This window comes from Beta vulgaris, chromosome 6, assembly GCF_026745355.1.
Source record: "Beta vulgaris subsp. vulgaris cultivar EL10 chromosome 6, EL10.2, whole genome shotgun sequence".
NCBI lineage: Eukaryota > Viridiplantae > Streptophyta > Magnoliopsida > Caryophyllales > Amaranthaceae > Beta > Beta vulgaris.
The window spans coordinates 64,010,919-64,155,097 of record NC_079207.1 but is presented as its reverse complement, the minus strand read 5'-3'; the positions used below and the strand labels follow the sequence as shown (position 1 = coordinate 64,155,097).

Sequence of the window (144,179 nt, the reverse complement as noted above, 5' to 3'; positions counted from 1 at the left end):
ATTAACTGAAAGATTTGGACAATCCAATGGTCCATTAATCTTTCAGTTAAAGAAAGAAATCGATCAGCTTACTCAGGAGAACATGACTATTGTTACTTATTATGGCAAATTAAAGAAGTTGTGGGATGAAATGCAGAACCTAAGGTCTTTTCCTACATGTAGTTGTGGTGCGTTAAACAAATGTAGTTGTATGTTTTTGAAAAAGATGACAGAATTTGAAGAAGAAGACAAGATGATGAAATTCTTGTTAGGTCTGAATGGAGGATTTGACAGTACTGTGACTAATGTGCTATCCATGGATCCCTTGCCTAGTATCAATAGAGTTTTCTCTATTACTCAACAAATAGAGAAACAGAAGGAGATGAATGTAGTTGCTGCAGAGAGTAATGCTATGAGCAGTAGTGCTATGGCTGCACAATCATATAGACCTGGACAGTTTTCTAAGGTTCATACTGGAGTTGGGCAAGGAAGGAAGGATTGGAGAGATTTAAAGAAGGAAAAATTGAATAAAGTATGTACTCATTGCAAAGGGAAAGGACATACTGTTGATCAATGCTTTAAAATCATTGGGTACCCTGACTGGTACAACTCTATCAAGGCTTCTAAAGGTTCTCATGGAGGAAGATTTGCTGCTAATGTCTGTTCTGCTGATAAAGAATTAGACAGTCCTCTGGATGATGTGGTTGGTGCATCTGACATGATCAACAATGATATGTTGAACACCATCTGTCAAGAAGTAATGAAGGCAATGAAAGGCAAACAACAAGGTGGTGCTGTTAGTGAGGCCACTTGTTCTTATGCTAATTTTGCAGGTACAATTTCTCATTCTTTTAATTGTACTGTTAGCAAAATGAAACATGAATGTATATGGATTGTTGACTCAGGAGCTTGTGATCATATGACATATGATGAGAACATATTGTCAAATAAAAGAGTTCTCACTAAACCTATTAAAGTAGGTTTGCCTAATGGAACTCAGATTAATGTTGAAATCATGGGAGATGTGGTTTTGAATGATAAATTGGTGCTCTATGATGTGTTACTGGTTAAAGAATTTAGACACAACTTGTTGTCTATTGGCAAGCTGATTGAACATACTGATATCCAAGTGAAGTTTACCAGAGATGGATATCTTTTTCAGGACCCTTCTAGTTCTCTGCTGCTTAGTGCTGGGAAAAAGATTCATGGTTTATACTATCTGGTGCAGAATACAAGTAGTCAAGGTAATGCTGAGCAATCTGTAGGTTGTCACACAGTAGAACATGTACATAATGCTGGTGAGAATGTGCATGTACATACCTTGCCAAATAAAACAGCTATTAGCATGCTTAAACCAAAGATTGATTCTAAACATCATTTAGATCTTCTTCATGCTAGATTAGGACATCCTTCTTTGTCCAAAATGAAATTTGTAAATGCTGATTGGTGTCAAGGTCTCACTGAATACAATTGTGGTGTATGTCTTCACTCTAAACATCATAAGTTTCCTTTCACAAAGAATTTTAACAGAGCTCTTGAATGCTTTGAGTTGATACATATGGATTTGTGGGGAGCATATAGAGTTAGAAACTTGGATGGAGCTTCTTATTTCCTCACTGTTCTTGATGATCATAGCAGAATTACATGGACTTATCTTTTACATAATAAGCTGCAAGTTGAGAAAGTTGTAGCAGATTTCTTATGCATGGTAGAAACACAGTTTGGTAAGAAGGTAAAAAGGATAAGAACTGATAATGGGACAGAGATTGTTAAAGATTCTTGTAAACTCATGTTTGCTAGCAGAGGGATAATACATGAAAGAAGTGCCCCCTATGTTCCTCAACAAAATGGCAGGGTGGAGAGGAAACATAGGAGTCTTCTTGAAATTGCCAGGGCTTTGAGGTTTCAAGCAGGCCTTCCTAAGAAGTTTTGGGGTGAGTGCATACTTACTGCAACTCATTTAATAAATAAACTTCCTTGCAAGATACTGAACTGGCAGTCTCCTTTTGAGGTAATGTTTGATTCCCCTCCTGTTTATGATACTCTTAGAGTATTTGGTTCTCTGTGTTTTGCATATAATAATCATGTTAAGAAGGATAAATTTGATTCAAGGACAAGAAGATGCTTGTTCATTGGGTATCCTTCTGGATACAAAGCCTTCAAACTATATGATCTTGACACACATCAAACTTTTGTGTCTCGAGATGTTATTTTTTTTGAAACCATCTTTCCTTATAAACTTTCTACTCTTCCTAATACTTCTTCTCAAAATATATCTACTCAGTTGGTTCACTTTGGTTCTGAACAACCCTCTTGCTCTCATAATACTTCCACTTCTGCAGATTCTATTCAAGGCTCTCATTCATCTTCTGATAATTTTTCAGATAATATCTCTCCCTGTATACCTACACCTAATGTTCCTCCTTCTTTTTTTACAACTCCTACTTCTTCTCCTACTTCTGATTCATCACATCATTCTCATTCTCATCTTTCTTCTACTGATTCTCATAATGATATTGTTCCTAGACACTCTACCAGAACTATTAAACCTTCTACTGTTTTACAAGGTTTTGTGGGAGGATATCTGCCTCATAGACATACTTCTAATTTATCTCCAGTTACTTCTAATGATTCTATCTCTTTCTCTGTGAGTTCATCTCCTGTTAAACCTAAACATTACCATCAGGCTAAACATGATGCAAATTGGGTTATTGCTATGAACAAGGAGATTTCTGCTCTTGAACAAAATGAAACATGGGAGCTTACTCAACTTCCTAAGGATAAGAAGGCTATAGGTTCTAAATGGGTTTACAAAATCAAACTTAATCCAGATGGTTCTATAGAGAGGTATAAAGCTAGGTTGGTTGCTATTGGGTACCAACAAGTTGAGGGTGAAGATTTTAACCAAACTTTTTCACCTGTTGCTAAACTAGCAACTGTGAGAACTGTTATTGCATTGGCTGCCATGAAGGGTTGGCATTTGTGTCAACTGGATGTCAATAATGCCTTCTTACATGGCTTTATTGATGAAGAAGTGTACATGACACCACCTGCTGGATATACTAAAGCTAAGACTGGAGAAGTCTGCAAGCTTAAAAGATCTCTCTATGGGTTAAAACAGGCATCTCGCCAATGGAACAAGGAGTTAAGTAAATTCCTTAAAACTTTGAATTTCCAGCAATCAAAGCAAGACTATTCTTTATTTACTAGAACTCAGGAAGGAGAGTTTTTAGTGATTTTAGTCTATGTTGATGATATATTAGTTACTGGCACTAATATGTCTCAAATTGAAGCTGTGAAACTGGCCTTAGATCAAACCTTTACTATCAAGGATCTTGGTTCCTTAACTTACTTTCTGGGTATTGAAGTACACAGAGATGCCACTGGTATTTTTCTTGGTCAAAGAAAATACATCAAAGATCTGCTACATGATGCTGGTATGACAGATTGCAGTGTTGTTTCTGCTCCTCTTCCTTGTGGTTTGAAATTGTCTATTGATGATGGAGATTTGCTTACTGAACCTGAAATATACAGAAGACTTGTTGGAAAATTGTTGTATCTGGGAATTACAAGGCCAGATTTATCTTATTGTGTGCAACACCTTAGTCAATTTGTTCATTCTCCAAGGGTGCCACACTTAAGAGCTGTGCTTCATGTGCTTAAATACTTAAAGGGCACCTTAGATTCTGGCCTATGGTACTCAGCTCACTCTGATTTTACAGTCCTTGCATATAGTGATGCTGATTGGAGCTCGTGCCAGTATAGCAGTAGGTCCCTCAGTGCCTATGCTATTTTTCTTGGCTCCAATTTGATTTCTTGGAAGACCAAGAAACAACAAAGTGTAAGCAAATCTTCTGCTGAGGCTGAATACAGAAGTATGTCAGCAACAGCTAGTGAACTTGTGTGGATACAAGGTTTATTAGAAGATCTTCAGGTTGTTATTCCTCTTCCAGTGACTCTCAACTGTGACAACACCTCTGCAGAACACTTGGCTCAAAATCCAATGTTCCACGAGAAAACCAAGCACATAAAGCGAGATATGCATTATGTACGTGAGCAAGTAGAGTCTGGTTTCATTAAAACAGCTCATGTTTCGAGTAAAAATCAGCTTGCAGACTTACTTACAAAGCCTCTTGCTTCTTCTCAGCACAATCTTTTATCTGCCAAGCTTGGACTTATTTCAAAAGGTCCAGCTTGAAGGGAGTATAGGAGTTATTCATTTCTTGTAATAATAAAATCAGTTAGGAGTTAGTTAAGAGTTTGTTATAAGCACAGTATATAAGCTGTAACTCTCTCTTTCTTTTCTTCTGATGTATTGAGTTAACTTCTCTCTCAATAATAATTCTTTTCTTCTTTCCTCTCTCTAAACCTGTATCCATGTTTAGATTTCTACACTCTTTGCATTGTTGGCACTATTTACATGGCTTTTGAGGCTGGATTTTTGGCATGACTAAGTTATACCATATGTTGCTTCCGATTATGAATATAATTTTGAAAGTACGAAAAATGAAAATTTATCGAAACGTACAATAAAAAAGTTACCCCTTTATTCCATAAGAATAACCAAGATCAAAAGCAACTCACGAAGATTGAATACATTGCATTTGCCATTGGGTAATATACAGTGACGGAACTAAGATTTTTAATGAAATGTGGCATAATTTAGCGGATTATTGAAAAACAAAGAAACATAATAGTGGCCACTAAATTCAAAATGTTCCAAATTTTCAGTGAAAAAAAAAATTCACAATTGTTCACTGTGAATAATATTGTCTTGGCAAAGAAAAAAAAAAGGTGAATTACATTGTTTTCATATAATCTACTCCTAAATTATATATAAGTATGCTGTCTGACAATTAATATAGAGTTCAAAATTTGATGTTTGTTTACATATTTGCTTATTTAAAACCTAAATCCAAATACTAAAAAAGTAAAATAATCATTGTATTCCCTCCGTCTCATAATATGGTACTCACTTTTCATTTTTCCAGGTAATTAAGAAAAATAGAAAGAGTAGTAGGATTTTCAAAAAAAAATCTTTAAGAAAGTATTTATTTAGTACTTTTGTCTTTAAATTAGCTTTTTATTTTATTTTTTCTTTTAAAAAAAATAATAAATAGGGAAACATATTTTGAAAAAAAAGTAGGGATATTTTGAAAAGTTTGTGTAGAAATTGAGGATAATTTAGTCTAAGCAAATTAATAAGAAAACAAACACAACATTTTGAAACATATAAAAAAATGTGAATACTATATTATAAAACGAAGGGAGTATATTAGTTTTTGAGAGAATAAAAGAGTCGGATAAAAATCAGGGGATTGCATGTGGTACCTCATTCAACAATTTGAGATGGAAGGACAACTAGGAATAAAAAACTTAAACCAATTTAGGATTTTTGTTAGCTGTTCAAGGCTTCGAAAATTTAAAGACAGTTTTGAAGTCCATAGTCACTCGATGGTGAATTTGTTGCAAATATTAAGGACATGTTACAATTTTCAAAGTGCGACTACATATATAGTGCATTTTTTTATGGGAAAATATTTAATCTCATGTGATAGAATTACCTATCAGATATAAACATTAATACATCGTGGAGTATAAATTTGTTAAGTCAGTAATTCAAATAATTTTATAATAGTCTATTTTTAATGGATTGTCTGTCCTATATGATTGGTGTTCTTTTTTGAATTTAGGAATACTTCGTGTATCTTTTTACTGCAAGGAACAATTCTAAATAATAATCAAGAACAAGTACTTTTTCGACAAAATTAATGGATTTAGGCAAAGAAATCATAGTAGCAATTATAATCATGACGACGTAGACTCTGATTTCCCATGTTTAAGGTTACAATAATTAAAGTGAGTATAATTACAACTTTACAAGCACACATATAGGAATTGGTTGGTAAGACAAATATAAGAACAACTTGGCTGATGCTAATCATAGTCTTGTTTTACTTTCTTTGCTTTATGCCTTCCTCAGAAGATAGTATAAATTGCTTCTCATTAATCAATATTAAGGGATTTTTGGGTAGAGTTCATCACCTTTAGAGGCTTAGGCTATGTTTAGTTTATCTGAAATTTTCTGATCTGAACTTATTTTTTCTGATCTGATTACTAGATCTTATCTTTTAGATTTTTCTCAATATATAAGAAAAAATATAGTCATGTGGGGTCTTATTTGATTCGTCTAAATGAGTACTTTATTAATATTCAATTATAATAATTTTTAGGAAAAATGGAAAATAATAATCCCACCTTTTGGTGGTCTGCTCATAATAGTCCCACATTCATTTAATATCAGAACAATCCTAACTTTATGCCCCATCTTCTCAAAATGAGTCTTTTACCTGTTTCTGAAATTGGTAACTTGTTTTAGAAGGTGACTTGCCACATGTCGCCTTATGATTGGTTTTTTTTAATTTTTTTTAAAAACAAAGAAAATAAACCCCTCCCACCCCTTTCTCTCTTTCATCACTCACCAGTCATCACCACCATTTCCTCTCCACATTACTAGTTACCACACCACCATCTCCCCTGCCCAAAGCGTCACCACCACCACCCACAATATCAACCACAATTACTATCACCATCACCAACATTAGCACCACAAAAATAAGGAAGCACCACTACCGCAAACAACTCCGCTAAAAATAAGCAAGCAACCTACCACCACCATTAAAACCACCCAAAAATCACGCCACCATTTCCATTAAAAATCACGCCACATTACCACGCCACCATCTCCTCTCCTTATCACTCCATCATAGCCACCATCTGATCTCCACTGCACCATCCACCCATCTCTTCCAAGCTTTCTTTTTTCTTTTTTCTTATCCCCGACATCCTACTATTCAATATGAAGGTGAATAGAACGGGATGGTGATGGTGGCGTCGGCTCAAGAGGGGGATGTGGCAGATTGGCGATTGAGGATGGTGGGTCTTTACGGTTGGGGTTTCTGACTAGTGGGGTGGGTTTGATTCGAGGTGGTGGGTGTCGTGGTAAGGTGGGGTGGGTTTTGGTCTAGTGGGGGTGGGGTGGAAGGGGGTAGGATTTCGGGGTGGCAATGAAGGTGGGGTGGGGTTTAGTTTAGGTGGCCGTGGGAGGAGAGAGAAAGGGTGGCTGAGGGGACAAGTTTGGGAAATGGCGGTGGAGGGGCCTTGTTGGTGGCAGGGATGGAAAAAGATGGAGGGAGGCAGTTTCTGACTAGTGGGGTGGGTTTCAGTTCGAGGTGGTGGGTGTCGGAGTGAGGTGGGGTTTCGTTCTGGTGGGTGGGGTTTTGGTCTAGTGGGGGTTGGGGTCAGGTGGAAGGGGGTAGGATTTCAGGGTGGTGATGAGGTGGTGCCAGTGGTGGTGATGCCATGAAACAAGGTTGTGAGGTGGGAGGAGAGATTAAAAAAAAAAATTAAAATCTAACCTGTTAAACAGGTTGGAGGTAAAAAGACTCATTTTGAGAAGATGGGGCATAAAGTTAGGATTGTTCTGATATTAAGTGAATGTGGGACTATTATGAGCAGACCACCAAAAGGTGGGATTATTATTTTCCATTTTTCCTAATTTTTACTAATATGTAATGAAAGATATTTAATAATAATAATGATTTTTAAATATAAGCATGATCTGAACTAATCTGATATGAACTTATTTTTTTGATCTGATCTGATCTGATTAGATCTGAAATAAGCAAAAATAAGGTGAACTGAACATAGCCTTAGACCAAAATTACCAACTTTTGGTCCAAATTCATGCATAACATAAAAATCGATATGGGCTTTTAGTATTTATTTCATTTTTAGGATGGTAAGATGAAAGACTCTACCAGATCGAAATCTCGTATAGATTAATTCGGCATGGGTTAATATGTAGACACTTTGAGAGGGAGGGGGACATAAGGGGATCCATTCTTTCAAAGTGTCCCGAGTGGGATTGAACCCGAAACCTTGAAGTTGGAAGATTATCTCCTTACTACTATGCCAAGCTTCTAGTATACTCATTAAAGGAACATTCTTTTTTTGCAATCGTAGAATCGTTCGGAATTTTATACTTCCGCCAATCTCTTTTAAATGAAATATAGGGTCTTGGCGTGATGAATTAAGAGAAGAGAGAGATAAAGAGAAAGAAAAAGTGGAATCTATGTAATGAGGAGAGAGATAGAGAGAAGTGAATACCAAATAAAGTAACATTTCATTTATTTTGAAATGGCCTAAAATGGTAAGTATTTCATTTATCTTAGAATGGAGCGAGGAAGTACAATGGTTTGGTATAGGGCAGGCCGGCAGGGCAAATATGGGAGAGTATAATCTTAGGGGGCGTTTGGTTCATATAGTGGTATGAGTTTGGAATCAGGAATGAAATCAAGGTGGTATAAGTTTGGAACTTGATACCTAATACCATGTGTTTGGTTTTATTTGAGAATGAAATTTTTTCTTCTATTTTATATCTAGAGGTATTGGTATGAGCCACACCCACCTCCCCCTTGGGTTTTTAAACCCCATACCTTAATGAGTTTGAGGTATGAGTTTTAAATCTATCAAATTATTAAACAAACACTAGGTATGAGTTTTGCTTATTCTAAACCCATACCTCATACCAAAATCATATGATACAAACACTCCCTTATATCTAACCCTTCGCACGGGCCAATATGGCCTATATGGGCACGTTATTCTCCACCAAACTCGCGCTGCTGAAATTTCTGAATTCGTATGCTCTTCTTTCTTGCTCTTATTAATTCTTTGTCTCTAATTACTATCATAAAAAATTTGCATTAACATAACAAGAATAGAACCATTATACAATAAGTTATGTTTTCTAGTGTTGTTTCACATTGTTGGAGTATCAAAACTGGCCACATTATTACCCCTCTCTACTTGTGTTCATGCAAAAACTTAATCCAAATCATTTCCATAAGTTTCGTTGCAAATACTCGGAGTAAACGATACCGTTTTTCCTTTTAGATCGAATTCGATCTCAAAGTTCACCTGAGCCACATTCCCAAATATCATAGGACCATCATCTCCATCAGAGGGGACAATTCCTAAGCAAACATATTCACCAAAGTCTATGAAAAAGTTTGTGTCCTCCAACATAAGGTCACCCCCATCAAACTGAAAGACCATCTTAAAGGGAGCCTTAAATCCTGCTGAATTAGTCTTATTATAACATAACCTGAGCTCGTCTGGTGGTTTCCACATAGGCATCGCTGTTATGGCATCTTTCACCAATGCCTCAAGACGCGAGTATTCACTCGTGTCTAGATATGTAAGTGTCGAACCACTGTCTATTACTATACCTTTCTCTACTTCTACTTCCTTGTTTCCAATACTTATACCTTTTAAATTTACCATGTAATAAGTAGGGATGTCTTTTTGGGTCATTAAAGGAGTAGTAACAGCTTGTTTTGACCCTTTTCGAGCATGGCTGTTGCTGCCTAATGTTAGCCTGCTTGTGTAGTTTGAGTCAGTAGGTGTTAAGCAATAAGAGAATTTGTTGGCGATTGTAGGACCGAGCTGTGAAACTAGCGAGAGAGGACCACCACCAAGGCCTACTAACCCGCCTGCATCATTGTCGAAACCTCCATCTTGCACTAGCCCACACCCGAACACACAAGATGACTTGGTTGAATCAAAGGTGAACAAGTCAGTTCCCATGATTCCCGCGCTTATAGTTGATCCATTGCCATAAGCATAGAAGTATTCACATTCTTGGGAAGAATCATCAGTACACTGCATGTTGGAATCACTAGCACAAAATGTTGAGTTACAAGGAAGTGTGTTATAAGAGCTAGATTTTCCAGGGTTAAACATTGGTGTGGTTTGTGAGTAGCAATATTCACAAGGCTTACATTGGACCCATATGAGGTCACTCCCAGTGTCTGCTATTGCAAAGAGGTTAACCGGTGGGAGACCTATCGCGATTTTTATGAGATAATCTCCATCATTTGGGATTATGTCAGTACCAATATCGATGCTAATAAGCCTCTGGAAGTGGTGGCGATGCCTAGAAGCAGAGCGGAGTGCTAATCTTTGGCCGCGCTCTTTAAGGGTCATGGAAGAGTTGTAGAACGGAGATTTGGGAGAGTACCGGTGTATAAGCTCAATAGTGAAACCATCATTTTGGTTTTTACCTTCTATGTGACTAAAGGAGACTAATGTTAAGAGGAAATAGAATACTACTTGTATATGCATGTTGAAAAATGGTGCAATAAGGCATACACATTAAGAACAAAGTACTCTATTTATTCAATTTATAGAATTTTGCATAGTTTGGTGCATCCAATAATCATGAAACTTAATGTAGCTAGATTTGGCCAGGAACTTTTGTTGATATTCCTTAAAAGCTGCGCATAAAATCACACAATCTTTCTGTGAATTTTAACTAAACAAGCTTAATTTTAACAGATTTTTCGGTGCGTTATTATGCCTTCTCAAAGAAAGCCTTCTAATAGCTTTTTTATTTTTTTGGCTTTATCTCTGCTCAAAACTAGTTTGTTTCATGTTTTGCCTTAACTGATGAACTCCATGTTTATGCTTAGTTTACTCAGTCAGAATGTTGAATATGAGATTTCGTAATTAAGACGAACCTAGGATTTTTGTTTCGGGGTGTTAGCTATACTAGTAATTTTGGGGTTGTGAAATTGACGTTCAACATACTTTCTAAAATGACACTCCTTACTTTAATGTACGTCCTCCACTACTATACTACCTCCGTTTCATATTATTTGCAACGATCAGACATTTTCTACTCAGTACACACACTTTATGTCAAATCGTTGGAAATAATATGAAACGGAGGTAGTATATGACTACAAATTATAAAATGATCATTCTTGGTCCAATTGAATCTCATCATTATTTTAAAAGCATATGATTATAATGTTACATGCCAAATTACCAATTTTAACTATGTTATAGATCCTGATTAGTCAATTTTAACTCAAGTTTGATATTACAACTTTAACTTCGCCTTGCATTTTTAATAAAAGGAGGAACAATTGTGAACAAAATTTTATTGTTACTGTAACACCGACTATCTTATAATGTATTTTGATGTACAGCTAAAACTGTAAAAACCATAGGCTAGAAAGACTTTCGACACAAAGCACCAAACTCAGATACTACAAGAGGAATTACATCTCTCTTGGCTTCTTATATTTTTGGCTTTTCACGGCACATATTACCTTCAATGCTTCTCAATTCTCACGTATTGCTTCAACTTTTTCAGGTTCAAACCATTAGTTCTTGAATTACACCACTTTGTTAATTAGAAACTTCACTTCATAGAACAACAAGAACAACACAAATTGTTCTAAATGATGGTTCAATCTATGTCATAGACCACCATACGAACTGGAATCTGGAACAGTGTTACCTAATTCTCTAAATACCCCCGCGAATTGCGAATTGAGAAAAGCAAATTATGGTCGGTTTTGGTTCATTTTTGGCCCATTTTTGGTGAATTGGCGAATTTAAAAGGCGAATTAGATAGGGAATTAGGTAACATTGATCTGGACTGCACCAGCTACTTGAGACTTTATAGAGAAGTCATGGAGCAGATAATTCTGGAAAAAGACACTCTTTTGGGCTAAATCCCCCATAAATATAGGCAGATACTGGTTTTTGGTTTAGAAAATGATGTATCTACAAGAGTAATATAAGGAATATTTTCTAGAAAGCATAACATAGTTTGTTTCTACCACAACTCTGCTTATATTTGAATAACACAGGAAGATACTATACTACAATAGATGCCTTTCAACATATATAAGATTGAAAAATGAAAGAGGAGAAAAACATAAACTTTAATTTCATCTAGTCCTGCTTATATTAGCAACATAGATTTGCATATAGTTCTATAAACATCTCAAGGAGCATGCATGATTTGCGCTATATATATAGCTAGCTACTCTCCTGGTAACACTCTTTAGGTGAAAAGCTGACCGTCTTGCTTAGTAGATCAAACTCAATCTCAAGGTTAACCTGAGCCATGTTACCAAGCACCATGGGATCACCATCTTTTGGTGATGCAGTGATTGATAAGCAAAGGTAATTCCCAATTGAAAAGAATATGTTGTTAGCCTTCAATACTAAGTCACCCCCATTTAAATGAAAGACTATGTCAGGGGGAATTAAAGCTGCTGTAGTTGTATCATAGCACAAAACAGGCTCCAACAGAGGATTATTAGTAACAGGGTTCGTGCCTATGGCATTGTTCACCATAGCTTCAATGTTATAGAAGATGGAAGGATCTAGGTAGGTTAGTGTGGTGCCGGTGTCAATGATTATATCCCTGTTCATGTTTATGCTCATTTGTCCGATACTTATTCCGTTTAACCCGAGATTATAGAAGGGTGAAGGATTAATAGTAAGTAAAGGAGTTGTCATAACTCCATTTCCTGATGCATCCTCAATAACCCCACCAAATCTCAACTTACTTACTTGGTGTGAGTTAACAGAAGTCAAGCAGTAAGAAAATTTGTATGAAATTGATGGGCCTAGCTGAGAAACAAGCGAAAGAGGTCCGTTTCCTAGGCCTACAACACCTGCTGAATCATTATCGAAATACCCGTTTTGCTGATATCCACACCCGAAAGCAATGGAGGTGTAGGCAACCGTCTCATCACCATCCGAATTTGTAAAGAAAAACGAGTCACTTCCCATGACTCCTTCAGTAATAGCTGTTGCATTCCCATAAGTATACCAATACCTACATAAATTTTCTTTTGGATCACAATTTATGTGTGTTGTGTCAAGACTACTACAATGTTGTGCATCACAAGGAAGATTTTGGTAGGTTATGGAAGATGCAGGATCGAAACTACTAGTGTTCTGTTGGTAGCAAAGGATACAAGGCTTACACTGAAACCATGTTAAGTCAGTTCCTGTGACTGCAGCCGCGACTAGCTGCACCGGTGGAGTACCAACAGAGATTTGCATAAGGAAATCTCCCTCATTAGGAACTATATTAGTACTAACTCCTCCTAAGTTATTTTGCAGCCATTTAATTTCGTGGTACCTTGAGGCAGAGGAAAGGGATACTTTATGGAAGAGTTGTGTAGAGGACATAGAGGAGTTGTAGAATGGAGATTTTGGAGAGTAATAACGGTGAAATAGATCGATGGTGAAGGCGGCATTAGTTTGAGTTTGAGCTTCAATAAGGCATAGATGTTTAAGGTAAGTGAAGGAGAATATTGCAAGGAAATAAAGTAGGATACACATGTTGAAAAGATTAGATTAAGGATAGGAAACACACATAATGAACTACAATGTTTGATTAGCTTGTACTATTTATATTAGGCTATGAAATTTATCTATCTTCTATTAAGTATTTAATTCATTCAGGTGAGCAGATAGCTTATATTCAGCTACAAACTTGGAAAGCTCGGATTCCATTGTATCATAGATGGCCTCTTTAGAATGCATGCACTTAACATGAACAATAAATATTGTTCAGAAGAATTGCTTATTAAAATAAAATAGACACACTAAATTGTGGAGTACTCTTAATAGGGAATGATCAATTTTGAGAAAATTTCAGGATATATCTCTATTATATAAGTCAAGGGAGGAGGTGTGGTGTCCTCTTTTGAAGTGACTAAAATACCCTTTAATAATTTAACTTGCCATATGAATGATACTAGCATTTTTTGCACGCGATGCGTGCTTGGATTTTTTTTCAAAATAGAAACTCAATTTTTTTCGACGTATGTAAAAGTCAAAATTTGAACATTAGACATACAAAGTATAATTGTTTTTATTTACAAAATTTAATTGGTTTAGTCTCTGTCACTTAAGTCTCTCACCAGTCTTTTTTTTTTTTACTTTTCAAGGTCAAAATTCTATGAACAAAATAGAAATTTTATTGAATTTATCTCTGATTTCTAATATTATAATTTTTTAGTTGATTTTGAATTAAGTACACTACTTCATATATTGTGAAGAAAGTGGACACTTGGATTTCAAGTCAAATTTTTGTGAGTATGTATTGACGTTGTAGTGTATTGGTTGTAGTTTGTAAGTTAATCTTTTGGTTTTTTAAAGTTTCATCATTTGAGTGATTTGTTAATGTAAATTATACAATCTATGATTTTAGTTGACTTGTGAGTGATTGTTATAATTTTATTTCTAGTATTTTTATTTGAATCTCCCTTTGGTTTGCAAGTGGATTTGTAATTTAGAAAGGAAAAGGGATAAAATATATAGTCTCTTCACTCGGGGATACAATAGCTCCCCCTTCCCTTATATAATAGAGATATGTTGTACTTTAATTCTTGAATGATATTTTACATAAACTTTTTACCTTGATAATTAATCGCTATAATATAATAAAAGAGATAGGTCCAAATATATGTAAGAGTTTCATTATATATAGGAAACACTATGAAAAAGTAAATAATTTTTTTCCTCGTCTAACTTCTAAATTATAATTTCACTACAAATACACCTCAGTTTTTTTTCCTTGTCTAACTTCTAAATTTTGTTTGCACACATTGATATTTAAAAATTTCCATCATTTCAAATTTGGTCCTTTTCTAAATTTTAACTTTTACTTCAATTATATTTGAAATGAAATTTTGATTTTTTCATACACAATTTGATATTGGAATTTTTTTTTAGAAAAACAAAATCGTTACTTTTTCAAATTAATTTAGTTTTTTTTCTGAAAATGGATTTTTGCAAAAAAGTTTTCAAAAAGTTTGATATTGTTTGTTTTTCAAAATTTATTTCTGAACATGGATTTTTTGCAAAAGTTTTGGGCAAAAATTTAAATGATTTTTTTAGAAAAATACAATTTTTTATATGAAAAAATTAAATTTAAGTCTGATTGTATAAAAGCCCTTTGAACTCATTATTGTTATTTCCAACTAATTGAAATAATTTGGAAGTTCGCAAAATTATGCCGATGGATGAAGTGTGATATCACCGTCAAAATCTTATGTTTTTCTCAAATTTCTGTTTATAGGTAACTTTTGTGAGTATTTGTAAGTAAATTTTTGTAGTAAATATTTTTATGTATTGATGTTCTAGATTATTAGTTTTACTTTGTATGTTAATTTTAAGTTTTAATAAATTTTTTGTATTTTATTATTATTCTCTTAATTGTATGAGTGATTTGTAAAGTTTCTTTTCTTTTAAGTGATTTGTGAGTGAGTGTTGTAAATTAATTTTCGGTAGTTTTTTTTGAGTCTCGAATTCTCGATTTTAATTTTGAGATTCTTTTTGTAATTTAGAAAGGGAAGGGGGGCAAAATAGTCGGTTCAAAAGAGGACACCATAGCTCCCCCCTTCCCTTATATAATAGAGATATGCAATACCATTAATAACTTGACAAACTTAATTGACACAATCGATTCACGAAATCAATTAGAATCTTTAACCAAAAATAGTTAGCAAACATATCGTGATAAAATAATATTTCATATTTACAAAGTTTAACCAATATGGTTTATTAATATCAATAATTGTTAAAAAACTATACTAAAGTCGTTGGAAAGTAAATTATTAAATCATCGGCCAAATTTTATTGTGACGGTATTGAACAGTTAAAAATCATTCATCTTTAATTTAAAAAGATAATAACATCTACAAAAAAAACTCAATAATTTACATCACTATCAAAATAATTTAGATAAAAAAACATGTTAATTTGTATATAACTACATAAGATCGTCGACGCACGCATCGCGTGCATATGCAACTAGTCATAGCATAAGGTAGGGCCTGTTCTCCCCAGCTTATTTTCAGTTCAGTTCAGTTCAGTTCAGTTCAGTTCAATTCAGTTCAGTTCAGTTCAATTCAGTTCAGTTCAATTCAGTTAAGTTCAGATCAGTTCAGTTCAGTTCAGACCAGTTCAGTTCAGTTCAGCTCTTGACAATACTTTTACTCTCACATATCACTATTCATTTCAGTTCAGTTCAGTTCAATTCAGTTCAGTCCAGTTCAGATCAGATCAGTTCAGTTCAATTCTATTCAGTTCAGCTCAGTTCAGTTCAATTCAGATCAGTTCAGTTCAGCTGTTTTATGCCGAAGAGAACAGGCCCGTAATATCGAGGATGAGAAAGTTTTGTTGAAACATTTTTAATGGCTAAAGAGATGATCTTATAGTTGTGTAACTTGCATGGTTAATTAGGATATTGGTTTATACTTCCTTCCTTTAGAAATAGTTCCAACATTTATATATTATTTACACAGATTTTTATAATAGATGGTCTCATATTAGTGTTAATATGAGATCAACTGATGTCATGCTGACATCACGTGCGTGCATCATACCAACATTGGTATTAGTTATGATAATCTTAAATTGCTTATGGATGAATTAGTTAACCGCTGAAGTATATTAGTTAAGCGTTGAATTATATTAGTAAATACCTTGGACATATTAATTATGCTACTAAAACCATCTCATTTACTCCTCAATTTATATTTTCTCTCTCCTTTACCAACTCTAATTTCTATCTCATATGTCCCTCTCTTCTACCAACTTGCATTTCTCTCTCCTTTGCACTGTCATTTCCCTCTCCTCCACCAACTTCCATTTCTTTATGAAGACTACTTCTCTTTCTTATAATTTTTGAACATATGAAACTTTCAACTATATAACGTCCTTTTTCGCGACTTCTTCAATCTTGATGATGTTATTTCTCAAAGCTCTTTGTTTCCCTCTATCAATGGGTCTAAACTCTAATGAATCTCTTATTATGATTTACAACTTTTAGGTAGAAAATTACATTTTTTTTAGGTCAGTAGTTATGGTAATCTGTGATTAGTTATCGTTTCCAAGTAAATAGTTATGCAACTGGGTAAATAGTTATATTTGTAAGGTTAATGGTTATGGTTTTTAGTTATTATTAATTGTTTATACTTCCTCTATTTCGTTTTAAATGCAACAAAGGGATATTATGTGTGAGATATAAAATATTCCTTTGTTGCATTTAAAACGAAACGGAGGAAGTAGGTTATTAATTATAGGTTTCATGCTATTAGTTATAGTTATGGTTCTGGATAAATTGTTATATTTGTAAGGTTAATAGTTATAATTTTTAGTTATTAGTAATTGTTTACACGTTATTAGTTATAGTTTTCATATTATGAGTTATAGTTATGGTTCTGGATTAATGGTTATATTTGTAAGGTTAATAGTTATTGTTTTGAATTATTAGCTATTAGTAAAATGCGTTATAATCTAGTTTCTATGACATCACTAATATAGTTTAACGCATAACTAATATAATTCATCGATTAACTAATATATTTCACCGCTTAACTAATTCATCTAGAAGCAATTTAAGGTTAGCATAACTAATAGGTTCAACCGCTTAAATAATTTCGTTGCTGGTCTGATGCACCCGCGTGACGTCAGCATGACATCAGTTGATCTCACGTTAACGTTAACACTAACGTGAGACTGTCTTTTCAAAAACAAACTCTATTATTTACTATTCACATCTTACACTTGATTGTTTTTGGTAATTTATATTTTAGGAAAAACATAGTCAGATGGGATCTTGTTAAATTCGTCGCAATATATAAATTTTCCAATATCAACTTTTTATATTTTTCACTTACTAATACTTAACGTTTGAAACCATATATTGACAAACGCAAAAACATGAAATGGAGTAACTATTTTAAACGGACAAAGTATATATAATGCATTGCTAGTCATCCTTGTTACTAGGGGTGTTCATAGAAAATTGAAAAACCATACCGAAATAACGAAAAACCGATCTAAATGGGTGGTTACTGTAACAATTTTTTTTTCAATGGTACGGTTACCGAACCGATAAAATTAACGGTTAAACGGTACTGTTACAATTATGATTTTTGAGTGAACGGTTAACCGAAATACCGAAATATTTTTTTCTCTATTTAATTGTTGTGAAACACTTTCAAACAATTACATTGATTCTAACATTTGTTGCTCAATTACAACAATTAGAGTAAGCATGTAATTACTTGGAAACTCTAGTACTAATATGAACACTATAATTAAGAAATGAAGTGAATTATTAGTGTTAGTTATATTTTCCAATGGATTTATTATGCACTTTATAATACATTTTATATTATAGTATACAAAATATTAAAATATATGCACAAAAAAATTGAAAATATATAGTACATTAAGTAAAACATAATAGTATAAATTAAATAACTGTTAATCGTTAACCGAAAAACCGTACCGAAAAAACACCTAACCGCTTAAGCGGTAGGCGGTCTAAGCGGTTACGGTTAAGGTTGGGTAAAATGAGAGAATCGAAACTTCCGTTTACTGACCCGAAATGTTGTTTAGGGACGGTTAACCACCCCCTTAAAAATCCTCTGATCACCCCATTTGTTCATTTCTCGTGAAACCCAAAATTAAAATGAAATGAATATAAAGGCATCCATATATTCAATCCAGACCACAAGACTCCTTTCCAATAACCTCACATGTCTTTAGGAGGCATTCCGTGGCGTTTGGAGCTCGGACCCCAGGAAAGTCCGAAAGCGTGTATTACAACCTTTAGTGTTGCCTCGAAATGCCTCTAAACACCCCATTTGTTCATTTCTCGTGAAACCTAAAATTGCATCAAAATGAGCGTAAAAACATCCATAAATTTTAAGCCACATGACACCTTTCCAATGACCTCGTATGGCCCTAGGTGGCATCCAGTGGTGTTCGGAAATCAAACACCGAGAAAGTTCGAAAGCGTGTATTATTATTATCTTCAATTTTGGATGTTTTTTGGACATTTTTGGACTTTTTTTGGCCCGGTCATATTTTCTCCTGTAACTTTCCTAAGTAAGCCGATGTAACTTGTAATGTTGCTCGGGTGCTTGGCACCATTAGTGGGTCCTCGAAAAGCCTTTAATTAACCACCCCATTTGTTCATTTCTCGTGAAACCTAAAATTGCCTCGAAATGAACGTAAAAGCATCCATGTATTCGTTCCAAGCCACACGAAACATTCCAATGATCTCCTATGGCCCTATGAGGCATCCCGTGGTGTTCGAAACTCGGACCCCGGGAAAGTCCGAAAGCGTGTTAATAACCTTCAATTTTGGCTGTTTTTGTGACATTTTTGGACATTTTTTTAAACCTAGTCATATTTTCTCCCATAACGTTCCTACTAAGCCGACATGACTCGTAACGTTGCACGGGTGCTTTGCACCATTAGTGTTGCCTCGAAAAGACTCTAAACACCCCATTTGTTCCTTTCTCGTAAAACCTGAACTTGTCTCGAAATGAACGTAAAAGCATCCATATATTCGTTCCAAGCCACATGACACCTTTCCAATGATCTCCTATGGCCCTAGAAGGCATCTCGTGGTGTTCGGCGCTCGGACCCCGGGAAAGTCCGAAAGCGTGTATTATAACCTTCAATTTTGACTGTTTTTGCGACTTTTTTGAATTTTTTTGGGCCTGGTCATATTTTTATCCCGTAACGTTCCTAGATCAGCCGACGTGACTTGTAACGTTGCTCGGGTGCTTGGCACCATTTGTGTTGCCTCGAAAAGCCTCTAAACACCCCATCTGTTCATTTCTCGTGAAACCTAAAATTGCCTCGAAATGAACGTAAAAGCATCCATATATTTGTTCCAAGCCAAATGACACCTTTCTAATGATCTCCTATGGCCCTAGGAGGCATCCCGTGGTGTTCATAGCTTTTACCTCGGGAAAGTCCGAGACCGTGTATTAGAACCTTCAATTTTCGCTGTTTTTGGGACATTTTTGGACTTTTTTGGGCTTGGTCATATTTTCTCCCGTAACGTTCCTGGGTAAGCCGACGTGACTTGTAACGTTTCTCGGGTGCTTGGCACCATTTGTGTTGCCTAGAAAAACATCTAAACACCCCATTTGTTCATTTCTCGTGAAACCTAAAATTGGCTCGAAATGAACGTAAAGGCATCCATATATTCGTTCTAAGCCACGTGGCATCTTTTCAATGACCTCCTATGGCCCTAGGAGGCATCCCGTGGTGTTTGGAGTTCGGACACCGGAAAAGTCCAAAAGCGTGTATTATAACCTTCAATTTTGGCTGTTTTTAGGATATTTTTGGACTTTTTTTGGGCCTGGCCACATTTTGTCCCATAACGTTCCTGGCTTAGCCGACGTGACTTGTAACGTTGCTCGGGTGCTTAACACCATTAGCTATGTCTCGAAAAATCCTCTAAACACCCCATTTGTTCATTTCTTGTAAAACCTAAAATTGTCTCGAAATGAACGTAAAGGCATCCATATATTCGTTCCAAGCCGCATGACACCTTTCCAATGATCTCCTATGGCCCTAGGAGGCATCCCGTGGTGTTCGAAGCTCGGACGTCGGGAAAGTCCGAAAGCGTGTATTGTAACCTTCAATTTTAGTTGTTTATGGGACATTTTTGGAGTTTTTTGGGCCTGACCATATTTTTTCCCGTAACGTTCCTAGGTAACCTGACGTGACTTGTAATATTGTTCGGGTGCTTGGCACATTAGTGTTGCCTCGAAAAGTCTCTAAACACCCCATTTGTTCATTGCTCGTGAAACCTAAAATTGTCTCGAAATGAGCATAAAGACATCCATATATTCGTTCCAAGCTACATGATACCTTTCCAATGACCTTCCATGGCCCTAGGAGGCATCCCGCAGCATTTGGAGCTCGGAAACCGGGAAAGTCCGAAAGCATGTATTATAATCTTTAATTTTGACTGTTTTTGGGACATTTTTGGACTTTTTTTTGGGCGTGGTCATATTCTTTCGTGTAACATTCCCAGCTAAACCGACGTGACTTGTAAAGTTGTTCGGGTGCTTGGCACCATTAGTGTTGCATTGAAAAGTCCATAAACACCTCATTTGTTTATTTCTCGTGAAACCTAAAATTGATTCGAAATGAACGAAAAGATATCCAAAATTCGTTCCAAGCCAAAACACCCAACTTAAGGGTGGTTTCAATGTTAAAAAATCCTAAGTATTTTTATATGGTTTTTGTTATTTGAATTGTCTAATCATGTAAAATTGCAATGTTTATGTTTCTTATAGGAGTATAATGTTCATCCATTTGCATATTAGATTTATCTTTGGTCCTGTTGTTTCAGGTCATAAAGTTTTATTATCGAAACTTTGTTCAAAAACCTCGTTCGATCTGTATATGTTATTGGTACCAGCCAGCTTTTGTAAGACTAACTATTGTTCCGACGTCACATAGAAAAAAGATAGATTCAACGTTTTTGCATTCTTAATCATATGCAGTGGTATACCATGTAATCAAATATTCTACATACTATGTAATCAAATTTGCTTATCTATACAAATATACTAAAAAGCGTGAGAAAGAAAGTTTATGTGCCATGTAGCACTCTCCTCACATTTTTAATGCAAATGTTTTATGTTTATATGTACTCGTCACTTTTATAAAAAAAAATTTAAGTGCAAGGTATCAAACCCGTGACCTTTGAAATGAAAAGTAAGAGTTTAATCATCAATACACTATGACTTTGTTGTCTAATGTTTCAAACAAAATATGATAAAGTCTTGTAATAATTATAATTAACTAAAAAACCTTAAACAAGTATATACATCTCTAACACTCTTTTTAAGTAACTTACAAGAGAATATTGATATCATATTCTCTTACCACGCACAATTCCTTTTAAGGCTTGCGGGCCCCCCATTCGGCCCGCCTTGAAACACGGATCGGACCAAGGAGTCTGACATGTGTGCGAGTTAACGGGCGAGTTAACCCTAGCAAGTGCACCGCTGACCGAGCTTGATCTTTTGAGAAGGGTTCGAGTGTGAGCATACCTCGTCTCCAAACTCAAACCTTTCAATTTTTTTTACTTATCGGGTCGTAACGTGAATTTTTCAATTTTTTAATGGATAAAAATTACGAAAAGTAGCAAAATAAATTATGAAGTTTAAAAATAATAACATATTTGTTTATTGTAACTGACTCGAGGATCGTCCGGGCAAAAAAAAAAAACTAGCTAGAATGTAAAAACGATACATAATATGAAGTTAGATACGTAGCGAGACGTACGTAGAGAAGCCTACAAGGTTTCTAGAGGCGTACATCAATTACATTAGTAGTGACATTGCATCAAAATCCAAATATTATTGTAGTACTTATATTGCTATTGACCCTTAATGGTTGGTGCAGTCTGCTGGAGCAAAGGAAACCTGTTTTGCTTGTAAATCATACCCAACCTCAAAGTTAACTTGAGCAATATTCCCAAAGATATTAGTGTCATTTGTTGCAACCATTGCCAAACAACTCACACCATGTCCCATATCCCTGAATGTGTTGAGTGCCTTTAACACAACATTACCCCCTTGAAAATGGAACACCACATCAGGAGGCTTAAACTGCGCACCTGAACCTGATAACTGTGTAGTATCATAACAATGTTCTAAAGATGATTTGTAGATAAGTATAAGTGGTACCAGAGTCGATGATCATGTCGAGTTTGGTGGGTACTTGCACTGAGTATCCTTATCCTTATCTCCAATTGTAATAGCATTGAGGGATAGAATGTAAAATGTAGGTGTTTTTGCACTTCTGAAAGGAGTAGACACTACGCCAAGGCCGGTTACATCAGCTCCAAAGGTTAGCTTGCTAGTCACATTCAAAGACAGGGGAGCCAAGCAATAGGAGAACTTGTAGTTGATACTTGGACCAAGTTGTGAAATCAATGAGGCCGGGCCTTGTCCAAGCCCGACAATTCCACCCATTTGGTTGAAACTTTGGTCTTGGTTCACAAACCCACACCCAAAAATTGAGGATGGAAGGCTCTTTGATGTAGCGTCAGAAGTAGGAAGGCTAATAGTTTCCGTGGCTAAGAAGCCTACACTTTGTGTTCCATCTCCATAGGAAGCATAGTAAACACACGACGATGATGACTTATTTGTAGTACAACCACCTGTAAGATCTATATATTTGCAAGTAGGAGATGTGCAGGGGATTACATTATAGGTGGAAGATTTTTTAGTGTTGAATGGTTGAGATTTTGTCGAGAGGCAACTCTCACAGGGTGAACATTGGATCCATATAAGGTCACTCCCAGTATCAGCAGCGGCCATGAACTCAACTTGTGGTGTACCAATCGAAATTTTTATGAGGTAATCCCCTGTACTTGGGCTTAAAGCTGAAAATTTAGCATCATTTGGAGTTTTATAGTATGATGTGGAGAGGTGAATGTTATGGCCACGAGAGATTGAGCCTAAGGGTGCACTCTCTAGGCGCTCGCGTAGTGTTAAGGAAGAGTTGTAATGAGGAGAAAGTGGTGAATTGCGATGAATGAGGTTGAGTTTGAAGACACCATTGAAAGAAACTAAGTTTCTAGCATGGATTGATGAAAAGATTAGTGAGGATACTATTAGCAATAGTAGGAAGATGTTAGTGAAAGTAAGCATGATGTTGCATTGGGAAAGATAAGGTTGTTTTAATTTGTGGCTAATTTAACAAGGGATGTTATAGGTTTATACTAGCTTTTTATGCACGCGATGTGTGCGATGACATTTTTAGGCCTAATTATTAATAAGTAGTAAACAAAAAGAAAATGCAAGTTAGTATTTTAAGTTCACCTCCATTTTGTGAATAAGATTCTTTGAAATACAATCAAATAGTACTCCTTCTACATCATGTTATTTCTTTTGCAGTCATTAACTCTTTGCATTAAGTAGCATTACAATATTACTCCCTTAGTTAAACTTATCTATATTGAACAAAAAAAATAATTGAGTCCATATTATCTGTTACGTTGAATTTCCAATGCAACAATATTATAATTTGGCTAATTTATACTTTGATCTACACTTGTATTTGAAACCCATATTATAATTTGGCTACTTTATACTTTGATCAACACTTGTATTTGAAACTCAAAATTTTGAGTGACGTGTTGTAGCCTGTAGGCACATCCTTCTAGAATTTTAACAAAAATATTTCACTACCTTTTCCACTACTTGGCAACATCAGTATATATTTCCACTACTTTTGCTATCATTTTCTCTCTCCTCTCACTACAAATCTACAACCATATTATCAAGGAACCTAGTTCATCAAACTATACACTATACAATAAGAAAATCAACCTTTTCAAGTATTAAGCAAAGCAGTAGATCTAATTCACCACAAATCCATCAGCCGTATCAACCACTTTTGAAGGAAGCAAACCAACTTCAGTTTTTTCTTGGGTCGATTTTCTGACAAAGAAAGATAATTTCTTAAATCAACTTCGTTTTTTTCTTGGATCGATTTTCTATCATCCCAAAATTCAATCCAAAAAGTATGAATCACTTTCAGTTTTTTTTTTCCCTTGTCTAACATCTAAATTATGATTTCACAAACTTATATTTAAAATTTTCATCAGTCTCATATTTAAAATTATATTTGAGATAAAATTGTAAATTTTCATTCACAATTTGATATTGGAATTTTTTTAAAAAACAAAAATCGTTTCTTTTATCTTGTTTTCTGATTTAACATGAAAATGAATTAAATTTAAATTGTATAAAAGCCCTTTTTTGCATTTCAAAATTTTACAGTTGTCTTGGTGCTTAATTTCACTATTTGTTTTCGCAAAATAATGTAATTTTTTTTTCTGAAAATGATTTTAGCAAATTAATTTAATTTTTTTTTTTCTAAAAATTGGTTTTTGCAAAAACCGTTCGCGAAAACTTTGATTTTGGATTTTTTTTTTCAAAATTTATTTGTGAAAATGGTTTTTTTGCAAAAGTTATGAGCAGAAATTTTAATATTGGAATTTTTAAAAAAAAACTAAATTTGTTACTTTTATCTTGTTATCTCATTTTATGTGAAAATAAAGGGTTAAATTTAAGTCTTTTTTTAACTAATTGCTATCATCTCCCTTTTTTCTGTTAGTCGCTACATAACAATTGCTATTGTTTTTTCAACTAATTTGAAATAACTTGGAAAATTAAAAGAATTATGTACCTTTTTGGAAGTTTGCAAATCACCAATAGACAAATGTGTGATATCCTCGTCGAAATTTTATTTTTTTTACAGATTTTTATGCATAGCGTGTATAGGTAAATAATAATTTGTAAGTGAAATTTGTGAGTTATTGAGAACAATGATTTGTAAGTGAATTTTGTGAATGTTTTTTTTTTATGTATTTACGCCTTCACTAGTAGAAAAAGCATGATTTGCGTCCCCGTATTTGCGTCGCATATACACGGACATGACGCAAAACACCTATTTGCGTCGCATGACAGACAGTGTATGACGCAAAACAACAAAACAATACCCAGACACGCCTAATATGCGTCACATGGTACGTCTGTGCGACGCATATTAGGGTTTTGCGTCGCATGTTAGGCGCGTGCGACGCACAATGTCTTTGGCCCACTATCTCAGTATTATTTCCCAACGGCCTTTTTTTTTTCGAGCCCTAACTTTGAATCAACTGCTGCTCTACTCTATCTCTATCTCTCCTGCGACACCCTCGTTCATACTCTCGCCGGTGGCCGGCACTTCTCCCAACGGCATTATCTTGTCGGCAAAAAAAACTCTCTCTCTTCTCTCACTCTCGGTGCTTCTCCGCAGTCCTTACTCTCGTCGGTGCTGCACAACCACCCACCGTCGCTTCAAAATGGTTTGTTGTCATGGAAGGAAAAAGGAGAATACTTGGAATTGATGATGTACACGATGAAGAAGATTACGATGCACAATTCAATGAAGTTATTGCTTCGTCAGTAGTTATTCCAAGTACATTAGGGGAAGATCTAGACACAAATTACATTCGTCGAGACCACAATGAGGGATTTTACGTTGGCAAAGAAATGGTTGATTAATAGGTAAATTATGTAATATTAACAAACTACTAATGTTTATAATCTTTAATTATTTATTTTGCGTTTTTGCATGTTCAATAATTGTGTATTAATTTATTGATTAATCTAACATGTTACATGGTTTCAGGTGTAGTGATGGCAGATGATGAGATAATGCATGATGCATCTGATGAGCAGCCCCAAATTACTGATGCAGCTGTTACGAAGAAGAAAAGTAGGCCAAGAGGTCCTACAAAAGGGATACGTTCCAAACCCGGCATTCAGAGAGTTCTTGCTTGGGATGAGTGGATACGTCCGATTGGGCGCTATGCTAGTGAGTACAAGATTTATTGTGGGGAGATCAGTAGAAGCAAAGTGTCTATCTTGTACGACACTTGGGATGATGTTCAGAAGGCACAAAAACACTTTGTGGGAAGATGCTAAAGTAAGTAACCTTATTCTTTTAATAAACTAATTGAGATTATGTTTATTTTTAATCGTTTATTATTAATTGGTTTATTTTTGTAATTGAAGAGAGAGTTTGGATAGAAGAGGATGTGTTTGAAGAAACGAGATGTCTTGACTACATGTGATAAACGGTGGGGAGATTTCAAGTCAAGATTGGTGACTAGATGGATCACTAAAACGAGGAAGGTGCTAAGATGATAGGCAGCCATACGTGATGTATCCTTACATCACGCGAGAGATCTGGGACCAGTTTGTACAAAAATGTAGCACTAAGCAGTTCCAGGTACGTAATATATAATATGAAATTATATTTTCATTACATTTTTAAATATTGACTAGTTACTAAATTCTATATTAGGCTAAAAGTGCAAAAGCAAGAATCTCTCAGGCTGCTAACAAGCATCCTCATTTTTTGGGCAAAAAATCATATGCGGAGATGATTCCCATTTGGCAAAGCAGAGAGTATATCCCTTCCGCTACAGCATCATCTGTTGACTCTTCTACATCATCATTGATTACCTCCTTGCCGGATCGGACATTGCCTTGGCTTCTCGCGAGATCGAAAAAAGATAAAGATGGAAATTTCTTCTTTCCTAATGAAGAAACACAAAAGATAAAAGAGTCCATTGTAAGCATTGTTCAAATATTATAACGTTTTCTTGTCTCCTTACTCGTCTACTACTAATCATACGACTTTTTTTTAACTTGAACGCAGGATGATTGGAAAAAGAAAGAAGCTGAAGGAGAGTTTGTTCCAGGTCGGATGGATGATGCTCTTTCACGTGCTCTGCAGAGGAAAACCGACCTGGGCGTGTGTGCTAACAGCTGGGCGTAGCATTGGGATTACATCTGTTTGGGGAGATCCTGATCGGAGGAGTAGTGCCTCCAAGGGTAAGGGCATGGATGATGAGGAGATTCAGGCATTGGAGGCTAGATTGAGTCAAAGAGTTAGAGAGCAGACTATTGAAGAGATGAACTCGAAGATAGATGCTATGGTTCAAGAAAGGTTAATGGCTTATGCGACGCAGTTAGGTATTCCATTACCGACTCCTTCCACTCCAGTCGTTCCTAGTAGTTGTCAATCGGGGGCAATGATCCATTTGCGGACTTGCAGGTATATTGTTTTATATTCTAATTATTATATTATGCTTCTAAAACACTTAATTGATGTCATTTTTCTCTTATTGGATGTTAAGAGTCAAGTTCCATGTCGCTTGGCAATAGCGGATGTCTCGGGACCGATCATTATAGTTGTTGGTACCGTTCATCCACGACAGGAGCCATCATCACACGCTACGACTTCCATGAGAGTGAGTGTTGATGAGTTTTATGTGGATTACGCAGATGTTCTTGTTCCACTCTCTACTCCATTCATCACGAAACTCAGTCAAGCCGAGGGTTCTGTCATAGAATGGCCTAAAGAGTTGATATTTTTGGTCTCAGATAATCAGGTAACTTATGTTTAGTATTATGATTTAGTATATAATAAGAAATCTAAATGTATATACTTAGAAATCTTGATTTATATAATAACCAAACAATCTTTATTTTATATATAATATGAATTAAAAAGAAGTCGATTTGAATTAGGAACATATATCTAAAGAAGGTGCGAAGAAGAAGAAAAAGAAAACAGTTGCTAATGATCCTTGCACCGATGAGTCTGCACATAGGCACATAGATCCATTGATTTCTTGAGGATATGTCTGATACGGTCAAGGAGATGCATCGTTTGTTTTGCCAAAAACCTGCAGATGAGCCTTTTAGTATCGAAGTTAGTAGGAGTTCCTGCTTCAACTATCCTTCTGATTCGATGATCATTCTCTCCCGACAAGATGTTTTCCAACTACTGACGGGAGAATGGCTTAATGTATCCGTTTTGCAAGTATTTATGATGTGAGATTTCTCAAACTCTAAACTAATCAAATTTGATATTTATTACTATTATTGGCATCTAACTATAACTATTTGGAGTGTAGGTTCTTGTCAGATGAAAGTGATAGGAATGGAGATTCAAATATTGGTTTCATGTGTCCTAGTATGATCTCGGAGACCATGCTACGCCATGAACCAGATGCCGCGATCAACTATATGCAAAGGACATTGAGAACCAATCGAAATATGAAATTCATCATGCTTCCATACATTGAAAGGTATGCTTTATTTTCCAACTTCCGTACATTGAAAAGTATGCTTCCCTTTTATCTTTATATATTAACTTATCACATTTTGTTGCATGTTTTAGTCAACATTGGATTCTTCTCGTCCTTTCTCTACACAAAAAAAGGTATATGTATTTGATTCGCTTAGGAGATCAGATAGATCCTTAGCTATCAAGGAACCGTGCATACGTAAGTTAATAATTCTTATAATTCCCTTTTATCTTTATTCGTATATTTTAATTCTTTTATTGTACTTAGCGCATATACATCATTGTTGTTGTTGTTGTAGCGCATATACATTATTCTTGCTCCTTGAAGGTATGAAAAAGGCAACAAAATTGTCTTGGATATCTATGAAGGTAAAAGTCTTATGGTTTTGTATTTGATATGCATTTTATAGTTGTATTTAATATTTCTTAATTTTTCGATTCTAATATGTGTATTTCAATGTGGTGTAGTGTGCTCAACAAACGGGAGGAGATGAATGCGGCTATTTCGTTATGAAAACATGTTTCAAATCGTCCGCTATCTCTATGAGTCAAATGATTTGAAGAAGGTATGTATATGTTGTAAATTGGTTACTTTATTTATATTACTTTAAAGTTTATTAACTAAGTTAACATATTTATAGGATTTTCCTACAAGCGTTGAACCATACACCATAGAAGATATCAACGAAATCAAAGACAATTTTGCGCGATTCTTTCAAAATCTCGTGGGAGAAGAAAGGGCCAAGTAGTGTTAGTGTAGTAAGTGTAGTAGATGTACATAATTGGTTTATTATTGCAACCTTGGTTGAGTATATATGGCAACATTGGTTTGCTTGCTTGGGATTATTTGAGATGTATTGAAACAGGTTTGATATATATATATATATATATTATATATATATATATTATATATTCCCAACGATTTCTTGGGTTATCCATATTACAAATGAGACTCTGCCGAAATTTCCCCTCACAATTATTAATATGAATGTTTGTTTAGTTTTGAATCATCAAATTTTAGTTAACAAACCAACAGAAAATCTGAAAAAAACGAAAAAAAAAATTTCATGAACCATTTGCGTCGCACAAGGCAAAAAGTGCGATGCAAATTACTCACAATGTGCGTCGCAAATTGCCCTGCTTCAATTCCACCAAGGGAAGGGCAATGTGCGTCGCAAATTGCCTAGGTGCGACGCACATTGCTGATGTGCGTCGCACGCAGGCAATGTGCGACGCACATTGCCCTTCCCTTGGTGGAATTGAAGCAGGGCAATGTGCGTCGCACCGTATATAGGTGCGACGCACATTGCTCACCCATTTGCGTCGTTTCTCGTGCGACGCAGATAGTTCCCCAGTAATTTGCGTCGAGGGCTTTGGCGTCGCACCCGGGTCCGACGCAAATGGGCGCCTCACATCCGACGCAAATTGCCTTTTCTCTACTAGTGCTTACTATATTAGTTTTGGTTCGTAAATTAATTTTTAGTTTTTTGTAATGTTTAGTGATTTGAGGGATTTCTTGAACGTGATTTAGAAAGGGATTTGTAAAGTTTCCTAACATAAGTGATTTGGGAGTGATGTTGAAATTAATTTCCGATAGCTTTGTTTGAATCCCCATTTTGGTATTGATATTATTTTTGTAATTTAGTAAGGGAAAGGGGGGCAAAATAGTCAGTTCAAAAGAGGACACCATAGGTCCCCCCTTCCCTTATGTAATAGAGATAATATGCATGGTTAGTGATATTTGCTATGGGGAAAATAAGGTATGATAGTCGACTTGTGTACTTAATTAGTCAGTCAAGGTCTTTGTTTCTTTGCAAATTTAAATTTCTACTTTTTGTGGAAGTGGTCTACACTCTACGTATGTACACAAATATCAAAGACGAAGGCGGGAACCAAATATGCATCTTCTTAGCTTCCTACTGTTGGAAGATTGTGTGTTCTATTGACGACGATTTGTTATTATGTACATGGTATATCCAAGACTATTTTTTATTTTGACATATGCTTACTTTTTTTTTTTTTGAATAGTAAAATTAATTCATTAATAAAAAGTCATACGACATCTACATAAGCAATCGAATCAAACAAATACATAAATTGAATCAAACAAAAATTTCCTTCATAAAAACTTCGATCGTCAAACAAATCTTGCAATGTGGAACATCTCCCACTTATATCGCTGGAAAATACAGCCTTGTTGGAGAGACAATCTAACAATCCCTTGTAGTCGTGAGGATGATTTCCGTCGGATTCATCTGACCGTATTCGAAAAATTGATAACCTTTGTGATCCTGCATAATTCTTCACCAACAAAATAATTTCACGGCAATCCATTAGATCTAGTATCCCGGATTGTAACCTGTAGAAATTCCCCCTCTAAAAGAGGAGAAAAACCCTGTCTTTCGAAGGAGGTCGAAAAACCTTGTCTTTCGAAGGAGATCGAAAAACCTTTTCTTAGGAAGGAGATCGAAAACCCTTTCTTTCGAGGGAGAATCGTTATTGGAAACCTAAAAACAAATAAAAAACAAAGGTGGGGGCTTTCCAACGGTAAAAACCGATGGAAGCCCCTTTAAAAATCAACAATGGAGGCTAGGGTTTTTGAGAGTAGAGAGGAGAGAGGGGAGAGAAGAGAGAAAGCGGCTGTGACATATGCTTACTTTGAGCTTTCTCATTATGCTATTTTTGCTGATTTAATGTCATCTAGATTAGCAATAATTAAGGGAAAAATAGCCTTGTATAAGGTACAATGGTCGACATCGTTACTTTGTTTGCTTTCGTATTAAGCTCATAATAATTTAAATTTTTTGTGCAAATGGTCTAGACTTGTGGAATAAAATCTTGTACTGATAGCTTTTTCTTAGCAAGTGCTCTACATTTGTGGAATGAAATCTTGAGTTGATAGTGTTATGTACCTTTCAAAATTGTGTTCAATTGACAACGATGAACGAAGATTTTTAGCAATTAGGTAACAAAGGTTGCGTTCTTTTCATCTGTAATTTTCAGAATCTATATAAACTGAACTAATTTAAATTTCAATAAACTCAAGGTCAGGGTTTCGATCCCCACTAGGAGAAGTTTGAAAGAGAGGTTTCCCTTATCATCTCCACACTCTCAAAATATCTGCCCGTGAACCGAGGCTCGCATAGCCATATGCTCCGAAGACAACAATAATATCTACAACCCCAACATAAAACTGTATATAATTGACAATCCATGTGAAAAGAGAAGAAGCGACGAAATGAAGTTGACGCATACTATAATAAGTCGCTGTTTTTGGTCATTTCTTTGAGCTTTGTTGTAGGAATGGCCTACGCTTGGAAAAGTATGTTGAGTTGAAACAGCCAATTCCATACTCGTAACAAGAACATTCTTTCTGGAATTGGCGTTTTTGATAAATGATGCTACTCAATCAATTCAAGCAAATATGCATATAATTCTATGAAACTATGTTGCTCCTAATTCTGTACCAAACCAGCTAATTCTATAACAAATGTTGTGGTTTTGTATTGGAAATCGCAATAGACATTAAGTAATGCTTCGGAAAATTCAATCTTTGTTTGGAAATCTATTATGACACGACCATATCGATTCTGACATACCCACATCGTTTTTGACAAGCTCATGTTGACCTATACAATCAAAGCAGTACTTGAAGCAAAAATATTTGCATGATAAAAACGGTTGGTCCGGACACGTCTGCATCATATGTGACACGTGACATGTTCGTGTTTGGTCTGATTTTGACGAGACTGATTTGACACGATTTCTCAATTACTTTTATTTTCTTTTCTTTTTCTTGTTTCCATATAAATACTTTCCGTCAAATTTACGTGAGTATTTTTCATAGAAAACACATAAAACCCTATCCATATTCTCCTTGGTTAGTAGTGAGATGCAGGGGCGGATCTAGCGTGGGTTCAGTGGGTTCAGCTGAACCCACGGAATTTTGGAAAAAAAAAAAGAAAATTTCTGGAAAAAAAAAATACAAATACGTTAACAGAAAGAAAGTGCGTAACAATTAAGATACATCAAGGATAGCTCAGTGGTCCGCGTGCAAAGCTTAAGTTAGTCCAGCGCCCACGTCCCGGGTTCGAACCCTCTCTCCTCATTTTTTTTTCACAATCTGATTTATTTTCCCCCCAAATTTCTCGAATTCTTCCTCCTCTCTTCTCACTTTTCACATAACCTAGGGGTTTAAAAAACTCGACAAACTACCGCACACAACACCAGCCTCACTCCTCTCGCACTCCGACCATCCGACGACAGGTGACCCGCCAGACGCCGGCCGCGGCATATTCGCACGGTGCTATCGGAGCCACCGAATCACTTCTCCTCTTCTGTCTTCTATACTTTCGGAGTCTCTACTCGAATTTAGGTAAGGTAATTGACTAATTTTTTTGGTTAAACTTTCATTTACCAATTCATTTAGTAATTAGTAATCAAGAGATGGTAATTTACAAATTAAATTAATGGAATGCTTGAATGAATTGAAATTATTGATTGCCATGAGATTAGTTGAGACTCTCAAGTCTCAAATTTCAACTTTGTTGGGTGAATTTGCTATTGTTATTGAAGTTTAATTTGAATTTTGGGTAATGTTATTGGTTATTGAAGTTTACTTTGTTGAATTGAATTATTCATCATTAGAAATTAGAGATTTAGAGTATATTTTAATGATGTGAATTGAATTTGTGAATGGAGGATAAAAAGTTTGGAACATTTTTGAAAGTCTCGAAAAGCTTCAACTATTGAATGATAGTTTAATCACCTTTCTTGAGATAGATCTTTTTTCTCGAGTTAGTGATGATGATGTTTTAGATTGCTTTCAAGATATGAAAACTTGTAGAATGATATTTTCAGTTTTTTTTTCTTGAAATTTAAGAAATTATTCTCGTATTCATCGGTTGTAATTCCGAACTTGAATTGAGTATTTTATTTTTAAGCAATTTAAATTGGTCCTTTTTTTTGTTCAACGTCTCGTTAATTCCGAACCCACGTGGGTGAAATCCTGGATACGCCACTGGTGAGATGTGAGTAGTCTTACAATGATTCCAATCTTCGTTTTCAGTTTGTATTATTGAGATAGTTGTGTTACCTTGGGGAGCTACAAAACGCGTTGCAACTTCATTGAAATCTATAATTGAGTATCATGTTTTCTTCCCTGATCTTTATTATGGTTTCAACATTTATAATTCATGAACTATTAGAATCCTAAGCAAACCGATATACTTGTGGATAATTCATGAGAAAAATTATACAGTCATATAAAAAGAACAAATTGAACAAGTACTATTATCAGCGAATAACTCCTTTGTAACCAAATAGTAAGAAAAACTCGTTTTGCAACCGCTAGTAATAAATATATAAGCACTTTGGTAAATACAATCTCTTGTCAATAGCCATCGTAATAAAATACATCAACATATATAATAATATCACTCAATAAGCCATGGTAATAGAATTCATCAACATATATAATTATATCACTCAATATACCATATCTTTAAAATGTAAAAAACGTTACATATTTAAAGTACAGGTAGTGAAAGATGGATCAAGCCTTCAAGCTAGGTTTTCAAAGCACACATCAATCATGATTCATGGATACATGGATACATGGATACATGGATAGTATTAGCAATGGCGGATGCATGTTGATGGAAGTGGGGTCAAATTTGGGAAAAAATAATATGGAGAAAAAATCTTATTTTATTGTATAAATGTAGATAGAAGTGTTAATTAATAGTAGAATAGACTCCACTCAACACTAAAAAAAGATTCGGACTTATATTAACATTACTGTTTTGGGTTTTTATGAGTAGTGACGCCCTTACATATAATTTCTAGATCCGTCACTGAGTATTAGTACTAATATTACAATATGGAAAAAGATGAGTGACCCTTAATAGTTGGTACAGTCTACTGGAGCAAATGAAACCTGCTTTGCTTGTAAATCATACCCAACTTCAAAGTTAACTTGAGAAATATTCCCAAAAATAGTAGTACTTTCTGTAGCTATCATTGCCAAACAACTCACATCATCTACAATATCCCTGAAGGTGTTGAGTGCCTTTAACACAACATCAGCCCCTTCAAAATGGAACACCACATCAGGTGGGTTAAACTGCGCACCAGAACCTGATGACTTTGTATTGTAACAAAGGTCATAAGGTTCCCTAGGGCTGGTTACCGCGCTTACTTCAATGGCAGTCTCCAAAGCAGACTTAACGCGTTCATAGATGGTTGCAGGAAGCATTGTTAACGTGGTACCAGAGTCGATGATCACGTCGAGCTGAGCAGGTACTTGGACTGAGTTATCCTTGTCTCCAATAGTAATACCATTGAGGGAGAGGAAGTAAAACGTAGGTGTTTTTGCAGTTCTTGATAGAGTATAGATCTATTCATGGGGCCTCAACCATCAGCTTAAGCTTTTGGTTGAGTTGGTCCTTTGACATGGTATCAGAGCTTGCATGGGGGATTGAAGGGAGAGACCCTTACAAGGGAGAATGTTGTGGAGGTAGGTGGCCATTTGAAGGGCGTGAGGCCAATAAGAAGAAGGGACCGAGGCATGAAGAAGGAGAGTGCGGGTGATGTTGTTGATAGAGCGGATTTTGCGTTCCGCTTTACCATTTTGAGAGGAAGTGTATGGGCAAGAGAAACGGAAATACATGCCGTGTTGAGCACATTGTTTATGAAAGGGTAAGTTATCAAATTCACGACCATTATCACATTGAAAACTTTTAATTTTCCGTTCAAATTGAGTTTGAATGAAATCGCGAAAAGTGATAAATGTAGATAGAACTTGAGATTTGTTTTTGAGAGGGAAGGTCCATAAGAAATTGGTATAATCATCCAAAAATAAAACATAATAGCGATGACCTAAGGAACTCAAGGTAGGAGAGGTCCAAAGATCACTATGCACAATATCAAAAGGAGCAATAGTTGCATTATTAGAGGGGGAAAAGGGCAATTGAATATGTTTTCCAAGTTGACAACCATGACAAAAACAAACACCACTATCAGAAGTACAAGATATAACATTATTGGATTTTAAAGAATTAAGAATGGGGGCCCCAGGATGGCCGAGACGGTTGTGCCAAGTGGTGGTGGAGATAGCAGCAAAAGCTTGAGCAGGGGGGACAGGAGAGGAGATAGGATATAAATCGCCTGTGCTATCACATCTCAGAATAATAGTCCCCGTCAGAAGGTCCTTCACATGAAAACCAAACGGATCAAATTCCACAGAAACATTATTGTCAGTGGTAAATTTGCGCACAGAAATGAGATTTTTGATAATTTGTGGGGCATGAAGCACATTTTTGAGGTTAAGGGGGGAAGATTTACTGGGAATAATAGTGTGACCATGACCATGAACAGGAATAGTATTACCATTACCAACAAGAATATTTTTACTAATGCCAGAATTAAAATAGGACGAGAGAGTACCTGAATCACCCGTCATATGAGATGTGGCACCGGTGTCCATGTACCAATTTTCATCGGGCGGAGCAAGAGTCATAGTGTGCATGGCAGAATCAATATCAGTGAGCTCATAAGGCGCGGGGCTGGGCTCCACAGAGGCGGCATACGCCTGAACAGGTCGCGGCCCAAGGAGACCAGGCGTGGCAGGTGGTCGCGGGCTGGCCCTGGGAGAGGCTGTGGGATACGGGCAGGGGCCGGGACTCCAGGGCGGGGGGTACCCGTAGGGTGGAGGGTCCCGTAAGCAGTACCGTAAGGAGGATAGTGTGGCCCGTAATAATATGGAGGAGGGCCCATACCGAGGCGGGTGAGAAACCCGAGTGCTGTGGCTGTCGCGGCCGCGACCTCGACCCCGTGCGCCAGTGTGCCGGCCGCTACGGCACACGGCCACGACCGCGAGAAGACGGCGGTTGGCTGTGCCGCGGTGGAGGAGAGGATTTTCCCGCTGAATCATCATGTGACTCGCCAAGGAGGGAGTCGGTGGAGGCTAGAAGAGCATTAGAGGATGAACCAAGCTGCTGTGACTTACGGGATTCTTCGAGTGTGAGCATGGAGCGGGCGGTGTAGAAGGGCGGCAGAGGATCCCGTTGTTGGATAAGCGATGCAACGTTGTCATATGCATCGGTGAGGCCAGCGACAAGTTGTAGTACCAGGCGTTGGTCGGACACCGGAGACCCGACGCCGGCGAGCTGGTCCGAGAGCATCTTCAACCGTTGACAGTAGGCTGAAATATCTTTGAAATTTTCAAGGTGGGTGTTGGAGAATTGATTTTCGAGGTACACAGCACGCGAATGTTTGTTATCCTGGAATATGTCGCGCAGACGTTCCCCGCTTGTTGGGCCGTGGAGTCTGGTTCGAGTATAGTGAGGAGGAGATCCTCGTGGATAGTCCCATATATCCATTGAAGGACGACGGCATCAAGACGTCCCATAGTTCAGTGTCTTTAATGGCGGGTTTTTCGGCAGGAGGTATGATGTGATGAAGCACTTGATTGGCACGGGCGGTGATTTTAAAGAGCTCGGCCCAGGAAGAGTAGTAGTTGTTGTCCATGCTTAGAATAAGGGGAAGATGTTTGATATTGAGGGAGAGGGCAGAATGATAGGCGGATTTAGAAGCTTCTGCTTCGTTGGTCATGGTGGCCGAACGAAGGTAGGGGACGAGAGGTAGGGACGGCTAGGTTGAGAGAGAAAAAAATAACCTAGGCTCTGATACCATGTCAAAGGACCAACTCAACCAAAAGCTTAAGCTGATGGTTGAGGCCCCATGAATAGATCTATACTCTATCAGCTAAAAATCTTCATAGTTGTCAATCGAGCACAATTTTGAAAGGTACAGGACGCTATCAACTGAAGATTCAATTCCACAAATGTAGACCACTTGCTAAGAAAAAGCTATCAATACACGATTTTATTCCACAAGTCTAGACCATTTGCACAAAAATTAAATTATTATCAGCTTAATACGAAAGCAAACAAAGTAAACGATGTCGACCATTGTACCTTATATTCTCATTAATTAGCAGAGATCACTAGCCATGCATTACATAAACCTATAACATCTCTTGATGTTTTCGGAAAGTTCCTAAGAAAAATGCAATGCTTATACTTAGGGGCGAAACTAGAAAAATATTTTAAAGGAGCCAAAAATTTAATTTGTATTTTTAGAGGGGGTCAAATATAAAAAGTAAGCTATTTAATTAAAAAAACTACATTTTCAATCTTAATTTTTAGGAAAATTCAAAAGTTGCCGAAGCCAAGTCTCCCATCGATCCCCGTGATGTTCCGCTTATACTTCGACTAACATCAACCTACTCCTTTTTTTTTTTTCTTTGGAAAGTTGGTTTTTGCAAGAGGAAATAGAAAAAATATAAAACGAGGGTAAAGAAGCTTCACATTAATTCTGAATTACACATTGTTTTATCCACATGTATTCTGCTTGATCAAATATTATTTACAATATTACAAATCTTTACAGATTCAGACTAATCAAAATGGAGTATAGCGTTGTCCCTAGAATATATACATGTCATACTTTCGATATTAAGGTGGTCATTTTCTCTCCTCTTTAATTATATATGGACAACTATTTACAACTTGAAATTTATATACACTTAGGTCAAAGTGTATTATGATTTATGAGTACCATATACACAAGGCTATTTTTTCCTTAATGATTCCTAATCTAGATAACTTTAAATCAACAAAAATAGCATAATGAGAAAGCTCAAAGTAAGCATATATCAAAAAAATAGTCTTCGATATACCATGCACATGATAACATTATACACCGATAGTGGCGGAGCCACGGTGTAACAAGGGGTAGCACATGCTACCCCTGGCTTTCTAAAAAAAAATATTTTTTTTTTTTGAAAATCCCTCTACCGTGATCTCCTCCATTACTCCTCTCTCTCCAGTCTCCAGAGTACTCCTCCATCTCTCCATTCGCCTAAACCTTAGCTTTTGAAATGAACAATTCAAAAATACAAACAATCTTTTACATGATATTAGCTGTTTTCTGAGGAGAGAGAGTAGTAAATTTGTTTCCCTTTGGTCGACCGCAGCGCTTTTGATATTATTCTATGGGTTATTCATAGTTGCTCTCATTTGGGAAAAGGTTGAAATTGCTGAGAAAATGGGAGGAAGAGTGACAGAGGTTTATAAGAGAGAGAAAGAAGGTCAGGAAATTGGTGAAAGGAGACAAATTAAACTCATATTATCATCAAAATCACTTACAATAATTGGGAGATGAAGAAAAGAAGTTGAGCGAAAAAGAAAAAAGAGAAAACATGAGGAATTTTAGTAGTTTTTCCACTGTCAATTTCGCCGACAACGATGGTATGCGGCATGCCATGAGAGAGTTGATTCAGTCTATGGAAGTTTTTGAAGATGAGCATGACTTTTCTTTACTCTCAGGTCGTGGTTTTCGATTGGGTGGAATGTTTGTTGGATTTTTAACTGTTTATTTCATCTCTTTTCCTCCAATTTTGGGTGATAATTTTTTTAGGCTTATGATTTATGAATTTGGAATTATTTGTGTGACTTTATATGAATTTATTATTGTTAAACCACAGTTGCAAAATGTTGATTTACGTGAGTTGTTAGTGAATTTTTTGAATTAGATACAAATTGTCATGTTGTGAATTTGTGATTTGAGTTGTAAAGTTGTTTTTAAGTATAATCAAAGTAAGAAAACACTAATTGAATTGATTAGTTAAATTATTCTGTTATGTGTATAAATGTAATTCACAATTATAAAAAGAAAACAAAAAGAGAGATATTTCAAACTTTTTCCTCCAACTCAAGCAAGCCAACAGAATATGAGAATTTGTTTTTAGATGCAAGTCTTGATCGATTGTATATCTGCTACAAAATTTGATTTTTTTTTTTTATTAGGAAATTAAGTCAGCCCAAAGGTTAATCCCTACCAGATTTGATAACTCACATGAATAATGGTGAACTTTTTTTGTTAAAGTATTTTCTCTTTAATTTGGTTGCATTTGAATGTTGAAGCAGTTTAAATTTAGTACTTATTGATTTTTTTGACATTCAATGCTATTTAAAATTACGCTACCCCTGATCCAAAATCCTGGATCCGCCACTGATGATGGATAGAGCACAACAATCTCGAAAGTCGAAACAATAAACTCTGAGTCGTCGTCAATGGAGCACACAATCTTCCAACAGTAGGAAGCTAAGAATTAAGATGCATCATGCATATTTGGTTCCCGCCTTTGTCTTTGATATTTGTGTACATACGTAGAGTGTAGACCACTTCCACAAAAACTAGAAGTTTAAATTTGCAAACAAACAAAGACCTTGACTGACTAATTAAGTACACAAGTTAACTTTCATACCTTATTTTCCCCATAGAAAATATCACTAACCATGCATATTATATAAACCTATAACATCTCTTGATAAATTAGCCACAAATTAAAACAACCTTATCTTTCCCAACATCATGCTTACTTTCACTAACATCTTCCTACTATTGCTAATAATATCCTCACTAATCTTTTCATCAATCCATGCTAGAAACTTAGTTTCTTCCAATGGTGTCTTCAAGCTCGATCTCATTCATCGCTATTCACTACTTTCTCCTTATTACAACTCTTCATTAACGCTAAATGAGCGCCTAAAGAATGCACCCTTAGGCTCAATCTCTCGTGGCCATAACATTCACCTCTCCACATCGTACTATAATACTTCAAATGATGTTAAATTATCAGCTTTGATCCCAAATGGCGGGGATTACCTCATAAAAATTTCGGTTGGTACGCCGCCAGTTGAATTCATAGCTACTGCTGATACTGGGAGTGATCTTATATGGATCCAATGTTCACCTTGTGACACTTGCCTCTCAAAAGAAACTCAATCATTCGATCCTACAAAATCTTCCACCTATAATGTAATCCCTTGCACTTCTTCTAGTTGCAATAACTATATAGATCTTACAAGTGGTTGTGCTAAAAGTAGCAAAATGGACTCATCATCGCCGTGTGTTTACTATTCTTCCTATGGAGATGGAACACAAAGTAGTGGCATCTTAGCCATGGAAACTATTAGCCTTCCTACTTCTGACGCTACATCAAAGAGTCTTCCTTCCTCAGTTTTCGGGTGTGGGTTCGACAACCAAGACCAAAGAGGCGACCAAATGGATGGTATTGTCGGGCTTGGCCAAGGCCCGGCTTCATTGATTTCGCAACTTGGTTCAAATATCAACTACAAGTTCTCCTACTGCTTGGCTCCCCTATCTTCCGAGGTGACTAGCAAGCTAACCTTCGGAGCTGATGTAACCGGGCCTGGAGTAGTGTCTACTCCTTTTAGAACTGTCAAAGGACCAACTCAACCAAAAGCTTAAGCTGATGGTTGAGGCCCCATGAATAGATCTATACTCTATCACGCCCCCTCACGCAAGAGCCCTTTGGGCTTGAAGTGTGGATGCAGCACAGGCCTCCCTCATACCTGGCGCGAAATATTCCACTGAGAAAGGAGGGGTGGATGAGATTCGAACCCGTGACCTTTTTGTCACGCTGGCTCTGATACCATGTCAAAGGACCAACTCAACCCACCTATCTCTTCCCCTACGGCCCAAACCCTCTCTCCTACTCCCTCATCTCCCTCATCTCCCCGTCTAGAGCCTAGGTTATTTTTTTCTCTCTCAACCTAGCCGTCCCTACCTCTCGTCCCCTACCTTCTTCGGCCACCATGACCAACGAAGCAGAAGCTTCTAAATCCGCCTATCATTCTGCCCTCTCCCTCAATATCAAACATCTTCCCCTTATTCTAAGCATGGACAACAACTACTACTCTTCCTGGGCCGAGCTCTTTAAAATCACCGCCCGTGCCAATCAAGTGCTTCATCACATCATACCTCCTGCCGAAAAACCCGCCATTAAAGACACTGAACTATGGGGACGTCTTGATGCCGTCGTCCTTCAATGGATATATGGGACTATCCACGAGGATCTCCTCCTCACTATACTCGAACCAGACTCCACGGCCCAACAAGCGTGGGAACGTCTGCGCGACATATTCCAGGATAACAAACATTCGCGTGCTGTGTACCTCGAAAATCAATTCTCCAACACCCACCTTGAAAATTTCAAAGATATTTCAGCCTACTGTCAACGGTTGAAGATGCTCTCGGACCAGCTCGCCGGCGTCGGGTCTCCGGTGTCCGACCAACGCCTGGTACTACAACTTGTCGCTGGCCTCACCGATGCATATGACAACGTTGCATCGCTTATCCAACAACGGGATCCTCTGCCGCCTTCTACACCGCCCGCTCCATGCTCACACTCGAAGAATCCCGTAAGTCACAGCAGCTTTGTTCATCCTCTAATGCTCTTCTAGCCTCCACCGACTCCCTCCTTGGCGAGTCACATGATGATTCAGCGGGAAAATCCTCTCCTCCACCGCGGCACAGCCAACCGCCGTCTTCTCGCGGTCGTGGCCGTGGTGGCCGTAGCGGCCGGCACACTGGCGCACGGGGTCGAGGTCGCGGCCGCGCACAGCCACATCACTCGGGTTTCTCTCACCCGCCTCGGTATGGGCCTCCTCCTCCATATTATTACGGGCCACACTATCCTCCTTACGGTACTGCTTACGGGACCCCTCCACCCTACGGGTACCCCCCGCCCTGGAGTCCCGGCCCCTGCCCGTATCCCACAGCCTCTCCCAGGGCCAGCCCGCGACCACCTGCCACGCCTGGTCTCCTTGGGCCGCGACCTGTTCAGGCGTATGCCGCCTCTGTGGAGCCCAGCCCCGCCTTATGAGCTCACTGATATTGATTGTGCCATGCACACTATGACTCTTGCTCCGCCCGATGACAATTGGTACATGGACACCGGTGCCACATCTCATATGACGGGTGATTCAGGTACTCTCTCGTCCTATTTTAATTCTGGCATTAGTAAAAATATTCTTGTTGGTAATGGTAATACTATTCCTGTTCATGGTCATGGTCACACTATTATTCCCAGTACATCTTCCCCCCTTAACCTCAAAAATGTGCTTCATGCCCCACAAATTATCAAAAATCTCATTTCTATGCGCAAATTTACCACTGACAATAATGTTTCTGTGGAATTTGATCCGTTTGGTTTTCATGTGAAGGACCTTCTGACGGGGACTATTATTCTGAGATGTGATAGCACAGGCGATTTATATCCTATCTCCTCTCCTGTCCCCCTGCTCAAGCTTTTGCTGCTATCTCCACCACCACTTGGCACAACCGTCTCGGCCATCCTGGGGCCCCCATTCTTAATTCTTTAAAATCCAATAATGTTATATCTTGTACTTCTGATAGTGGTGTTTGTTTTTGTCATGGTTGTCAACTTGGAAAACATATTCAGTTGCCCTTTTCCCCCTCTAATAATGCAACTATTGCTCCTTTTGATATTGTGCATAGTGATCTTTGGACCTCTCCTACCTTGAGTTCCTTAGGTCATCGCTATTATGTTTTATTTTTGGATGATTATACCAATTTCTTATGGACCTTCCCTCTCAAAAACAAATCTCAAGTTCTATCTACATTTATCACTTTTCGCGATTTCATTCAAACTCAATTTGAACGGAAAATTAAAAGTTTTCAATGTGATAATGGTCGTGAATTTGATAACTTACCCTTTCATAAACAATGTGCTCAACACGGCATGTATTTCCGTTTCTCTTGCCCATACACTTCCTCTCAAAATGGTAAAGCGGAACGCAAAATCCGCTCTATCAACAACATCACCCGCACTCTCCTTCTTCATGCCTCGGTCCCTTCTTCTTATTGGCCTCACGCCCTTCAAATGGCCTACCTCCACAACATTCTCCCTTGTAAGGGTCTCTCCCTTCAATCCCCCATGCAAGCTCTTTACCACCGCCTCCCTTCCTACTCTCACCTACGCACCTTTGGGTGCCTATGCTACCCTCACCTTCCCTCCACCACTATAAACAAACTCCAGGCCCGCTCCACTCCATGTGTCTTCCTTGGTTATCCCTCTAACCACCGTGGCTACAAATGTCTTGACCTTAGTTCCCATAAAATCTATATCTCCCGCCATGTCACCTTCAATGAACAAGTCTATCCTTTTGCCACCCTTCATTCCCCTAAACCCCACACCTACTCATTCTTGGACTCCTTCACAAACCTTCCGCTCGCACCCCTTCCGCTCGCCCAATCTACCTCTCCACCACCTCTTATTCCTCACGCCCAGCCCACATCCCCTATCCCTCACCCCCCACCTCACGGCCCAGATAATCCCGCCCCGTCTCCCCCACCCAACCCACCTATCTCTTCCCCTACGGCCCAAACCCTCTCTCCTACTCCCTCATCTCCCTCATCTCCCACATCCCCCTCTCTCGCCCCACCTCCCCCCCCTTCCACCTCCTCCCATCTGTCGCCCAGCGTGCCCCGCGCGCCCTCCCCCTCTCTCCGCCTCGCCAGCCCACTCCCTCCCCTCCTCCACCTCCTCCACCTCCTCCACCCCCTCCTCCTCCCATCTCTCATGCACGCACGCGTGCTAGCAATGGCATCTTCAAAATAAAACGGCCTCTCAACCTCTCGGCCACTACTACATCCCCTCGTCTCTCTCCTCTCCCTAAATCCCCCCTCCTTGCTCTCCATGACCCTAATTGGAAAGTTGCCATGACTGATGAGTTTAATGCTTTAATTAAAAATGAGACATGGGAGCTTGTTCCCCGTCCCCATGATGTTAATATTGTTCGCTGCATGTGGCTTTTTAAACATAAGTTTCGATCTGATGGTTCTCTTGAGCGACACAAAGCTCGTCTTGTTGCTAATGGCAGGTCTCAGCAAGTTGGATTGATTGCGAGGAGACTTTCAGCCCGTGGTCAAACCAGCTACTATCCGCACTGTTCTTTCACTGGCTCTCAGTAAGTCATGGTCTATTCGCCAGCTTGATGTTAAAAAATGCTTTCCTTCATGGCCACCTTCAGGAAACAGTTTACATGCACCAACCGCCTGGTTTTCGGGATCGCACTAATCCAGACTATGTATGTCGTCTCCGAAAATCTCTCTATGGCCTCAAACAAGCTCCTCGAGCTTGGTATCAGCGGTTTGCCACCTATCTGTCATCTTTCGGGTTTCAGCATAGCCAGTCTGATCACTCACTCTTTATCTATCATCATGGCTCTGACATTGCTTATTTATTGTTATATGTGGATGATATCATCTTGACTGCTTCCTCAGACACTCTGCGTACCACTATTATGTCTCATCTCAGTGCTGAGTTTGCTATGACTGATTTGGGTCCTTTGAGCTATTTTCTTGGCATTGCTGTTACTAAATATGCAGGTGGCTTATTTCTCTCACAACGAAAGTACGCCGAGGAAATCCTGGCCCGTGCTAACATGTCCTCCTGCAAGCCCTCTGCTACTCCCGTTGATACTAAGGCCAAACTCAGCGCCTCCTCTGGCCCTTCTGTTGCTGATCCTACGCTATATCGCAGTTTGGCCGGTGCTCTCCAGTACCTCACTTTCACCAGACCTGATCTTGCCTATGCTGTCAACCAGATTTGTCTCTTCATGCATGACCCACGGGAATCACATTTTCATGCCCTTAAACGCATTCTCCGATACGTTCAGGGCACTCTACACTTGGGTCTTCATCTTTACTCCAGTCCCTCCTCTAGACTGGTCTCCTACACTGATGCTGATTGGGGTGGGTGCCCCGACACCCGTCGCTCTACTTCGGGTTACTGTGTATTTCTTGGTGATAATCTCATCTCCTGGTCCTCCAAGCGCCAGGCTACACTATCTCGCTCCAGTGCAGAATCTGAATACCGTGGTGTAGCAAATGTTGTTGCCGAAACCTGCTGGCTTCGCAACCTTCTCTTGGAATTACATTGTCCCGTGCGTCGTGCTACTCTAGTATATTGTGACAATGTCAGTGCCGTCTATCTGTCTGGTAACCCCGTTCAACATCAGCGCACAAAACATATCGAGATGGACATTCACTTTGTACGGGAAAAGGTTACCCAAGGCCTTGTTCGGGTCCTCCATGTTCCCTCCCGGTTTCAGTACGCTGATATCTTTACAAAGGGCCTTCCACGCCCACTTTTTGAAGAATTCCGGTCCAGTCTCAGCGTCCTCCCTAATCCCGCTTCAACTGCGGGGGTGTGATAGAATATGTCAATATTCCCATATTTTGTGTAACTAATATTGTTGTAATCTCCCTGTAATCTTGCCTTTTGGTTAGTTAGTTTCCTATTTTCTAGCTAAGCTGATGGTTGAGGCCCCATGAATAGATCTATACTCTATCATTAGCAATTAGGTAACTAAGGTTGCGTTCTTTTCATTTGTAATTTTCCGAATCTATATGAACTGAACTAATTTAAATTTCATTAAACTCAAGGTCGGGGGTTCGATCCCCACTAGAGGAACTTTGAAAGAAAGGTTTCCCTTACCATCCCCACACTTTCAAAGAGTCTGCCTACGAACCCAAACTGGATTAACCTGCAAGAGGTTTCAATATGATAGAGTCCTTCATCGTCTTGCCATGGTTCCCCAGTGGGGGAGTGGGGACCCCTAAAAAAATAGCAAGTCAGTATAATAATATCTACAACCCCAACATAAAGCTGTATATAATTGACAATCCATGTGAAAAGAGAAGAAGCGACGAAATGAAGTTGACGCATACTATAATAAGTCGCTGTTTTTGGTCATTTCTTTGAGCTTTGTTGTAGGAATGGCCTACGCTTGGAAAAGTATGTTGAGTTGAAACAGCCAATTCCATACTCGTAACAAGAACATTCTTTCTGGAATTGGCGTTTTTGATAAATGATGCTACTCAATCAATTCAAGCAAATATGCATATAATTCTATGAAACTATGTTGCTCCTAATTCTGTACCAAACCAGCTAATTCTATAACAAATGTTGTGGTTTTGTATTGGAAATCGCAATAGACATTAAGTAATGCTTCGGAAAATTCAATCTTTGTTTGGAAATCTATTATGACACGACCATATCGATTCTGACATACCCACATCGTTTTTGACAAGCTCATGTTGACCTATACAATCAGAGCAGTACCTGAAGCAAAAATATTTGCATAATAAAAACGGTGGGTCCGGACACGTCTGCATCATATGTGACACGTGACATGTTCGTGTTTGGTCTGATTTTGACGAGACTGATTTGACGCGATTTCTCAATTACTTTTATTTTATTTTCTTTTTCTTGTTTCCATATAAATACTTTCCGTCAAATTTACATGAGTATTTTTCATAGAAAAACACATAAAACCCTATCCATATTCTCCTTGGTTAGTAGTGAGATGTGAGTAGTCTTACAATGATTCCAATCTTCGTTTTCAGTTTGTATTATTGAGATAGTTGTGTTACCTTGGGGAGCTACAAAACGCGTTGCAACTTCATTGAAATCTATAATTGAGTATCATGTTTTCTTCCCTAATCTGTATTAATATGGTTTCAACATTTATAGTTCATGAACTATTAGAATCCTAAGCAAACCGATATACTTGTGGATAATTCATGAGAAAAATTATACAGTCATATAAAAAGAACAAATTAAACAAGTACTATTATCAGCGAACAACTCATTTGTAACCAAATAGTAAGAAAAACTCGTTTTGCAACCGCTAGTAATAAATATATAAGCACTTTGGTAAATACAATTTCTTGTCAATAGCCATCGTAATAAAATACATCAACATATATAATAATATCACTCGATAAGCCATGGTAAATTGGTAATAGAATTCATCAACATATATAATTATATCACTCAATATACCACATCTTTAAATTGTAAAAAACGTTACTGTTGTGCATGTACATGTTATGTTTTATGCACATATTATGTTTTGATGATGAAAATTAATATAATATATTTTAGTGTGAAAGTATGTAACAGTTGCAACAGATGCATGAAGAAAGAAATTAATAAATGAAGACTTTGAAGAAAAGAAGAATCAAGATTGAAGTCAAGTTTATATGTTCCTTAGAATAGTTACTTTGGATTAAAATGTAATATGCTCTAACTTAGTGATATGCTATGTGCTAAATATACAAATATAAAGTTAGTATAATTATTATTTTCTTGGAGTTAAGAAAGTAAATAATTATATTGAAATTATATATCTATAAAAAGGGAAATAGGTTTTCGAAATCAGAAATAAAAAGGATTAAGGAAAACGATTTTTAGAAAAAGATTTTATAAAACCGAGTTTCAAAAGAATTTGATAAAAACGAATTTTGGAAAAAGATTTTAATAAAAATTGTGTTTTGATAAAACAAAGTTTTAAAAAACGTGTTTTGATAAAATATTTTTATAAAAGAATTTTATAACGTAAAACAGATTTTTAATAAAAAGGAATTTATAAAAACAGTTTTCTATTTTGTAAAAGAATTTTATAGCGTAAAACAGATTTTATGCAAAATGAATTTATAAAAACAGAAAACGTGTTTTATAAAAATAAAAACGCTTTTGTAAAAGAATTTTTAAGTAAAACGTGTTTTCATAAAAAAAGTGTAAAACAGTTTTTTATAAAGAATAAGATTTTCGAAAATTGCTTTTGGATAAAAAGAATTGAAGATAATAAAAGAGTTTGAGATAAAAGAAAAATCTATTGGTTATTCAAAATATAAGATAAACATTGATTTAAGGAAAACTTATCTTTTTAGAATTAAAGATAAAGATGAAAAAGGATAAAGTTTGTTTTTCTAAAAAGGAAATTTTTGTCCCTTAAATTAAGGAGTAAAAGATAAATATATTTTGAAGGATTTTCGTCCACACCATGTACTATAAAAGGATTTATAATTTATTGTCATAACTCAAGTTTTCAGAGACAAAAACCGAAAATATTAAGAGCTGAAAACTGTTTCCTCCGGCACTGAGCATAGCATTGAGCGAGTCAGATTTAAGTTACTATTTCACAATTGTAATTGTCCTCTATTTGCTTGACTAAGAAGCACATCATTGAGGATCGTTCTTTTCTTGTAACTTTTACATTATAGAGAGTGTTAACACTTAGAGTTTAGTGTTGGGAGTCATTACTAGGGTTAGTAGTGAGGGGAATCGTATTGTATCAAGAGTTTGATATTTTAGGATTCAAAGAAATAAAGAGTTTTTGTTTCTTGTGGACGTAGATCTCAGAGGTGAGATTGAACCACGTTATATCTTGTGTCAAATCTAATATCTTTTAAGTTTATTATTCGCAAAAACTCAAATTAGCATTTTCGAGTGTTCGACTCAGTGCAGCACTGAGCACTACAAAAGGATTTTTGCGAAAAACGATTAGATTTCACCACTCAATTCAACCCCCCCCCTTCTTGAGTGTTCCCTTGGGTTCCAACAAGTGGTATCAGAGCAGGCTATTCTCGTAAGACTCACATCTAGAGAATAGAAATAATGAACACACAAGACGACTTTCGCGACAAGTATTCCAAGTGTCCAATTTTCAACGGGAAAGATTATGGATGGTGGAAGACTAGGATGAGGATCTACATTCAAGGTTCTGACTTTCAATGCTGGAGAATCATAAAGACTGGACCTCTTCCTATTCAAAACAAAGATGATGAAGGAAACCTGATTGACAAGGAAGAAGATGAGTACAACTGTGTTGACTACGGAAAGGCAGAAAAGAATTTCAAAGCTATGAGTATTCTCCAATCTGGAATTGGACCTGATGAATATTCAAGAATCTCTGCGTGCACCACTGCTAAGGAAATTTGGGACACATTGGAATTGGCCCATGAAGGTACAAACGAGGTAAAACAGTCTAGGATAGATTTACTAGTCCAACAATATGAACTGTTCACAATGAATAAGGATGAATCTATTAAAGATATGTTTACCAGATTCACACTAATAACTAATGAACTAAGATCCTTAGGAAAAATCTATTCTTCTGAAGATTTAGTTAGAAAAGTGTTAAGAAGTTTGACTAATAAATGGCTTCCCAAAATCACTGCTATTCAAGAGGCTAAAGATCAATCAAAACTCTCACTAGAACAACTAATTGGTTCTTTAATGACCATGAACTTGTTTTAGATCCTAAATCAAATGAACCAAAGAATAAAGGGTTGGCCTTAAAAACTGAAGTAGAAACGGATGATAGTAAGTGATGAAGAAGTAGCGTCTCTAACTAGAAAGTTTCAAAATTTCTTAAAAGAGAACAGGAGCAACAACTTCAGGAGAAGTGGAAAAGGTAAAGGCACTACTTCTAACCCTAAGAAAAGTGCTACTAACTCTGGTTGTTTCAAGTGTGGTGAGTTGATCACAGGATTAAAGAATGCCCTCTGTGGATGAAGAAAAGCCTAAGAAAAACGAGAGCAGTCGAAGAAAGAGTACAAGAAAGCTATGATTGCGGCAGTCTGGGGAGACTCGGATTCTGACGAGGATCAGTGCCGGCTCAGAGCCACGAAGCAAAATTATGTCTGAATGCTGTACAGAAACTCTGAAGACGGCACTGAGCCATGACGACTCACATCTATGCTTGATGGCTAAAAGTTCGAACCCTCTTGAAGAGGAAGAAGACAGTGAGGTAAGTCTAACTTCTTTAAAACCTTCAATTCATCTTCTTTCCAAAAGTAAGCTTGTCATATTGCTTGAAAACGTAATTGATGATTGTCAAAACATGAATGATAATTTTGATAACATGAAAAGGGAAATAAAAAATTTGACAGGCTAAAAATTGGATTAGAAACAGAATATAAGGAATTACTTAAGAAAAAAAACTCTGATGAAAAGGATTGACGAGAAAGACATAGAGATAAACACACTAAACACGAAAAGACTCTAGTTGATAATCTCGTAAATAGCTCAGTGCCAGTCACTGAGTTCGAAGCTGAAAAATCTAGTCTTGAGGAACAAATTGAAAAATTAAATCACGAGTTGAATGATCTTAAGAACTCAAGACAACAATCTAGAATTGTTCCACTAATGCTGCCTAGTGATGCAAAGATAAGAGAAGAGTTGGATAAAGTTAAAAGAGACTTAGAGACTTCCCGAAAAAGAAGTAGTGATTTAAATACCTCAGTTGAATTTTTGGAATCACAACTTTCTATTGCTCGAAAGATGCACGAAAAATGGACTAATGGGATGAATGCTCTAAATTACTTAACTTGCACCACAAACAACATGAACAAAACTGGATTAGGATATACTGACCAGCAACCCAGTGCCAGGCTCAGTGCCAGAACCTTCGAAAGAGACTTTCGAAAGAGAAAATACGTGGGCCTTCCTGAATATCTAATTTGCAATTTTTGTGGAATAATGGTCATCTAATTGACGACTGCAACAAAAAGAAAAATCGAATTGCAAAGAATTCAAACATGTTACTCAAATCTGGGTTAGGAAAGACATACTTGATGCTCAGCGTAAGAAAAAGGGACCCAAACAAATCTGGGTTCCTAAAACTAACAAGTGATTCTTTTGCAGGCAAATGTGAGAGGAAGCAGCCTATAGTATCTTGACAAAGGCTGCTCAAGACATATGACTAGTGATAAATCTCAATTCCTCTCACTAGTAGCCTACCATGGAGGTGTGTTATATTTGGCACTAATAAAAAAGGATAAATTGGTATTTGAAATGTCGGCAAATCTTTAACACACTCCATAGAGAATGTGATGGTGGTAAGTGGTTTGAAAAGTAATTATGTGATCAAGGTAATTATGTTGAATGTCATGCATGAACCTTTTACAAGATAACTCGTGGTTTTGGGATTAATTTCTGGAAATTAGTTGAATATTATGCCTATTGTCCTCCTTTGAATATGTTAATTAGAGTGTTATTGATGCATGTCTTGGTGAAGCTTTGTGAGTAAAGGTCCACTTGATATAAAAGGACTCGTAATGGTCTAATGATGCTGTCCTAATGTCATGATCCTAAGTTGCCGAACTAATAAGCTATATGATCCTAAGTTGCCGAATTTTTGAGCTATGAAATGCAAATTCTTTTCCTATAGCAAGCTTGATCTTTAGCCCAATATTCTGATTTTCTATTCATGAATTGACATTTGTGCCTCATCATTTTTTTTCATATATCCCACCTTATCTTCATTTCCCTTTATTATCCTTCTTTTCTTCACACATTCATCCAAAGTTCAACAAGTGCTTTTAATCTTGATTCATGGTATATGGAGCATAACATATTGATAAGATGGTGAAAGAAGAAGACGCATTAGTTAAGGGGGAACATGAAAAGGTTGGAAGAAACACTAATGCTTGAAAGAATGAAAGTACTGTTTCATACTGTGCGGGGCACAGTGCCATGAGATGTATCTAGAAGAAAATGAGGTTCGAATTAACTTATTTCACCTTTGATATCTTATTGATTGACTCTAGTAATATTGTATGGTCTGACTCTCTTAAAAAAAAAAAAAAAAAAAAAAAAAAAGAGAGAGAGAAGAAAAGAAGAGTAAGACACTTGTGTTAGATAAATCTTAGAGTTCAATTTCTAGATGGAAAAAATATTATCAAAGGTTTGAAAATCATTATTTTGGATTCCAGTATATCTGAAGATTAGTTATATTTGAAAGGAAATAGATTGTTCAGTGGCACAGTGGCACACACAGTGCCACAGTGAAGAAAGTCTTATGATGTTTATTTGCGAAAGTTGAACATAAAAGGGTTTAAGCACTTGTTGAGCCAATTGCCCTTTCAAATCTTTAAGCTTGCATTACCTATCTCCATCTTACATTCTTAGCTTTTAACCATGATCCTTCATGATTATTTCTTGCTTCATAAATTCGGATTGTGAGTTGGATTATTTTTGCTTAATGACTTCGGATTGTGAGTTGGATTATGACATAGCACCAGCATCCTTAGTATTTATTGCTTAGCTACTTGAATTATTTTACTGACTATATCTCACTTTGACTTGCTAAACATGTTGATGCTATCCTTTTTGATAATGTCAAAAGGGGGAAGAGGGTATAATACTTAGACTATTGAATGAAATTATCTCGGTTACCAAGTTACTTGTGAAAACGTATGTATGTGAATGATATTATGTTACTTTCCCTAATGTGATTAATGATGCATACTTTGAGGGGGAACAATTGATTATCTAACAATATTATATTTATGGTTTGTCATCATCAAAAAGGGGGAATTGTTGTGCATGTACATGTTATGTTTTATGCACATATTATGTTTTGATGATGAAAATTAATATAATATATTTAGTGTAAAGTATGTAACAGTTGCAACAGATGCATGAAGAAAGAAATTAATAAATGAAGACTTTGAAGAAAAGAAGAATCAAGATTGAAGTCAAGTTTATATGTTCCTTAGAATAGTTACTTTGGATTAAAATGTAATATGCTCTAACTTAGTGATATGCTATGTGCTAAATATAGAAATATAAAGTTAGTATAATTATTATTTTCTTGGAGTTAAAAGTAAATAATAATTATTGAAATTAATTATCTATAAAAAGGGAAATAGGTTTTCGAAATCAGAAATAAAAAGGATTAAGGAAAACGAGTTTTTAGAAAAAGATTTTATAAAACGAGTTTCTAAAAGAATTTGATAAAAACGAATTTTGGAAAAAGATTTTAATAAAAATTGTGTTTGATAAAAACAAAGTTTTAAAAAACGTGTTTTGATAAAATATTTTATAAAAGAATTTTATAACGTAAAACAGATTTAATAAAAAGGAATTTATAAAAACAGTTTTCTATTTTGTAAAAGAATTTTATAACGTAAAACAGATTTTATGCAAAATGAATTTATAAAAACAGAAAACGTGTTTTATAAAAATAAAAACGCTTTTGTAAAAGAATTTTTAAGTAAAACGTGTTTTCATAAAAAAGTGTAAAACAGTTTTTATAAAGAATAAGATTTTCGAAAATTGCTTTTGGATAAAAGAATTGAAGATAATAAAAGAGTTTGAGATAAAAAGAAAATCTATTGGTTATTCAAAATATAAGATAAACATTGATTTAAGGAAAACTTATCTTTTTAGAATTAAAGATAAAGATGAAAAAGGATAAAGTTTGTTTTTCTAAAAAGGAAATTTTTGTCCCTTAAATTAAGGAGTAAAAGATAAATATATTTGAAGGATTTTCGTCCACACCATGTACTATAAAAGGGTTTATAATTTATTGTCATAACTCAAGTTTTCAGAGACAAAAACCGAAAATATTAAGAGCTGAAAACTGTTTCCTCCGGCACTGAGCATAGCACTGAGCGAGTCAGATTTAAGTTACTATTTCACAATTGTAATTGTCCTCTATTTGCTTGACTAAGAAGCACATCATTGAGGATCGTTCTTTTCTTGTAACTTTTACATTATAGAGAGTGTCAACACTTAGAGTTAAGTGTTGGGAGTCATTACTAGGGTTAGTAGTGAGGGGAATCGTATTGTATCAAGAGTTTGATATTTTAGGATTCAAAGAGATAAATGAGTTTTTGTTTCTTGTGGACGTAGATCTCAGAGGTAAGATTGAACCACGTTATATCTTGTGTCAAATCTAATATCTTTTAAGTTTATTATTCGCAAAAACTCAAATCAGCGATTTACGAGCGTTCGACTCAGTGCCACGCACTGAGCCACAAAAGGATTTTTGCGAAAAACGATTAGATTTCACCACTCAATTCAACCCCCCCTTCTTGAGTGTTCCCTTGGGTTCCAACAGTTACATATTTAAAGTAGAGGTAGTGAAAGATGGAGAAGCCTACAAGCTAGGTTTTCAAAACCGCACATCAATCATGATTCATGGTTACACGGATAGTATTAGTACTGATATTACAATATGGAAAAAGATGAGTGACTCTTAATAGTTGGAGTCTGGATTCTCTAGAGTTTTAGTGAAATTCTACAAGGTAGAGTTGTATCTGAGCCATATATTTTAAAATCAATGGCTCATATTAGTGGAAGGAAAAGATTTAGGGACGGATTTTGATGAGATAAAATAGAGGGAATTTTGGAAACAGAATATATGAGTCATTGATTTATTATTCAATAGTTGATATTGCTCAAATTCTACCTTGTAGAGTTATTTTACAACTCCAAATGATCCAAACACTAAAAGTTGGTGCAATCTGCTGGAGCAAACGAAACTTGCTTTGCTTGTAAATCATACCCAACTTCAAAGTTAACTTGAGCAATATTCCCAAAGATATAAGGTTGATCATTATTAGCTACAATTGCCAAACAACTCACACCATCTCCCACATCCCTGAAGGTGTTGAGTGCCTTTAACACAACATCAGCCCCTTGAAAATGGAACACCATATCAGGAGGGTTAAACTGCGCACCTGAACTTGCTAATTGTATAGTATCATAACAAAGGTCTAAAGATTCGACAGGGCTCTCTACAGGGGTAAGCTCAATAGCAGTTTCCAAACTAGACTTAACACTTTCATAGATGTTGGATGGTAGATAAGTATAAGTGGTACCAGAGTCGATGATCATGTTGAGTTTTGTGGGAACTTGGACTGAATTATCCTGATCTCCAACAGTAATACCATTGAGGGATAGGTAGTAAAACGTATTATCATTTGCAGTTGTGAAAGGAGTAGACACTACTGCAGAGCTGGTTACATCAGCTCCAAAGGTTAGCTTGCTAGTCACCCCGGAAGACAGGGGAGCCAAGCAGTAGGAGAACTTGTAGTTGATATTTGAACCTAGTTGCGAAATCAAAGAAGCAGGGCCTTGTCCAAGCCCGACAACCCCTTCCCCTTGGTACCCAATTCGGCCTTTGTTGTCGAAGCCACACCCAAAAACTGAGGAAGGAAGGCTCTTTGATGTAGCGTCAGAAGTAGGAAGGCTAATAGTTTCCGTGGCTAAGATGCCTAGACTTTGTGTTCCATCTCCATAGGAAGAATAGTAAACACACAGCGATGAGTAGTCCATATTGCTACTTTTAGCACAACCAGTTGTAAGATCTATATAGTTATTACAACTAGAAGAAGTGCAGGGGATTACATTATAGGTGGAAGATTGTGTAGGATCAAATGATTGAGATGCTGTTGAGAGGCAAGTATCACAGGGTGAACATTGAATCCATATAAGGTCACTACCAGTATCAGCAGCAGCTATGAATTCGACTTGAGGCGTACCAAGCGAAAATTGTATGAGGTAATCCCCACCATTTGAAATTAAAGCTGATAATTTCACATCATTGGTATGGCCACGGGAGATTGAGCCTAGGGGTGCTCTCTTTACGCGCTCTCGCGGTGTTAAGGAAGAGTTGTAGTAAGGAGAAAGTGGTGAATCACGGTGAATTAGATTCACCTTGAACACACCATTGCATGAAACTAAGTTTCTAGCTTCAACTGAAAATAGTTTATTAGGTGATGGTAAGATTAGTGAGGATACTAGAAAAACTATGACAATGTTGTTAAAACAGCTAAGTGCATGCATGTTGGCTTGTTTATGTGAAAGATGTATGGTTTGATTTGTTGCTAATTTTTCAAGCCATGTTGTAGGTTTATATAATGCATGGTTTAATGATCATTGTCAAGCAATAGTTATATCTTTTGGTATGATGAAAGTAAGTTTCTTAACTTCTTCCATGAATGAAAGGTGTGCAGAGGAGAATTTTCTAAGTAATTGACATGAAGGGAAGAATGCAATATTATTTTTGATTGACTATGATGAAGACTTGTAAGTAATTTTTCTGCTAATAGTCCAAAGGACTAAGAATTTGTATCTTTCTTTTCAGCTATAAATTTTAATTTTAATATTTCATAATTGTAGATTCATTAGGTTTTTGCCAAAGTTCTACAGCAAGTATCATGTATTGCTATTCTCTGGAACATGCATGTACCTTGGCTATTGGGGTTGGCTCAAGTGGTGAGCTTTTCCATCTTCCCTAGCAAGGTCCAGGGTTCAATTCCTATTGAGGGGTGTCTGGCTTGTAATGAGCCTCTGGGTGGGGACCTTGTGCGACGGTAGCCCAAAGGAATTCTTCTTACCAATTTCTTTAAAAAAAAACAAATGTAGCCTTGGCTATTGATCTCTATTCATTTATTTTCCAATCATAATTTTAAAACTAATATGAACTAAAATAGAATTTTATATTTTGCTCGTCTTGCTTTTATTATAATTTCTTAAGTTAATTTGTTTAATTTGATACCATGTCAAATTACCAACTGAATAAAAAGATTAAGCTAATAATTAAAGCCTTAAGAATAGTTTTAATATTCTATACTTTGTCACTCCTAAAGTCCTAACTTGAGTTATTAGTTGGTGTTATAACGAACGTAATAAATCAACGAAGATATTAAAGAACAATGGATAGAAGAATTAATATGGTTTATCACTAACAATATAATGTGTTAATTACATCCACAAGCATAGGAGAAACGTTTTATTATTTTTAGTGGAGAGAGTACAGATTATAGAATTTGAAGACAAAAATTAATTATAAGGAATATATAATTAACCTAAATAAATGGGCCTAATTAAACTCAAAACAAAAACACAATCAGTTTACTAAACTACATACACCGAATACTTGAGGGTTGTTGCCCCTACGCCCCCACCGGGGAGTTTCACTCCTGGACCCTAATTTGTTGACCGGGCTACAAGAACTCATGTTTGGTTAATTATAGCGCGAATAATTCAAGGTTTATTTCAACAGCTAGTAAAGCCTATATATATTCTCATTTAGAACCTTAATTAGTAAACATAAGTTGAAATTAATAAAAGTGTCAATTAAATTTCAATCATATTTAGAACCTTTATTAGTCTTCTTTTTGGTAAACATAAGTTGAAATTAATAAAAGTGTCAATTAAATTTCAATCATATTTAGAACCTTTATTAGTCTTTTCTTTTTGGGTTTACCAGCATAATTGTTTTATATCCACCTATATTTAAAGACTTTTCTAGTCGGCCACATACATTACATATTGTTTAGAATCTTAACTAGTCTTGGCATCTTTATGGCACTTCATTCCAATTAATTAGTCTCTAATACACCCAAAAAAACCTTTGTGTGGATTGAGAATTCTTCTAGGGACAGTTACCAAAAACAAGACCACTTAGACCAGTACTAGTTTACTAGGATCTTTCAACCATGCAGTGATGCAGAAAGGGGTGAGAGCAAATCACATATGAACAGATAACAGATTGATCATGCAACATTACCACGACCCTTCAGAAGGTACGTGTTTTTCTGTAGCATCGTCTCTTCAATGCATTTATTATATTACCACGAACTGATAGTAAATGGTGGCAATAGTAATGAAATTATAGATACTTTGGTAACGACAGTCTCTTGTCAATGATCATGGTAACAGAATTCATCGATCAATACATATTATTATCACTCAATACCATATCTAAAATGATATAAATTGTAGCAAAAGAAAAAGGTACTAGCTAAGAGATGGACACACAGTCTCTCTCTCACTCACACAGTTTATAACCTTCAATTTTGACTGTTTTTGGGGCATTTTGAGATTTCTCCGGGCCCAGTCATATTTTCTCCCAAATCGTTCCTAGGAGTGCCGACATGACTTGTAAATATTTTCAGGTGCTTGGCACCATTTGCGTTGCCTCGAAAAGCTTCTAAATACCCATTTATTCATTTCTCGTGAAACCCAAAATTGTCTCAAAATGAACGTAAAGACATTCATATATTCTTTCCAAGCCACATGACTCATTTCTAATGACCTCCCATGTGCTTAGGAGGCATCTTGTGACGTCCGGAGCTCGAGCCTCAGGAAAGTCCGAAAGCGTGTATTATAACCTTCAATTTTGGCTGTTTTTGGGGAATTTTTGGACTTCTCTGGGCCCGGTCATATTTTTCGTCCGAAACATTCCTAGGTGCCGGCATGACTTGTAAATTTTTCCGGGTGCTTGGCACCATTGCGTTGCCTTGAAATGCTTCTAAAAACCCATTTATTCATTTCTCGTGAAATCTAAAATTGTCTCGAAATGAATGTAAAGGCATCCATATATTCGTTCCAAGCGATAAGACTCATTTTCAATGACGTTGTGTCCCTAGGAGGTATCCCATGGCGTCTGGAGCTCGGTCCCCGGGAAAGTCCAAAAGCATGTATTATAACTCAATTTTGGCTGTTTTTGGGGCATTTTTGGACTTCTCCGGGTCCGGTCATATTTTTCGTCCGAAACATTTCTAGGTGCCGGCATGACTTGTAAATTTTTCCGGGTGCTTGGCACCATTGTGTTGCCTTGAAATGCTTCTAAAAACCCATTTATTCATTTCTCGTGAAACCTAAAATTGACTCGAAATGAACGTAAAGGCATTCATATATTCGTTCTAAGCCATAGGACTCCTTTCCAATGACCTTCCATGTCCCTAGGAGGCACCCCATGGCGTTCGCAGCTCGGGCCCCGGGAAAGTCCGAAAGCGTGTATTATAACCTTCGATTTTGGCTGTTTTTGAGGCATTTTTGGACTTCTCTGGGTCCGGTCATATTTTTCTCCCGAAATGTTCTTAGGAGTGCCGACATGACCTGTAACATTGCTCGGGTTCTTTAATCCTTTTGCGTTGCCTTAAAAAACCTCTAAACACCCCATTTGTTCATTTCTAGCTCGTGAAACTCAGAATTGCCTCAAAATGAATGTAAAGGCATCCATATATTCGTTCTAAGCGATAAAACTCCTTTCCAATGACGTTCCATGTCCCTAGGAGGCATCCCGTGGTGTCTGGAGCTCGGGCCCGGGAAAGTCCAAAAGCGTGTATTATAACCTTTAATTTTGGCTGTTTTTGGGGTAATTTTGGACTTCTCTAGGCCCGATCATATTTTTCTTCTGAAACGTTCCTAGGAGTGCCGACATGACTTGTAAATTTTTTCGGGTGCTTGGCACCATTTGCGTTTGCCTCGAAAAGCTTCTAAACACCCATATATTCATTTCTCGTTAAACCCAAAATTGCCTCGAAATGAACGTAAAGGCATCCTTATATCAATTTTTTAAAACATGGAAAGGATGGACAATTAGCTAGAGCAGTGGGTGATGTGGTGAAACTAATTGCAAAAGAGGGGAAATCGGCCACATCAAAATTACCTTCTAGGGAGGTACGTTTGATATCCAAAAATTGCTCAGCAACAGTTGGACAAGTGGGGAATGTTGAATGAACCAGAAAAGGTTGGATAGAGCTGGATCTAAGCGTATTTTTACAAGTATGGAATTAGAGATATTAATCATTAAAGTTATGTGTTGGCAAGCGCGTCCGTAGAAATGTGTCAAGTATTTGGAAACAGAGGAAGTATTTCATATAAGTGTGAATATGTATGGTGAAAAGTCTTTTGGCCCTTCGACGGTAACATTCTCTTTGGAGCATAAATCATGGGATGCATGGAGGGATCGACTACCACGCAACTTTAAACTACTAATAACTTATGGCTAGCACAAAATCCCATCAATCAAGACATAATACAAATCAATGTATGTGCTTGTGGAGCTTCTTCATATAGCTAGAACTCATTACAATTTATTTAGCACTAGCAAATTATTAATGAAAACTTTGCGTAGACTAACACAAGAAGATATATAATCAAGTTCAGTATACATCATATAGCTAGTTGTAGAGTACTGCCTTCGTGGATCATATGAATCAAAAAAAAATATAGCTAGCTGTAGAGATCTCTACTATATATTCGAGTAGCTAGTGGCTAGTACAGTCTGTTGGAGCAAAGGAAATCATCTTTGCTTGTAAATCATACCCAATCTCGAAGTTAATTTGAGCAATATTCCCAAAGATATAAAGAGTACTACTTGTAGCTACCATTGCCAAACAACTCACACCATTCCCAATGTCTCTAAATGTATTGATTGTCTTTAACACAACATCAGCCCCTTTAAAATGGAACACCACATCAGGAGGATTAAACTGCGCACCAGAACCTGATTACTGTATAGTATCATAACAAAGGTCTAAAGTTTCGATAGGGTTGTCAACCGGGCTAAGTGCAATAGCATTTTGCAAAGCAGACTTAACACTTTGATAGATGTTAGATGGTAGAAGAGTATAAGTGGTACCAGAATCAATGATCACCTCTAGCCCAACCGGAACTTGGACTGAATTATCCTGATCCCCAACACTAATGGCCGCGAGGGAAAGGGTGTAATAAGTTGGAGATACACCAGCTTCGAAAGGACTAGACACGACTCCAGGGCCGGTTACATCAGCTCCAAATGTTAGCTTGCTAGTCACCCCGGAAGACAGGGGAGCCAAGCAGTAGGAGAATTTGTAGTTGATATTTGAACCAATTTGCGAGATCAATGATTCTGAGCCTGTCCCAAGTCCAACTATTCCATTCAAAAGGATATTTTGCGGGCCTTGTTGACTCAACCCACACCCGAATATTGAGGATTGAAGAGTCTTTGAGGTAGAGTCAGGAGAGGGAAAGCTAATGGTTTCGGTGGCTAGGACACCAGTACTTTGTGTTCCACCTCCATAGCGAGCCTGGTAAACACACGACGATGATGTTTGGGTGCAACCTGTTGCAATATCTTGATAGTTGCAATTCGGAGAAGAGCAAGGGATTATATTAAAGGTGGAAGAAGTGGCTGCATGGAAGATTTCGGGGTTCGAAACTTGTGGAAGGCAAGTGTTTGTGTCACACAATGAACATGGGATCCATATAAGGTTACTCCTGGTATCTGCAGTGGCCGAAAATTCAACTGGTGGTGTACCAAAAGAAATTGTTATGAGATACTCCCCACCTTTTGAGACCAAAGCTGATAATTTTCCATCATCTTGATTTGTGTCATAATATGCAGAGGAGAGGTGAATGTTATGGCTATGAGAGATTGAGCCTAAGGGTGCTCTCTTTACGTGCTCTCGCAGTGTTAAGGAAGAGTTGTAGTAAGGAGAAAGTGGTGAATCACGGTGAATTAAGTTCACCTTGAACACACCGTTGGATGAAACTAAGTTTCTAGCTTCAACTGAAACTAGTTTATTTGGTGATGGTAAGATTAGTGAGGATACTAGAAAAACTATGACAATGTTGTTCAAACAGCTAAGTGTATGCATGTTGGCTTGTTTATGTGAAAGATGGTTGATTTGTTGCTAATTTTTCAAGCCATGTTTATGTGAAAGATGGTTTATATAATGCTTGGTTTCTTAACTTGTTCCATGAATGAAGGTGTGTAGAAGAGAATTTTCTAAGCAATTCACATCAAGAGAAGAATGCAATATTGTATTTGATTGACTGTGATGTAGACTTGTAAGTAATTTTTTCTGCTAATAGTCCAAAGGACTAAGAATCGGTATATTTTTTCCCGTTATAAATTTCAATATTTCATAATTGTAGATTCATTAGGACTTTGCCAAAGTTCTACATCAAGTGTCATGTATCGCTATTTAGCCCGAAAACTTGTGTGTTATGAATCGCTCTGGAAATTGTTAGAGGAGAATACTAGTAACAAGGATCACAAAGATGAACACGATGATTGTGAATCTTCTAGGCGTGTAATCACTTTTCCAAAAGAAGTATCCTGACATAGGAAAAACTAGGTCGTTACTAGCCTCCTAAAATCAAACAAAACCTAACTAAATCACTAAACTAGGTAAAGTGATAAGTAAGGGTCGAAATCCACAGGGACTAAGGAACACCAAAATGTATTGATAAAACAATAAGCTAGGCCGGAATCAAGTCGGAAATTGTCAATAACCAACTAAGAACTACGAAAAAGCTAAATATCAAAGATAAATAAAGTTAGGAGATGGGATTAAACACCAACTAATCATGAAATAGGCATAAGAATATCAAACATAGAGATAATACATGAACACTACTTGAATTTGCTATTGACCCAACACACAACTCCCATCCTACTCTCATAGGCGGAGAAATCCTCAAAGACATCAAATAAGGACTCTCATCCATTACTAACATATCCCGAGGTTCAAGGTAACCCAAGTCAATAATAGAAATTAATAGGTCACACTCTCATGCCAACCTAAATCAATCAACTCCATCTAATACGACATTCAAGTGATCAAAGAGAATGCAACATAGATTAGAAGAGCTAAACAAACAATAATTTAATCACACAAATCTCTAAATCCAATTTCAAATGCCCAATTCAATCATGGTTGGGTTTTCACCCAAACCCTAACCAACAAACTACTTCATAAATACAAAAATGAGGACTTTAGAGAAATTAAACTTTAATAACATGCTAATAATCATTAATCTAACATTAAACTAAAATAAAATAAATCATAAATAATTAAACTAATCATGAACAACTAATCTAAGAAAAACAATTAAATAAAACAATAAAAGAGGAGATAGAGTAAGAAATGCTCATTGATGAATGGTTGAAAGTTCCAATACAAGTGTCACCCTTGAATCCAATCTTCAACCTCTCTTTGAGTTTTCTCCCTTTTCTCTCTCTAGGTTTTGAGATTTCTCTCACTTAAAATCCTAATCTAAGACTAATGGAGGCTAATCCCCCTTTAAAATTAGGTCCCCCTTCATGAATAGGGAAGATTCCTATTTATAGGTCCAATTATTACATCATTAAAGAGTCGCGAAAAAAAACAGAGCTATCCGGAAAATTTGAAAGGAGCGGGCACTCCTTTATAAATAAGAGCGGGCGCTCCTATGGTAACTGGGCAAAACAGAAAGTTGGAGTGACCAGAGAGCGACTTGGGAGCGGGAGCTCCAAAAACAAAGAGCGGGCGCTCCTTTGAAAAAGGGAGCGGGCGCTCCTAAGAAAACTGCACAAATAGCTCAACTTCAAATGACCATAACTTTCTCGTTTTTAATGCAAATCAAGCATGTGACCTATCGTTGGAAAGATAACGAGCCAAATTTTACTCTCCAATTTGAATCACTGAAAAATGATTTGTAGAATGGAAGATATGGTCGTTCAAAGTGGACCATCTTTTGAACCTTGCTTCTTCAACTTCCATTTGCCTCCGTCCCTTCATCATTCATGGTTTACTCCACATTTGTGCATTTCTTTGGCTTTTATAGATGAAATTAAAAGTATGTTTTAATTGGACCTATAAAGAATCAAGAAAATAATGTAAAAAGTAACTTGAAAAGTAAAACAAAGACATATCTAAAAAGAACTAGTAAAACAAAAAAGGTGCATTTTAAGCAAAACAAACAAATAAAAGAGGGTGAAATACAAAATAAAGGTTAAATATAGGGATAAATAAGAGGTTTAGAGTGATATAAATATCACTCATCATATCCCGACCTTATACTTGAACGTGGGTTGCACCGAGTCCTCTCTTGAGATGCAACGAAGAAAGACAACAATGTTATTGCTCACAAAGAACAATGTCAATTAAGAAAAAACAAGTGATGAAGATTTGTGATGATGAATTTGCTTTGTGCTTTTGTTGTGAAATAAGTTTTCTAACCATAAAACAATGTAAGGGAAGTCTCATATATATAGAGTCATACAACGCACAAGGATATCGTCAAAAGAACAATTACCGCTCAAGGCAACAAGCATCACTTCGCGAAAATTGAAGAGTTGACGAACCGGAGCTTACGTTCCACTCAGAAGCGCACGCTCCATGTAGGATCGGACACTCGAATCTCGATGCCCAGGTTTCCTCTTTTTCGTCACTTGTAAACTTCTTGCCAAATCTGTGTGTATGCTCTAATACCATACCGACGCTCCAAAGTAAAAGCCTCTATATCCTACTTTGTTTAAGTCACGAGCGACATCTTTATCATCAAGCGACTTAGACAAACATAACATGAATCAAATCATACAAATGCTCTAAATCTTCTACATGTACATGCGTGTAGCCTTGGCTATTGGTCTTTATTAATTTATTTTGCAATCATAACTTTAAAATTAATATGAACTAAAATAGAAGTTTATATTTTCCCCGTTCCCTTTTTATTAATAATTTTTTAAGCTAATTTGTTTAATTTGATACCATGTCAAATTACCAACTCAACCAAAAGTTTAAACCGATGATTGAAGTCCTAAAAATAGTTTTAATGTTCTATACTCTATCATTCCTAACTTGAGTTATTGAATAGTGAGCCTATAATCTGATTTAGAACCTTAATTAGTAAAAGTAAGTTGAAATTAATCAAAGTGTCAATTAAGTTTCAATCATATTTAGAACCTTTATTATTCTTCTTTTTAGGTTTACCAGCATAATTTTTTCATATCCCCCTATTTTTAAAGACTTTTCTCGTCAGCCACATACACATTACATATTGTATAGAATCTTCCATAGTCTTGGCATCTTTATGGCACTTCATTCCAATTAATTAGTCTCTAATACACCCAAAAAAACCTTTGTGTGGATTGAGAATTCTTCTTCTTTCAGTTAAAACCAATAGGGACAGTTACCAAAAACAAGACCAGAACTAGTTTACTAGGATCTTTCAACCATGCAGTGATGCAGAAAGGGGTGACAGCAAATCACATATGAACTGATGATCATGCAACATTACCACGAACCTTCATAAGTTACATGTATATTGCTTGGACTCTTCATTTCACCTTAAGTATCCGTGTCGATCCTCGACACTCAGACATGAGTAGGACACTTGGACACTTTGTTTTGGGCTATAATAGAAAAAATTCCAAAAAATAGCCGAGTCGGACACTTGAGCACGTACCCGTGTCGAACGTGGGTACCCGAGTCTGAGCAACTTGACGCATTTATTATATTACTACCTCCATATTGTTATATTATGAGCAGATCTTGGCTAAGATTACGTCCCAATAATTAACTAGATTCTAGGTTTGGGCGATGCCTTCGATTTTTTTCTAACATTTTTTAGCAAAAGAAAGAATAAACTATTTCATTTATATTATACATATATGTTTACAAAACATCGTAGCTTCACTCTTGAATTCCATTCAATACTCATGTTATCATTTTTTATAATAGAAGCAATAAGAAGCTAATGAAGTGATGAACAAATCTCTACCTTCAATACTTGAAGTTCTATGCTGCACGTTATTATGTTCATTTTATTGAATTGAATGTTAATTTGCGTGTCAATTTTATATCCACGCGTACACTTTTTGTAAAAGGTAAACGCATGGTAATGTATTATGTATATAAGATGTAACGTTGATTTAGGGTCGGAATGCAACCCAAAAAAACATAAACTTGTTTGGGGGATTGTGGAATTGATTCACCCATAAATCTATTGTACACAGTACAAACCCAGTATAATAGGACGGGGCAAGGCCAAGTGATTTCCAAATAAGTATAAAGGAATGACAACGGGTCAAATCAGATCGAATGTACGAACCAGATTCATCGCGTTCTATTCAGACTCGTAAATCAGATTTGAAGACAAATTATATTTCTTGGACACAAGTAGGATTATTTCTCTTCAAATCATTCAATATCACAAAAAACATAACTTCATATTGCAAAGACACATCCATAAAGAGTTAAAGACAAGCCAAACCAATGGGATAATTCATACATACTATTATTAATAAACTTGGATGTAGAGATACTAATTCTTAGTGCAATCTGCTGCAGCAAATGAAATTTGCTTTGCTTTTAAATCATACACAACCTCAAAGTTCACTTGAGCAATATTTCCAAACAAAAAACTATCATCTGAAGGTACAATTGCCATACAAGTCAGATTCTTCAAAGTCCTGAAAGTGTTTTCAGCCTTTAAAACAACATCAGCCCCTTTGAAATGGAACACAATATCAGGAGGGTTAAACCCCTCACCTGAGGGCTTGACCTCGTAGCAAGGGTCGAAAGCCTGGTTCGGATCAGGCACCGAGCTAAGCTTGATAGCACCCTTCACAGCAGTCTTAACACTGTCATAGACACTGGTTGGTAAGAAAGTCAGGGTCGTACCAGAGTCGATGATCATGTCCTGGCTAACCGCGACTGTAGTATTCCCAATGCTAATGTCATTGAGAGACAGAATGTAGAATGTTGGAGGATCTTGAGTTTTAAAAGGAGTTGATACTACTCCTGGACCTTTTAAATCCACCCCAAACTTCAGCTTTCCATTAACATTGGAATGCAGGGGTGTCAGACAGTAGGAGAACTTGTAGTTGATATTTGGACCTAATTGTGAGACTAGTGACAAAGACCCAAGCCCAAGCCCAACGATCCCGTCCCCATGGATACCTAACCGACCTTGTTGGTCATACCCACATCCGAATGTTGAGGATGGAAAAGACACATGTGAAGCACCAGCAGAAGGGAAGCTAATGGTATCAGTACTCAGGACACCCATACTTTTTGTTCCATCTCCATAAACAGCATTATAAACACATGAAGCATTACCGTTGTTGTGATATGCCTTTGGAATACAACCACTATCAAAATCAGGATATGTGCAAGATTGTGAGTTGCAAGGGATTGCACAGTATGTCGAAGAGTTGTTTGGTTCGAATAATGGAGATTCGTGTGCGATACAACGCTCACAGGGCGAACACTGAACCCATACCAGGTCACTCCCACTGTCAATAACAGATGTGAATTCAACAGGTGGAGTCCCAAGAGAGAACTTCATGAGATAATCACCACCATTGGGGATAAGATCTGCCTTAACGTCCTTTTGATCAAAGTACGTAGGAGATAGTCGAATGTTGTGACCGAGTGAGACTGAGCCAAGGGATTCCCTCCATTGGAGTTCTTGTGGTGTCATTGAGGTGTAAAAGTTGGAAGAAAGGGGTGAATCTCGACGAATAAGTTCGGCCTCAAAGGAGACATGGGAAACTAAATTTCTAGCTTCAATTAAGAATGGTAGCATTAGTATCAAAAAATGAATCAAAGTATGCATTTTGAATGATGAAATGGTTGTGTTTAAGTGACTAGAATACTAGATGTACAAAAATGGATAAGAAAAGATATTATTGTGGGAGATGATTTGTATGGTTAACATATGGTTTAGACTATATATAATTTAGAATCCATGTGAAAAGAGAAGAAGTGACGAAAGTTGACTCATACTGTAACAAGTCGTTGTTTTTGTTCACTTCCTCCGGCTTTCTGTAAGAGTGGTCTACACTACACTTGAGGAACTATTATCTTGAGGTGGAATAGTCAACAACAGCAAAACTGGAACATTCTGTCCGAAATTGGCGTTTTAGATTGATGATTGATGCAAAACGGTGCACCGAATTAATTGTGCACTCAAACTGACTTTATCACACAAAAACTTACTACATAGAAAACCAACTATATCATATGAAAACTGACTGTATCAGAAAATTAACTGTATCATACAAAAACTGACTATATAAAAGGTTATTGTATCATACAAAACTGATTATATCAAACGCAAACCGACGTATATCAAATGAAAACTGGGCATATCATATGATTTCTAATGCACGATAAGTTATTGTAAATCTGGTCCATTCAAGTTTTTTTTTGTGATTGATGATGAAACAGATAGAAAGCAACAATTCGTCTATGTGTTGGGGGTATGCTTATCAACTAACTAAAAAACAGCTATGCAAATAACTTTGTAAAGCTACTTATCTGTTCCTCCAAAGTCCTACTCCTAACCATGCACGAATACAACAAACTTGGAAAGCATGTTATTCTACTTGCTTTTATTTTTACACGAACCTATAATATATTTCACATACCTATTTGATTTAATTCCTATTGTTGCAACGTCTTACACAGTTACACTTGCATATCTGAGAATATTACATGCATACCTTTTTAAGAGATTAGTATTAATATATTAAGAAATCAAATCATGAACCAATGCTAAAATGGTAGAAGATGTAACACTTTTTCGAGCATTCCCAAATTATAGTATATTTGCAAAAAGAACAAATTTATGTCATGTTATGCCCGTATTATTAGGACTTTACCACCAAACTTGTTACCTGTGCATGTATTTATAAATTTTTATTATCAATCAATACAGCCAGTAAAGAAGAAATAAATGGATATGAAACTTAAGAAAAAAAATTGAAGACGAATAGGCATTACAATAAATGGTTAAGGCTTTCTACAAACAATTACCAATATATTCATTATCATTACCGCCATCTAATACCACCTATGAAACGAAGCATTAGTTCTAAACATAATGCGTATATATTATATTCATAATTTACGTGAAAGGAATGTATGTCCTTAAAGAAAACCGCTAATAATCTTTCAAAAGAATAAAATGATACTTCTTCCGTTCTGAAATAAGTAAAACACTCCTCTCAAAAAGCTCACATAAAAGAGAGAAGTGTTTCACTTTTTTCTCCTATAAAACATAATTTGATTAGTCTCCTTTACAGTTTTCGAGTAGTAAAACTTCTTCTGTACGGCGAATTGGAGCATTTGCAACTTGCAAGTATAGCTATATAAGGGTTGGGGACAAGAAATCTTGGCGGAAATTTCTCAATGAAATCACGCACCAAAAGGCAAAAAGTTCTAAACGTATGTAAGTTCAGACTTCATGACTTCAGACAGCAGAGCAGTCAAATTAAGGCAGAAAATCACGCACAATATTACAAATCAAAGAATCGCATAAGCTATGCAGGTAGTATTGCATTTTGGAAATCTTTGCCTTGTACTCAAAACTATGCCCTGAGCTACGAGGTTCACGAGACCAACACGACAGCTAGAAAACTCCGGTTCCTCGATACAACATAGAGACAACTCATCATCACCTTGACAACCTCCCAAAATTCATTTTTCCACATTTTTGATACAAATAAGAATCAAAATATAATGTACATGGACCACCAAATGAGGTAAACTGGATAAAAAGAAAAGAAGAATGAACAAAACCGAAATTGACGATATTTTGGAGACCCAAGTTGCCCCCGAATTCCAACTGCTACAAGCCACATTCGCCTTCATTGGAAAGATTTGAAGGATTGCGCTACCATGACACCCCGAGGATTCACTCTACTTGAAAGGGTATCTTGAGCCTATTCACCTCACTAGACAACCTCAAATGAGCACTGAACTTCACAAATTACGTGGGAAGTTAGTGATTTGGCCTTCCTCCAAAACATCTTTTCCGTTTACCTTGTAGCCTATTCTAAAGCGCATTGCCAGGGGTTTCTGAGGAAAAGAAAATGTGTCATATTCATATATCACCTTAGTAAAACCTCACCTTAGGAAAGACATATCAGACTCTGAAGTCAACAGAACCAGCACAGTAAATAAGAAAAGCAAATCCATAATACCTTCCCATGTTGGCTGTTAGTAACTCGCATAGTCTGAGTGATGGAGCCATTACCATTGGCAGGAAGATTAGTGCTGCTAGCTGGATCAAGGTGCAGCTGAAGAAACTGAGAATCAAAACATCAATATATCAGATTACTTTTCCCATAAAGCCTTTATGGTGTGTTTCATGAACAAATTTTCAGGCATGAGGGACAAATTTCAAATATTTCATGGACGAGAATATCTGAAGACAGAACTTTAGACCATCTGTCCTAATTCATAGAGGCAAAAGGCATTATATAAAAGCATATCTTGAAAAACATCTGCAAAACTATCTTAAAAACCAACAAAATCAAGACCTAAAGATTAAATAAAGAATATTAGAATATGGAGACTTGCAAGCCAGAGCATAAGCAAGAAGCAAAATCACAGAGTTCACTGTTTTATTTGTTCTTACCTTGGGAACTGCAGCCTGGAATAGGAAATCAGTGTAGATGTTAGCGGATAAGTTAGTAAATGTAGCCTTAATTGATGTCACTTGGAGGCTTCCAGCAGACTTTGAAAAGTCGAACATCATTTTCAGGGAGCTGCTCTCAAATGCAGCTATGGATGGGAATTGTGGACCATTAATCTCTGAATTTAAAAGAAGAATCAGTGTAATACAAACAGGTGGGTTGTGACTGCAAACACATAATAGAGTAAAGAAGAATATCACACCTAAAGTTGGCTGACTAGAAGACAAACCATCCAATAAATCAACAATAGGAGCAGCTCCACTGGGAGAGGATACTTGCACAGGCATGGATGAAACTGAAGACAATCTTTCCAGCGGTACTCCAGAACTTTTGCTTTCTAAGTTCAAGGACAAGATGTCTGGAGTTGCTGAACTATCCATAGCAGGGGGGCTCCCAATTGATAAAAGATCCAACAGGGCATCGGTTCCTGATTTTTGATTCTGAGTAGTACCTTTAGATGGAGAGCAGGAGAATCTTAAACATGCATGCCGAGAAAATTATTCTCCAACAACAACATTAATAAAGAGTTGCGTGCTATCATGAATTCTGAACAAGAAATACCCATTGTCAAGACTAGATGGAATCACTGGAACTTACCCAGAAAATTATTCTCCATTAACAACAATTAATTTAGAGTTGAGTGCTATCATGAATTAATCAACAAGAAATAACTGTTAACACTGAATGGAATCGCTGAAGAAAATACCTTTTTTTTTTATTCTTCAACAAATTCATTTTACCAAGTTAAATGTCAACAATTTCTTACCAAACACAAATAATCAAGTTCTTAGGAGAGTTGTTTAAGAATGATACAATTATGTTCCTCACTTCAAACAGAAAAGACAGGTTCAGGGGTAACTAACAGAACTGACTCACACATTAACCTACCAAAATTATATCAGTAAACGCTTGATCTCAAACTAACCTGACTGTGATGGTGCCAAAGATAGATCGACACCAAGGAGGTCATTTAGAAAATCACCACCACCAGAAGAGTTTGGTGCAGGAACATCATCTGAGCTCAGATCAAGTAAATCAACAAGGGGAGCAGCAGGCTTTGAAACTCCATTTGGAAGGCCAACAGGAGGCCCATTGGAGCTTGAAACAGCTGCAGGCAAAGAGCCACCCCTCCTTCCGCTGTATGTTGCCTCATCCAATACAGGCATCCTTTCCACTAATGCAGATCTGCATTCCAATTTTATTTTGTTTAAACAATGTTCCAAAATGCAAACGTGATTTAGAGGAAGAATGTTTTGGCCTTCTGGGAATAAAAGCAGCAACAAAAAATACCTAATGTTTTGATGCTTTTCAATAATTGAATTAAATTCAAGAGCTCTCTGCTGCAATTCAAGGAGAAGGCTTCCTTTGTATTGCACAATTATATCCTTTATCCTCCTGCATACGACATTAAGATATCAGGACTTAGGTCATATTACCACAATGCCCCACCCTATGTCCCAACATCTTTAGAAATTGGAAAGATTCTTAGCACATTTCTCTTTATGTCATCAATGAGATGTCGAACCAAGTTCAGAAAGTAAATATTCTTTATTCAACACAGGTCTCTTCATTAGTGAACTTAACCATGACAAAACTCAAAACAAAGAACACATCAAAATATGATCGTGCTCTGAAAGTCCAAAAGAGAATGTCAATCCTATTTATTAGGAAGACATACTAACCATCCTTATCTTGTTTTTGATGATTGGAAGGGAGTACCAGATGTTGTGCAAGCAACCAATGATCGATCCATCCACAGATAAAACTAGATAGAAAAATTAGCATTCTTTTTCGGCCATGCAAACTCCAATATGCTGATATTCCTTATGAGACAAACTTTTTTTTTCATAACTAAATGTTCAAAGCAAGAAAATTTAACACAATTTTCTCATAATTTTTTCTTTTTCAGAATCTAGTAACAATTAAAGTACAGATCACCCAACTCAAGGCCACAACCAATACTTCAAAAAAAAAATAGAGAACTACGGATTCAACTAGGGAATCCTCTGAAGAAAGCGGTTAAGTCATGCGAGCTACAGCTAATTGGCAATGCTTCCAAGTTCTAACTTGATCAATGGTGAGACGCTTGTCAAGACATTGGTACTAACAAGAGAAATTTATTTAAGTAGGCCTAGGTCAGTCCCAACTAGATTCCACTTACTGCGAACAAGCTGGAAATCGAGAGGAAAGCTTCAACAGAGCAGCCAAACACATAGCGCGAGTGGTAACATCCAAGTTGTGGCGCTTGCTAGCAAGCTCAATTGCATCCACCGCATCAGATTCTGTTACCTGTTCAGAAAACCTCAAAATTTTGAATTTATAAACTCACACATCGGATTACCACAACCTCCAGTATAGCAAAAGATGGCAATCCAAATAGAAAGTCAGGGGAACTCATGCAACCATAATCGAGCCAGTAGGATGTACGAAGTTTTACAATTATAGGCAATTATCAGCAAGTTGACAAAACAATTTAGTTTACTAACACTATGTATATATAACAGTAAACCAGCTGTTATTAGCAAGGCTTCCACTTAACGCATGTTAGTGAGGGCATAAGATATAGCAGCTTACTCCTGGAAGTGTAGAAAGGCTGTTTTCATGATACCTCATCTGGAAAGTAATTGATTGCGTGGCCTACTTCAAGACATAAAGGCCGTTGAGGCCACTGGTATATTTAGATAAAATTAGTTCTTCAAAAGTGGTGGGGGAGATCAAGGAAAAAAAAAAGCTTTAAATGCGCAAGCAGAGAATCTTGAGATTCCGCACGCCATATGGAATCAACTGATGAGAACAAAAATAGATAGATCAATCCCCATTCATAAAAGTGGGGAAGAGCGAAGCCTGGCAATTAAGGCAAACACATGCATGTAATTGATAAACTGTTGGAGACTAGCAAGTACTATAAGCTTATGGTCTAGTTAGGAAGAAACAATTTGATGAACAGATTCATATGGAATAAGGATCTATACCATCATCTCATATCAACAAACTGGTCAAACGAAATCTAGGAAATTGCAGGATAGCTTCTGGCACGAGAAGATGAACAATGATCACCTCATAGATACACTCAGTGCCCAGGCATTCGTTATCGTAAAGTCAGGTCAAAATTTTACCAACAGTTACAGGACAGATGATGGCTTACGTAGTTACATATGTGGTTTGAGAATAATAATGGTCACGAAAGATGATTTAGTTTACGGATTTTTCACCATATACCCCTGAAAAATTTTTTTTTGCCCCGTATACCCTTTCAACTTTCCAAATTCACCATATACCCTTCACTTTTCAAAAAATACATCAACTTACCCTTTTGACTAACAGTGTTAGACTTTCGTTACTCATTAGGCCCTATTCCTCTCCTAAACCTAATTAACTATCTAAAAAACCTAAATAACCCTTAAAACCCTAAAACCCCCCAGCCCACCAACCCTAACAACCCTAGCCCCACCAGCCCACCACCCCATCCCCCCCCCTCCCCAACCCCCACCCAACCTCGCCAGCCCCCTCCCCCACCCCACCCCCACCCAGCCGGATTTTCGCACCCTACCCCACCCCCACTTCCACCCCGCCGCAACCTCGCCCACCGGATCTTCGCACCCCACCCCCTCCCCCACCCCCACCGGATATTCGCACCCCATCATACCCCCGCAGTCGCGCACCTGTGACCCCCTCTCCCCACCTTCCTTCTCTCTCTCTCTCTCTCTTCCACCATGGATGACAACTTCGATCCCGCAGTCCCGGATCTTCCTTCTCTCTCTCTCTCCTCAAGCTCATCATTCGTTGGCGCGATTGTCAGGAAAAGGGAGGGGTGGGGTTGTCGGGGAAAGGGTTCGTTGGTGGGTTGTCGGGGAAAGGGGAGGGGTGGGTTGCCGCCTTCCGGGAAAAGGGAGGGGGTGGGTTGTCGGGGAAAGGGGAGGGGTGGGGTTGCGGCCGGGGTGGGGGAAAGGGTGGGGGTGGGGGTGGGGGTGGGTGGTTAGGGTAGGTTTAGGGTTAATTAGGGTTAGAGGGTAATTAGGATAGGGTTTAGGATTAATTAGGCTAGAGGGAGTTAGGGTTTAGGTTAGTTAACTTGGGTTAGAGGGGATTAGGGCCTAATGACTAATGGAAGTCTAACACCGTTAGTCAAAAGGGTAAGTTGATGTATTTTTTGAAGAGTGAAGGGTATATGGTGAATTTGGAAAGTTGAAAGGGTATACGGTGCAAAAAAAAAATTGTCACGAGTACATGGTGAAAAAACAGTTTAGTTTATGGTTGTCCCTAAACTATGGTGACATTATTCAGAAACTCATTTACTTAACTTTTAAGCCAATAAAAAAACATACCAGCTGAAGCTTTCAAGAGCATGAATATATCTGATAGATGTTCCGCAGAAACTTGGTTAGCATGTTAAAGTGACTTTGATCAACCAGCTTTCAGAAATCAGTTTTTCTTCATCTTAGGTATACTCCATTTACCGTGGATGGATTTGATTTTTTTCCACATACAAATTACAATAATAGTTGATTATTAGATTAAACTTGCGACTACCTTTCAGGACCAGACAGATAATTAGCTAGTTGTTGACAGGTTCAACTACCCCCCCCCCCCAAAAAAAAAAAGAGAGAGAGAGAGAGAGAGAATAAGCATTATGTCAAAGATGCTAAAACTCATTGCAAACCAGCCATCTTGAGTCTTGACAACATATGTAACAGGTGGAACTTGCGTCAATTATAAACTTAGAACTCAAATCGTCCTAAAAAAGTTGAAATGTGACTGGTGTGCAGGAAAGAATATTTCCTGCAACTGCCACATGAAAAGAAGAAGCTAATTTCCAAGGACTATAAAAGGAGTAAATCCAAAATAACTAAGAGACTGATACAAGAGAAGGAACTCACTGTTATCGGGTCCTCTATGTCTAGCATCCCACTGTTGTTGACCAACATATCACCATATTCTCCAATACACCAAACTGCCACTTTGACGAGAGTTTCCTGGCAAACATATTTATACCAAGAAATCTCTTAATGTTACAATTTGTCAAAACCGAAAAAAAGACAAACAACATAACCACTTATTTTATGGAACAAAGACAATACCTGCTCAATTGATGCTTGAACAGCTCTGTATAGAGACCTAACAGTGTACCCATGGAGATTGAGAGCATTACTTATGACCACAATAAGGGCGTGCCACACTTCATTTTTCACATAATTGCCAGCCTACTAAGCAAACAGCAGCAATCAGTCTTTGAAGAAATGAAGAATACAGGCCAGCATTACCCACCCACCCCCTCTCCCCCCATAATAACGGGAAAGGAGGTAAGTAAAAAGGTAAAGAGAACTGGCTTCTTTTTACTATATATTAGTTTTTGGCATTCGCTTCCTTCTGTACTTTTTTCCCTCTATTTATGGGTTGGCCCAATTTTATTATCAAAGAGAGCAAAAAAGCCATTGTCAGCAAGAAGCAAGATTGGAAAAAGGCTGCGCAACCAATTACGCACATTAACCGAGCAAATGCATACCTCGCAAAGAACCTTCAGCATTTGATCAATGTACCAAATCTTATCTGGTGAAAACCTAAAACAACAAAGAAAAAGTAACCAAATAAAACAACCTCATCCAAATTCCATTATATCAAAACCATACACAGCCAAATGACAGGAATGCCACGATACATACTCTTTCTAGATTCTACTTAAGTAACTATTCTATCATAACACAATGCACAAGATGAGTATACAGATTTTTCATTTTTTATTCTTTTTTATTTCTCTCTTTATTTTTACAGTTATTTCCATCTTTTCAAGGGGGACAAAATATCTCTACCCCATATTATCTTTTAATTACAGTTATTTCCATCTTTTCAAGGGGGACAAAATATCTCTACCCCATATTATCTTTTAATGACAAAAAAAAAAAAAAGGAACCCGCCACTATGCAAAAGCAAACCTCCCCTTGTCGTCACTAACAAAACACAATGCACACGCATGAGAGGATAGAGTCTTTATAATATCTGAGCCTGCATATTATCACAAGTATGGCACTTACACAAGCTAGCAAGTAGCAACCCAGATGAAATCTTTCTACGGCTTCTAAACCTTAGCCTTCCGCATAAAAGTTGAAAGAGGGAAAATTTGAGAATTTGGCAGTTTTTGAAGGTGTTTGACTTTTACAATCAAACCTTGTAAATTGTTGGCCAATGGATTCTATAAATCAATTATAGCTAATACTATAAAATCTTTTTACAAAATTTATTTTGTAAGATAATCAAAAATGTGATCTTCAAACAATTTCAATATGATTCTTCACTACGTAATAGATTATGACCAAAGTGAGTAAGATTTAACCATCAAAGCCAAATGTGGCATAATATTATGGAAGAGAAATAAAAGGAATAGCCACACCGATATACATCAATCCACCTTTCTGTACTTGCATATATGCAGTTTTCTATGTATTTTTCAATAATAACAATATTCTGTTTGTGTTTTTCACCCCCTTAATGTATATCATCCCTAAATTCTAACTGTGCTTACATTACTTCCTTTACACGCGCTTTTTTTTGTTTGGGGGGGGGGGGGGAGGAGGGGGAAATATGTAACGTATAAAAATTATACTACCTCCGTTTCACAATATATGCACCATTTCTATATGGCACACAAACCAAGGGTGAGGACTGAGGAGAGAGAGGGTTGTGATTGCATGTCAAAGCCATGTGATTATGATTTATTATAAAAATTATACTACTTCCGTTTCATAATAGCAATATGTATATTAGAAAAGCACTTCTTTACACGCTCAACGTTAATAAACTTACTTGTCAACAATGGAGCAGATTTTGTCGGTAAGATCCTCCTTGAAATCGATGTCACTAACTTCCAGATAGTCAATTAGCTCTTTTGTCAAAGGCTTTACATTACTCTCGTTCACTAGAAGATACACCAGGTCAAGAGCCCTTTTCCTGATTGAAGCATCTGAGTCCTAGAAAGAAATCAAGGCAGAAGTTTAATATATTTGGAGACATAAAGAAATCTGGCGTCTACTGACAATCCAACTGCAAATATACAGCAGTCAGCAACTTCATGAAAGATAATATAAATAGCAGAATCTAGTCCATGAACTGATGTGACAGCAATACCTGAAGCAATAAACAACTTAAACGCCTCTTCATATAACAACTAATAGATGACATTTGGACCCCGATAAGATTGAGAATCATAATTCTAAGACATCCTCCAAAGTCCAAACATTTGGCTGGCCTTCAGCAATCAGTACCCTCAAAAGTCAAAACTGTCTTTTTCATTTCTTTTCGGAGTCAATAAAGAGCAGATAGAATCACAAACTTAGCTATTAAAAGGATAGGAGTTAGCTCAAATGGGTTGAGCGCTCCCCCTTGGCCCCTGAGGTCAGGGGTTCGATCCTTACCCCAGCATTATGTAAGGTATTTCCTTAGCATGCTATGCATGCCTTACCAGCCAATGTGTTGGTGTTTCCTACAGGCTAGTAGCCTTGTAGGGGTTAGCCCTTGGGCTGGCTTAATTTCCTAATAAAAATAAATAAAAAATAAAAAACTTAGCTATTAAGTATTCCCTCTGACCTAATGTCCTCATTCAATTGTCAAACTCACCTCTAGATGTCATAGAGTACTTGTTGAGTTTCTGCTGATGTAAAAGGTACTTAAAGGCCTTGATTCTAGTATTCTACATAGTGATGGGTAGAAGTACAATTTTAGTTGCATATATCCAAATAAATGATTTTTCTTTTTCTTTCCTTTAGCATGGAAAGTAATAGAGAATAAGGGGAGTATAAACAACCAAATTGCTATACCAGGAGTGACAATGGTGTGCTGTTTCAGGAAAAAAGATGTCCAAACTTGTTCACAAGGGTACTCACAAGTCACAATGCACATGTCATGAAAGAAAGCAAAAGAAGTTTCAGAGCCAATAGAATATACCTTGACACATTCCAAAATTGTCGCTCGATGCCTCTGTACTGCTTGAGCATCAAAGCTTATAGCCCTCATCAACATATTTAGAGCAACATATCTGGTAAAGAAAATTTTGAACCACTCAAAACAGCCTTATAATCCCCAAGCTAACCAAGGACAAGAGTATATTTCTTATTTATTTGGTCACTTTATCATTTCCATTCCATCATAAATAGTGAAGAAACTTCATGTAGAAAGCATGATTGACCAGTAAATAGCATTTGGACCTGAGAACTACATAATTGCACTGCTTAAGAAACTAAATAGTATTAAAGAATTAGGGGATAAGGTCAACAGCACTAGCTGCATTTTTAGATGCATCTTCTCTTCTGCTAGCATTTATCGACACAATATACTTCAGATGCAGCAGCCTTGCATTTATAAAAAGCAATATTAAAGTCCATGCACCAATGTGTTAGTTACTATTAGATCTCTCAAACATTGACCTGGCCTGAAACCTTAATGGAAACTAATTGGACCAGAACTGAAACCCAGTTGTATCCAAGTCCAAACGACCTGAAAATCTTGGATCAAAAATGATCCGATCCATTTTTTACCTCATTACATTAATAGCAATAATTTGAAATTAAGAGAGCTTTGCTACCAACTTTTAACTCTAATTATTGTGACCTAGAACCTTTAACTCAAAGATTACTGGTATTAGCATGATATTTGTTGGACTTAGACATCATTTCACGGTTATAGTTGAATATGAATGATAAAAATCATAATGACTTGCTATTTGCGAGTATATTGTATCTATATTGTCACACATATAGCTCAAAAAATTGACAAATAGCGTCTTCAGATCTCTTAACCCATTAGGACGACCCAAACCCCAATGCTTTGGGTTATGAGAAGCATTATATGACTCAAACCTCATATCAACCGATCCAAAAAGGACCGGAATCGAGAACATTTGACTCTAACCCTATCTGGCCAACCCATTTGACAAGTCTACTTTCATGTTGCTGATTAGACAAGACAAAGATCCAGAAAAAGAGAATTTATCAGATGTCCACAAACCAAAGAGGATTTCACATGAGTGAAACCCACATGTCATTTCTGCATTGATAGCTATCTGAATGCTTAAAAAAGTAATTACTTGAAAATTTTCAAAGACATGTACAGCCTTATTAGTTAATTCTTCCTACATCCTTAATATACGTGACTCACAGCTAGGGGTGTAAGTTATTTGGTTAAAAACCGAAAACCAAACCAAACCAAATCGAATTAGTAATTTGGTTTGGTTTTTTTTGAAATTCGGTTTGGTTTGGATTCAAAAAAAATATTTTTTTCGGTTTTTCGGTTTGGATTGGTTTTGGTTTTGGAAAACCGAAAAAACCGAATTATTGTCTATTATTTTTTTGTGTTTCTTTTTTTTAATATTAATTACGAAAATACAAAAATATTGTCACTTAAAATACAAATTATCAGAAAGTTTGGTTTAAATTCGGTTTGGTTTTATCTTGGTTTGATTTAATTTCATTTCGGTTTGGTTTGGATTTTGGAATATGAAAAAAATTGGTTTGTTTTGGTTTGGATTTTGAAAGATAAAAAAATCCGGTTTGGTTTGGTTTGGTTTGGTTTTTGGTTTCATATTTTGGTTTGGTTTGGTTTGGATTGAGTCGAATTTCGGTTTGGATTTGGTTTGGAAATTTCAAAACCGAATTTATTTCGGTATGGTTTGGTTTTGACCTAAAACCAAACCAAAAACCGAACTTACACCCCTACTCACAGCACTATGATCCACAAATTAAGCAGGGGCATAAGTTTTGGGACAATGTTTTATTCACCTGAAAAATGACGTTATGGTTTGAAATTCTTGTTATAATAAAAGGAAGAAAAGATCTAGGAATCTTCTCATCTAGTATGATTTGGTCTCATTGAAACAAGAACAGGACTAAGTTCTTGAAATAAGTTCAAGAGAACATAGCCTAAGTGTGCTTGCATGAGAGATGTTATGTTGGTGAACGACTATCTAGAAGGTCCTCATATTCAATTGGCACAATTGGAATCTTATGCTAAACTCTTTCCATTGCAGTATATGATACTAGTATACATGACTCTCTGAAATGCATTAAACACTTGTTCCACGATTTACAGGACCAGAACAACTTTGATCACAAGATAGATGGGATAACACAAATGATCGGAATCTTAAAAAGAGGAAGGAAGCAAAACAGCCTACCCCTCTACCCCACCCCTACCCACCAAAAATCAATCTATTTCATCCATTATATTCTAAAAAATCTCTTGTTTCCAAAAAGATTCTTTTGTTTGACTTTTAGCGTCAAAAACAAATCTTTCACCACAATTTTCTTACAAGTTACAATACCTGGTAAATTATAGATTTTGTAAAGGTGCGCCTCTACTAGCTACGTCACCTCTAATACGTATTTCACAAAAATTCTATAATAAATATTTAATTGAGAGCATAGGTCAAAGATGCATCTTGGAGACAGCAAAATGTCAGCTAGGACAATCTCTTTGGACCAAAGAAAGCAGAGATTGACAGAGCAAGAAAAAGAAAGCTTACAATATAATTAGCAAACAACTACACAGGAAGGTACAAGCAGACAGAATGCGAGCAAGTCGGGAAAAAAAATGCCAGGTACATACCTAATATTGTTGTCCCTGTTCGATAAAAATCTTCCTAAGATATTAATGGCTAGTACACGCAAACCACTATTATCTTCAATGCTCATGATAGTTTCAACACACTCATAAAGAATAGCATTCCCCGCATTCTTATTGGACTCTGTTTTTGTAGCCACCTAAAAAGATGATGTAAGTTAATCAGGAAAAACATGTTTTTTTTCCAACTGTATACAGCAAAGCTTGGCAAATCACACAGCAGCATGTTAACCATTCTAATGCTAAAATAAACCATTTATAGTTTATACTAGAGGTTAGAAAGAAAAATTTAAAATGAAAGTAATTATGTTCAATGGTATAATTTATATAACTTTTATCTAACATCTTTTTATATTAGGGTTTTGGCATTTGTTGTTGTTGGTATATCCACTAAAGACATAAGGATGAGCATATAGAAAGAAAGAGGGGATATCACCAACCTGGGCTAGCAAGTCATTCATGCAATCACTAGCATCAGCATCACCATGGCCTAAAACACGCAAAAATCTCAGTAGTCTGATGTGGAGGAAAGGATCTGTGATTCCAGCTACATCATACTCTGGAGCATATGGACTGTTCACAAGGTCCTTTAAAACTTTCACCACAGCATCGGTGCATTTCTGCAAACCCAAGAAAATCAGAGTTAGAAAACATTTAACCAGAATCGTCCCCCCTCCCCCTCCTTCCCCTTCCTCCCCAAAAAGGAAGGTTGTGATTATAACTAGAAATTTCATTCACGCATGACAACCTTAGGGAGTTTAGTTTTTATAGCTGAGTAGTCGATAGTGCACAAAGCTAGAAATTCCCTTCTTTAAGATATCTCATAACTCAAAGTAGATTAAAGTCATACTCCATGTAGATTATACCATGTTTCACAACTTATCTCGATGCTTAGTACTTCCTCAGTGTTTTTATTCTTGCTACATAGAGAAAGTGGGGGATTTTTAAGAAAGGTAGAGAGAGAAAGTAGGGGACCACCACTTTTTGAATAAAAAACCATTTGTTAAGGAAAAAGTACAAGTATTTTAAAAGAGAAGGTGGGGGACCACCAACTTTTTAATAGTATTTTAAGATTTTTATGGTGAAAAGGAATCCATTTATGGTATGTAGCATCTATTATGACATTTCCATTTAAGGGAAATGTAGCATCTATAAAAAAACGGAGGAAGTATAGGCTAAGATTAAGATCACTGGAAGTGAGAGAAATGTACTGCATAAACATGATACAACATAAAAGCAAAAGAAATAGACGTCATATTACAACAACAACAACAACAAAAAAAAAACATACTCCCTCCGTCCCAAAATATAGTTCCCATTTGCCTTTTTTCACGGTAATTTATGCAAGTTGGGATAGTAAAATTTTTTTGTTTATTTAAATAAATGTTGTATGGGAAAAGATGATTTTAGGAGAGAGAATGGAGATAATTGGTGAAAGAGCATTAATTGTAACATTTTGGTTGAATAAACAAAGGAAAAAACAAAATTCAAGAAGCAAATAAATGATGGACACGATTTTTCTAGACAAATTACGGAAAAATGTGGAACTAAATATGGAAATGGGAACTATATTTTGGGACACCCAAAATGGAAATGGGAACTATATTTTGGGACGGAGGGAGTATTAAGTTCCATAGCAAAGAGTTATTAGCATATCAGATTGATAACTTTGCTAAGACTGTTTGTATTGGAACAGAACCAGAAACACATTTCAATCAAGAGCTAATTAGCAGTGACGAAGCCAGATATGGCGATTCGTTTAGTAATCCGGCTTCATTACAATGAAAATATATACTTCCTCTGCCTCACAATAGTTGCACTTACAACACTTCGGTTTTCACGCATGCCAACGCACACTTTTACCATCAATATCTTCTCATCTATTAATTAAATTTTAAAAAAAATTAAGATATACAGTGACATTAATCCAACAACATTTTCAATAATAAATTTTGTTTCTTGTATATAAGTTTAAGAAATATGTGCAAATATAGTATATGAATAGTGCAAAAAGTATTAAGAAACGGAGGAAGCATATGTAATGAAAACCAAAACCCCCTAAATTCCAAAAGGATAGGATGAAGATCAAAATGATACCTTTCTAAAGTACTCAAGTGCATCTTCGCTGATTTTACATAGGTCCGTACAAAGCTGCACTCCAGTTATAAGGACTCCATGGTGCTTTTCTTTCAGCAAAGAGGCAGCAGGATTTATGAAATTCTCCGCCAGGTCAGGGACTTTCTTAATTATCCGAATTGAGCATAGAGCTGCCTATTCCACAGTGAAGTTGTTAAGTGGTTTAAATATAAATGGCATCTCAAAACACAAGACATTCAAAATATGAAATGTCCAGCTGAGCATAGACAACTCATGTCTAGAACTATGTAGGAAAACATCTCAAAGCTACTCAAACAGAGAGATATTGCAGCATCAAACCACCACGCTCTCATCTTTAACCATGTAGCTCATGAGTATAATCTCAAGCTTTATTTCTCAAAGTGCATGAGTATACAAAAGCCCAAGCCACAGAGAGAATGGTGCCAGATGAATTTCTATCAGAGCTAATATAGAAATACAGAAGCCAAATACTGCTTAGGATTTTCCAAAACCACACCAAAAGGACTTTGGGAAGAAGTTGTCGTGACCAACCCGTGACAGAACCTGTAGCTAAATAACATAATATAAGCAACAATGAACTAAACAAAGCTTGAAGCAATATTAAATGCCCAAGCCTAACTGAAAGGAAGTGTTCGAAACTCCTTTATATTCTTAACATAATACAATAAGAAGTACAGATGCTGGTCTCGATCAACTACCAATAGATACCCGACTTTTATTTTTTGTCACTCTGCTACAAATTGACATAGCTAGGACAGATTATGGACGAGAATTATAAAATAAAAGCAAATTTGGATTGATATATCTGGAAACTGATGATAGCATTGGATAAACACAAGCTTTCAAGAAGCTTGTTCGCTCCCAATTACAAAAGGAAACTCTCACAATACTCAGCATAATAGTCCCTTTCCCTACTCTCCTCTATTTATCGAATTCTAATTCCTTATACTCGCTCTCTCCTCTAACCAAGTCCCTTGGCTTTCTACCTAAGTTTACTACTAACTGAATTACAATGCAACTGTCTAAAGTACCCTTCCCCAAAAATCAGTTCATTGCACACTGAGCCACAAGTTAGGATTAACAAATAACCATATGCAATGACAAGCCTACTAGTTAGAAGTCAGCCTATATAAGTATCTTTTCTGAGATGACCAAGATCTTACTTTCTTGCGAACATTTGGATCCCGAAATTGAAGCAATCTCTCTACTTCTGGTGCAAGGTCACGAGCCATTTCAGCAGAGCATATGTTCCCAAGAGCACAAAGAGCGAGTCCCACAATGTACTGATTTGTGTGGTTGAGATCTCTGTTAAATGTTAAGGATGCCGCACAATGAAGCAAGCAGTTACAGATATATGAAAATCTTGGCACAAATATTAAAATATAGACTATTAACTTAAAACCCATAGCCTTGTGAAAACCATCATGGTATTAGGATACTGTTTTAAAGAGTTTGTAACCAGCATAAGAACTTCCTGTCTTTCATCAAGGAGTAACATAAGTCCTAGGTATCCTATTCTTTTCTCAGGAAATCCAGGAGAAGCAATCAGCTTTAGGCATTCCATTTGCCCAAAATGTGTTGGATAACCAAGCATGTGGATAAACATGAGCTTTGCCATGTTCCGATGCCTATAGTCTGCATCATTTTCGCTAATGGCAGCACGGATAGCTGCACATTCTTTTCTAACAACTGCACGTTCTTCTGCTGCCGTTTTACAAGCACGTATGGCACGAATCATGTCCCTGCATCAAGATAGCATGATGGAGATAAAGCACACCAATAAAAAACAATTCAAACACCCGAAAGAACAGTGAACTGGCAATCTTAATCCTAGGCGTTAACATGTTCTAGACAATCAACATGATCATGAATGGAGAGTGTGAGAATGCATGTAGTACTGGTACACACATAGGTCAAAACACATAAGAAGAGTACCTTCTTTCCTTTATATGTTCACGGTTCACCTACCTATAAAAGTACAAGTCTATAATAGATTTTGGTGCATCTAACATGAAAGACTTAGGGTTAACAAATGTTTTTATCCTCGGTAGTAAAATTGCTACAATCATCCATCCCATCAAGAAAAAAGCCCATCCTAACGGCCATAATAATAATTGTTCATCCTCAAATACCTACTTGTCTTCATAATTTTCATTACCATCCATTACGAGTGGTGGTATCAAGTGGTAAAAGAAAATTGTGAGCAGCATCACCTATTTGGGGATGAATAATCATTAGTCATTACCATGTGAATTGATATAAGACTTCCTTTACAAAAATATATATATCAATTTATTACTAATACCATCATTTATTACTAATTACCAAACGCGTTGTAAAAGGCATAGTTCCAGGATTTCGACCTTCCAAGAATAGATGAATCACCAAACATAAGTATAAGTAATCCCCTGTCTCCAAAAAGATTACTATGAAAAGAAGAAAACTATATTCACGCATCTAAGACCCCTGCTCTTGACATCTCTAATTGTGGTCCATACTCAAACTTACCATCTCATTACCATCCTTCCCCGCAGATGAGGAAATTACAAGCATTTCTCGCCACAACATAAATTACAAAGCTTAAGATTCCAAAACAAAACAAACAGGAACATGGATACCCCAATCACCTAATCAATTCTAAATGAAAAGGAAATTACAATTCGACATAACTTCTCTATAATCCTAGTCATGCAGCAAAATCATAAACTCACTGTACCTCTCCACTCTAACGGGGTCCTCACAAATAAAAAGAAAAAAAGGTTGCCTCTTATGCATTAGCTACATTGACCCCTAACTAGCAATTTTCTACAATGTAATTCTATGTTAAACTTCCCAAAAACATGTCCCCAACTCCAATATTCCAAATCATCCAATTTTCCATTGTAGGATCGAGAACATACCACAATGTGCATGATCATTTGAGGTATTGCATACACGTCAACATAAGAGGAACAACACCAATAAAACCAAACTCTTCCACACTAATCCAACAACAAACACCATTCCCCTATAGTAAATGGTAAAATGCTATCTCATATTCATGTAAAACGACCGTAAAAAACCGAAACAAATCTACTTATTCCCCCTAAAACATTCAAAACCCTTCAGTCTTCACGGTTGACCATATTTGAACATGAAATTAAAAATGCACATTCAATCCCATCAACCCATATAAAGCCACCCAACTACAAATTTTGCAAATTCAAATGTATTCAACCATAAAAGATCACATTTCTTTTTCTAAAAGTTCACATTTAATTACAAAACTAATTAGAGCTGAAATAACAACTTCCAAAACCCAATTCATCACAAAAACACACCAATTAAAGTTGCAATTAACATAAACAAATCAACCCATAAAATAAAAAGGTCCAAAAACTTGATCTATCCTATAATTAAAACATGGGTATTTGAAAACTCACCTCAATCGAGTTCCTGATGAAAAGGGATTCATGATTGGGTCCAGTGTTGAAAAGCTTCGGAAACCTCGATTTGATTGCTCAATTTAACGCAAACCCAACAAAATTAAAGAGCAAATTCAAATCTGAGAAGCAGAAAATTAGCGATCAGAGTTATAATTCAGAGATCAGAGGCAAAAACAGTGAGATCTAAGGATGGGGAATTGCAGAGGAGAGAGAAACTCAATAATTTTGAAGATGAATTTAGGTTGGGCGAGTGTTATGCAGATTTTGTGCTTAAAGTTGGATTACAATTTTCATTTTTGGTGTATAAAATGTAATAAAGAGTTTGATGTTGTTCTTCTGTGTGTGTATATTGGCGAGAGAAAAGAATTGACGAAAAAGAAAATAAAAAGGCACGAAGATGTGTGTGTCTTAAAACTCTTTAACTCTCAAGAACATTAGTTTCGGTATGTATGTAATCTGGTTTAGTTGGTAAAGTTTTTGCGATGGTGGTATTTGAAATTTGGGATCGGATTTCATTTACATTATTAGTTTTAGTTGCTCTCTAATATTGAAAGAAAGAACTAATATGGTATGGGAACACAAGGGAGAGAGTGGATGCTATTTTGTTGTCCATATTACGAAATATCATCTGTATTGTTTATATATTGTATTTTTGTATTATTCTAATCCAAACTGCAATCACTCTAATCATCATTCTTCTTCTACCTCTTTTGTATAGTGGATCACCACCGTATATTAACACGTGTCAATCGATTGTTTTACCATGAATTAAGAAATCAAGTCATTCTTTCATTGAACTAAAAATAGAGAGTGTGGATGCTATTTGCCGCCCATATTTACTATATGTCGCCGGTGTGTTTTTAATGTTATATATTTATATTATTCAAATCCAGACTTTTAGCAAATAATAATCGTAATTCGCTAGGCAGCGAGTGAATTTTGTATGGGCATCTTCTTCCCCTGTTTAGCACTCTATCTTAGTCTAACAATTGTACACTTCTAGCTAATAATTTGGGAGTAAGAACTCGTTGAGCAACGAGTGAATTTACTTGCCTAGTGAGTAAGTAAAGATAATTTAGATTTGCACTTTGTTCCCAATACCATATGACCTAACATGGAATGACTGAGTACTCGATTCGCACGCACCATATATAGAAGTATATGTGTTTTTTTTGTTCAAGAACATGGAACACTTGAGGCGATCACATATCATGGTTTCAGGGTTTTAGATCTCATTCATAAACTAAGCAACAATGCCCTTCTCATACCCTACTGATGTTGGCAAGTTATAATACTTGTCCTCCCTAGGGATGGCAATGGGTCGGATCTAGACTGGGTCCAGGTGGACCCGGATCTAGATCCGTTTTCAGACCCTGGATACAGATCCGACCGGATCCACCGGGTCTAAGAAAGTTGGACCCCGACGGATCCTGTGGATCCGAGTCCAAAATGGATCCAACTCATTTCATGTAAAACCGGTCGTCTGCTGTGTTTTTGCAGCCTCAGGAGTTGATTGGAATTGCCTGTGCTGAACTTTATCAGCCTCGAATGGTAATGATGCAATTTGGATGTGATCGAAAGGTTCTTGGAAAAACTGCATTTTGCAATCCGGATTCAGGAAATGATAGCTTGCTCAAAGTCGAAAAATCATCTACTGTTGGTAACAATAAATTGTGTGAAAAACCATTGAGAGCTCATAAAAGTGCTACTAACAAAGGGATTGAGCGCGAAGCTAATGGTGATGATCATAAGAAGTGGATGAAAGCAAGTCATGTTATGGAGATGGACTTGAATCAGGATGAAGACATCAATCTGCCTGAGTCAGCAGCAAATGTCAGTCCTAAAAACGAAAGTTGGAAATGTGGACCTGGTAACAAAGTAAAGAGTGATAATTCTTCTCCTCGGCTTATGCTTGAAACTTGTGAAATAAGTTTTGTTGACAGGACGCGCACGAAGAAATAAAATGGAGAGGAGGTCAGGAGGCCCAGGCGCCCAGCCCAACATGGAGTTTTTTTTTAAAAAAAACGGATCAGCGGATCCGGGTCTATGGTACAGATCCGGATCCGTAATCTGACAAGTGGACCCGGATCCGACCTGGACCCAACGGGTCCATAATTTTAGGATCCAGACACGGAAAAACGGATCCGGTTCCACGGATCCGGGCCGGGTCCAGGATCCACTGCCATCTTGGGTCCTCCCTGTCAGACATAAGTAGCCATATCATACTAAGAAACCAAATCCCAAATGTTCTTTTGGTTACCAAGAACAGACGAGTGCATTTACTAAATAATCATAGTAAACTAGGATATCCTCTATCTCACTTGGTGTCTCATCTAGTAAAGCCTTTTTGTTCACCAGGTCTGCACAATTATGACTGTGCACCCCAAATGTACATACATATCCTTAATTCTAAGTAACATAAACCTCTTTCAACAACTTTTCTAAGTCAACAAATTATTAAAGAGCATGTTTTACACCATTCATAAAAAAACACAACTGAAAATAACATATAAGAATAGTAAAAGAACATACCAAATACTCAAGTAGTACTTAATCTAGTAATATAGTTTATATTAATGGTAATATAAAGTGATTATTAGTATTAGATTAATGAAGCTTTAAAATTAAAAAGATATAAAACGCAAGATAAGACATTAAATAAGACATGTGATCTCAATCATTCAACCTGGAGGCTGGAGCTGGTAAACAAGTCGTGTCGTGTCAAGTTCGTGATGGGTCCCTCGATAAACGAGTTGGATACTCTCAATCCTAACCCAACCCATTTTATTACACAGGTCAACAACACTAACCCTAATCGAACGAGTCTAATAAATACAGGTTACCCAACTTGTTTAGTTACCCAACTTGTTTAGTGACCCATCTATCAAGAGAGCATATGTACATAAACTAAACAAATGTACATCATATATTTGTTAACTTACATCTTATATACTAATACCTTAGCTAAAATAAACCAAATTGAACAACCACATAATAAATCTTATATATTTATAAACAATATTGAAATTATTTCAATGTAAAATGTGAATTGTGAACTAGTACCTTTATTGTTTTATTTTGTCAACTAGTACCTTTAAATCGTTTAATCTTTTATTTTCAGTACCTTTACTTCATTTTCCGGCCAAAAAGGTCAATAATCCGATGTTGACTTCAATTCTCCCTCCAAATTTTGCGTGTGTGTTGCACATTAAGTCTTTGTCAACCCTAAATTTTACCTTGTGAAAGATAATTCAACTGTTGGGAATTGGATTCCAATTGAAGTCTTTCCCAATTTCAGAGGTATATTATATCAATTCCTTTTGGTTTTATTTTCGGAAAATTAGGGCTAATTTTTTGTTTGTTTTAATCTTATACAAGAATGTCTTCTTCAAAGTCTGGATCTTCCTCAGCCAAACGTACTAGAAAATGTGGAGTCGTAGTTGCTGAAAAAAGATCATGGAACATTGATAATCCAGTGAGAAAATTTATAGCATGCAAATTTTATGATAAGTAGAGTGGGCACAGGGGTTGTAAGCTTTTTGATTGGGTGGACCATGGTTCGACTGAATGGCAGAAGGAAGAAAGAGACATAGAGGAGAGAGAATGTGAGAGGAGATAGAGTATTTACTGAAACTGAATTGAGGTTGGTGAGAAAGTAAAGATGGAAGATGAAAGAGTGGAAAATTGGGGGGGAAATGGAGTTAAAAGAGGAGTGAGAGCACGCTCCATCAGAAGCAAAAAAAAGCGCAAAATTTGGAGGGAGAATTAAAGTCAACATCGGATTGCTGACCATTTTGGGCGGAAAATGAAGTAAATGTACTGAAAATAAAAGATTAAAGGACTTATAGGTACTAGTTGATAAAATAAAACAATAAAGGTACTAGTTGACAAAATCAGTGCTACAAAAGGTACTATTTCACAATTTTTCGTTATTTCAATCCCAACTAATCTCTATTATATAAGGGAAGGGGGGAGCAATGGTGTCCTCTTTTGAAATGCCTATTTTGCCCCCCTTTCCTTTCTAAATTACAAAATTAAAGGAATGTCAAAATCAAAATTAACACTCAAAGAAAACTACCGAAAATTAATTTACAACACTCACGAATCACTTAAAAGAAGAAACTTCACAAATCACTCATACAATTGAGAAAATCACGTCAAAAAAATCACGCAAAATCACTCAAATAATCGAGAAACATTATTAAAACTTGAAATTAACATACAAACTAAAACTAATGACCTAGAACGTCAATACATATAAAAACATTTACAATAACCATTCATAATTAATGGTGGATCATGATAAAAATAGAGGTGTATTTGTAGCGAAATCAAAATTTAGAAGTTAGACAAGGAAAAAAATTATTTACTTTTTTATAGTGTTTAGAATTTAGAAGTTGATACTATACTTAATTCAAAAATCAACTAAAAACTTATAATATTAAAAATCATAAATAAATTCAATAAAGTTTCTATTTTGTTCATAGAATTTAACTTTGAAAAGTAAAAAAAAAAAGACAAAAATAATGGTGAGAGACTTAAGTGACAGAAACTAAACCAATCAAATTTTGCAACTAAAAACAATTATACTTCATATGTCTTATGTTCAAATTTTGACTCTTATGCCGAACTGTTTTAAAAAATTCAAGCACGCATCGCGTGCAAAAAATTCTAGTAATATTCATAGTAGAACAATAGTTAAACGAGTTATCATATCAAACTAGTTATTAGGTCCGGGCTATGCCCCGGATAAGAAACAATTTCATTTAATAATATAATACTTTATGATAATAACACTAAATAAATACAACTTAGCCTACTGGTTAAAACTTTAGTAGATGTACTTGAGGTCTCGAGATCAAATCCTATACTATGCAATTTCTTTATTTTTTTATTGTACATGAATTACATGAACTAAAACTCTTTAGGGAGAGTGCCACGTGGCACAATTTCTTGTGCTCGTACGCCTTTTAATATATTTGTATAGATTATAGTTAAAATATAATCCAAGTATCCAACCCCCTCTAAAAATCGAGTTGTGTCAGATTCAATCCACTTACTTAGGCTATGTTCAGTTCACCTTATTTTTGCTTATTTCAGATCTAATCAGATCAGATCAGATCAGATCAGATCAGATCAGAAAAAATAAGTTCAGATCAGATCAGATCAGAAAAAATAAGTTCAGATCAGATCAGATCAGATCAGATCAGATCAGATCAGTTCAGATCATATCATGCTTATATTTAAAAACTTATTATTATTAAATATCTTTCACTACATATTAATAAAAATTATAATAATTGAATATTAATAAAGTACTCATTGAGACGAATCAAACAAGACCCCACATGACTATATTTTTTCTTATATATTAGAAAAAATCTAAAAGATTATCTCTAATTGTGAATAGTGTCAAGATTCTAAGTGACAAAGATAAAAAAAATACAAAGGGGTATTATTATTTACTAGTATATTTGTTCAAAAGAATTATTATTGTTGTTGTTGTTGTACTTATTAATTATTAATATTGGTAATTATTATTAATCTTGTTGTTACCATTATAAATGTCATTGTATTATTATATTAAGTTATTTTGTTGTTATTAAATAATAGAAAATTAAAAGCCACATGTTAAGAACATAAGATTGACGCAAAAATAAGAAATATATAAAATATGATATCTCAAATTCATGACAACGAAACTACTAATTTCGGATTACATTTCAAAATAAGCTAAGTGTGAATACAAATTATAAATTTAGATTCGGTATACCTCTTCTTACCGAATTCCAAATCTCTCTAGCTATTTGAAGTTGCACGATATTTATTTATTTTTTGCTCAAGTCATAGTTGTTTGTATATCTTGTTCTATTTTATATGGAAAAAAAAGAGTTCAGTTTGTCGACTTCTCAAGTGTGAAACTTTTTTTTAAGGGAAAGTGTGAAACATTGTAAAAGTGTTGTTATAAAATAATGACTTGAGTTATATAATTATTTTTAGTAATAATAATAATAATGATTATAATAATTATTGTTGTTCTTATAATAATGATAATAATAATAATTATTATTAATAATAAAAGTTGTATAAAAGTTGTAATAGAAATAAAATGATAATAATAGTAACACTATAAAGAAGATCTTATAATGTATTGCATAATAATGATTTACAAAGTAATTAATAGTAATATATAATTTTAAAAAGATAAGATCTTGTTGAAAAAATAAGTTCAGATCAGATCAGATCAGATCAGATCAGATCAGATCAGATCAGATCAGATCAGATCAGATCAGATCAGTTCAGATCAGATCAGATCAGAAAAAATAAGTTCAGATCAGATCAGATCAGATCAGATAAGTTCAGATCAGAAAATTTCAGGTGAACTGAACATAGCCTTAAACGAGTTGAAAATCTTGATCCAAACTTACTAATTTCATTTCGGATTCGAATTGAGTTAGCTAATCATGTCAATTCTTACCGCTTCTAGGTCAACTCCACCCAACCAGTCAAGTTAATTCTTAAACACTATTGGAAATTGGAAATTGGAAAAAAGAGAGAAACAGTAAAAAGTAGTATTCCACTCCAGCCAGCAATTTAATCATTCCTTCAAAGTTTCTTCATCTTTAGATTTCCACTAGACGAGTGAAGTGTGACTAAACAATTGAGATGGGTTTTCTTCCTCATCTTCTCCTCTTTACCCTGATCAATCTACTCATCTTCCATGGTAGTAAATAAATAAATACCTCTTTTTTTTTTTTCTTTTCACTAGTTACCTTTATTCCAACTCTTCAAAAGTTAATTTCCTTGATTATTTTGCAGGGTTTTCAGAGGTGATTTATGAAGATGGATACACAGTTACAACTGTTTTTGATGGCAACAAACTCAACATCAATCCTCACTCAATTGCCTCGTACAAAGGATCCCATGATCTTTTCCTCCTTGATTCATCTAACAGTGTTTTTTACACTCTCTCTCTTCCACTTTCCCAAGGTAACTGTCTTTTTCATGTTTTTTTTTTTACTTATTCAGTTTGTGGGAATTTTTGTTGTTAAATTATGGGCATTTTTAATCATTTTTTGGGCAGTATTATTAATATCAAGGGGGAAATGGGTATATTTCCTTCTTAGGCTATGTTCAGTTCACCTTATTTTTGCTTATTTCAGATCTAATCAGATCAGATCAGAAAAAATAAGTTCAGATCAGATCAGTTCAGATTATGCTTATATTTAAAAATCATTATATCTTTCATTACATATTAGTAAAAATTATAATAATTGAATATTAATAAAGTATTCATTGAGCCGAATCAAACAAGACCCCACATGACTATATTTTTTCTTATATATTGAGAAAAATCTAAAAGATAAGATCTTGTAATCAGAAAAAATAAGTTCAGATCAGATCAGAAAAAATAAGTTCAGATCAGATAAGTTCTTCAGGTGAACTGAACATAGCCTTACTTGCGGTAATTGTACATAATGCAGATCACCCTCTTTACTATTCATACCCAAGTTGAAAATTTTCCTTTTTTTTTCATGTTCATAGTACTGTGTTCTAGATTTTAACTCTTCTTTATATAGTATTTATCTGCTGGTTTTGGTTTATAATGTGATTGGAAAATAAGGGTAAAGGGAAACTTCACAGATATCTTATTAGCTAATTAAAGGGTATACTGAGAAGAACTTATTTTGATAGTTCAATTTGGTGATATTCATAATGTGATACTATTGATAAGTTGAAGATAACATGCTTGTTTTATAAGAGATGCTCAAGTTCAACACCTTGAAAGTTTCTTAGTGTTGTGTGCTTGTATATGAGGCCAAGTAATGAAATTATAAAACTTGTAGTTTGTTGTTGGTGAAATTCGTTTATTGTAAATTTCTTGATATGTTTTCGCCTTCTTTTAGAGAGTTTGGTGAAGAGATTTTCTGGAAATAAGCGGCCTGAGTACTCTGATGGTGATGCAAGTTTGGCAACATTTAACAAACCCAGAAGCTTTACTGTGGATTTTAAGGGGAACGTATATGTTGCTGATAGAAGCAATCATGCTATCCGAAAGATTAGTCATTCAGGTTCCATTTACTTTTTTAATTGTGTGTTTATTTTCGATATCTACAAATATGCTTTCGTTCTGATATGTATGGGTATCAGGACTTGCTTGCTATAGTTGATTACTCCTGCATAAGATGAAAATTCTTCGGATAGCCATTCAGGTTCAATTTACTTGTTTTATTTGTATGTTTATTTTCGATATCTACAAATATGCTTTCGTTCTGATATGTATGGGTATCAGGACTTGCTTGCTATAGTAGATTACTCCATAAGATGAAAATTCTAGAAATTTTGGAAATTGGTTTTTTGTATACCAAAAAACTGAGGTGGACTTGTTAATGAGGAGAATGTATCATGGGATTGTGGAATAATTCTCTTAACTCTTAAGGGTTCAATTGTAATGAACTGACATTACTTTTGCAGAATTGGGAAGATTACAAACTGAAAAATAATATTTGATTGATTGATATAAATGGAACAACATAAAATTAAGATAGATTGCCAAGTATTCGAGTGACTTGGTCATACTCCCAAAGCTAACGACTAACATGAACTGATGAACTTCACAATATTTTCTTCATTACCCCTTCTCTCCCTAATCTCCTCCATTTATAGTCTACTTGCCTTACTCCTCAAGCTAACATAATAACTAGTGTCTATTACCAATATTTCCCGTGCCCCCTAGGCTAGTCTATTACATCAATATGTTTAATTGGAAAAATTTGGTGTTGGGAATTAGGATAACAAATGCTTTGATGTGTGTGGATTAATGAGAATGGAGAGCAAACATATATGACAATATTCACTTGGATAATTGTGTGACATTTTTTTACAACCTGTGTGGTAGGTTGTAACAAATGGTGGTTATGGTAATGAATTTATGAGTAAGTTTGTGAAAAAGTCTCATATCGACATGAAAAGTAATGCTTGTCCATTATTGAATAGCTCTTTTTCTTCACTAATTTCCATTACCATTTTAGAGGTAGATAATGAAAATTTATGAAAAAAAAAAAATGTTTGCGGATGGAGTTCCATTAACATGGCACGAACATTAATCTCTCTTTACAAAATTACATATAAATTCATTATCATTACCTTCTTTTTTTACTGGCGATTGAATAGGGTGTTAGGAAATTAATGGAGTAAAACTGACTGCATGAAAGGAATCCATCAATCATCATGCTTTGTGACAGAATCCTTTTTTAAACAGCCTGAATTAGGTGAACTTATTTTGCCACTACATTTTCATAAGAAATGGAGAAGTATTTTGTTGACTATAGGAGATAATGTGAAAACATCTCGCGCACTAGCTTCCCCCCCCCCCCACTTTCCTTTTAAATTAATTTTGTTGTCAGAAGGTCCTGATAAGTTTTCGTGTTGTTAAATGTTCTCCTCCCGAAAGTTAGTGGGTTTAATTTATTTGTCACGATGAGATATATACAGTGAAGAATTTTGTGTTCCCACTGATAATTATCTGGAAAGAGTGATTCTTGGTCATCAAGACTCCATGACGAGGACTGTATTTGAGACAGGACAGCTTTTGAAGTTCCCTTTCATCTATCCATGTACTCATGTACCTTTGGTTGAGGAAAAGGCCTTGTTGAAGTTAAAGTTGTGTCTGATCTACTCCTGCGTGCTTATGTCAACTCAGTTAAAAATTAAAGATGCCATTTACAATGGAGATTCTTTGCATAACTTTGTCATTTATGGCATGAATGTATGGTCATGTCATCTGATGCGAGCTACATCTGTAGTTTACTATAGAGGGATGGTTCTATGAGGAGCAGATCACAGTGCTAGGCCCCATGGTCAGAATGAGTTTATGAGGATTTTAACACTTTTAAAACGCTCTGGCAGAGGCGTGCAAGACACATTTTCGATATGCACTTATACTTTTTTGTTATTGGTCTTTGATTTCGCATTTGAGGTTCTCAATGCTTATATTATTATGTTGACTTATGAAAAGGTGTCACTACTATTGCGGGAGGTTTATCAAAGTCGATTGGTCGTGCTGATGGACCTGGAAGAAATGCAACTTTTTCTGCAGATTATGAGCTAAGCTTCGTTCCTGAGATCTGTGCCCTGCTGATTTTGGATCATGGAAGTAAATTGATCCGCCAGATCGATCTGAAGCAGGAGGATTGTCTATATTCTCGATCTGGTATATCTCTGGTTTCTGGTGCTGATTTCAGAGTCAAGTAGTGAACTTGTTACACTAGTTATATTTCTCAAGTATCAACTAGATCCTCTTAATTTGCATGTGCCATCTCCCTCAACACCCAACTTCGCCACCGCACTCACCCCCACCCCCAAGAGAGAAGACAAAAAAACATAACTTTAATAATCCTGACTTATGGTTCTGTTCACAATTATGTAATGCTAGTGTTGTAAGATTTTATTAGGTTTTGTTTGAGTAAGGAAGATGATCCTCTCTTATTAAAGAAGAACGAATTAGATAACAAGTCCATGAAGGAGAACAGAATCCTATGCATGGGGTACAAAGAAGGTACAAAATAGATGGAGACCCCCCCCCCCCCAAGTTTCTCACCCTCCACTTACACTCCTGTGCAGTGTGCACAGGATGTGATCCAAAAATTATTGCAATATTTCTATGCTCGTTTTGCTCATTCTAGCCTTGAGATTATTTCAGTACAACGGAAAACTGATGAATAAAGAAGAGTGCTCAAGGTTCTCTTGCCGATTTGTTTTAGTCTCTTGTCAAATTTGTTGGAGGAAACATTTTCGAGTTGTTTCTAGCATCTTTGGACCAACCAGTACTCTATTACCCTAATCTTTTAGCAACCTGAATCTGAATGTGTGCCTGGCTTGAAATTTTGAATTTTCAGGAGGTGTGGGGTCTGCTACAGTATGGGCCGCAGCGCTTGCAGTATCCTGCTTAGTTGGATCGGTAGTTGGCTTTGTAATCCGTCCTTACATACTTCGAACTGTAAGTGCCCTTTCTACTTGTTTGACGGTCCATCATGAGCTACTCGTACCTTTCTAAGAAAATTGTTTTAGACAGGAAGAGTTGAAACTCCTCAACAGCACCAAGTCATGGACAACTTACCTAATGAATCTGGGGAGACAAATACAGATGTTTTGCTTCGGCACCAGAAACGCAGTTGCTAGCCCAGTACTCATATATCTGAGACAGCTTATAATGCTGTTTATCTCTCACCTCTCTCTTATGTTTAGTTTCGGGATGAAGTGGTTTTATTCTAGTTCTAGTAGTGTATGTAAGGAAAACATTTCTCTTCTGGATTCTGACCACTCGAGTAACTCTTACTGTGCTGTGTCACAAAAATATGCTGACCAATTGAAGGGATTGATGACTTCTAATGGAGAACATGGATCATCTAACATGCTTAATGACATTTTGGATCATCAACATGTGGCGGAGAGAGATGCGCAGAGTCATGGGGGGTATATCGATACTCTAGTGAAAGCTAATATGGATAACTTCGTCGAGGATGCTAGTAGATCAACTGTAGTTGAGGAATCCTTCCTTGGGGTCTCTACTGTAGTCAAGAGGCGATGAGCCGCCACGGTTCTTCCTGAACTTTGCTCTTGTAAATAACTGAATGTCTACTTTTCTTTGCTTCCTCAAATGACAATTACGACGCCGCTTAGCTTGCATGGTTTTTATGTTCTAATCTTCATATTTTGCAAACTGGAGTTGTTTAAGCATATTAAGGTGGAACGCATGAATTTTGCAGCATATATTCTTGCGGCAATAACGCACGTAAACACTGACATTTCAGGACTAACAAGTGTATTATATAGCACATTGCTGGGAATCTGATGTATTTTTTGAGAAATGCAGTCAACGAGGGAAACTGAACTACTGAAGCCAAACTTTCCAGATTCTGCAATTTTTAATAGGATCTGATAATCTTTACAATATATTACAACTAGCCTTTTGTGCACACGATGCGTGCGATGATACATCCAAATGAATCGTGATGGGTTGGTTTGGTTTATTTTTATTTTGAGCAATAAACTTGTGCATTCGTCTGATTATTTAGGATTTTTTTTAAAAAAAATCTTGCTTGTTAGGTTGGTTCATATACTTATTTGCCACTTAAATCGGTGAAGATTAATTTTTCTCCTTTTCTAAATGTTCACACTTTGAGTTTTAATTATATTTGAAATGAAATTTTAAATTTTTCATACATAATCTGATTTTGCATGAAATGGCATTTTAATATTTCTCCTTTTCTAAATTTTAACAGTTTGGGTTTCAATTATAATTGAAATGAATTTTTAAGTTTTTCATACATAATCTGATTTCGCATGAATGGGCATTTATTTTTTCTCCTTTTCTAAATTTTAAACTTTGAGTTCAATTATATGTGAAATGAAATTTTAAAATTTTCATATACAATCTGATTTCGCAAATTTATGTAATTTTTTTTCTGAAAATGGATTGTTGCAAAAGTTGTTCGCAAAAAGGTTTGATATTGTTTGTTTTTCAAGATTAATTTCTGAACATGGATATTTTGCAAAAGTTTTGGGCAAAAATTTATATTGGAAGTTTAGAAAAAGAACTAATGTGTCATAAATGAATCAAATTTCATACACATTTGTTTTCTGATTTTATATGAAAATGAATCAAATTTAGTTTAATTATATAAAAGCCTCTTCAACTAATTTATTATCTCCATTTTTTCAACTACATAACAGTCGATTAATGTGAAATAACTTTGAAGATTAAAGATTATGTACCTGTTTGAAAGTTCGCAAATCGCCGATGGACGAATGTGTGATATCACTGTCAAAATCTTATGTTTTTTTCCAGATTTGTGTTTATAGGTAATTTTTATGAGTATGTGTAATTGTGAATGGTTATTGAGAATAATGATTTGTAAGTGAATTTTGTGAATGTTTTTGTATGTATTGACGTCCTAGTATATTAGTTTTGCTTGTAAGTTAATTTTTGGTTTTTGTAAAGTTACCTGATCATTTGAGGATTTGCGTGTTTTAACAACGTGATTTCTCAATTCTATGAGTGATTTGTAAAGTTTCCTCATACAGTGATTTTGAGTGATTGTTGAAAATTAATTTCCGATGGCTTTGTTTGACCCCATGTTGGTATTGAGATTCCTTTTGTAATTTAGAAAAGGAAGGGGGGCAAAATAGTCAGTTCAAAAGAGTACACCGTTGCTCCTCCTTCCCTTATGTAATAGAGATATATATCTCAGATACCAGTCAAAAAAAGATGAAAAAGAAAAAGGAAAAAAAGTTCTAAGTTCCAGGAATAAGCAGTTTTCTATGTTTAAACACTTTAAACAACCCATGACTCCAAGTTTTCTATGAAGGAAAAAAAAAGTTCTAAGTTCCAAGAATATCACTCTTTGCGAAAAATAACCTTTTAATTTTTTTTTAGCAATTTAAGAACTTAAAAAGTAAATTGTTTGTAAGAAACAACCTCATGTCACTTTCAGGTATTAATCGAGCTTTTTAAAACACAGAATACATAAAATAAGAAAGTTTCATTACATAAATTATAGAATAATAATGAACATTTACAATGTTAGGTGTTAGGTGGTTGTTAATTGAATTTTCTTCATTTAAATGATGCCTAAAAGTTAAGGTTGTTCTCGCAAATAATTTTTTTTAAAGTATTAAGTAGTTTCATGCAAAAATTGCCATACAAAAAGTCTATTATGACAAATTTTCCTTGAAAAAATTTCATTTCGAAGTGAATTCAATTGACTTCACAATAAAGTATATATTCGTCTTTGTTTGCCAATAAATTCAATTCTCAATTAGAATAAATTCAGATAAGATTAATTTATTATTATGAAAGAGATCACTTTAGAAAAATGAAAATTAGAATGCGACAATCATAAAAGTCGAATATGGCTAACAAATGAAAAAATAGCCCTTGAAGCTTATTGATGATATCTATGAAACTTATCCATGCAAGTTAATATAATGAGTGAATTGATAGTGAAACATTGTGGATTGTTAAGAGAAAAACTCGAATTGAAATTTGTAGTCTCATATAAAAAGAACGGGTGTGGTTAACCTATTTACTCTTGTCCCTTTCTTTTTAGATTTTTGATCGAATTTGACTATCTATTAGTTAAGATTTGGTAAGTTAATATTATGTAAATATACATAGAGTCACACTTCCAATACTATTTTTATACGATAACGTTTGTTTTGTATAGTTGTGAAAAATATGTTTAAATAGGTATGTTAAATAGTGTAATAGTCAAAGCTAAACATCTAATATGAACTAAGGGAGTATAAAACTAGTACTTATTGCCTATTGGATTTAGAATGAAACCTTATAATTCATATACACTAAACTAGAAATGGATGCTTTTTGCAATCTCAAAACCAGATTGGATATTCTAATTTAGGGGCAGTATCACTGTGGATTTTCATTTTTTTTGTATTTAAAGTCATATGATATATGTCCTGTAATGAGAAAAAAATTTAGTTAAACTTACTGACAACTGAAAACAAAAAACGATAATGAACAGGCCTTAGATCGCATTTCGTGTATGTTTAGCTTTCACCTTCAAAAACTAATATATTAAACACTTTAAACAACCCATAATGGAAAGCCATATGCAGGAATAAAAGAAGTACTTAAAACACATGCATTCTGCCCCACTATTTTCTGGCTGGCTAGGAAGTAGAGAGTTCAGTATGTTTTTTTCCAACCTTCTTTACAATACATTTTCCTGCAGCATCTGACATTTGAGAAACTGGTGAAATATTTCAGCACATATTCTTGCGACAACAATGCACTCAAATCTGACAATTTCTTCATAAACAATGCTAATTCTGCTTGGATGTTAGTATGGTCTTACCGGGAATCTGGAATATAAAACAAGACAAACATGAGGCATGCCATTGTGATTAAATAGTTCATCCTTTTTATAGCAAGCTGGCAAAACATTTGGATTCTAGTCAAGTAAGAGAATGTGTGTATGAATGTGTGTGTTCTTGGATCAGCTTCATCAAAGGTTAAACAAGGCCAATGATTGACCTCATCGAACCGCGTGTACAAGACAACTTGTATTAGAAACAAACATTTTGAACAGTGAATAAGAGTTGAGCTATTCATCAAACAGTTTCATATCGTCCATTCGTCTTGGAATATTATCCTTGTCGTCTTTTTGCATGAAAGATGAAAGTGTAACATTTTCTTACGACTTTTCAAATTCGAGCCTACTTGTTGTGCCAATAGTGTATAATGGAGGGAGACTTAAGATCAAGGGTCATCAAATTGGTGTTACATATACATGAGAGAAAAAAGGATAGAGGGGAGGGTCATCCATTCATGAAAATGTAGACTTTCCACATATTTGTGGTCACAAGTCATATAAAACATTCATTTGATTTTGGAAAATGTGGAAAGAGCAAAAGGGCATCTTTAGGAAGATCAAGCGCACTATGATAAAATGAATAATACTTCTATATTACTAACTTCAATATACCAATATTCAAAGGGGAGTGCCATTTCTCTTACAAAAGGCTTTGATAATTTAACAGTGTAAGCCCACCAAGTAAAATACTACCCCAATACTCCTGCTTCAAAAAGGGATCATGGTACCCGACTTTTTTTTGTTTTCGAAGAAATGACAGGTAGGAGATGATATGTGCCAAGAAATCAGAGATCTGGTTTATGTATAGGATGAGAAGCTGCGGTTGTAGCCAGCTCTGAACCGGATATTCTGCTGATTGAATGCATCCATAGCATAATCAGTAGGCCTTATGACTGATTCACCTCGTTCCTCCTGGACTGCCCCGAACACGATCTCATTGGTTTTTTCACAGCTTTGCTCGTAGTATGTCTTAGGGATGGACGAGTGATGCTGATGACGGTGCTGATGTCTTTCATGCTTCTGTTGCTGCTCTTGTTGCTGCTGCTGCTGCTGTTGTTGCTGAAATTCTGTGTCCCAACCACTGTAGAAAACTCGGCTTTGCCTCAGCTGTTGCTGCATCTTTTCCGCATCTTTAGACATGAAAGCGTAGGTTTTCTTTGGGGTAGGTGCCCGAGTTTCAATTGAAGGAGGCTCCTCTTCTTTGGGTATCTCAAAGCTCTCCTGTGACTGCCAAGTATTAGATGGTTGATACTGACTCTGATTTCTGTATTGATATGTCACCGGTTTTCTTCTAAAACCTGGAAATATACTACCAACTATTTCCATGGCTGACGTCCCAGCATTGCTGAGCAACTTCCCAAGAGATCCAAGAAACCCTTCTTCTTGCTTCTCTACATCATCTTCAGTAGGAATCAACGGGGGCCTCACTGATTTAAGAGGCTTCTGATATGGACTTGATACAGAGCTTTCTGCAATTTTCACATCCTGTGACAAGCCTAGCATGTCAAATAATGTTGTATACTATCTAACAAACAACTTTACGAAAGCTTTTGTTTCTTGTTTTCTAAATTGGCACTTCAGTAAGGGGGGGGGGGGGGGGGGGGGGGGAGGGGTGTTCTTACATTCTGAGAAGACACAATCGAACCAACCCGCCGCTGCAATAGAGCCAGCATGTAACCGAAAAAACCAGCAGCAAGAAGCACAGCAATTCCTGTGATGATGAAGGGGAGAGAGTGAGGTTAAGCAATGTCACCGAATCGGTTACATAACGAATAAAATCTGCTAAAGTTTACCAAGAGGGAAGCTGCTTTCATATTGATAAGCACAGTCGTCAAAGTGAAGCTGGATTTCCCTGATTGCCCGATTACCCCTATCTATGACCAACAAGGAACAACTGCTTCCAATATAGACGACATCAAAGTCATTGGAAAACTTTGCTTCATCACTTGGTCCATCTACATGCCCACCTCTTTGGTTCCATTTTCCACCAGCAATTGTAGTTACTCCTAGAAATGAAAGTTCAATTAGTCTCAAAGTTCTGCAATTAACAGATTCAGCTTTAAGTTCACCCTTATGTGTTTAGAGAAACAACACCGCAAGTCATATTCTATACTGAAATTAGGACAAATCACAGCTCTTGAGTTGTTTCATCTCTGTTATCTTCATATTAAGTATCATTGTTCATTTTCACGTATCCTTGTTATCCTGTATCAACAATGTGGCAATTACTCTACCATCCATGAGTGTCCGATATACCTGACTCACTGATCTTCCTGATCGCCATATTCATAGTGTCTGCGACATACATGTTTCCCCTGTCATCTACAGCAACACCCTTAGGATGGTTCATCCTCGCTTCCCTGTATTTCCCATCTACATGTCCAGAGTATCCTTCAGCTGATCCAGCAACAAGCTTTGGTCTACTGTCTGCATGATCACCGCGAATCACACTCAGGATCCACCTAATTAAACAATGCACATGCACATGTGCACACAAAATATACTACTTTCTACATAAGGAAACAATTCAGCACCAATTACTACATATTAATCAAAATTAAAAACTGGAATCCAAAGCAAATCTCCCACTAATATAATTACATCAAAATAGCAACCCAATAATCAACAATAATGCAAAAACAAAAAAACACTAATTTATAAGCTGTTCAACATGTGTAACACTAGCACAAGGAAGCTCAATTTCATGATATCATAACAAAACATAAATTATGCTTGAAGATCACACAAGTCACCATAAAAAGAATAAAGTGCATCCTACCAAAAATTTGATGAGCAAAACCTCACAAAAATAAAAAAAAAATCAGCTATCAACATACTATTACCATGAAACTATTACTCTTAAATACTATACCAACTATCAATAAAGTAAAATGTGTTGGTAAATTAAAAATTAATATCAATAATCCACCAAAAAAGAAAAAGAAAAAAAAACCCACTTACAAAGGGAAAGTGAAGAAGAGATCCTGTAAAGATTGCTATTAGTAGAATCCACAATGAGAAGTTCTCCACTTGGTAAAACTTCAACAGAGTAAGGTTCAATTCCAAGCTTACTTCCATCAAAAACAGTTTCAACATTATACCCACTTTCAAATTTCATCATTGAACGCCCAGAAACAGCTGTTTAATCACAAAAATCAATCAATACAAATTACCCACCAAAAAAAAAAACTCAATTAATACAACTACATATCACATTACTTGAAAAAAAGGGGGAAAAAAACAGTAAATGATGAAAATGACATTAAAAAAAAGAGATCTTCAATATATACAAGTTTTAGTAGTAGCTTTAAGTGACCAAACCCATTTCATCAACTTAGCTAAAGAACTTGAGATGAACCCACTAAAAATTTCTGCAAAAAAATGTGAAAAAATTCAGTTAAATTTACAATGAGGTGAAAATATGGTGAATTATAGAAGATTTTTGTAGGTGGGTAATTACTTCCAGGTGGAGTAGAAGCTGAAACTGAAGAAATTCCAGCAAAAAGAAGCAGAAAAGTGAAGAACAACACAAAAAATTTATTGCCCATTAAAAACTTCATTATGATTTTTCAGAAATTTAATTTAGAGAGCTCTCAAGAAGTTTGCATTATCAGAGGAAAAAGCAGAAAACCCTAGAGAGAGAAAAAGTGAGTGAAATGTGTGAATCTATGGGTTTTGGGTTAAAGGGAGAATCTGAAAATGGGTATTTTTGATTTTTGACAAACAAAAAAAATGAGGAAAAAGGGTATTTTTAGAAATTTAAAAAAAAAAAATCTTTTGTTTACTTTATATTTTTGCTTTTTGAGGAGGGATGAAAGATGAAAAAGACAAGGGGGGGAAAAGATTGAGAAGAAAGGGGAAAAAAGGAAGATGGATGTGGTTTTAGTGAGTGAGTGAGTGAGTGTGAGTGTGTTAATGAGGTGATGAAAAGAATCTGATAAAATGAATTAGTACAACTGTGAAGGAGAGGGATGTTTTCAACAGCAAATCAGAGGAGAGAGAAAGTGTATATTGTGTGTGTGTGTATGTAGTAGTGTCAATTCAGTTAACCAGTTCAGTTCTGGTTCAAACCAAACAGTTCAGTTGACTTCAGTTCAGTTAATTCAGTTCATTTTTTCGATCTTAACCGATTCAGTTTAAACTTTTTCGGTTTCAGTTTCAATCCATACAGTTAATTCAATTTTCAGTTAAGTTCAGTTCAGTTTACAGTTGTCTTTTGGTTTGACCCATACAGTTTTGGTTTAAACAGTTGACTTTTTACGGATTACTATCAGTTAAACAGTTATTTTCAGTTCGGATTCAGTTAATTTCAGTTTCTTAAGGAAACCGCATTGACTCGGGTAAAACTTGATATCGATTATGCCGTGTACTATTTTCACTTCGGGTCTCACTTCGGGTCAAGTCATTATTCATTGCAGGAAATTCCAACTCAATTGGACTTTTCTCACATGCATAGATTAAACTTGTCGAATACAACGATAGCACCAAGAGACGTATCTATATTTGTCTACGAAAGCGCATTTTGAAGTTGCCATATTTTATGTAAATTTATTTTATTAAAGGTTCAACATTCGGTTGATATTGAGAATTTCAGTTTCAAATTCTCTTAACTTTGTATATATATGTGACTATAAAGAAACTATTTTATCAGTAGGCTTAAATGTATTAGGACGGTTATAATATTGGAACCATTATAGCGAATACGTGATTGATTATTTGATTATTAACGAGTATGAGGAGCATCAACTCTTAATATGCTCTAATAACTTAACTACCGATAACATAATGAGAATTATATATTAACAACAAATATACGATCAATTACTAGATTTATATCAAAATAATTGTAGAACCAATCTAATACTCTATTGATTATAGATTAGTATAACGACTCTTAATATGTTATAATAATGCTATAACAAATGACAATCATACATTCATATGTTTACAACGACGGTTCATATGAGGCCTAGGTGATTATAACGAGGGTTCATAAGTTGCACAATAATAATGATAATGTATTATACCCCCAAATCATTATCCCCTACGTATGCGTGCGATAGATATATGGATGATAACGAAAAAACTAATAAAAACACTATATTGTTTACCATGATGTTTAGTGTATTCTCATAGTGAACTCGTATTTGGACTAATCAATTGAGTAAAACCACTCTAATGAGTAAAGGAGTAGAACGACTCTTCATATATTTTTTTTATAATATATATATATATATATATATATATATATATATATATATATATATATATATATATATATATAACCAATGACAATAATAACGAGTAGATGATCAATTCCAAGCTTCATATAACAACAACAATAATAATTAATGTAAACTTAATAGATTAAAGTATAATATCTTTATCTATCTCATTGATTATATCTTGATATATATGTAAAACCCAACAAATAAGATATCATTTCATCCCAACCGTCGATTAAAACAAACCTATGGCTTAAACCTCATAGATACAATCACGCATCAATATAAGTATATTGTTATAATATAGTTCACGTAAATGACTATAATTAAAACTTCAATTGAGTACGTAATAGTTGTATATAAGTAATATTTCAATAAATTTAGTTTTGTAACAATGACCACAAGCAACATATATAACTAGTATAACTATTTACGGATTCTTAACAATAACAATATAAATACTAATAGTAATATAGTAGCAACAATGTTAAGAATAGCAATAGCAATAACAAACATAACACGGTATATATGCTTTATGTTGTGACTATATATGATAAAGTATAAACAAATAATTTTATCAATGTGTTTAATCATTTTAGTATAATTTTGGTATTAAAATCATTATAAAACCCGTTTAATACTCTATTGATTATAAATTAGTATAACGACTCTTGATATGTTTACTATAACAAGTGACAATACTAATTAAATTTAGAAAACTAATTTCTTAAAAATCATTAATACTAATTAAATTTTGAAAGTTTCTAATTTCTTTTAATTTCTAGTAATACTACTAATTTCTAAAGTTAGTAAACTAATAATATTAGAACTAGAAATTAGAATACTCAAATCATAATAATATCAAAATACAATACTAGTTTATTAGTAGTTTAGGCTATTAAATTTTTTTTGAGGGAAAAACCATTGATTTTATAAAGATGAAAATCCAACCATTGATTAAGTTAGCAATCCATGTGATTGACCACTCTCAATTCTCATTGGTCAAAATATAATGTCAAAGATTATGAATTAAGACCATTGATTTGAAAAGATCAAAATCCAACCATTGAACTACATCCCTTTCTAACCCTAAACCCTCCCCTTCCCTCCTATCATCATTCCTCAGTAATAGCCTCCCTCACTCTCACTTCTCCCTCTCTGAGATTTCCTTCCTCAGCCTTACTCGTACTCCTCCCTCCCTCTCATGGTAGATCTCCTTCAACTTTCTCTCTCACGCACCTCTCTTCGCCACCGACGTTCAAGCTTCGCGGTCGTTCAAGCACGCAACGTCTCTTCTTCTCTCTTTCACGCGAACGTTCAAGCTTATCGTTCGTTTGTTCGATATCAATGGCTTCAGATTTAGTTTCCAGATCTCGCCGGTCGGTCTTCATTCTCTCATCATCTCGCCGGTCTTCATTGTCTATTTTTTTTTTGAGGGGAAATTTTGTCTATTTTTAATTTAGTTTGTTCATTGTTGTAAATCATTTCTTAATTTAGCTTGTTTATATATTATTTTTTAGATTTTTAATTGTCGAAATCTTCAACAAGGCTGAATGTTGTTTTAGATTTTTGATTTAGCTTGTCAATATACATTATTTTCGCAATTCGTTTATTAATTTAGCTTATTTAAATATTAGTTTTTAGATTTTTAATTCGTATAATATTATTTTTTTGCGTTGAATAATTCAGAATTTTGTAATTCATTTTTCTTTTTTTATTAATTTATTTTTTCGTTTACTGTCTTTTTCTTCTTATTTTGTTAATTTATTTGTTTATTTACTGACTTTTTCTTATTTTTATATTCTTATTAATTTAACTGTATTATGATATTGCATGTAGAATCTCTTGCTTTTTCAGAAATGATAAAGATTGTTGGTGGTGTTTGTTAATTGAACAAGATTTGCATAAAACCAGTAGTTAACAAGTACTTGATTAAGCGATTTAAAATCGCTGGTTTGGGATCTAGAAATAGTTTTGTAAGTTGATGTATCTTAGGTTTAATAAGTTTAATAAAAAAAATCAAAGTAAAAATAATTGACTTGTAAATTCAAGTACAATTTGATGTAGATAACAATAAATTAATTTGGTTACTAAACAGCTTTGGTTAGTCAAGTTCAATTTTTGATTAAAATTTGTCAAGTTTCAACTCAATTTTTGTTCAATTTAATTTTAGTAAAAATAATTTACATGTTGACGTTGTGACTTTAATAATATACATCAATAGATGTAAAATTAAAACAAGAGAATAATGTACAAAAATAATTCAAAAATAAATGAAAATAAAAATATAAACAAATACATGATCTGAAAGTGTAACCCACAAATAGTCAAATTAAATGTAATTTAATTTTTAATTTTTTATTTAATTAATTATTAATTGTAAGCAATTTTATAAATTAACATATTTAAATTATTTTGTAGATATAAAAAAAAATTGAATTTTAATAATATCTTGTTGATTGCGGTCGGGTTCGGTTGAGAGCAGGTCTGTCTGAACAGGTCAGGATATAATCTTGCCGGGTGCCGGTCAGGTCTGGGTAATCCCAGGTCAGGTTTCGGTCAGGTCTAAGGACTGACCCTCACAGGTCAGAATCAGGTTGACCCATCGGTCAGATCTGATTCTGACACCACTAACTGACCCTCACAGTAGTCACAGGTCGAACCAGGTTCAAGTCAGGTCAGGTCAGAATCAGGTTGATCCAGCGGTCAGATCTGTTTCTGACACCACTATTTACGACCAAACCTTATGCAGTTCGGTTAAAAACAGTTTGATTCAGTTCAGTTAAAAACAGTTTTATTCAGTTTGATTCAGTTCAGTTAACAACAGTTTGATTCAGTTCAGTTAAAAACAGTTTCATTCAGTTTGATTCAGTTCAGTTAAAAACAGTTTGAAACAGCTTTCAGTTAAATTCAGTTCATTTTCAGTTCAGTTCAGTTCAGTTTAAATCGGTTTTTCGTCCAGTTAATTTCAGTTTGGTATGTTTTCGGTTGAGTTTCAGTTCAGTTTCAGTTCAGTTAATTGCAGTTTACTTTAATCTGATTGACTTATCGGTTTTTAACTTTTCAGTTATGGGTCAATTCAGTTCAGTTTATTCAGTTCAGTTGATCAACCGTTTGCAGTTTAACCATCAGTTTTCAACCAAACTGACAGCACTATGTGTATGTGCTTATATGAATCAAATGATGTCATTATAAAACACCCAACTACCTCTTTAGTAAGAACATTATGCTTATGCACCTCTCCATTAATGGTTGGTACCTCATGGCTCATGTAGTCATGTGCCGACTCGACGACTTCATTATGTCATCTAACTTAGTTGATAAATGTTTATGAGGAAAAGTCTTATGAGAATGGTATTTGAAATTTGAAATAGAATCATGTTTACAACATTGTGCGTAGTTGCTCATTTACACCCAAAAAAATGTATTGACTCCATTGACCACGGTCTATGGATGGGTGAAGTTGGGTGGATTTTGAATTTGCGTTGACATATGATTGAACTGATTTGTTGATGTTTTGGTCGAGATTTCTAACACTTTTTAATTATAAATAAGTTTCTTAAAGACGATTTTGGTTGATTTGTTTGAGTTTCGTATTATTTCTTCCTTTGCACAACAATCATGAAGAAACAAAGCATATTGATGATTTTGAGCAATAACAATAAGAAAATTGAATGACTAAAGTTCAAATAAAAAACTAGAAATTCGAGAACATTAATTTGAACCCTAAGACAATAGCTCAAAGTTGAAGAGAGAAAACCTATCAAATAACATAATTCATCATAGACTTGTGCGAGGCATTTGAATTTGATAGTACATTCTTTTGAATTTGTAGGTTTTATTTCATCCTAAATTTTGGCCAGATTTTAGACTGCATGAAAATATGAAGTGAGGATCAATCAAACAAAAACTAGTAGTTATTAAATGGGTTAGGATATTATTTTTTAGGCTGAAAAATTCAACCCATTTTACTTGATATGTCAACTAGGCTGACTTTATACTTAATTAAAAGTCTCATCATAATGGACTAATTTTAGGTTGAATTCGAGTTCGAAGTTCGAACGCCTGTCCTCGACTATAGATAAATATATGGTGCTTATGCACATAAGAGTTCACGGGACAATATAAATTGTCGGTTGAGCATCAATAGGACCATACTCTTGCTCTAAGTAGTATGTTATGGAAGAACTATAGCCTCTCAAACACAAAGATTCGTATTTTTGGGAAGAATTTATTCACCTACTTGTATTATTATCAACAACTAACAATACAAAACGCACGCGTTTAATAAGTCTCAAAATTTCTCTCTCAATCAATAAAAAAAATATTTTTTGTGACTGTTATCCTTTATGGCTAATTTGTGAAGGGTTTTCGTATATATACTAACTCCGGAATCTCAATGCAATCACTCCTTCCATGCATATCTCAAACTCCTCCCACAATTCTCTTGATTTTATTGTGTTTGTCTCTCAATACTTGACACAATCATCTTAGTCATCCGGAACCCAAGTCCTTTGCTATTTTATCATTATTGACTCCCTTATTATGATTAGTAGTACAATCTATCTCCAAAGCTTGTTATTTATTGTTAGTTAGGCTACCAAATTAGGCTTTTCTCTCCTCTTTCACTCGTGTAACTTTGTCTCTTAATGTGATTTCCAGTGCGTGAAATATGAATTTTTTTTTTACATTATTAGCTGAAAGCATGAATTTAAACAAATGGGCTTGAGAAACATGTCATAGTAGCCACACAACTCTTAGCTATTGTGTGAATGTGTGATACCAATGGACATTAGCCCTATCAACTTTGGGAACATTACACCACGTAAAAGGTTTGGCTAAGGACTTAATCATTGCAATTGTCCACTGTAGTTGAATATCAGTTTTTGTTATGCCCTGTAAAAACAGCACAAGGTTAGTTGAACACTTGAGTCGGTGAAAAACAATACATTGTTGATGTTCCGATGCTTAGCCCATCTCATGGCCTGGATGCAAGCAGTGGAATTGAATACTAACTTGGATAAATGCTCATGTTGTTTGAAAGTATCTTGGAGTGCCTTTATAGAACTCTTCATTCCTATGAATTCATAGGTTCCAAGAGTTGTGATTAGTGAAGTAATTCTTGTACCACGAACATCATCCTCGCTATAAAAAAGCACGATATGTTGTGTAATCCATTCCAAACGAAGATGTGGATCACTATCAATGTTATTAATCGGAAGATTATTTTGGAGCCAAATATCGTTAGCTAAGAAACAAGCCTTGACATTGGGATTCCTCTGGTTGATTAGTAGTGAAATTAGGTAGGTTCAAGTTGATTAAAGACATCTTTGAAAAATGATTGTCGATTGGTGAAAATTCACTAGCTATCTTTAATTTTGAAAAAAAAAATATCAAGAATATTCTGTATACGATTTGCTTAGTAAGAAGTACTGGCAAAAAATAAGCCCAAAATAATTTGATAGCGAGTATCCTAATACCCCAGCAAGGGATCTGGGAATCAAAGAATAATTGGCGGCAACTTACATCCATACAAAGAATATATAGATATAGCGAAAGTGGATTCTCCTTGATGAAAACATCTAATGTCTAACGACGGCACTGATGTCTCGGTCAATAACACAATAGTAAGACATTGTAGCAAAACAATGCATAACACAAGTTACCCAATTGATTACGGAAGCCATAACTGCATGAGAACATGAGCTAAAAAAATTCGTTTAGCACGGTCATAAGTTTTACCCATACCTAATTTACAAACCATCCAACTTTGCTATCGAATTTATTGAATATATTAAGAATATTTTTTGAACAATAAGTACATTGTCATCAATGAATCTACCAAAAAAAAAAAAACAAGCATTTTGAAACGGGTTAATAATTTTAACAAAAATCAATCAGAAAAATGTGAAAAAAAATTTACCCTTGAAAATCTATTCAAACAACCCCCTACCACACCACAAACTTCCAACATTTTGCAAAAAATAGGGTTGAATAACAAACCGTTTGTTACCAAAATAAGAGAGGAAAAAAGACCGGTCCCACACAAGTAGAATTACCAAGATATTCTTCTTCTGTCTTTGGTAACAAACTCTTTGGACATTAGCCTTTCTTTTTTACAAACTAAAACACATGAAAAACCAAACAAAGCCTTACCCTTACAATTGCAAAAAAGGTCATTTTCTTAAGACCATATGATCAAAGTATAATCATATGGAGACAAAATACTGCTATCTGTAACACATCTTATACTACAACCATGTGCAGCCTACAACTCGAGCATGATATGATTTGTCATGTGGACCAACATAGGCTTACATCCATCATCATTCATCCACTTGAACAAGCAACAATCTTTCAGTCACAGCACAAGTTGCTCAAGTTTTGTAGGAGATGAACTTTGTAGAGAATATCAACCAAAAAAGAGAAAAATAATAGTATATATATATGAAGGGAAAAAACAGCAGTTTTTACTACTGCATGGAACATGCCTCTACTAGGCTGCCCATGTAACATTTACAAAGGCAAACATACAAGCCCATTTCAACAACAGTTAGCATGTAATAATACGCAGAACTCGCTCTTTTTTCCGGATTTTGATTCAACGGGATGAAGAAGAAACCGCTTACGTCCGCTTCAGATTTTTGTTAGATCCGAGTATCCTGTTGACCTTCTCCAAAGATCAAGTCGGATATCCGAGTATTTTGTTCATGATCATCCAAATCACTTTGTTAGAAGACAATGAGGGAACTTTAACATCAAACAGAATCCTGTACACATTGATGAGGGGAGTTTGGTGCAGTTTAAAGCAACCAAACAATATGTGTTCCTTGAAAGACGACCCACCATAAAGAACCCTTCTTGTCGGAGAACTACACTATTGTCACCATGTACAAGTACCCAGTGTTTCAACGTGTCAAATGATCACAGGAGTCGAGTAGGGAAGCAACTTTTAGTGAGTTTCGTAATCCTGTGACAACGTGCTATTTCTGACATAGACACACCGGGATGATCTATAACTACGAGCACACATTGGGGCAACTAGAAAGTACTTTCAAATGAGACTTGAGCATGAGGGTTATACCGAGGTTTTTGGGTTGAGGCAGCCGCGGCTAGACCGCAAAGCAGTCTTAAGACGTCAGCTGTGTCATCGAGATAGTATTTAGCTTTGCTAGGCTTTTGCCCAACGGTGCAACAAAAGACCTCAGGAGTCCCGGGTATAGACGTACTCGAGGACTTTAACAAGCTTTCAAACATGTCTTCATCAGATCTGTCATCCCCAATACATGCAAGAAAATCTGATCTTTTTCCATCGTTGATTAACATGGAAATAACCTTCTCAACAACAAGTCCCTTGCTAACGCCCTGCTTAAATGAAGAGTGATTAATATATGGAGTAGCATTAATGGAAGAGAGAGATGAAAAAAGAGTATGCTAACGCTTGATATACCTGTGGCTTAACTTCAACAATGTTGTGTCCCCTGGTAACAATAGCTGGTTCATTTGCAAGCACGTTTTCGAGATGATCCACTAATTCCATAGCTTGCCAGGACCCAAAGTCAGGGTCTGCATCTTGATGGTGCCAAACTAAGGCACTATCCTTATTCTCTATGCTGGAGCCATCTGTTGCCTCAGTATATGATCTCATAACAGGTTCGACAATCTCTTTCCAATCAAGCTCAGCAACATTTGATTCCCAATCAGCAGCTTTATTCATCCTGCAAAAAGAGAGAGAAACTCAGCTTCAAGCAAAACAAGAAACTTCTTTACCTATGGAACTACTGTGTGAGTGTGTTCTACAGCTTTGTTGATACTTTGGCATGTTTGTGGAAATAAAACAAAATCAAATGTTTAACCAATACAATCTACAAAGAGCTATCGGAAACACAACTATACCAATCAATGATCATATATTAAAGTATGTTGAAATTAGCTTGCAGTGAACTATTCTATTCACAATATCTTACTATATGTATCTACAAGGAAATTGATAAATGTCTCGTAAAATATCAAAAAATTAGAAGGTTCGCATGATAAACTCACCGTAAGAAGTAACCGTGTTCAGCAGCTATTCCCAGCAAGTGACATGGGCCAAGCCATTCGCCAAGCTGATTCCTTGCTCTACCACTGACGAGGAACACAGTATTTTTGGGATCATTGCAAAGAGCATTCAGAACAGAGATGACTTCTGGGCTTGGACATTTATTCATACAAGTTTGTGGCACAAGAGTGCCATCATAATCCAGGAATATCACCCGTCTACTGGTTCTCCTATACGCTGAGACAATATAGTCAACATTTAGCTTCCTGAAACTTGGAGACAGAGAGACGACTCTGAAACTCAGCCCTAAACCAAAACCCCAACACCGCTTGTTATAATGATTTTGGCATGCTCTATCTAAATCCTGTACAAAGCTGCGAGCCCAATAAGCCACGTCATGAGAACTAATATATCGATAATGTTTCTCATGTCGTAATTGTTTCTCAGGATCAGGCATTGTAAGAGCTAAATTCAAGGCTTCAGCCACAGCATCAATATCCCAAGGGTTGATTCTGATGGCACCACTGAGGGAAGGAGAGCATCCTGTAAATTCTGAGACTACAAGCGTGCTTGTGTGAGGAGAGTCTGGTTTTATACCCAAAGCTTCATCTAAAGTGGGTGTTCCCTGCCTGCATACAATATATTTGTAGGGAACTAGATTCATTCCATCCCTTACGGCATTCACTAAGCAACATTCAGCTACAGCATAATATGCTGACTTCTCAAAACGAGGAACAGGGCGATCAATAATGACCACGGGTTCATAATTTGGAGAGCCATACGTCTTATTGATCCTTTTTGCAATTAGATACGTCTCTTTCTTCGCTTCCTGCACATCCTTGCCTGAACTTCGAGCAGGATTGATGATTTGAATAAGGACCAGATTACCCTGGAACTCGGGATTCTGAAGCAGTAGCTGCTCAATGGCCAATAATTTCAGACTGATGCCTTTGAAGATATCCATATCATCAATCCCAACTATTACTTTTCTCCCTTTATACTGTTCTTGAATTTCTTTAACTTTGTCCGAAGTGCAAGGAAGATTTAAAACTGAATTCAACCGACCCACGTGAATACCAACAGGTAAAATTTTGATGTAGACAGTGCGACCAAAATAATCCAATCCAATATGCCCTCTCTTTGATGCGTAGTCCAATCCGAGCATCCTACTGCAGCATGACAGGAAATGCCTGGCATAATCAAAGGTATGAAAACCAACTAGATCACAATTCAGCAGGCCTCTCAATATTTCATCCCTAACAGGCAAGGTCCGGTAGATCTCAGATGAAGGAAATGGGCTATGCAAGAAGAACCCCAGCTTAACTCGATAGAACCGTTTTCTTAAAAATGTCGGCAGGACCATGAGGTGATAATCATGCACCCATACATAATCATCCTCAGGATTTATGACTTCCATTACTTTATCAGCAAATATCTTATTAGCAGAAACATATGCCTGCCAGAGTGACCGATCGAAGCGATCACCATGATCTGGGCACATTGGTAGCATGTAATGGAAAAGTGGCCACAAATACTGCTTACAGTAACCATGATAGAACTTCTTCTGGAGGTCCTGGGGCAAAAAAGTAGGAACACATTTAAATTCCTTGAGAAGCTTCTGCGAAACCTCATCCTGCTCACTAATGTCGATATCAGCCTTGAGAGAACCAATATAAATAACCTCAGTATTAGGTGCGAAACCATTTTTCAACTGTAACAGAAGAGAATCTTCATCTAAGGTGAAACGCCACTTTCCAGTTTCCGTCTCCCGAGAAGCATGAAGGGGAAGCATATTAGCAACAATAATTTTTCGCTCACGGACAATTTGAGCATCCACATCTTCATCACTACTTTCACGACCATCCAAGTCGGAGATAATCCCAGGAACAGTCATAACCCGTGGAAGAGTTCTAGGTGCACAAGGAAATTCCAGAAAATCACCAGAGACTAGGCCCAGCAAGTTCCCATATGATTTTGATGCCATAAATGATAGAGCTCCTATGAGGAGGCTTAATCATACAGGTGATCTGATGATATCAAGGATAAAAGTCAATAAAAGATTATAAATATTAGAGACAAACACAGTACAAATTATTTAATTTATCATGTGGGTGACAACTGACAAGCAACCCCCCCCCCCCTCTCCCACCCAATCCCTTCTTCCTGCTTCATTCCTAGCTTCAGAAATAATAGAATATCACTCTCCGAAACCAAGCAGTCAATCACAGCCACAAATATGTGATTTTCCGATTATAAGATTTCTGCAATCCACTTATATCCAATAGAGAATGGCTAAATATCTAAATGTTTAAAACATGATTATGAGGGGTAATTCTATAACTTCACTTGAAGTGGGACCCACCACTCTCCCATTTTCCATTTAGATATCTACAGTTTTTCCATTATAACAAAGGTAACAGCTTGCAACAGTCTCCATGTTTTTGCAGGATTGACATGACATAAGATTATAATAGGCTAGGATACTCCTAGTACTGAACCCCTTAAGTCACCTTGTAAACCCGAACTATGAAAATGCCTATAGCCCTAACCCAGCAAAGATCAACCACATATAATTAAAACGTAGCTCTGATACAAATACATTACATACGCTCTTTTGTAATACCACAAGTCCTCAACTAGGGTAGAAGTGACAAGATTAACAAAACTCCAACCATTATCGAAACGATTCTCTCTCAATATGCTGTCAATGGACGCCACACTGTTCTACGACAAACTTACCAACCAAAATCAAATCTAAACTGACCCAAGCCATTTATAACTGCACCCTTTTCTAAGGTCTATTTGCAAGGACCTATCTTTATAATTTATAATGGAAGTAATCAATGAAAAGTTGGAAGTGGAAGGAACGAGGAAAGTTTCAACAATTAATTTATGAGCTGAAGCTAAATTTTTGATAACTTTTCATAGGCTACTTATGTTTCCAAATTTTTAGACCTTGACAGCCTAGTTGTTTAGGAAGAGCAGCAACCAGCAAGCTTGATTCTCAGGCAAGAGCTGTCCATTCTAACACTAATATTACAGTGTACAAGCTCTTGGGACATCCTAAACAATTTAGTGACAAAGCTATAAGCTTAAATAGTTAGTAACAGGGACTTGTAGAAGATATTTAGTTACTATTACCATCCACATTCTTTAATAGTCACACGTCTTGTAGCATAGAAGGTGAACTACGCCACTCAGCTCAACGCATCTCAGATACAAGAAAAAGACTAACCACAGTAGTAGGTCGGAAACAATAGTACGAAAACTGAAGACCCAGAAAGGCCATTGATATGGTTAGAAAGTGCTCCTGGTAAGACTCGATGAAATCCCTCCCCACCCACCCACCCACGATAAAGAATCATAAAAAGAGACAACTAGAGGCAGAGAAACAATATAGTTTCAAGAAGACATTAAAATTAGACGATAATTGATAATTACCTACTCGATATAAGCAGAAGTTAAAAGACTTTGACAAAAACTTTACCAGACCATCAAAGGGATATATTATTCTATAAGGTTCAGAATAAAAACAGAACAAGATCATAATTTCACAAAGGGTCAGGTCAACCAAGATGATCTCAACTCTCAAGGTTGTTCTACGCTCCAAATCAGAAACAAAAATAAAAACTAAAACACCTTGAATTATACCGTCAACCATTAAGTTTACTTCCATACTTCAGTATCCAAAGCATCATACTGGGATACTTTCAGGGACAGTATAGCAATTCTTTTCTCCTAGCTTCGGTCTGATAAGATTGCCTACATGTCACTATATCCCATTATCCGCACCTGAATATGAGTTCTTACAATGTTTTCGGTCAGTTATCACTGCGGAAGGGGAAGGGGCGAAAAAAAGGTAAGACTGGACTTGTTTAACCTTCCACTAATGGAAGACATGGTTGGTTAAAATGGAAAGAAAAACAAATCCCTCCGATTCCCTTTCCTTTGGCGTAACCAATCACAAAAATCGAACTCCTTCCTCTCCCTTACCTCTAAATTCCCTCATCAAAACAGACTGTTAATGTGGAATGGATTCTCTAAAGCAGTCATCAAACTGAACTTCAAGTGTCCAACCTTTAAAAGCAAACGTAACCCCCCTCCTCCCCCCCAAAGAAAAAGCCCCAAAAAAGCAAAACAAAAACCCAGTGCAAGATTGCACAAATTAGCCCCCTAAATTTGATTAACTAAATTTAGTACTCCAAACATTGCTTTACCATGAATCATGGCACAAACCATAAAAACCTCTTTTTTTTTCTTTTCCTCTTTTTTCTCCCTTTCTGTAGTAGGGTATTTAACTATTTCAACTCCCCTCAAACAAAAAAAAAAAAAACTATTTCAACTGACCTTTCAAATCAATTATTTCCATAAGTTAGAGTTTTCCAAATTCATCACAAATGGTTAAAACACTTTGCCAACATACCCAGATTTCATATTTCAATTCTCATTCTTTTAGAGTTTCTAAATTCATGCATAAATAACTTCCAAATTCTGTATTTCCTTCAATATCCAATCAATAAGCCAAGAACTAATAATATACACATTTTTTTTCATTAAAAGCTCAACATCACAAAAATTATCAATTTTTTTACATAAACCAACTACCAAGCAATGAACCCAGTACAAAACTGAAACATTAAATATCAAAAGAATAAAATTCTCTCTAAAAAAAATTAAAAATTTAACACCCAACTCCCAGAAAAAAGGAATAATAATAATAATGATGCAAATCAAGTAGAAAAAAAAAAGTATGATCTGGGTATTCAATACTTCACCTATATTTTGCTTCATAAACTCATCAAACAAACACAAACAAACAAAAAATGAAATTACCCACAAAAAAATAATTCAACATTGATTCATAAAGATGAGAGAGAAATAAAAAAGTTGGAAAATTTAGATCATAGAAGATAAAGAGCAGCAAAAAAAAAGGTGAGATGGAGGAGAGAGATTGAGTTGACTCACCAGAAAAATATGAACAAGTTGAGAAATGTGAACACACTGTTGTTGAGGAGAGAGAAAGATGAAGAAAGAGAAAAGAAGATCAGAGGGAGGAGAGAGATAGAAGAAGGCTTACTTACCATAGTTAGATTTTAAACCTTGGTTTTGGATAAGGATTATTTTTTCCACTCTTAATTTTTTGTCCTTACAGTTACATTTTATTTCATAACTACCCTTACCTACTTCAAGGATTAACAATTTTTTTTTGTACTAGGAAAATAATATTTCTTCCGTTTCAATTTAATTGAACTTTTAAAATCACAAACTCCTGTAGAATTTTTGAAGAGGAGAGAAATAGAGAAAGAAAAAAAAATGAAAGGGTTTCATATGACAGGAGAGAAATAGAGAGAAGTTATCATCCAAAATGAAAGTGTCATAACTTAATTGAAACTTTTTAAAATAGAAAGTGTCATAATTATATTGAAACGGAAGAAGTTATTAATTTCTCATTTTTTTAGAGAAGAAAATATTTTTTTATATCTCTTTATTTTTTTGGTTTTGAGACTAATATTGTAGAGAATCATAGGTTTAGCTAATCGAGCTTCGTTCGTAAGGATATTGTAGGGTGGCTCAGATCTTGGAATGCTCCCTAGGTTTTTTTTTTCCTTTTAAAAAATATATGTAATCCTTGTAAGAAGTGAAAATTGAATTATTGAAACCGTTGATAACATCAATCAATACGTGATTTTGTTATAAATTGCAAAAGAGAAAATGTTTGAAAATGTATTAAACGCATGTATAGACTTACGGAGTTACGGTGTATTCTCTTCACCGTAAAATATTATTTAAGTTTTTTTTTAGGTTTAATAAGGTCTAACAAGGGTAGATCAGATCCAATTAGGTGTAACTATAAGGTGGAATCAGGGTTGATCACATCCAATCAGATTTAACAAGTTCGGCTTAAATTATATTATGTGAAGTAGACGTACCCTTAAATGTACCCCAGTTAGAATTTATAAATTATAACATTAATAATTCTAAGTTATTATATAATGTTGAGAATATACCCAAGATTAGATGGAGATGGGTGGTAGCTCAATGAAGTACCATCTTGAATGACAGGACAATGTCCTTTATTCGAATCCTCATCCCAACATTATGTTGGAAATTATTCTTGTGGTGACAGTGAGCCTTCAGACCTATTGTCTTCATGGCTGTTTAGTACTGTACCCAGCCTTTGAACTGGTGTACAATACATATTAATAGTCTAACAGTGATTGGTTTTCGGATCAATTGTCTCTCCAAATAAAAAAATACTCTAAACTAGATCTCTTGCTATTAATACAAAAATATATGAGGCATATCATCTCAAGATAAGCATAATATTGACAAAATAAGAAGGTAAAAAGTATTGAAATACTTATGATAATATTCTTTTTCTGAAGGACAATTACATATTTATTCTATGGATTAAAGAGATGAAATATCTTTTTTATATCTGTGGAAATAGTATTCTAAATGTTACTCTTGGAACATGTTTTCTAGCTGACAATGACTGAATGAGCTATCAAATGTTTCATTCCGTCATTGTCATTCAAAAGTGACAAAAGACGACAATGGATTTGAGGTTACTGAAATACTACAAATACTTAAAAGAGTATATCAAGCTAACTACTCAAATAATACCGAAAACTAGGTGATAGTCTAAGTGGTATCGACATCACTTTTGATTTATAAATTTTGGGATCGAATTTCATCCTATGTAAATAGAGATTTTCGATTTATAAATCTTAGGATCGAATTTCATCCTATGCAAAGAGAGATTTTCAATTTCCCTCTACTTACTTGAGACTTCATCTTACCTTATTAAGGAGAAAATATTACTCCAATAATACTACTCATTTAAAGCTTGAACACTTCTCATAACTTTGACCTATAATGTCAATGGCTCCCTCCTTAATCGGTTATACTACGAGTGTTGTTGAAATACTACTACCTAGTCCCCATTTTTCAGAGTTTCCACTATCTACAAAATTCATTTTAACCATTATTTGTAATTTACACGTGAGGAATAATATAATCATGAATTGAATGATCTTATTCAATTTGTCTTTAATTATTAATTAATATGTATTTTGTAAATATCTATTTTTTATAATTAGTACTCCTAACACATTATATTGTTACATTATAGAATCAAACTAGACACCTGGTCCCTTGAGAGATAGGATTATGAATATTTGACCTAATTAATAAAACTATTATGTAATAGTAGTATATAAATTTAGAAGGAAAAGAAATATGAAACGGTCCTTTCATGTTATTCATCCTCAAAATATTGGAAGGTATAAATTTGTTTGACTAGGTTAGATAGTTGCATAACTTACATTCACTTGATCTTATCCTTAGCCATAGAGTGAAAATATTACTCTATGGCTAAGGATAAGATCAACCTAGTATTATTTTCAAACCTTAACCTAGTAACATATATATTTTTATTAGGAAAGATAATTAGTCCGAAGACTAACTTTTACAAGACTATTAGTTTGCGGAGTACGCCAGTTCTGAGGCTGGGTACAAGGCTAAAAAGTCCATAAATAAATTCTTCAACATATTATTAGGATGAGAATTTGAACCCTAAACAATAATACCTAGAATTCAAAATGATACTTTATTGAGCTACGACCTCTCCTTCAACCTAGTAACATATAATGATACTTTGTGGAGTATATATATATATATATAGAGAGAGGGGGGATGGAGTACATATATACTTGTACTACATGATATTGTATTATAATAATTAGTCCAAGCTAGCTAGTTTGGCTTGGTTCCAAGACAGTTTATTAGTAATGATAAACAATTAGTGAGTGTACATTAACAATGTTATCTTCTCCACTACAGCACTACTCCACATGTTACGGGTATAGAGTATAGCACAGTCCACATCTAATGTTTCGTGGATTTTTAACCTATGTTTAATATAAAAAAGTTACACATAGACTAAAAAAAACTTTATCTATTTAGCCGATCAATAACCTACTATTAATATATAAATAAATAAATAAATAAATAAATAAATAGTAAAATCTAACTCATCAATTTTAATAGTTTTTTAATATTCTATTTTTAATGGATTAACTATTTACCAAGTAGATATACACATTGCCCATACACTCACATAGTCATAGTCACATACTAGTTCAGTCAAATAAGAAAGTAGAAAAAAGGCGTTGTTCACTCGAATATGATGCACTAACCTTCATGTGGCTTCACGTATCATGCTTAGCTATAGTAAGGTATTGATATTAAATCTACACCATAAATCCTGAATTCGAAAAATGGTCGTATTAGTTAATATATAAAAGGATAGAAAAAACTTTTAATTAATAGTATTAGGTCTATTATAATGTATCCTCATATATAAATAGTATCAGGATTATTGGATTAATCAATTTAGGTCAACACAATTCATCTTCATTCATGATAATTTTGGTTTTTTTCATGTAATTTTGAGCTAAATTGTAATCGATTTTGACTTGTTGTAATTGCTTTGGGCCTATTGACTCCTCTTTTAAGTCATGCAGTTGAGAATTTAATAAAATCAAATTTATCAAAGAAAAAAATTCATCTTCATTACTTGTACAATATTATTTTCAAATTACTTATCAATAAATGTGTAAAAAGTATGTAAATTTTAAATTTGACAATATGGTATATGTACGGATACTTTTGTTATATATTGGAAAAAAAGTTGAGGTTAAAGTTTTTGCCCCTATCATCAAGACATTCACTTCGTGAATTACTAAAAATCGAAGGGAGGATATATAATTTGTGTATAACTTTTGCTATCTATATATAAATGTTGTGATGAATAATAACGTATTACTTTATTATTTTGCACCATTTCAAAGAAACTTTATTGCTTTGCACAATTTCAAGAAAACTTTATTATTATTTTTTTGAAGGAAAAAGAAAATAAAGGGAGTAGTTTCAATACAAAAGTACTTTATCAAATAATTTCTTTTTGAGAATCCTACTACTTCCTCCAATCTCCCTAATTTCCATGAAAAGAAAGAAGTAAATAAACAATATATTATGGGACGGAGTGAGTATAATTCAATTATTTTTTAAAAAATGTATTATAACTATTTTCTTAACAGCGCATTGGAGTACAAAAAAAATATAACAAATATAGAAATATTTTTACTCTTCTCAACTTCTTTTTTACTGTAGTTGCCTTGATTTTGCTGAAATTAACCTTATTTCTAATATATAAATATATCTTACCTTATTTTTACAAAGTTTTTCTTTTTTGCCGAGCATATATTGACCACCTAGTAAACTCGATTTTTTTTTTCAAATAATCACTTTATAAACACCTTTTTAAAAATAATTAACCACCTTTTATATTTTTTTTTGAAAAAAATTGCCAAGAGTTGACAGGTCAATTGTCACATAAAATATTCCCTTTATTTAATTTAATGGAAATCTGCTAAATGATTATTAATAAAAAAAATAATGTAAGGTTATTACTTATTTAAAATAAATTGTCTACAAATAAAGTAATTATATACAAAAAATCGATTTTATAAAATAGTGTTTTTTTTTTTTTTTTTTTTTTTTTGACATCAAGAGATTTTATAAAATAGTTGAAGTAAATAAAATGTCTTATTAAATCAAGGAAACTCCTAGATAATTGTCCAAGTTATTATAACCAGTGAAAAAAATTAGAAGATAATAATAAGTGAGATAAATTACATGTTTTTTTATTCATATGAGCCACGAAAGTGGTACAAAATACAAAGAAGGAGAGGGGGATTCGAACCTATTATGACCTATCGTTCGTAAATCGCAATACTTTAATTTTAACCATTAATTCAAGACATTCTTGATTGGGATGGATTACAGTAGGAGTATATATATATATAAGACGTAATTAATGACTGCATTATTGCAGTTGTAAATCATGAGCTTCCAGCCACCTATATATTTTAAATGTTTGGACCACCTACAATATCAGAATTCACATACTATCGAAGCATGCATATGCACCAATAGTTGATAAGGGTCTAAACAACTAGCAAACATTATCCATTACTAAACTAATCTAATGACATAGTAAATCAGTGGGGGATATTTTGTATTATTCTATTCAGTATCAAGTAGCTCTAGACTCGAGGGATGCAATTTTTTTATTAGGAAAGATAATTGGTGCGAACGAAAATCAGTCCATGTTAGGTTACTAGCCTACCGAATACACCAGCTCAGAGGCTGAGTACAACGTACAAGGCTAAATAGTCTAAAAGTAAATGCTCCAACATATTGTTGGATGAGGATTCCAATCCTGAATAATACCGTAAAATTCGGAGTGGTACTCCACTGAACTACCGCCTCTCTAGACTATAGGAATGCAATTAACCTAAGAAACTGCATTCTTTTCTATTAGTATTATTGTATCATTTTTTTATAACAATTAAATAGTAAGTATAGTTTTTGAAAACTTCTCTTAATAAATTGTTATAACTCCTAGGAGCTTACATGTTAGTATGTTACAACATGCCATTGCGTTGACTTTAAGTTATGACTTCTCAAAGTCTCGATTTTCTGTCATTTAAAAAATCCATATTGCTATAAACTAATAATTTAGACTAGTTAAGATATGATATATGTATGTAGCTAGGATAATATATATTAACATTAATAAAATTATAAACTGAAATGATGATCTTATTCTACTAAATGTTTTTTTTATTATAAGACAAATAGGTCAAAGAGACTCCAGTGTATTGATAATTTCCTATATATGCATACATCTTTTTAATGGCTAAAAAAAATATTGTCCTAATTTCTACTTTCACAGTTTTTCTATTTGATATTTTAGTTCATGTACTTGAGTACAGGGAAAGATAAAGAGATCGCTACTCCTAAATATTGCACTTGGAAAGATTTAAACTCAAGAATATTACTTAATGATAAGGTAAGAGTCTTACCAAGTGACGTATTTCATCCTATAAATATCAAAATATGTCGACATTGTATATCTTGCAATAAATTGTACTAGCATGAGCAAGCTCTTTGTTCATTGATTCAGCTCATAGTCTCTTACCTACTTACTAGCCCCCAAAAAAAGAAACAGAGTATGGGCTATTTACCAATTTCTAGTATATACTTTTTGACAGTATATATTTGATTATGTACTCTAAAAAAATTCCAACTTTCTAATTAATAATACAAATTATACAAGATTTTACATCACTTTAGTATATTTCTATCATATAAGTCAAGAGGGGAGTTATGGTGTTCCCAATAAAATATCTTTTTTATCTTTAGCTAAATATATATACTTAATTGAATATTTAGATTTTGTACAATAATATCATTTCCTAATTTAAAGATGGGTCAAAAATTTCAATAATAAACTATATAAGCATTAACAAAGTAACTTGACATAATGAGAAACATGGTTACTCAATAAAAAAAATTATAAATTTAATTTGACTACAAAACTTTACATCTAAATGTTTATCTCAATTTCTAAAATATTTATAGCTTACAGTAATTTGTATAACAATAATTATAAATTACACTTCAATAATTATATTTTGATAAAATATATTAAAAATATACTCAAACAATTGACGCACATATCACATACATATAAAGCTATTATTACTAAAATTGAGACATTTTACCCATTTGACTAATTAGATGGGTGGGACGTGGGCCCATATGGGGAAGAAACATCTTGTCTTAAAAGGAGCAATCTATATGGGCTACCAAGGAGTACCAACTTACTTTCTTACTTGCAATCTCATTTTCCTTGAAACCTAATTATTATTTTTTTCTTGTTGGAAACGATTTTTTCTTGTATAGTTAGGGGAAAAACATATATTCCAATTGTCAAAATACGGTTGCTACAAGAAGAATGAAGTATCACATATTTTCTCCTCCATTCTATTATAGCATACTAGTCTTATATACATGTACGTATAAAAGTAAATAGAAAGCAAAATTGTATTTTTTTTAAAGCAAAATTGTATTATTGCATTTAATAACCTTAAATAATTTGTAAGAAAAATTATTCACAAAATTTCCATAAAGAAAAATATGATTATTTCTATTTGACAAACATTAGATAATATAAATTTATTTATAAAATAATTCAAAAATTATTTAATCAATAATTTTTGAATTATTTTTTAAATAAATTTAATGTAATTATTATATGAGTGACGGCTTTTGGTCTTTTTACGTGGATACAAATCTCTTCAAAAGTTTGCTTATAGAATTTTTTTTTTGTATCTTTTTCACATTTTAGAAAGTTTCGCATCTATTATATCATTATCTTACTTGATAATTAGTTCTGATTTCCATCTTTTTCGTAATACAAGAGTTCATCTTTGTACCTCTGTCTTCAATCCTCATCGCATAAGCGATATCATTTATGTACCACTGAATCACTCCTATACTTGCAATCTTACTATTCGCAATTACAGAAAGTCTTCTAAATTCTTCATAATTTTTACTGATATATATTGGAAGATATTTAAGAGCAAAGATGTGTATTGACAAGCGCTTACGATGAAAGTAGGAAAGATAAAAATAATAAAGAGGGAGTATGAAGCTAAGTGTACGAGAGGTGGAACTGGCTTAGATATGCATAAAGATTAGTAGTAGAATTCATATGTAACGAAAGATATAATGATTTTTAAATATAAGCATGATCTGAACTGATCTGATCAGAACTTATTTTTTTTATCTGATCTGATCTGATTAGATTTGAAATAAGCAAAAATAAGGTGAACTGAATATAGGCTTAGTCCATATTGTAAAATTCAGGTGACTTTACTCTATCTGTGTTTATTTAAATGAAACATAAGGCATTGACACGAAAATTCAGGAGAAGAAGGGAGACTCACATGATACAGAGAGACATAGAGAGAAGTAGGAACCAGATACTTATAACAACATTATTTCTTTCATTTATTACACAACCTACAATTGTAAGTATTTCATTTATTTTAGAACGAATGAAATATCATTTTAATGTAAAAATATATATATTTTCAAGATTACAAGATAAAACAAAGGAAAATGAGAGGTGGTAACTCACTGGAGTATCACCCCGAATTTCAGGACATTGTCCAGGGTTCAAATCCTCATTCCATTTACTTGTAGACTGTGTAGCCTTATACCCAGTCTTTGAGTTGGTGTGTCCTACAAGTTAGTAGCCTAACATAGATTGGTATTCGGATCAATTATCTTTCTTAATAATAATAAGAAAAAAAAACCCAAGATAAAACAAAGAAATGGCATGCACGTGAAAAAAACCAAGAAAGTGGTGCAAAATTTTAGCCTGTCAAGTACTTTTCACCCAAAAATGCAGCAACTTGAATGCTAAAGACCCCATAAATAGATAAGAAAAGAAAAAGCCAATATCATTTTCCCCACTTTCTCTAATAAAAACCACTAATATTTCAGCCACCCTCCTCTAACCAATAAAAACACACCACGTAAGCATGTACGAAGCTACATGGGTCCCACTTAATTAGTTGTCAAACCCCCCAACATGTAAAAGAAAACATCAAAGTAATTAGAATTTTCCAAATACCGCCGAATGGACCACGTTGTGACACGTGGAAAACCACGTGGGATAATTGTGTACACGTCTCTCCTCTTTCCCAAAGGCCAAAAAAGCTCGAAAATTAATTGGATAACCCCTTATTATTAGTTGGCTTAATCTTGACCCCCATCCCTAAATCAACCTTTTGTTTTCTTAAGATAAGGATTGAGAATGTGTGATTGCATAGTTCGTCTGTTTCGTTTCAATCTATTTCCTCCGTTTCAATTTAGTTGTGACTTGTGACACTTTTAAAATCACGAAATCACGAACTCCTAGGCCATTAAAGTTAGATTAGAGTTAGAGTTGGATTAGAATTAGGATTTAGGATTAATTATGGTAAAATGTTAAATAAAGCTAACAGTAAGTTTACGGAAGTTAGAAAAAGGACATCTAGTGCACGTTTTTGAAAATTTAAAGGTATATGGTAAATTTTTGGAACATTGAGGGTACATGGTGAATTTTTTAATTTGTCGGGAGTATTTGGTGAAAAAAACGTATTTTATATTTGACCGTATTTTATATTTCGCTAATGTTTATATATTTTACTTTAACTTTCATTGGTGATTTATATATACTTCCGTTGTTTCTTTTTATTTGCAATTATTTGATTTTCACGTCTGCCAATGTAAACTTCAATCATTAATATCTTTAATTACTGATTATCAAAGATTATGTAAACTAGATTTTTGAACGAGATGAATCTAACAAGATCACATATGAATATGTTTTTCGTTAATTATAGTCTATAGATCACCAAAGATAAACTAGGTAGAGGTGGTGAATAGTGTAAAAGTCAAATCGTTGCAAGTAAAAAGAAACAGAGGAAGTATATATAACGAAAAATATAGTTACATGAGGTGTTATTAGATTTACCAATATATATATATATAATTTCGTATCAACTTTTTGTAATTTTATATATTGACAATTAAAGATAGTGAAAGTATTAGGTCAGACCGTCTGACCAATACTTACTATCAGACGGGCTGAGCCCAAAACTCAAACTCTGTACGCACCACTTTCTCTTTTCTCTTCTTCTCCCCACTTTGTACTATTGTTGCCATTACCACTACAAGGCCCCATAAATTGCTTCTTAAAACTAGCACACCTCCTTTCTCTCTCCTCTGACTACCTCAATATCACCAATTTCCCTTCTCGATTTCGCACGTGAAGTTCTCAATCTCCGTCGATGAACCTCGAACTCCGGCGAAGTCGTCGTTTGCCGGAGTTTCAAAAAGCTCAATCATATTGCAATAATGCAGTTGGGGAGATATCTGGCTTGGTTCAACCCAAGAGTTGCTTGAACTTAACTTAGATTTTACTTTCTGCTACTTGAAATCATTCATTTTATACTACTACTATATGAAGTATATGTAGAGTTAGGGATTCCGGTGGTTTAAGAAAGGTATTATGCTTTTTTGACATTTTTTCAGTTAATGCTTATAATCTTTCAGTTAGTTCTTTTTTTCTTTCAGTTGGTTTTTGTATTGTTTCAGTTAGTTTTTGTATTCTTTCAGTTCGTTTTTTATTTCTTTCAGTTGGTCTTTTTATTCTTTCAGTTAGTTCTTTATTTCTTTCAGTTAGTTCTTTATTTTTTTCAGTTAGTTCTTTATTTCTTTCAGTTGGTGTTTTATATGTTTCAGTTGGTGTTTAAAAATATTTGAAACCAACTAAAAAAAAGAAGACTAACTGGAAAAAAATGAAGACTACCTGAAAAAAAATGAAGACTACCTGAAAAAAAATGAAGACTACCTGAAAAAAAGACCTAAGTTACTTTCATTTAGACCTAAGTTACTTTTAGTTAGACCTAAGTTACTTTCAGTTAGACCTAAGTTACTTTCATTTAGAGGTAACTTACTTTCATTTAGACTAACTGAAAAAAATGAAGACTAACTGAAAACAAATTAAGACTAACTGAAAAAAATGAAGACTAACTGAAAAAAAATTAAGACTAACTGAAAAAAAAATTGAAACCACCTGAAAGTCGTCCGACCAAAGATTATGGTCGGACGAGTCCGACACAATACTAACTCTTAAAGATATTAATAGCATCTTGCGTCCACGTTTGAAAGGTAGCTTGACATATTAAGAAAAAACATTATTCTAGCAGCTATAATTTCAAGTTATAGTTTATGACATTAAGGGCTAATGTGAGACCAATTAGTTAAATTTTGCAACCTATATCTATTAGTAAGCGCTGCAACTAATATCTATAAAAATATATTAAAAGGCGTGCAAAAACAAGAAACTGTGCCACGTGGCGCTCTCCTTAGGGAGTTTTAGAAGAAATTGTGCCACATGGCGCTCTCCCTAGGGAGTTTTAGTTCATGTAATCCATGTACATTAAAAAAATTAAGAAATTGCATAGTATAGGGTTTGATCTTGAGACCTCAAGTACATATATTAAAGTTTTAACCACTAGGCTAAGTTGTATTTAGTGTTATTATAATAAAATATTATTTTAATAAATGAGATTTTTTTTCTTATCCGGGGCATAGCCCGGGCCTAATAACTAGTGTTAAGCTAAAAACCATGACTATTAAGTATTAACCCTAAAATTGTTTTAGAAAACTAGCTATTAACACAATATAATAACTTTTAACCAAAAACCATAACTATTAATTCAACAACCATAATGATTAGGCCTATGCATCGTCGTTGCTTATTTCCTTATGCATAGCTCTTTTCTTGGTTGATTAGAATAAGGCCATAATCCATATGCTTGGGCTCCCCTAAGAATAAGACCATAGAGATTGGGCATCCTTCACAATCAAATTTTTTCTTCAAAGCCCAGCCTATTACTTCTTCATAAAAATGTTGCCATTTGTTAGCATCAAATTATCATGTTAAGGAAACATATACAGTATAAAAAATAAAAAGAAAAGTAGAAACCTCTGATAAATCTCCTTGGGTGGGGGGACCTTATGGCTATTGATAAAGTAATGGTTTACAACTTCTATCATACACTCGGGTATACTTCCTCCGTTTCTTTTTACTTGCAACGGTTTGACTTTTACACTATTCACCAACTCTACTTAGTTTATGTTTGGTGATTTATAGTTAAGGAAAAACATATTCATGTGGGATCTTGTTAGATTCGTCTGAATGTATATTTTCCGAATATATACTTTTTATAATTTTTATTTATCGGTAACTAAACTTATTGATGGTTGAAATTATGCATTGGCAAGCGTGAAAGTCAAACTGTTGCAAGTAAAAAGAAACAGAGGAAGTATGATAATTGAGCATGTATATCCAAATACACTAATACTATTTTCTCAAAAGTCGCAAAAACATTGAAAACTCCATATGAGTAAATACCCAAAAGATAATTTTGGGTGTGGTATACACAATTACACATGATATCATGGTACACCGTGTGTATGTGATCCCGTTATTCTTTGTTTAATCGTTCCCATATTAAAAAAGAGTAATGGTTAATGTTTAGAAGTAATTAACACTATGCTTATACTACTTAATTTTTTAACTTATCTAACTTGAAATTTATGAATTTGTACATCCGTCGTTTTTTAAAGATCTTCCTATTTACTAGTTAAGTGGTTAATGTTTAAAAACTTTGACCATATATGATAGTTTATATATGTGAAATATGTTATCATTATTTGAGGTTGCCTCGTTACAATATATATTTCTATAATAACAAAATTTCATAATTATTAAAATTATACAATAAAAGTTATTAATGGTCAAAGAAGAGTACATTGGAGACCGCCTAAAACACAGACAAAAAGATCTTTATACTTCCTCCATTTTTAAACATGTTACACTTTCCTTAAATGGAATGGTGTAAAATACATGTTACACTTTTTTTTCTTCCCCAAAATGAAAAGTTTTATGCTGCAAAATTACTAACTTACCCTTACTTATAACAATTAACCAAAATTAAACCAACTTAATTAACATTATTATATACTAATCTAAATTAATTAAACCACCTCCCTCTCTTCCACCACCCCTCCCCCACCCACCTCAGCTGCCCAATCCCTTCCCCACCTCGCAGCCCCTTTCCCAACCACCACAACAACCCCGCCCACGCAAAACCCCCACCACCCTAGCCTGCAGCCCCCTCTCCCACCCCTTCGAATCCCGACGATGCCGCAAAACCACCACAACCTTCGACAACGACGCCGCAAAACCACGATAAACCGCGACATCTTCTTCGCGTTGCAGATCTGAAAAAACTGCGAAACGTCGGTTGGCGATTGAGGATTCGAAAACGTCGTTGAGTTTTGCACCTTATTGATAGTGTCGAAGGTCCCACCGGATCTTTCCTTCATTATGATCCGAATGTGCAACTACCTTCGAATCTTCAACCTCCAAAGGTAGTTGTAGATCCGAAAAAGTCGGTCGGAGGTTGAAGATTCGAAGGTGTTAGCGGCATTAGTCAGTCTGCGGGATTCGAACGGGTGGGGGGTGGGGGCTGCGGATTTGGGGTGGTGGGAGAGGGGTTTGCGTTGGTGGGGTGGTGGAAGGAGTTCACATGGGCGAGGGTGGGGGAAGGAGGCTGTTGCAGTGGTAGGGAGGGGGGTTGCGGGGGTGGGGAAGGGGTTGGGCTGCTGGGGTGGTGGGGGAGGGATGGTCCCACTTCCTTGAATCCCCACTAGTCTTACATGCACGCAATGCGTGCGATCATGTGTAATAACAAATGAAGTAAAAATAAAATTAATTGGGTAAAAAACTGTTTTTATATTTTTCTTTCTCAAAAAACTAATATTCAATTTAAATGTCTTACTTCCCCCCTTTTCCATTCAAATGAAACAGTTAGTTATCTTCTTTTCTTCTTCTTTTATTCTTTTTATTTTTATTTTTTGGTGTCCCCCATGTGTTGCCTTATATAATAGAGTTTATTACCTTGCTTAATCTTCAATTAAAATTCTGCTGAGGTAACTGCGTTTTTCAAAAGTGTAACATGTAAAAAAAACGGAGGAAGTAAATGGAGGGAGTAACAAGTAAGTAATAGCACATAGTACAACTTAATTGATACTCCCTTTCAAAAAAATAATAATTCAATACTCCCTCTATCCTAATTAATTGTCACAGTTTTCTTTTTGAGATGTTTCAATTTGTTTGGCGCATATGCTTTTTGTTAATTTTTCTATTAGGACCCTACCTGACTACACCTACTAGAAATTGATACATCTACCTGTGTAGAGTGTAGACTACCCACTAAAAATAGATATTTAAGATATAATTAATTATGCTAAGTTGTACTTCACTAATAGGTGGATTACCCAATGCATAGACGAAGTTTTTCCAATTAGGGACGACGAAAGAGGTATATTACATGATTGTTTTCCCAGTAGAAAAAGATCATATCTTTCACTAGTTCTAGATATTTTAATTGTTAGTATTTGTTTTTTTTGTTCATATATTTTTTTATTGATAATTGTTTGTATCTGTTAAACCAGGCCATATGACCATTAATGCTGAAAAAAAGGGGGTCTAGTAATGGGGTCTGGAATGTTTGTCCGTTGTGTCGCCCTGGAGAATGAATGCCCCCAACCAAAAGTAAGCTGTATGATAAAGAACCATATTTATGTTCTTTAATTATTACACATTGCTTGGACAAAAAATAAGCAATGCCTTTGGAAATTTGGAGTATTTATGAATTGTATGTGTCCCCTTTCAATTATGCAAAACATGGTGGGCATTCCATATACAAAAAAAACCAAAATTACATCATTTACAAAGTAGTACTTACTTCTATATGCAAAAATTATGTTGCACAAACATGTAACTAAATATGACACACCATTCCTACCTCTAACGTCGATGCATGCGGAACACTAAGCGGATACGAAGGAGCCCTAGAGTTTCGACGTAAGAAATCATAGCCTACATTAATCACAGCCTTCTTAATCCATCCTGAACCTTGCTTTGCTCTTACATGGGAATGCCCCATTATGTATGCTATTCCGGCTTCTCTTGCTTCCATTAGATCTTGAAGTTCTTCCCTTGCTCCGTCTTCGATTTTTGGTGACTCGGGTAACATAAAACGTACCCTTTTCTTTGTTGTGATTATTGGAGATTGTATCTCTTTCAGCTCAGAAGTTCCCGGTATATCTTCATCAGCGTAGTCTGCATCTTCACGAATCCTTATCCCGTCATAGGTCGAGGGGCTTCCGACTACCGTCATCTTCTCATCATTTTCCTTGTCTGATTCATCCTTCAACCTATCCACCTTGGTGCTCTCTGCCCTTATGAACTCTGCTATGCTACAAACTAGATCATTCTCGAACTCAAAATCATCCTTGTGAAAATCCCGGTACCCGTATCTAACTATGCATCTATAAAGCCGATATTCTTTTGGTCCAATGTGACCAACGAGGAATCGTTCCTCGGGCCTCACGTGTGGGACGGGCACCGATTTGACACACAAGAAAACGAGGACTTGGTGGAAAGCCGGAAGATTGGTGACGAAGTGAGAGAAGATAGCTGGGATCCCGGATACAAGCTCAGTGTGGATTAATCCCATGCCACGAACTCGTACAATACCTAAGCTTGGCCCGAGGCTGAGAAGCCAGTTAATGGACACTTTATTTTGGACGTCAAACTCATACTTCTTGAGAGTGCCAAAGTGCCAAACGTACATTATGATCATGAAGATTAATGAGAGGGCAATAGGGACCCAAGCTCCTTCAAGAAACTTGATCAGGGATGCTGAAAAGTATAGTGCTTCAAAGGCGCCAAAGAAAATTACAAAAGCAAGTGCTAAGAAGACATTTTTGCGCCAACAAATGACAATAACAAGTGACATCAGGCACGTTGTGACAAGCATTACTGTAATGACAGCCAAACCTGTTTTAACAAGAAAACATCACCTCATGTTAGGCTCCAATCCCATAACACGGATAGAAATATGCATCTCATAACCATCATCAATATTAGGGTGCGTCCTCTTCAGCTCATTTATGCCAAACTTGTCTTTCCTAAACTCATCCGAACTTGTTGGAACTTATTGCAACTAATATGAACTTTTTGGAACTTATTGAAGCTTATGTTATAACTTCTTATAACTTATTGGACTTACATGAACTTATATGAAATAATTGGAAATTATTGGAACTTATCTAAACTTCGTAGACCTGAAACTTATTTTCTAAAGGTGGAAAGAAGGCACCCTTAATACTGCCAATATGTTGGGAAGATCTAGAAGAACATAGCTCTAGGCAGGTAGGTATTCACATAACCATTTTCAGAAGTACAGAAAGGGGAAACAATGCATATGATGGTTGGTATTCATATAAATTTGTTGTGGAAAAACCTAAACATACCTGATGCATTGCCCATACGCTTTGTGTCTCTAAAACCTATAGTGACGGCTAAGCATAATATCATCAGTGTCCAATTAATCTCTGGGATATATATCTGTCCATGAATCTTGGATGATGTGTGCACAATTTTTACTCGAGGGAAGCATCCGAGGGCCTGGCATTGCTTAATGATGGAGAAGGTGCCAGTAATTATGGCTTGGCTTCCAACTACAGCAGCTAGAATAGCTATTGCAAGCACCGGCCATCTTAGTTTTTCTGCCAAATATAATGTCAAATTCAGATTCAAACATATGAACAGAGAAACTCTCGGGAAAAATTCTTAGATCTAAATCAGCAAAAAACAATGATTACCTGGCACAGATACGTAGAATCCAATTCGGTAACCAGTGGCCACCTCATGGTGTCTCGATAGATAGGCAGCTTGCCCCATATAAGCAAGAATCAATGCAGGATACACCACAAAAGTAAAGGCAATCTGGACACAATTAAATGATTTTTAGATCGTATCACCCCTTAATTTAGCACTGAGACAGTGAAATAGTTATATGCTTTTAATCGGAGGCATCAAAGGCGGTCAAAATAATTTTGCAAAGCAAATATGTCTACAGCATATCATAGTAAGTAAAATAGTCGAATAATCTACAGAGACGATATAAGTACTTTTCACTCTTCTTGCCAAACATTATAACTATAAGTTGTTTCTAGAACTAGAGTTTTACCTTGATTGATAATTGTGTAAAGTGCCCGAGATCAGCATACATAGCCTCTGAACCTGTATTACAAAGTTTGACATTGTGAAGTCAGCACGTACAGAGATCAAGGGATATGAAAAATAGCTCTTAAAATTCAAAGAAAACTGTTACCTGTAATACACAGCAATATTCCACCCAAAGACATCCAACCCCCAGTTTGTGTTTTCTTGAGAAATTTGTACATGTAATAAGGGGAGAGTGCTTGATAAACATGTGGGTTCCAGTGTATGATATTATATAAACCGATGGCACTGATGCAGAAAAGCCAAGTCACAACTATTGGCGCAAACAAGAATCCCACTCGGTGGGTCCCAAAATGCTGGAGGGCGAATAAGCCAATAAGGATGACACAAGCTACCGGGACTTCAACATCTGCCTTGCAAAGGGAGTATGAAGCTATTAGTATCCAAAATCTAATGTAAGGCAGAAAACAGAGTAACCACGAGCAAATCCCAAACATATAATTTATAAAACCTCCATGTGATAGTCTATTCGAACTTAGCAAGCAAATATTCCAACTGTTCGTGATATGGAATCTAACCCCCGACTATTTTTTCCTTAAAGTGCTGCACAGCATGATTAGATTTTGCCACACCCTTTTGACAGAATATAACTCAAATACCTTTTGCTTAAAACTGAGAAAATAAAAACATACTATGTGAACTAGGCCTTCTGGTTAAAGGAAGTTTATGTTTAGCATAAAAACAAATCCTGTTCTCTTTACGTTGCAAGAATTCGACTATCAGACTTGGTAGAGCAGCACTTTGACCATTATGATCTTTGATTATACAGTGAATCTAATTTAACATGTTTTGTGCACAGAATATACTATTGACATTAAATCAATATAGCTAACTACATGCGTAAGAAATTGTAGCGGACTCTGAAAACTGCAGATTTATGGAAGTCCAAATGTTTCTTCATTATTAAAGCATTTGAAAAATTGAATAAAGAAATTGCAACTATAGGCAGGATGATATGCCATACATGGTCTACCACTGTGCCATCCCAAACCTCCACATGCTATAGTAAGGCATCAAAAATAAAATATAAGGTCATCTGGTTGAGAAACTTTGTGTCTCGTGCATAAAGCTGTGGTATGAAAGATGCAGCATTACCTACTTAAATAAAGTCGCTTTAGTTGAAACAAATCATAGTTAGTCAAAGATAAGTTGCTCATTAAAGATACATCTTTTTCCAACTCTCACGTTTTAAGCCTAAAAAGCATGTCCAAACATCCATAATTTGTAAAGAAAATTGGCAAAGCACCATTCCGGAAAACATTCACACTTCTACAAAAGGCTGCTGTTATATTCAGGTCGGTGGTCAACGACATATTCTTTAACAACCCGATAAGTAAACAAAATCTGAATATATTGCAATTAGCTCATTAGTTCAACAACTTAAGTGTCTCATATTTAATGTAATCTAGTGCTTAACTCTGTATTTAAAGGTCATAATATCGGATTCTCAAATAAAAAACACAATTCCAGGAGATATCCAATTCTAGCAAACAAATAATAGCTTCCAGAATACAATGAATGACATGGTATGTATGCTTCTTTTAAAAAATTATGTCTAAACACACTTGATTATATATAATGAGTGTAAAGTTGCTAGATTAATGAGGAATATATAAGAGTAGATATCTTAATAGTTTTTCTATTCATTCCCTCTCCCCACCTCCCAACTTCCAAAATCCTAAAATGATAATAATATCACAACTGGTGCAAAAGCACATTCAAATCAAAGTAATGGACACCTGATCCACTCAATTAACAAAAAAGGCTTCTATTAAGTTAATAAAACTACGAAAATTCTGTCATATTTAGAAAAGATTGAAATTCCGCGGTTTCAGATTAGACAATACGAGAACGAAGAACAAAGCTTAAGAATCAAAGTTCACAAGCATCTTGGCCATACAAACAACCTAACTGCATATCTTGCATTTGATTTGACAAATCAATATTCTAAGCATCTAACATACAAGAAATGCTAATCTCAAACTAAATGATAATCATTAGTCATAAATCAACACTGTCAAGTCCTAATCTCTACCTAATTATGGTATTACTAATTCATGCAAAATAGTAAAAAGATAATAATTATTGTTTATAATAGTCAAGGATTCTTACATTTGTGATGCTCATGTGACATTGAGAGCTCCAAACCAGAAATAGCAGAAAATACTGCAAATATCAATCCCAACAAAACTCATTCATCAATAACAAATCCAACAACTAAAAATCAACACCAATTATCAAAAATTTCCAAAAAAGAAAAAAAAAATCAGAAAAAATGTAAAAAAAAAAATTAAAAATTACCAGATATAGCAGGAGTTAAAACACCATCTCCAATCACCATACAAGCACCAAGTAAAGCTAAGATTAGCAACATTCTTTGAAGAACTTTATATTTTTCCAAAATGGATTTAAGCCTTGACCCAAAACTTGTTTCAATTGGAACAATTACATCTTTCTTATATTCAGACAATTCTTCATCTGCTAATTGACAATTAGGGAGTGAGTTAACTCGGGCATGTCTACACAGTAGAGAATACAAAGCAAATGTTCCTCCTTCACCATTATCATCAGCTTTAAGAACTATAAACACATATTTAAGTAAAGGAACAATGGTGAGAGTCCAAAATACAAAGCTCAAAACCCCATAAATCTCTTCATTTGTTTCAGAATGTTGAATATCTTCTGCAAATGCACTTTTATAAACATAAAGTGGGGATGTGCTTAAATCTCCATACACTACTCCTAAACTTTGATATGCCAAGATCAAAACTTGCCTCCATGATTCTTTCTGCAACATCATAAAAACATTATATTATTATCAAATATCAATTAACTTAGATTAAAATGAAAGAAAATAACATAAAAACATTTGATTAGTTTATCATTGATAACATGCAAAAAAAATAAAAGAACTCACCTTTACTTGATTTTGATAAAACCCACTTTCTGGATCCATCATAGACTCACTCAAAAAGGGCACAATAGCATTTTTTTGAGCTAAATTCAAGTGATTTAATCAAGTACCCACTTTTTTGCACAAAAAAACAGTTTTTATGTAACCAAAAATGAAAACTTTCTTTCAATGAAAAATCCAAAGGATTCAATTCAACACATACCCATTTAAAGTAACACCCTTCCCTAGTAGAATCTTGTATATGTTCAAGAAAAATCAAAAAGAACAAATTTTTTTGAAGAATGCAAAATGATTAATTTTTCCCTCTTTTTTTTTCCTCTGTTTTTTTTATAGAAATGGTGTGTTTAAGACTAAAAACTGTAACTTCTTCTTGTGGGTATGTCTAAAGCAGTTGAACAAACAAAGCAAAGATGTAAAGCCAGAAACTTTAAACACTTTAAAGATAGAAAAAAGAGAGTAGTTGATGAGAGAGAAAATATGGAATCAGAGAGAATATCATATAATAAAATTTATGAAGCAGATTATAGGAATATTTTGCGTGAGGAGTGAGAAAGACAGACAAGAAATAGAGAGAGAAAGGGTTTTTTTTAATAATTTTTTTAAATGATTTGGTGAACCCCCCATATAATTTTCTTGAAAATTAATATTTTGGGTAGTTTTTTTTAATGAAAAAAAATCAAGATTTGCTTAGGAGAGAGATTAAAGAAGAGGGATTTTCAGCACTTGGCTTACAGAGAGAGTGAAGTGGCATTGAGGTCTCTATTATGTTTGATTTTTCATCAGCAGATGCGGAGAAATTGCATCTTTATTTGTTGTTGGATTTATTCTATTTCACCCTTAAAATGGAACAACATCATGAAAGATGAGATTTATCACATTTATGTGATGTTGTAAGTTTTTTTTTAACATAAGTAATCCCTCCGTCTCATTTTAATTGTTACACTTTGATATTTTACATTATTCACATATTTTATTTTGACTATCATTTGTGATTTATACGCGGATGAAAATATAGTCATGTGGGATCTTGTAAGATTTATCATAACATGTATTTTATTAATATATACTTTTTATAATTTTTACAAATACAAAACTAAAAATATGTGTCGTCAAAATTTTGCATTGACATGCATGAAAAGTGTAAATGTGTAGATTAAAATAAAACAGAGGGAGTAAAACTTATGTGGCTTAGCACTCAGGAATAATGTGAAATTGTGAATGTGATTCTCATGCCTTATATGATGTTATGTGCTTCTACTGTTACATTCGTTAGATTTGGTTTTGGAAAGGTTACAAATGTAGAGATTATGTTTCAAGGGAGGATGGGATCATAATTTGTACACGCAATTGTATGATTGATTTGAAGTTGCGTTGCTCAATGGATAAAGTAAATCAAAATCGAAAATGTTGATGAATTGTCAATATTAAGGTAGACGTTGACGATGAAAATTTATGGTTGATAAAATTGTTTTTTTGTTCCTATTTAGTTGCATTACGAGAGAAGTGTATTAATTAAGGTGATAAAAGAGAGATAAAAGTAGACTAATGTGATGAGAAAAAGCATATTCAGATTGAGTGACATTACACATATTTTGGAACTTTTCTAAAATTGCAATTAATGTGAATGGAGCAAAAATAATTTTGGTGCATGGATTAATAAATTGAAATAAATCTATCAAGATTATAACATATTTAATAAGATCACCGTTTATAAAGTTTGACCTAAAAGATCAATTGTAGCAAGTGGGGATGTTTCTCAATACTCGCAACAAGTAACAACCATGGTTATAAATGATGAGTAAATTGGGTTTAATTAGTGCTATGCAAAATTGGTGGAATTATTATTACAAGGCAATTTTATTAATACCTTTTGAACCATTATTAAAAAGGTACTCATTTGGTTCTAAATATATTATATATTTTTAGTGAAGAGAGGTGTTTGATACGTTTACTTACTGCGTGAACTATTCATTAAAATAGACTATTGAAATATCATTGAAACTGTTGAATTGGATTGCATTAATTATTCATGCATATTTCTAGTGGGTACTAGATAAATATTTATTTTCCTTCTAATATTAATCTACTTTATTTTATAATATCATTAAACATTTGATAGCCAGCTTAAAACTTCAAAAAGAAAATATTAGACTAATCTTCTATACCAATGAAGTACTCTCTATATATCGTAACGATCTTCATTTGCATTATAATCACACATACCAAGGAAAAAAAGGAAGTATTGGTCAATAACATTGACATAAGTCCTTTTTTTTTTATATAACAGAGTGATAGAAGTCAACATATGAGTTCACTCATGGTACACCCGGGTGTACCATGAGCATGGTACATCCAGGGGTATTTTTGTAATAAATTAGAATTCAGGTGCTCATTTGACACCAAATTTGCTCATATGGACATTTCGCTCATTTACTCATTTGCTCATTTTGCTCATTTTGTAATAAAAGTGTTTGCTCATTTTCTTAAATGAGTATAAATGTTTGCTCATTTGCTCATTTATTTATTTTGTTCATTTGCTCAGTCGCTCATTTTGCTCATTTGGATAAAATAGTCTTGGGTGTACCATGAGCATGGTACACCCTGGTGTACTATAAATATTCTCGTCAACATATATTATCTTACTTAAAAACATATTTTCTTCCGTAAGAAAAACATATATATATATATATATATATATATATATATATATATATATGTAAAATATTATGATTTATTCTTATATATATATAAATATCATGTTTTCACAATTCTTAATAGTAATAAATAAATAATTGATAATTGTGGATAGTCAAAATTGTTTGCGTGTGTTGATATATGTTATAGGTCAAGTGGAACAAATAATTAAAAAAGAAATACACAAAAGGCCATTTGGTATGTGTATATAAAACATACGTCTTGAAAAATAAAGAAGTTTCTTATTTGTGCTTTCGGAGTAGTAGTTGATAGTAATTATTTAGAGTTAACGTATTTTGTCAAGAAAAATGTATAATTTCAATAAAACCATGCTCTTAGCATACTCATTTAAATTTAGGTAATAAGGAACTTCTTAGGAAAGTTGGGTATGGACTTATATTTGTTGCATAGTTTTTTCGGTTGTTGGTCTAGATTGCATCAAAATAATTGAGTTACCTGTTTAATATTTTATTTATTTATTATATGATATCATTAAAATATTATATTTGTTTAGTCGGCGGCTTAAAACTTATAAACCATTTCTTATCAAAACTCCAAATAAATGGGAAAGGGGAGAACTAGAGAATGTGGGTCAACTCTTCCATCCATACGTTAAATAGTGTATTTGGTCCCTCCTGTTTAACTTATTTTAATTTATATAAGATTATATATTTTCTTATTTTCGTAAAAATAAGAACAAATCTTATAAGATAAGATAAGACAAAATAAGTTAAATATAACACACCGCAAGGGCTAAATAAGGGAATAAATATGTCAGAATAGAGATAAAAATATATGGAAAGAAATTGATAAAACGATTCAAAATAAAGAATAAGAGTTAAAATAGGAACGCACACTAATACTTTCTCTGTCTTTTTACTTATCTAACTTTAACTTTTGCATCCCGTCAAAAGAAGAAAAAAGAAACTTTTAACTTCCGTTGCATTGTTTCAGTTAGTTTTAATTAGGACGTAACCATACTCAGATTTAACCCTTAACCTACAAATAATAATATAATAAACATATATAAGAGTCTTTAAACTCGTGGAGTTCCCTCTAGGGTTTCTCCTTGGGAGAGTTTTTTCCTAGCCTCCGTCGCTAGGTTTTTTTTCTTTTTTGAAGGTTTTTCCTTCATTCTTTCTTCTTTCTCTTTGTTTTTTCATCACTTTTCTTCTTGGTCTCAATTGTGAATCTTTGTAGGGGCTTCCACTGGTGTTCGTACCGGTGGTAAGCCCCAAAAACCTTTTTAATTGCTTCCAATAAGTATATCCCATCATTAAGATGGTATTTATTTTAGGATGTTCTATTTCTTTTTTTGTTCGTCTAATGAAGAAGGAAAATCTAACCATCACTATTCTCTGTAAGAATCTAGAAGACCAAAAAAGTATTTTCACCCAAACGACTATGCATCAGCGGAGGTTAAGCCGAATCAGGGCGAACTCACAGATTGTATTGCTTCAGATGAAGTTTTTTATTAAGGCTATTTTTTTTATCAAATCTGCGATGTATCTAGTTCTAAGGTGTTATATACCTATGTTGGAATTTTCGATTTTTCAGGAATTGATTGTAAGTGCCGTTTGGCTATCCCTTATGAATGAAATTATTTTTCTTCCTGTCAAAAAAAAAAAAGTCGTGAAATTTTCTTTGGTCAAAATACTAATTAAAGAGAATTCACAATTGGTATTGCTTTATAAGGGTCAGTTTTGTTCAACTTATTTTGTCTTATTTTATTTTATCACATACTTCCTCCGTTTCTAAATAAGTGCAACATTTCTTGTTTTCACGTTTGTCAATGCATTATTTTAACAATTAATATCTTCAATTATCAATAACTAAAAATTATAAAAAGTTGATATTAAAAAAATTCACATTCAGACAAATCTAACAAGATCCCACATGACTATGTTTTTCCTAAAATGTAAATCACCAAACCTAATTAAAGTTTAAATTGTGAATAGTAAACACTATGCAAATGTTGCACTTATTTTGAAACGGAGGAAGTAAGATCTTATAAATAAGTTAACAAAACATCTCATATGATCTTATATGATTTTATAAGATCCTATATAAGTTAAAATAAGTTGAATAAAACCAACACTAAACTGAATTAGCTATTCAATTATTCCAATAGTCATGAACTAATATAATAAGGAAAAAAAAAAAGGATCAAAATGATCCAAAAGAAAACAAAAGGTTAAGAAAAAAGAGGAAGGAATAAGAAATGAAGTAAGGTGGTTATGAAGCACCCTAACATCACTATCACTAATTAATTACGGAAGAAATGTCTGGAAGAAATGGTTCTTATTTGATAAGTGATGTAAGATACCAGGGGTTAGCTGGGAAATCTTTGCTTTCTTCATAGTAGGACCCTTATTCTCTTATTCAAATCAAATAAAGAGAAGAAAAATTTGTCACGATGTTTGATAAGTAATTGCTGCTTTACTCTGGTTAGGAATGTGTTTATGGTGAGTTAATAGGATCATTCTTCTTCCAAATACATTATTACATATAGAATAAGATTCCTTTTTGAGTAATTTATTGACCTATTAAACAATAGGTAATAGTCTAGTAGTATTGACATTATCATCTTCGATCCCAGTAGAAATCATGGGATTGAATCTCACCCCTTACAAGGAGGGATCCTTAATTCCCCTCCCCTCTCCCTCCTTGTAGGTAGGGGTGAAAGTTCGGTGTACGGTTTGGATTATGGCCTAATTCAATCCGATTCAAACAATATTTGGATTTCAAATTTTCAATCCA

The 144,179-nt window shown here is 35.2% G+C and overlaps 14 protein-coding genes across 16 annotated transcripts; 3 read left to right on the top strand and 11 right to left on the bottom strand.

Moving 5' to 3' along the window:
* Positions 1-8,868: 8,868 nt before the first annotated feature.
* On the bottom strand, positions 8,869-10,167 carry LOC104897422 (aspartic proteinase CDR1). Its single transcript, XM_010684294.3, has one exon. The coding sequence runs from the start codon at positions 10,165-10,167 to the stop codon at positions 8,869-8,871; it is 1,299 nt and encodes a 432-aa protein (XP_010682596.2).
* A 1,657-nt stretch (positions 10,168-11,824) lies between these two features.
* LOC104897421 (aspartic proteinase CDR1) lies at positions 11,825-13,197 on the bottom strand. Its single transcript, XM_010684293.4, has one exon. The coding sequence runs from the start codon at positions 13,195-13,197 to the stop codon at positions 11,878-11,880; it is 1,320 nt and encodes a 439-aa protein (XP_010682595.2). The 3' UTR covers positions 11,825-11,877.
* Positions 13,198-21,843: 8,646 nt separating this feature from the next.
* On the bottom strand, positions 21,844-23,352 carry LOC104897679 (aspartic proteinase CDR1). Its single transcript, XM_057395846.1, has 2 exons — positions 22,417-23,352; positions 21,844-22,386 (listed from the first exon to the last, which is right to left on the bottom strand). Exons 1-2 carry the CDS (start codon positions 23,349-23,351, stop codon positions 22,083-22,085), a joined length of 1,239 nt encoding a protein of 412 aa, XP_057251829.1. The 5' UTR covers position 23,352; the 3' UTR covers positions 21,844-22,082.
* A 4,450-nt stretch (positions 23,353-27,802) lies between these two features.
* LOC130591891 (uncharacterized) lies at positions 27,803-31,712 on the top strand. The gene is made up of 4 exons (XM_057395845.1): positions 27,803-28,097; positions 28,181-28,354; positions 28,447-28,488; positions 31,655-31,712. Exons 1-4 carry the CDS (start codon positions 27,904-27,906, stop codon positions 31,710-31,712), a joined length of 468 nt encoding a protein of 155 aa, XP_057251828.1. The 5' UTR covers positions 27,803-27,903.
* A 4,494-nt stretch (positions 31,713-36,206) lies between these two features.
* On the bottom strand, positions 36,207-36,734 carry LOC130591890 (uncharacterized). The gene has a single exon (XM_057395844.1). The coding sequence runs from the start codon at positions 36,732-36,734 to the stop codon at positions 36,207-36,209; it is 528 nt and encodes a 175-aa protein (XP_057251827.1).
* A 2,772-nt stretch (positions 36,735-39,506) lies between these two features.
* LOC130591889 (aspartic proteinase CDR1-like) lies at positions 39,507-41,687 on the top strand. Its single transcript, XM_057395843.1, has 2 exons — positions 39,507-40,662; positions 41,487-41,687. Exons 1-2 carry the CDS (start codon positions 39,793-39,795, stop codon positions 41,685-41,687), a joined length of 1,071 nt encoding a protein of 356 aa, XP_057251826.1. The 5' UTR covers positions 39,507-39,792.
* A 12,596-nt stretch (positions 41,688-54,283) lies between these two features.
* LOC125498333 (aspartic proteinase CDR1-like) lies at positions 54,284-55,730 on the bottom strand. The gene has a single exon (XM_048646490.2). The coding sequence runs from the start codon at positions 55,676-55,678 to the stop codon at positions 54,338-54,340; it is 1,341 nt and encodes a 446-aa protein (XP_048502447.1). The 5' UTR covers positions 55,679-55,730; the 3' UTR covers positions 54,284-54,337.
* A 3,934-nt stretch (positions 55,731-59,664) lies between these two features.
* Positions 59,665-63,440, bottom strand: LOC104897420 (aspartic proteinase CDR1). Its single transcript, XM_057395392.1, is given in 1 exon segment — positions 59,665-63,440. A coding segment is annotated over 1 exon segment (1,371 nt). The 5' UTR covers positions 61,267-63,440; the 3' UTR covers positions 59,665-59,895.
* Positions 63,441-65,653: 2,213 nt separating this feature from the next.
* LOC104897419 (aspartic proteinase CDR1) lies at positions 65,654-67,380 on the bottom strand. Its single transcript, XM_010684291.4, has one exon. It carries the CDS (start codon positions 66,995-66,997, stop codon positions 65,702-65,704), a length of 1,296 nt encoding a protein of 431 aa, XP_010682593.2. The 5' UTR covers positions 66,998-67,380; the 3' UTR covers positions 65,654-65,701.
* A 1,301-nt stretch (positions 67,381-68,681) lies between these two features.
* Positions 68,682-86,432, bottom strand: LOC104897418 (AP-1 complex subunit gamma-2). The gene is made up of 18 exons (XM_010684290.4): positions 86,009-86,432; positions 84,026-84,328; positions 83,750-83,891; positions 82,566-82,739; positions 80,909-81,088; positions 80,454-80,608; positions 77,799-77,889; positions 76,662-76,825; positions 75,367-75,421; positions 74,942-75,064; positions 74,741-74,836; positions 72,025-72,152; positions 71,154-71,258; positions 70,789-71,048; positions 70,066-70,314; positions 69,806-69,981; positions 69,369-69,473; positions 68,682-69,243 (listed from the first exon to the last, which is right to left on the bottom strand). The coding sequence occupies exons 1-18, from the start codon at positions 86,038-86,040 to the stop codon at positions 69,148-69,150; spliced, it is 2,634 nt and encodes an 877-aa protein (XP_010682592.2). The 5' UTR covers positions 86,041-86,432; the 3' UTR covers positions 68,682-69,147.
* Positions 86,433-92,578: 6,146 nt separating this feature from the next.
* On the top strand, positions 92,579-97,699 carry LOC104897417 (uncharacterized). 2 transcript variants are annotated; one of them, XM_010684288.4, is made up of 6 exons: positions 92,579-92,735; positions 92,831-93,001; positions 93,919-94,083; positions 96,030-96,224; positions 96,910-97,010; positions 97,086-97,699. In XM_010684288.4, exons 1-6 carry the CDS (start codon positions 92,678-92,680, stop codon positions 97,599-97,601), a joined length of 1,206 nt encoding a protein of 401 aa, XP_010682590.2. In that variant the 5' UTR covers positions 92,579-92,677; the 3' UTR covers positions 97,602-97,699. The 2 variants fall into 2 exon arrangements, with proteins under 2 accessions (XP_010682590.2, XP_010682591.2); XM_010684289.4 differs by having other exon boundaries at positions 97,082-97,437.
* A 3,781-nt stretch (positions 97,700-101,480) lies between these two features.
* On the bottom strand, positions 101,481-104,907 carry LOC104897416 (hypothetical protein). Its single transcript, XM_010684286.4, has 7 exons — positions 104,369-104,907; positions 104,199-104,279; positions 103,870-104,046; positions 103,165-103,335; positions 102,702-102,914; positions 102,531-102,619; positions 101,481-102,393 (listed from the first exon to the last, which is right to left on the bottom strand). The coding sequence occupies exons 1-7, from the start codon at positions 104,466-104,468 to the stop codon at positions 101,707-101,709; spliced, it is 1,518 nt and encodes a 505-aa protein (XP_010682588.2). The 5' UTR covers positions 104,469-104,907; the 3' UTR covers positions 101,481-101,706.
* A 7,638-nt stretch (positions 104,908-112,545) lies between these two features.
* Positions 112,546-119,301, bottom strand: LOC104897415 (probable alpha,alpha-trehalose-phosphate synthase [UDP-forming] 9). 2 transcript variants are annotated; one of them, XM_010684285.4, is made up of 4 exons: positions 119,140-119,301; positions 114,177-116,201; positions 113,584-113,851; positions 112,546-113,498 (listed from the first exon to the last, which is right to left on the bottom strand). In XM_010684285.4, exons 2-4 carry the CDS (start codon positions 116,156-116,158, stop codon positions 113,175-113,177), a joined length of 2,574 nt encoding a protein of 857 aa, XP_010682587.2. In that variant the 5' UTR covers positions 116,159-116,201; positions 119,140-119,301; the 3' UTR covers positions 112,546-113,174. The 2 variants fall into 2 exon arrangements, with proteins under 2 accessions (XP_010682587.2, XP_019105963.2); XM_019250418.3 differs by lacking the exon at positions 119,140-119,301 and adding an exon at positions 118,950-119,096.
* A 13,975-nt stretch (positions 119,302-133,276) lies between these two features.
* On the bottom strand, positions 133,277-139,436 carry LOC104897414 (potassium transporter 6). The gene is made up of 8 exons (XM_010684284.4): positions 138,729-139,436; positions 138,113-138,599; positions 137,924-137,977; positions 135,900-136,160; positions 135,756-135,808; positions 135,388-135,511; positions 135,037-135,291; positions 133,277-134,560 (listed from the first exon to the last, which is right to left on the bottom strand). Exons 1-8 carry the CDS (start codon positions 138,768-138,770, stop codon positions 133,500-133,502), a joined length of 2,337 nt encoding a protein of 778 aa, XP_010682586.1. The 5' UTR covers positions 138,771-139,436; the 3' UTR covers positions 133,277-133,499.
* Positions 139,437-144,179: the final 4,743 nt, after the last annotated feature.

What these genes read in the sequence shown, in the direction of transcription:
- LOC104897418 (XM_010684290.4), bottom strand. Translation starts at nt 86,040, where the DNA reads ATGAATCCCTTTTCATCAGGAACTCGATTGAG. An exon ending in TTCAAGCATCAATTGAGCAG is followed by an intron (nt 74,837 to 74,941) that starts GTATTGTCTTTG and finishes TATGTTTGCCAG; the next exon opens with GAAACTCTCGTCAAAGTGGC. An exon ending in TCCAGGCTGCAGTTCCCAAG is followed by an intron (nt 69,474 to 69,805) that starts GTAAGAACAAAT and finishes TTTGATTCTCAG; the next exon opens with TTTCTTCAGCTGCACCTTGA.
- LOC104897421 (XM_010684293.4), bottom strand. Translation starts at nt 13,197, where the DNA reads ATGTGTATCCTACTTTATTTCCTTGCAATATTCTCCTTCACTTACCTT.
- LOC125498333 (XM_048646490.2), bottom strand. Translation starts at nt 55,678, where the DNA reads ATGCATGCACTTAGCTGTTTTAACAACATTGTCATAGTTTTTCTAGTA.
- LOC104897679 (XM_057395846.1), bottom strand. Translation starts at nt 23,351, where the DNA reads ATGCTTACTTTCACTAACATCTTCCTACTATTGCTAATAGTATCCTCA. An exon ending in GATAAGGATACTCAGTGCAA is followed by an intron (nt 22,387 to 22,416) that starts GTACCCACCAAA and finishes ATGATCATCGAC; the next exon opens with TCTGGTACCACTTATACTTA.
- LOC104897419 (XM_010684291.4), bottom strand. Translation starts at nt 66,997, where the DNA reads ATGCATACTTTGATTCATTTTTTGATACTAATGCTACCATTCTTAATT.
- LOC130591889 (XM_057395843.1), top strand. Translation starts at nt 39,793, where the DNA reads ATGCTTACTTTCACTAACATCTTCCTACTATTGCTAATAATATCCTCA. An exon ending in TGTCTACTCCTTTTAGAACT is followed by an intron (nt 40,663 to 41,486) that starts GTCAAAGGACCA and finishes CTCTCGGACCAG; the next exon opens with CTCGCCGGCGTCGGGTCTCC.
- LOC104897417 (XM_010684288.4), top strand. Translation starts at nt 92,678, where the DNA reads ATGGGTTTTCTTCCTCATCTTCTCCTCTTTACCCTGATCAATCTACTC. An exon ending in CTCTCTTCCACTTTCCCAAG is followed by an intron (nt 93,002 to 93,918) that starts GTAACTGTCTTT and finishes GCCTTCTTTTAG; the next exon opens with AGAGTTTGGTGAAGAGATTT. An exon ending in GTCCTTACATACTTCGAACT is followed by an intron (nt 97,011 to 97,085) that starts GTAAGTGCCCTT and finishes TGTTTTAGACAG; the next exon opens with GAAGAGTTGAAACTCCTCAA.
- LOC104897416 (XM_010684286.4), bottom strand. Translation starts at nt 104,468, where the DNA reads ATGAAGTTTTTAATGGGCAATAAATTTTTTGTGTTGTTCTTCACTTTT. An exon ending in AGCTTCTACTCCACCTGGAA is followed by an intron (nt 104,280 to 104,368) that starts GTAATTACCCAC and finishes ATTTTTTTGCAG; the next exon opens with AAATTTTTAGTGGGTTCATC. An exon ending in CAGGAAGATCAGTGAGTCAG is followed by an intron (nt 102,915 to 103,164) that starts GTATATCGGACA and finishes TTTCATTTCTAG; the next exon opens with GAGTAACTACAATTGCTGGT.
- LOC130591891 (XM_057395845.1), top strand. Translation starts at nt 27,904, where the DNA reads ATGTCTGATACGGTCAAGGAGATGCATCGTTTGTTTTGCCAAAAACCT. An exon ending in GTTTTGCAAGTATTTATGAT is followed by an intron (nt 28,098 to 28,180) that starts GTGAGATTTCTC and finishes TTTGGAGTGTAG; the next exon opens with GTTCTTGTCAGATGAAAGTG. An exon ending in ATGCTTCCATACATTGAAAG is followed by an intron (nt 28,355 to 28,446) that starts GTATGCTTTATT and finishes TGCATGTTTTAG; the next exon opens with TCAACATTGGATTCTTCTCG.
- LOC104897415 (XM_010684285.4), bottom strand. Translation starts at nt 116,158, where the DNA reads ATGGCATCAAAATCATATGGGAACTTGCTGGGCCTAGTCTCTGGTGAT. An exon ending in GAACACGGTTACTTCTTACG is followed by an intron (nt 113,852 to 114,176) that starts GTGAGTTTATCA and finishes CTCTTTTTGCAG; the next exon opens with GATGAATAAAGCTGCTGATT. An exon ending in TTGTTGAAGTTAAGCCACAG is followed by an intron (nt 113,499 to 113,583) that starts GTATATCAAGCG and finishes TCATTTAAGCAG; the next exon opens with GGCGTTAGCAAGGGACTTGT.
- LOC130591890 (XM_057395844.1), bottom strand. Translation starts at nt 36,734, where the DNA reads ATGGATATATGGGACTATCCACGAGGATCTCCTCCTCACTATACTCGA.
- LOC104897414 (XM_010684284.4), bottom strand. Translation starts at nt 138,770, where the DNA reads ATGATGGATCCAGAAAGTGGGTTTTATCAAAATCAAGTAAAG. An exon ending in GTCACATGAGCATCACAAAT is followed by an intron (nt 136,161 to 137,923) that starts GTAAGAATCCTT and finishes TTTGCAAGGCAG; the next exon opens with ATGTTGAAGTCCCGGTAGCT. An exon ending in AATATTGCTGTGTATTACAG is followed by an intron (nt 135,809 to 135,899) that starts GTAACAGTTTTC and finishes TTTGTAATACAG; the next exon opens with GTTCAGAGGCTATGTATGCT.
- LOC104897422 (XM_010684294.3), bottom strand. Translation starts at nt 10,167, where the DNA reads ATGCATATACAAGTAGTATTCTATTTCCTCTTAACATTAGTCTCCTTT.